Consider the following 143,736-nt stretch of genomic DNA (forward strand, 5'->3'; position numbering starts at 1 on the left):
CAACATAGGTGAGTCACCTCACAGATGAAGAAACCTCATTCCAGAGGGGTTATGTGACTGCCCCAAAATGCCAGGTAAATCAGGGTCACTGTATATTTTGTGCCCTGGAGCTGCTGTCTTTTTGCACCAACATGATGCTGCCAACAGGTTTCCATATCAAAACGGACCCAGCTGCCCTTTCTATGTACCTTTTAACTGAGAGCAGTGCTTCTGAACAGAAATGCCTGCTGGAATCACCTTGGATCTTGTTCAAGTGCTAAAGCTAATTCAACAGGTTGGGAGTGGAGCCTAAGATTCTGAATTTCTTTTTTTTATCCTTTATTTTTAATTGGAGTACAATTGCTGTATGATGTTGTGTTAGTTTCTGCTGCGCAGCCATGTGAGTCCGCTATAAGTATATTTATATCCTCCCTCTTGAGCCTCCCTCCCATCCCCTCCCATCCCACGCCTCCAGGTCATCACAGCACCAAACTGAGTCCCTTGTGCTACACAGCAGCTTGCCACTAGCTATTGTCCATGTGGTAGTGTACATATGCTAATGTCCTTCTCTCAGATTCTGAATTCTGACTCTGACAAGCTCCCATAGGATATGGCTACTGGCCTGGGGCCCTCCTTTTAAATAGCAGGGACACAGAGCACTTACACATGAGCACAGTGCGCAGCCAAAAATACACATCTGCATGCAGAGCTGACCCCATGCCAGGAACTGGGCTAAGTTCTTTACAGGCACTCACTTCTTTGGTCTCTGCATAACCTCTTGAGGCAAATACTGGGCTCATCCTTGTTTTACAGATGAGGCATCTGAAACTCAGGAGTCTACAGAAACTCAGCTACAAGTGGAGAAGTGGAGGTTCAAACTAGGGGGGGCCCACTCACACCCCCAAGTCCAACCTGGACACCCTAGCACCTCTCCTGAAAACTGCATCATTGAACCGTGGCCCAGTGACCCCAGAGGGTCATTGCTGCCATGGAGGAGGCTTTAAGGACTATTTCTACAACCAGGAGTCAATATGTTCATAACAGAGCTTCCATCAAGCTGTCATGGAGATTCAAACTCGGGGTGCCCACCCACACCCCCAAGTCCAACCTGGACACCCTAGCACCTCTCCTGAAAACAGCATCATTGACCGTGGCCCAGTGACCCCAGAGGGTCATTGCTGCCATGGAAGAGGCTTTAAGGACTATTTCTACAACCAGGAGTCGATATGTTCATAACAGAGCTCCCATCAAGCTGTCATAAAAACCAAGAAGATAATTCATTGTTTTACTTGCTATACCCTTCCAGAGTCTGTGGGTAGCCCTGGGAGTGCAACCTTTTCTGGAGTGAATGACCCTGGACGGCATGCTGCCGGTGTCTCCCCCATGACCACTTTCCCAGACCTCCATGCGGAAACCCACTGTGCATTTTAAGCAGGGGGACAGTCAGGTTCAAACAATGCTTAATTTTTGGAAATAAAAGTACACTGTGATCTTCATTCATTTGTTGGGCTCACTTTCATCCTCTATCTCCAAGGCAGAATCACAGCAGGTGTTGACTTATGGCACCCCTAGAAATCACCACCTGTGGTCCTTATTTAAGTTGAACTTTTGAGCTTAATTGTGATGACTTTCTATGACTTTCTATAGGGTTTGGGGTCCGAAAGAGTGGACATGACTTAGCAACTAAACAACAACAACAACATCCCAGAACAATGTAAATCCAGGAACTGGAAAGAAACAGTTGACAAAACAAAGAAAACAAGCAAACCCTTCAAAGGAAGAACTCAACCTTTCTCACATAAGAACACTTAAGTGAGAGTCAAATAAGTAAGTGACAATAATAATAAAATGTATTACCTGATATTATTATGTGCCAGACATTGTACTAAGCACTTAGGTATATTAACTCACTGAATTCTCATGAAAACCTTATGAGCTAAAAAGCACTATTAAAATCTTGTCCTGTAGAAAAAGAAACTTATTAATAGGATCATGGAAGAGGTTAATCATCCAGACTCAAGCTACTCAGAATTCGAGGAGCAGAGCTGGGACTCAGCCCACAGTCAGGCTCCTCGATCCATGGGTTGCCCAGGTACCCATTGTGTGATGAAACATGTGGCCTGTGGCGACGCCCTTCAGGTTTGAAGGGACTCCAGCAGCTCTCAGACCCAATAGAGAACTTTGCGTCCTTTCTAATGAAAGTATTAATAATGAATATACAGAAAAATCCTTACATATTCTCCTTTTTGCCATCTTTTCATCAGGTGACACAGAAAGCCTCTTTAGCCGCAGAGCCAGCAGTTGAGTGGAAGTGGGAAGCAGCTAATGATGTGAGTTGCTCAAGCCAAAGAATTGCATTTCCCATGAAATACCTGGATAATTGGCTCATTTCCCTGAATGTTATATAGAGCACAGGTCTGACCCAAAAAATAGATACTGAGAAACAAAGAAGAAAGGAATATTCTTTCTTGGTTTCTAATTGCAGGAAGGAAAGAATCCTTCCCTGTGTGTGTTCCGTTCATGTGGTGACATGTGCTGGATTTTAAAGGGTTGGCACTTTCATGCATCATCAGAGGGAACAGAAGAGCAATGTCACTGATGGTCCCTTAGGATGGATGCCACAAGAGGTGCTTCAAGAACTCTCTTTATCAGGAAATAAAACGGTTTTCCCCTCTCTGAAAACACAGGGGTGTCAACAGAGGAAACTGAACTGGAATTCAGGAGTGCCTGGGACCCGGCGTGTCTCTAGACTGGTGTGGCCGTGAGCAAGTCTGTCACTGTCTCTGGGCTTCAGTCAGGCATCTCTGCAGCTCACAGAAGCGGACGCGATGGGAGGTTTTCAGCTTTGCCCCTGTCCACGGCGGTCCCAGGTGACTGCTGCCGCAGGACCGCGAATCAGGTGACTCAGACCCCACTCACCATCAGCCACAGGGAGGTGCCTGGTCCACGAGTCCACCACGGCTGGGGAACCGCAGCCCCATGTGGCCCAAGGCAGCCTGGGGAGACTCTCAGAACTCAAACTACTGAGAAAGAGCGGTCCCCCTTCCCATGGACCACTGGGTACCAAGTTGCATGGGACTGCAGGAGTGGTATCTGAGGATGAAGCCACCATCAAAGAAAGCAGGAGGCAGACGAAAGGGACAGGATGCCGGCTGTTCTCATTTGCGCACCTGCCTCCAGCTATGCCTGAAGTTAGTCCTATGCCTGGACTTTCTGTTAGGAGCTCCTGTCATTTGTAAACAATATCATCATGACAAATACAGAGGCCCATGGGGGTGGGGTGGAACAAGACGGGGAGGCAGGTGGGGAAAGGGGAGAAGAGAGGGGCAGAGACTGAGAAGAGAGAAGGGCTGCAAGCTCAGGGAGACAGATTCTCCTGTGATCTGACTTACATATTGGCTTTACATATAAGATGCGATGTTCAAAAAGAATTAGCTAGAAGTGAAAACAAAAAGTACTAGAGGAGATGATTCAAGGGAACTTGCGGTTTGCCTTCCTGTTCTACTGAAGATAAGGCAAGCAGAACTCCCCGGAAATGTTTCTAATTAGGGTATGAAAAGAAGCAGAAATCTAGACGACGAAATCAACATTTCCAGTGCTGTGTGTCGCTCACCCCCTCCTTGACCCCTTGATCTTTAGATGAACCCAGATTGAGCACTTCTGGTCTGATTCCATAACTAGAGAATGCAAGGATGCTAACACAATCTGGGTTTTCTGGGCAGCCTCTTCCAGAGGGAAAGACGTGCCTTGGTCAGCGGGTGATGGGCAGCTAGATGCAGGTCATGCAGCACAACCCACCATAAATAAATAAAATTAATTTTAAAAAAGATGTTAGGCTTCAAGTATCCCACTCAGCACATAAAATATTTACTCGCTTCAAAGTCTACCTGTTCTTCTTCACATCTCACTTCCTCAGTCTCTTCTGTCATCACAAGTATCTGTCCAGTGTTTAATGTAGACCAGGTACTGTATGCCAGGGGCAGGGGAGGCCATGTCCTCAGAAAGGCTAGGGAACCGGTGAAGAGACTGCCCTGGACAAGCAAGGTCTGGATCTCCTTTCAAAGTGGGAGACTGCAGGGAAAGAAACAGATAGCCCTGGGCAGGTTGATCTTTTCAGTGTGTGTCTCCTTGACCTAATCATCTCTCCATCCTGAGCCTTGGTTTCCTCATCTGTGTCACAGGAGTGGATCTTGTTCTTATCAGCTTCCGTGAGGGGGTAAGGAACTCTTCACCAAGTAGATTTTAAATTGCTCGGACTTCCATCCCAACCTCAGATCAACTCCCCAGCAGAGGAAGAGAGAAAGAAGCAAAGATCCAGGGAAAAGACAAATAAACCTCTCCCTGTGTTCAAAGACTCAGCCAGAAATGCTTGAACAGGTAAGAATCTGCTTCACCTCTCTTAGGAACAAGAGACAGCTTGTTACTCTCGTGTTTTTAAATCTAATTCTGATGACCTCAATGTATTCCAAGCAAGAGGAGAGTCAAGACTGTTTGAATTGCTGACAACAAAAACCCATCTCTAACTGGCTTTTTTAAAAACAGAGGGAAGAATTTATTAATATTTGTCCTCCTACATCTGGGGACTGAAGAGGTGCCATCAGAAATCTCTGCCTCATGAGTAATTTCCTCTCCTTTGACTCCTTTCTTGGACAGCTTTTTTTTTTTTTTTTCCTTCCACAGTGTGGACCCAATAGCACCAGACTTCTATCAAATCACTGACTCCAGTAGAAAACCAACTTCTCTGTCCCAATCCTCTCCCTATCCATGCCCCACCACCCAAAAGAGAAAAACTTCAGACCAGTTAAATTAAATCATAGGCCCACCCCTATCTCTAAGTTAATCACTGTGGCAACTGCATGTGCTCAGGCTTGGATGAAACTCCCACCTGGGAGCTGGGACAGGGCCATCAGCTGTGTAGGGGGTGAGATTGTGGGAGGAGGTCCCACACCAGACACCTGAGTGCTGTTTCCAAAATGAGGCACTGTCCACTCCCCACTCCCCCTCCAGCCCTGTCCCCAGTACTTTTGCAGGCTTGATTTGCAGGATCCACTCATTCTTGCCAGTTTCCTGGAATCTTGTCCTTCCCTTAAGATACACTTGACAGGGATTTTCCTGGTGGTCCAGTGGCTGGGGTTCCACGCTCCCATTGTAGGAATCTTGGGTTCAAAGCTTGGTCAAGGAACTGGATCCCACATGTTGCAGCTAAGAGTCCCCATGCTGCAAATAAAGATCCTGCATGCCACAACTATGACCTAGCACAGCCAAATAAATGTTTTAAATATATATATACTTGATAATTTCTAGGTAACTCAATACATTTCTGGGCTTCCCAGGTGCCTACATGCCTGCCTGCTTAGTCACTCAGTCATGTCCAACTCTTTGTGACCCCATAGACTGTAGCCCACTAGGCTCCTCTGTCTATGGGATTCTCCAGGCAAGACTACAGGAGTTGGTTGCCATACCCTGGTGACTCAGTGGTAAAGAATCCACTTGCAATGTAGGAGACACAGGTTCAATCCCTGGGTCAGGAAGGTCCCCTAGAGAAGGAAATGGCCCTTCTCCAGTATTCTTGCTTGGGAGATCCCATGGGCAGAGGAACCTGGTGGGCTATAGTCGATGGGGTCACAGAAGAGTCTGACACCACTTAGTGACTAAACAACAACAACACATTTTCAGGTGACTCTTAGCACATTCATTCTAAACTTCTCAAATATCCTTAAAAGACTCTATGCAAAAACAAATATACATGCCAGAAAAGAGGTTTCATTTTGTATCAGGCCAACCTACAGTCTGCTTTTTCTAGTCCTTTGCTTCTAACATTCAGGGCTTATATAAGCTAATTTGCTGAATTGCTTGTCTCTCATCCCTACTCTTGTCCTTGGTTTCACAATACCAAGAGGGGGCAGCTTTGAATTTTCTGGGCCATGGCCCTCCTAAGAACTAACGGAGTGGATGAGTATTATGAATCAGACAGAAATATATGTAAACAGCATCTTAACACTTAAAACAGTAGTATGAACTGACACATGAAGGAGAGCAAGACAAGTCGGCGCTCAGGGACAACCCAGAGGGATAGGGGAGGGAGGGAAGTGAGAGGGGGGCTCATGATGGGGGGAACACATATTTATCTGTGGCCAATTCATGCTGATATATTGCAAAAACTGTCACAATATTGTAAGGAAGCATTCTACAATTAAAATAATTTTAAAAAATCAAAGAATCATGACCTAAATATCACTTTCATTTTGAAACTTTTCTCCTCTGTACAGATTATTATTATTAAAAATAAATATTATTCATGCAAATATACTAGCAGCATTGTTTGGTGTAGCCCAAAAGTGGAAAAGAAACAATTAGAACCCTGTATGGAACAACTGATTGCTTCAAGATTGAGAAATGAGTATAACAGGGCTGTCTGTTGTCACACTGTTTGTTTAATCTATATGCTGAGTACATCATGAGAAATGCTGGGCTGAATGAGTTACAAGCTGGAATCAAGATAGGCGGGAGAAATATCAACAACCACAGATATGTGTATGATATCACTCTAATGGCAGAAAGTGAAGAGGAACTAAAGAGCCTCTTGATGAGGGTGAAGGAGGAGAGTGAAAGAGCTGGCTTAAAACTAAATATTAAAAAAAACCTAATATCATGTCATCCAGTCCCATTACTTCATGGCAAATAGAGGGGGGAAAGTAGAAGTAGTGACAGATTTCCTCTTCTTGGGCTCTAAAATCTCTTCAGATAGTGACTGTAGTTATCAAATCAGAAGACATTTGCCTCTTGGCAGGAAAGCGATAACAAACCTAGACAGTGTGTTAAAAAGCAGTGACATTACTCTGCTGACAAAGGTCCACATAGTCAAGGCTATGGTCTTCCCAGTGGTCATGTATGGTTGTGAAAGCTGGACCATAAAGAAGGCAGAGTGCCAAAGAATTGATGCCTTCAAACTGTGGTGCTTGGGAGTCCCTTGGAGAGCAAGGAGATCAAACCAGTTGATCTCTGGATTCAGTCAACCATGAATAATCTTTGGAAGGACTGATGCTGAACCTGAAACTCCAGTATTTTGATCATATGATTCGAACAGCTGATTCATTGGATATGTCCCTAATGCTGGGAGAGATGAAGGGCAGAAGGAGAAGAGGGCATCAGAGGATGAGGTAGCTGGATGGCATCACCGATGCAATGGACAAGAACTTGGGCAAACTTTGGGAGATGGTGAGGGACAGAGAGGCCTGGCTTGCTTCAGTCCACAGGGGTCTGTAGGGTCACAAAGAGTTGGACATGACTGGGTGACTGAATAACAACAATAAAAAATGGAAAAACCCAAATGTCCATCAACTGATAGAGGGATAAACAAATATTAGCCACCAAATGGGATGAACTACATTTATAACATGGACAACCTCAAAAATAGTATGTCTAGTGAAGAAGCAGACACAAAAGATGAGATTTTCTATTACTCCATTAATACAAAAATATCTAGAACAGGCAAATTCATAGAAACAGAAAGTAGATCCATGGTTACCTGGAGCTGGAGCTAGGGATGAGGATTAACTGCAAAAGACAAAAGAGATCTCATTGGGGTGACAGAAATACCCTAACACTTGATTGTGGTGTTATTGGATATGATGTAAGAAATCAATATTTGGTCTTTGTCCCTGGTTCCTGAGACATGACTCCTAAAATCCTTGGTGTCTCTGGGGTGATGAGTGGTCTAGATGGCTTCAGAAAGGAGGCTAGTAGCCAAATGACTCATGTTGGGGGCCCCTAGATGGCTTCAGGAAGGAGGCTAGTAAGCAAGACTAATGGGTTATGCTGACCTCCAGAGAGGACAGAGGAGCTAACAGTGAGTTAATCACCACTGGCTAATGATTTAGTCAATCAGAACTACATAATGGATGCTCCATAAAACCCCAAACATCAAGGCTCAGGGAGCTTCCAGACTGGTGAAAACACCAAGGTGTTGAGAGAGTGACATGCCCAGAGAGAGGACAGGAACTCAGCGCCCCTCCTGCATACCTTGCCCCATGCCCACGCGATTGCTCCTGAGTTGTACCCTTTAGCATAAACCAGTCATAGGAAGTATTTTCCTGCGTTCTCTGAATCCCTCTAGTGGGTTATCACACCTGAGGAGGGGGATGTTGCAGGAAGCCCCAATGTATAGCTCATCAGTGAGAAGTACAGGTGACAACCTGAGATTTGAGACTGGCGTCTAACGTGAGGACTGTCTGTGGGACTGAGCCCTGGCATCTGTGGGGTCTGCATAAACTCCTACAAAAATTGTTTTTTCAGATCCATGCATCCTTTATTCCATGACCAACCACTGTGTTGCATCCAGGCAACACTATACAAACTGGCAGTCAACCGCACCCCAGCTGTGCAACAATCGGAGGCTTACAGTACATTTAAGGCTTTTAAATTTGGGGGAAAATGTGGTTTTTTAATAAAACTGAAGAACTCTCAAACCCAAATCTGCAACCAACAGAAGTAGTGTAACAATATTAAGCATCTTACATTTCTGATGCTATTGGTGCAACCCCAGTGTCAAAACCCAAATAACTCCTAAACTAAAAAGATTAGTTTTGTGAAATTTTAATTACATGAAATTTTTAAAGCATAAACTTGTCATTTTTTTGTCTTGGAAATGTAAAAATTTTTAATAGCAAAATATGGCAATAAAAACATATTAACAAAATGTATTTAATCACTTACATTACAAGCAAGGAATCTGCAGTTCATTGCTGTGGCCTGACAGAAGAAAATTACTCAATGGGAATCTGTGCACAATGTGATTGCAAATATATACAGTACTTTAAAAAAGCCTACAAAGAGGAAAGTCGGCTAGGTTCTTTGTTAGACTAGCCATACAATCAAAATATTAAAACTCTGTGGACTACTGTAATAAATTTACACTTAAAAAAAAGTTTCATTTTGTTTAAGAATATTCCAGTTATATTTATATGGTTCCAGTTGATGAAGCCAATCACCATAGTTCCAGTAAATTACCTTTAATTGATTTGTTTGGGGGAAAAGATTGGCATGTTAATAAAAATGAAAGAAGGAGTTTTCATCACAATGGTTTCCAGTTAAACTATCACAGCTTCACAAATGGACTGAACACATGAATCCTGTGGCTGAAAGAGAGCTGCTGGTCAAATACTGAGAACATGGGTGGAGAGAGGTTGAGTCCTGCATAAACGAATCCTACCTGACCGGTAAGGTGGACAAAGGGGTGTGAGCATCCTTTTTTACAGCATGAGAAAGTGGTTCCCCCACTCAGCTCTCATTCCCACCCTGCAAGGCAATGAAGCTGGAAGTCACTATTCCATTTAACACGATGTGTGAATCGGTAGGATCTCTGGATACGAAAGACCGAGAAAGCTTCGGCTGTCTGATGAGGATGCGGAAAAGCTGCGTGCTTCCTTGTGGTGCTCACACCATGACCGCCGTCCAGGGAAAGCGTGTGTAAACGGAGGACTGTGCTCACAGTCAAAGAGGTAATACCAAGTCGTCGTCTTCAGGAATCGGGAAGTTCGTGAGAAGTTCTATTCTCCCTAGGTATTGTGCGTAAAGCTCTATGTCATTATGCCCGGCCCGTTCGACCCCGGGCGGCTCCATGGCCTGGGGACAGAGCTCGTACATGGCCAGGCCGTGGGAGAAGTCAATGGCATCATCCTCTGGGCCGTGAATAACTAACATGGGAGAGGTGACTTTGGAGATCTTGTCAATGCCGGGGAAGGCGTCAAAGTAGTACGTTTTCCTGCTGTCGGGAAAAGACACACGCCATCCAGACATCAGAGGCGAATGGAGAATCACGGCAGCACACTCGTACCTGGAGGCCAGGTCTACCGTGGGGGCCGTCCCCATGCTCTGACCATACAAGATGATGTTCTCGGGACTTCTGCCGTACGTGGCAATCCATGCTCCAATGATGGTACGATACCAGAGCACATCCGGAAGAGCTCGTGTCTGCAGCTAGCTCATCACAGGCTGATACAGACAGCAAGAAGATGTTGCTGGGAGGCAGACAGCTAAGTTTTGTGCATTTCATTGATGCAGATCTTTCCGGGTGCGCAGCGCCTGCCGCGCGGCGTCGATGTCTGCAAAGAGGTTCTTCTTGGAGCGGCTTGCCGGAGCTGTTGCCGTAGCTGGAGTGGGTCGTAGGAGAAGATGTTGCAGTTGATGAGCGAGCCCAGACCGATGTAGAAGTTGCACATCTGGCTCAGGTCCACGCGTTGCCGTGCGAGAAGAGCAGCGTGTAGCGTCTGGAGGGCGCGCAGCGCACGAACATGCAACCTAGCCGGTTGTTCCCCGCAGTGCGCGAGAAGACCTCGATCGCGTCCAGCTAGCGCCGCGAGTACTGCCAGTCGGCGCGCTTGGTCAGCTGCAGGCTGCACGCTCCGGGCCCCGCGCCCCTTTCCTCGGACTGCTGAGCCGCGGCGGAGGTGGAAGCGGCAGAGGCCGGAGCGGGCGCTCCGGGGCCGCGCTGCTCCGACACCTGCACTGTGGAGGTGGGCTCAGGCGGCAGGAAGGCCAGCTTGGCGGCGACAGGACGCGGGCAGGCGGGCCAGCAGAAGAGCCAGCACAGCTCGCCCACCGAGAAGCCGTTCATTCACTGCAGGTAGGCAGGCCCGCTGGGGAGCGAGGGCTGACGGGCACGCGGCTGGAGGAGGGGCGGAGAGGCGCGCTGGGTGGGGAAGAGGGTGGGGTGGCCCAGCGGGTACGGGGAGGCGGGGCCGGCCTGGCCAGCGCGGCGCTTGCAGCCAGGGCGGGTCAGCTGCGGCCCAGCGGAGCGGGCAAGGCGCCAAACTCCAACAAATTGAATTGATTTGTAGGACACCCTATTGGCCCTGAGCGCCGAAGGATTGATGCTATTGAACTGTGGTGTTGGAGAAGACTCTTGAGAGTCCCTTGGACTGCAAGGAGATCTAACCAGCCAATCCTAAAGGAAATCAGTCCTGAATAGTCACTGGAAGGGCTGATGCTGAAGCTGAAACTCCAATGCTTTGGCCACCTGATGCGAAGAACTGACTCATTTGAAAAGACCTTGATGCTGAGAAAAATTGAAGGCAGGAGAAGGGGACGACAGAGGATGGTATGGTTGGATGGTATCACCAACTCAATGGACTTGAGTTTGAGTAAGCTCCGGGAGTTGGTGATGGACAGGGAGACCTAGCATGCTCCTGTCCATGAGGTCGCAGAGCCTGACACGACGGAGCGACTGAACTGATTGGTGTGTAGTAAGTGGGAGAACTGACTGGTGTGGGGAGAAAACCCACGTATCTGGTGTCAGTGTGTTAGAAGTAAAAACAGCTCATTGCACAACTCAGCAAAATGACTAAAACTTAGTGACCCACTTAGAATGCGTGAATTTTATGGTATGTAAATTTTATCTAGATCATGTTGTTAAAACTGGTTTCCCTGGTGGCTCAGCAGTAAAGAATCCGCCTGCCAATGCAAGAGATGTGGGTTCAGTCCCTGGGTGGGGAAGATCCCCTGGAGAAGGAAATGGCAATCCACTCCAGTATTCTTGCCTGGGAAATTCCATGGACAGAGAAGCCTGGTGGGCTACATGGGGTTGCAGAGTCTGATATGACTTAGTGACTAAACAACAGCAAAGCTGTTGAAACAGGGAAACCTACAAAAAGAGTAGACATGTAAACAATATGTGATGCACACTGTCCCAGGTGCACTGCTCAACGACCCAGCTACCTGGATGAGCAAGAGTCTAAACCAACCCCAAAAGATACTGGAGCACCTCCACTTTTATTGATGTCAGGGATGGAGGACCAGTTTCACTTAAACCCATTTCCAAGAACGCTTTCAGTTGGCAAGTTTTGCTTCTGGAAGCTTTTCAGGCACCTGACAAGAGGCAGAAGCTGCAGATTCTAAATGATAAAAGGACCGACCATGTGTTTCAGATTTAGCATCTTTACTCATAAAGGACTCACCTGCTCCATTGGTTTGTACGCTCCTGGGGTCCATTCCTTGCATAGTGTGTACAGGATGTGGCAGAAGAAGGTGCCTGGTGCTCAGAGTAGCTTTTGAAATGAATTAAAACATTGAAGGCAGAACCCCTCTGGCTTAAGCTAATGGCGCATGTGACAGCTTCACAGTGTAGGACAGCCTGACCTTTTATTTAGGTGGAGAATGTATAATTACCTGAATTTTTTCCCCAGATAGCAACAATCATGTCTTGCCCCATTTAATTTCATTAGTTAAGTTTTTGGTGTACTGAGCATCTAATTATTATCCAGTCATAGAAATGTACACTCAGACTTTGGTCTTTTTCTTTTCAGAGGTTTGGATTTTTCCATTAAAGAGGTATGCCCATCTTATTAAAATCCACCCTTGAGTGTTTTAGACTTTGAGGATTGGTAAATTCCTTTTTTTAAAAAAAAATGGCTGACTGGCTCCTGAACTGGACATGTAGGTACAGAAGTCCAGTGGGGGTGAAAATATCTAGATTAGTGTAATTTTGGACTGCCTCAGTAAGCCGTGAAAGAAAAAGGGCAGGATTTTCATCTTTTTCTTGAGTCACTTCTCTAATCTTATCGTAGTTAACATGAATGTGAGAGCTTTTAAGCATTCCTTCTAGTAAAAAGGCGATCATATGATGCAGGTACTGGATGCCGGCATCACCTGCTTGATATGTCCACCGTGGCTCAGTTAAAGGGACTGCATCATCAGCCATCGGATTAGTCCTATCTTGGCTATGGAGCTGATCATCATGAGTCTGGGCTGCCTGCCATATCTGTTCCTTTTCGTCAGGGGTTAAAGTGGCATTTAGGATGTAATAAAGATCATTCCAGGTTAAATGATATGCTTGTGTAAGGCGGAGGAATTCTTTTCTGTATCTGGTAGGATTTTCTGAAAAGGATCCCAATTTTTCTTCAATTTGGCTCATATCAGAAATTGAGAAAGGCACATGAACCTGTGTAGGGCCCTCCGGTCCTGCTACCTCTCTGAGGTCCTGGCTGATGGAGGGGGAGTGGGTGGATATCTCTTTTGGGGTTTTGGAGTCACCGCTTCCTGTTTTGGAGGAGGAAGGGCTAGAGGATGTGGTCCCAGGGCGGTAGGGAGGAGGCTCACCTGCTGCATCGAAATTGGGAGCTGAGGGTTTAAGGGCCCTTTTAGGGGCTTTAGATTTGGATTCTTTTGTAACGGAGGGGGAGAGAGAGCAGAGGAGAATTTGATAGGTAGAACAGTCCTTGCAGAGAGAAGGACGGCTTCGAAGGTCCCAGAAGGCTTGACTATAGGGGGCCTCTGACCATTTGCTATTCCGTTTGAGAAAGTTAGTGAGATCTGATAAAATATTGAAATGGAAAGTCCCAAACTCAGGCCAGCGGTTTTGGTTATCCAGTTTGTATTGAGGCCAAATTTGATTACAAAGTGACTTGAGTTTATGAACCTTGAGATTGGTCATGAGTAGAGGTTTGAGGTTTCATTTTACACAGGCCAAGGGAGAGTCCTGTGGGAAGGCTTGGCTTGACCCCATAGCAAATGGCTAGCGACTGTCCGGTCAAGAGAAAAGGTCGTCACCTAATCTTTTGACTGGGCAAAGAGAGAGACTCTGAAGGAGGGAGGGGCATCCCCCAAGTACCTCCCTAAAGGGCCTTTTGGCCGGAGGGTTCCCCGGGAACCCAGAAAGGATGATAGTCTATGGCGCCCTAGAGTACTGTCCGAGCTTACCTGGGCTACTGGGTCAGGTGAGAATTCCCCGTGGGTGGAGGGAGGTTGAATGGCAAAAGGCCTCTGTCCTGGAGTTGGTTGGTCTCGTGGAAAAGAAAGTGTAGAGAAAAGAGGAAGAGAAAGAGAGGCCAATATTCCTCGGGTTACGTGGAAAACCAATAAAGCCCTTCCACAGGACTTGTACCGCTCACGAAGGCACAGGGCGTCCTCTTGAGGAGTTCTTGAAAGCCCGGGAGGAAAGTGAGCTCGGCAGGCTTTCACACTCTGAAGAGCTGGCCATGGAGAATGACAAGGAACCTCAACCTCCTGGGGTTTCAGCACCAAAAAATGTAGGGTAAGGGAGTTACAGAAGGCAAGGTTCGGAAAAAGAACAAGACCGGCACTTTACAGGAACAGATGACCTTTAATGAGGCGAGAAAGGGCAGCAGTCAGATCAGTGAGCTGCTGCACTAACCCAAGAAAAGAGTAAGTATATACAGGCATATATGTGGAAAACTACTGTCTTAAGGGGGCCTGTTCTTCTCCAAGGTTGTTCGGAATAGTTATCTCTTAAATGACTGGGGCAAGGAATTCTGGAGATCCGCCAGAGGCTGGACTGGCTGGGAGCTGGGCATAATCAACCTTAATGTCCTTTTTTTTTTCCTTTGGGTGAGAGAGTTCTTTGTTTTACATAGCATGGTGGGGAGAACCTGGAGGGGAGTTTTAACTCCAGGCTATTTTGAGCCATGTAACATTCCTTCAATGACAAACCCAAACAGTGTATTAAAAAGCAGAGACATCACTTTGCCTACAAAGGCCGTACAGTCAAAGCTATGGTTTTTCCAGTAGTCATGTATGGATGTGAGAGTTGGACCATTAAGAAGGCTGAGCCCCAAAGAATTGATGCTTTCAAACTGTGGTGTTGGAGAAGACTCCTGAGAGTCCCTTGGACAGCAAGGAGATCAAACCAGTCAATCCTAAAGGAAATAAATCCTGAATATTGGCTGGATAGACTGATGCTGCAGCTAAAGCTCCAATACTTTGGCCACCTGATGGGAAGAACCGACTCATTGAAAGAGACCCTGATGCTGAAAACCCTGATGCTGGGAAAGATTGAAGGCAGGATGAGAAGGGGGTGACAAAGACTGAGATGGTTTGATGGCATCACTAACTCAGTGGACATGAATTGAAGCAAACTCCAGGAGATAGTGAAGGACAGGAAAGTCTGGCATGCTGCAGTTCACCGGTAGAAAAGAGTTGGACACAAACAGCAACTGAACAACAGCAACAATGTTGTAAATTATACAAGAAGAATGTAAGTAGGGTGCAAGCATGTTTTATATGTTTTTACAAAGAAATATTAATAAATTAGTTAAATTCTCAATGTTTCTAATTTATCAAAGTACAAGTAGTAGGAGCTGACAGTTTATAATGTTTTGAAAACAAATTTAAAGCATCATAGAATGAACATCATATTTCCTATTGATTACTGAGTTCACTGCCAGTTTATTCAGTAATTGTTATGGTCCTTTTCTACCAGGCAAAGTGAGGACTGCATATGCTTGGTATGTCAGGTGGTAATATGTAGGGAGCCATATACCAGTATTGCAGGTGGGAGGCCTTGTACCAACGCCACAGATGTGGAACCCAGCACAAAAGTCATCTCCAGAACTGACTGACCCTCTTTCCATCCTTTACCATGACTCCCATCCCCACTCCTGATCTAAACTGGCCTTCTCCCTGACCCCACATTAGGTAAAAATACCTATCCTAACCAATCACTTACTGCCACCCTTTCAGCAGGAATTTTATTTTTCCTGAGGCTGTTAAAAGTTGACTACTAACCCACGGAAAGCATGGCTCTCCCTTGAGCTGGCCCACTGTTTAACAGTTATCTCTCTGTGGTCTGATAGGAAGTTGGCCCTTTGCTTCCAGTGTCCTCATTATCTCTGATCTTTATTCTTAGTTAGCTCACTCCTTTCTGAAATATTCTGTGTTTAGAAATTCTTTTCCAACTTGTGTACAGACCATCAAGACAGTAAGTACTTAAGAAACAAATTAACCAGGTTAAGAGCTCATGGAATGCCAGGGTAAGAGAAGAACTAACATTTTATACAGGGTAGTGTATGAAAGGTGCCTTGGATAAAGTGACATTTGAGCAGAGGTTGGAAAGAAGAGAGAGAGAGGTGCATATGTGTGCGGGTGGGGAGCAGAGGAGTGGTAGGATTTGACTGACATTCCCCAAAATTCACTGTGCCTGAAACAGGAAAGCCAGTTAGAGATCATAGCAATGGTACAGGAAGAGATGATGATGGCTAAGACGAGGGAGTGGTGGTGGGGATGAGAATGTGGACATTATGGAAAGAGTCCAGTGGTGTGCTGGAAGAGGCTTGGACTGGCTCGTGAGACTTGATATTTGCATTCTGAGGAATTTTGCAAGCAAGTTGTTAAACTGATGCTAACCTAAAATTGACCACATTGGGGGTAGTTACAGAAAGAATTGGCATGTGCTACCAATCAAGCTTTCCTTTTTTTTTTAAGAGTCAGTTGTTGGGTGGGATGATTTGAGAGAATAGCATTGAAACATGTATATTACCATGTGTGAAATAGACCACCAGTCCAGGTTTGATGCATGAAACAGGTGCTCAGGGCCGGAGCACTGGGATGACCCTGAGGGATGGGATGGGGAGAGAGGTGGGAGGGGAGGTTCAGGATAGGGAACACATGTACACCCATGGCTGATTCATGTCAAGGTGTGGCAAAAAACACTACAATATTGTAAAGTAATTAGCCTCCAACTAAAATAAATAAATTAATTTAAAAAAAAGAATCAGTTGTTAAAGGTTTACTATCTCACCACTGGACTTTACTGTTTTGAAGGCAGAATTGAATATGAGTTATAAACTGTGGCAAATTCTTAATGAGATGTAAATACCAGACCATATTACCTACCTCCTGAGAAATCTGTATGCAGGTCAAGAAACAACAGTTAGAACTGGACATGGAACAATGGACTGGTTCCAAATTGGGAAAGGAGTACATCAAGGCTGTATATTGTCACCTTTCTTATTTAACTTATATGCAGAGAAAAATCATGTGAAATGGATGAAGCACTAGCTGGAACAAGACAGCTGGAAGAAATATCAACAACCTCAGATATGCAGATGACACCACCCTAATGGCAGAAAGTGAAGAGGAACTAAGGAGCCTCTTGATGAAAGTGAAAGAGGAAAGTGAAAGATCTGACTTAAAACTCAACATTCAAAAAACGAAGATCATGGCATCTGGTCACATCATTGCATGGCACATAGATGGCAATAAAAATGGAAACAGTGACAGACTTTATTTTCTTGGGCTCCAAATTCAATGTGGACAGAGACTGCAATCAGGAAATTAAAAGATTCTTGCTCCTTGAAAGATAAGCTATAACCAACCTAGACAGCATATTAAGAAGCAGAGACATCTCTTTTCCAACAAAGATCCTACTAGTCAAACCTATGGCTTTTCCAGTAGCCATGTACCAATGTGAGAGCTGGACCATAAAGAAGGCTTAGCGCCGAAGAATTGATGCTTTTGAGCTGTGGTGCTGGAGAAGACTCTTGAGAGTCCCTTGGACAGCAAAGAGATCAAACCAGTCATTCCTAAATCACCCTAATTATTAATTGGAAGGACTGTGCTGTTGCTGAAGCTCCAAAACTTTGACTACCTAATGGGGGGAGCTGACTCATTGGAAAAGACCCTGGTGCTGGAAAAGTTTAAGGGAGCAGGGGAAGGGGGTGACAGAGGATGAGTTGGGTGGCATCATCAAATCAATGGACATGAGTTTGAGCAAACTCTGGGAGACAGTGAAGGACAGGGACACCTGGCATGCTGCAGTCCATGGGTTTGGAAAGAGTCAGATATATTGAATGATTGAACAACAACAATAGCATAAAAGAAAGAGAAATCAAGGATGAATTCAAAGCTTCTGGACACAGCATATTTCCCATGAGCAGTTCATAAGGATTGTGAAATATTCAAGTCAATGGAAAACTGCTCTTTCCATTGCAGAAAGAGGATGAAACACTAATTTCTGGGTTTGAGAAGTAGGCTATCTAGACAAATAGAGAAGGAGAAAAGTTTTTCTTAAAACCAAGATGGCACTTGGTTTAAAACTAGACAGGCACTTCAATGGTGGGGAGTTAAGTGAAGGCAAGAATTCAGAATAACTTTTCTCCACAGGGTATTAGTGTATAGTCCATGGCTCAGTCCAAGGTGATGGATGATCTGTATTAGTTGGACTCAAGAGATCCTAGTCCATCCTAAAGGAGATCAGTCCTGGGTGTCCACTGGTAGGACTGATGTTGAAGCTGAAACTCCAATACTTTGGCCACTTGATGCGAAGAGCTGACTCATTTGAAAAGACCCTGATGCTGCGAAAGATTGAGGGCAGGAGAAGAAGGGGACGACAGAGGATGAGATGGTTGGATGGCATCACCGATGGACATGGGTTTGGGTGGACTCCGGGAGTTGGTGATGGACAGGGAGGCCTGGTGTGTCTCCCTGTTCATGGGGTTCATGAGGTTCATGGGGTCGCAAAGAGTCGGACATGACTGAGTGACTGAGCTGAACTAAATTCTCACATCCCAGGGAGATGTTGTGAGTCAGTCTCCAGAGCTACTTCCCATGATCTCTGCTCAGGATCACATACGAAGATTCAGCTCTGGGGGTTTCATGAACATGTGGGCAGGCAGATCTCCATGGACAGAAGACTTTTGGAGCAGAGTTGTGGAAGCTTTCAGCTGGGTCCTTCTTGTGGGCTGTGTCCTCAGTGAGGGAAGGAGACAGTAGAGGCTGACGGTGGCACCTAGCAGGGAGGAAGGAAGGAGCTGTGGGAAATATTTTCATACTTAATTATCTGCTCATCATTCAGGAAAAGTTGTCTGCATGCCTCCCACATGCCCAGGTATTCTCCTTCTGGGCTACCAGTCCTCAAAGGAAGGACAGCCCCTGACTCTGACCCCTTAGCCTCCTCCCAGGTCCTCATGCTCCCTCCCCAGGCCTTCCACTCTGTCACACAGAAGTCATAATTGGAACAGCCATCAGAGGAGCTGATCTGGGACTAATCAATATTACCTTAAGTGTGGATACCTGTTGCCCTAGGGAGCCCCTGAGTTCAGTGATCTAGAAATGGTCTCCAAGGGAGCCACGCACTCAGCTGCTCCTCATTCAGCACACACTGCCTACCCACTCCACAGAAACACCAGGAGAGACCCTTGGAAATCCGTGATCCAGTCCACCTCCTCCAGGACCTCACCGTTTCCTGGGAGCTGGGCACCTCTTAGAGGGAAACATGATACTCCTGAGGGTACTGAGGGAGGTGTGCCTCCTTCTCTTAACTCCGTGTGAGCCCTGCCCCTGTGTGGCCTGTGGGTGGCCTGCCTAATGACTGCGTGTCTTCTAGATTTTGTCCTGCCCTCCCTCATCCATAACTCACAGGCAGGCTCAATACTTCCTGTGGACAAAGATGACAGATACAGTGAGCAGCAGCAGCACCTTGGGGACTAGGAAGACAACTGCCCAAAGAGAAGACAGCTCTGGACCTGGAAATCAGGGGACAAGAGGAGTGATTAGATACACCATGCAGGAGCCATTCCCAGGGGCCTCCACTTACTCCATCTGAAGCTGAAGCCCATCAACATGCTATAGCTTTGACCTGCAACTTGAGCTAAGGCTCAAGGCAGAAATTAGGGTACAGAATCCCCTCATTTTCCCTCTTTCTTTTCTCAGGCTGCAAGGGTCCTATTATTTGAAGAGAAAACGCCAGGATTGAAAATAACTGTGAGACAAGAAAAATTCAGCAAATCCTCATGCACAATCTCTCATTAGACTGTGATTCCATCCTTGGCAAGTCATCAGGAAAATGCAGGAGAAACAGGCAAGGCAGCTAGAACAGGTGCCTAGAATTATTTGGAATTATCATCAATTATCATCATTATCAATTAATATTAAATATATCTAAACTTTGAAAATCCTGGAAAAATTTCCTAAGAGCACAGACTATAGGAACGGGATTCAAGGTAAGCCTGATTTTAAAGGATTGGCACAAAATCCCCAGGTTCTGTGCATATGTTACCTTACATGTCAAGAAGGATTAGCAGTAGTGATTTGTTAAGGATCTTGAGGTGGGCACATTAAATTAGATTTTCCAAGCGGAGCCAGTGTAGTTATGAAGATTCTTATAAGTGAAAGATGGAGGCAGGTCATTTGGAGAAGCAGATGTGATCAGAAGCAGAGGTCAGAGTAACGTGGGGCCTCTGCCAAGGAGTGTGGGCACCCTTGGAAGCTGGGAAAGGCAAGGAAACGGATTCTCCTCCAGAATCTTCAGAAGGAACACAGCCTAGTCACCCATTATAGTGTCTGACCTCTACAACTATATGATAATATATTTATCTTGTATTAAATCACTAAACATATTAATTACTCACAGTGACTATAGGAACATAATTCAAGGAAGACAGATCTGACTCTATGGACAGGCATGATTTAAAATGCATACCCTCTGGGTAGAAAAGGCAAAAAGAGAAAAGAAGTGCTATTTGGCAATTGAGTGGTAAAGAGAAAAAGAAAAAGGTAGGGAGAAGGGATTTCAGACATTGGTTCCTGAAAGATAAAAGAGAACCAAAGAATTAGAGGACTCAGAACTTTTTTCCCTCTATCAAAACCAATGAGCCAACCAGCCAAAAACTCCATTACTGTATTGGATTTTTCTATATTGCAGGAAGAGAAGTCATTAGGATAGGAATATATTGTAAAATACCCCAATACCATAAAAACAAACAATAACATGTCCATCCTCACATCAGGCTGACTGGACCCAGCATGGCAGTGGTTGAGCCCTCAGATGCCCAGGGTAGGTTCTGGGTCCCAGTAGGAAAGTCACATCAACATCTTACACTTCTCTTCAGCCTGACAACCTAGATGCCCCAAAAAACACACTAGCAGGCATGCTGAGTCAGGCCCCTACAGCAGCCCTGGTTGAGCCCAACAGGAGATTGAAGACTAAAAGCATGTCCGAGCCACTGCAGACAAAATGGCATGGGCTTTTCTCTCCTATGCTCCCTGTTAAGTACAACTTGAACCCTAGAAAGAGCATGAGAGACAAGCATAGGAGGACTCTGAGGTGGGAGAGGAGGCAGAGCGCCTAGGGATCTGGGATCTGGAGGAAGAACGCAGTAGTCAGTCATCCAGGTCCGTTCTCCTAACTCCACACTTCAAGAGGAGACTCAGGTGTGGCACTAGAAGAAAGAGAAAGTCTAAACCAATTACCTAAATTCCTGCCTCAAGAAATGAGAAAAGGAGGAGCAAAATAAACCCAAGGCAAGTAGAAGGAAGGAAATAATAAAGAAAGAAAGAAAAACCAATGAAATTAGAAACAGAGAAGCAATAGAGAAAAATCACTGAAAGAAAGAGGGTGTTCTTTTTAAAAGACCCATAACATTGAAAATTTTCCAGTACAACTGACAAATAAAAAAGGAGGAATGATACATTTCCAGTATTAGGATGAAACCAAGGATGTCACTACAGATACTGCAGACAAAAGGGTAATAAAGAAATGTCATGAACAACTGTACAGAAAGACATTTGACAACTCAGAGATGATGGAACAAATACGTCAAAAAAAAAAAAAAAAAAAACCCACTACCTCAGCTCATTCAATGTGAAATGAATAATCTGAATACTCTTAAATATTTGATTCAAATTAATTTTCAAAAGATTCTCAAGGCCAGATGGTTTCATAGGAAAATTTTGCCAAGAAATTGCAAATAAATTAAAAATAATTTTGGTGCACAGAAAATAATAATAGTATTTCGGAAAATTTGAATTTATGCTCCATTTGAAATGGTGTTAGTCAATTAGAATTGATTATATTCAGTGTGCACTTGTATGACTTTTGTAGAAAGTCAATATACTTAACCAGATAACCACACTATTGTGGACGCCATTGACTGGTTGTGCACACAGGACTAAGTTAAAGTGGACTTTATTATGAAACTGTTCTGTATCTATTGTTTAAGGGAAGTTGTTTATTCTCCCCTTGCTCTCTTTATTCTTCCAGCAGGCAGGGACATGGACACTCGGTGACCCAGTATTGACCCAGCAGATGAGGACAACACCATAGAGTATGTCGGAAGAAATGTGGGCCTCTGATAGGTCTTCTGGAGTAACGATTCCTGAAACCTGACTTGACCCTCTCTTGATGTTACATGAGAGCCTACAAGATGTTTTATTTATAGAAAGGGGGACTGTCCTTGGGACAAGCCCAAGCTGAGGGGGGAATCTGTCTCTAATTAGCACATATTTATTATATAGACTGGTGGTCCCTGTCCTCAGAGACTCAGATTCACCTTGATTATCTTAGCCCAGTCATCTGGACTAAAAGTGACACATTTTTTCTTACCAGTGGTCACTCTTGGAGGTGGGAACTCACTTTAAAGTTCTATTTTATATCTATTGACTTCTAGATTGTTCTTTTAAAAGAATGAATTACTACCTTCAATAGTAAAAAAAAAAAAAGATAAACAGCTGGGTCAGTTGCAGTGGTGACCTCACCAGGGGTTTGACCTGTGTCCTGGTCCTTCTGGGGAGCAGAGACCTCCAGGGTATGGTTTTTGGAGACCGCCGGCTGCCCGTCATGCTCCACCTGGCAGGTGAGCACCACAGCCTCCCTGTGGGCAGAGGAGTTTACCAGGAACCAGCTTGTATGATTAAAGGTCCCATCCTTGTTCTCTACGAGGGTCGAGGCCGGTCCTGTTCGGGACACGTTTCTGTTCTCCAACCAGGTCAGCTGTAGGCGCTGGGGGTAGAACTTGTTCACCTGACAGATGACATTCACCTGGTTCCCTGATGTGGGGTATCCAGTAATCTCCAGGGTGGGTGGAACTGAAACAGCACAGGAAGAAGTTCTGACCTCATGGAACACACAGGTCATAGGGGAGGAGATGGATAACAGCTCAGCACAGCCAGGGAGTCACCCAGGGCCAGGCATGCAGTAGGTGCTCAAGCTCTGAGGGTCTATTTGCATATGAATGAAGTCACTGAACACAGTGAAAGTACACTGCTCAAGGACAGGGACCTCCTGTTAGGTTTATAATGTGTGAAATCAACAAGCCCAGCCTCTGGCATGCAGTTGGAATGTAAGACTGCAGCAAAATAAATGAAATCGCCAAGCACATAGGGCCCTGGGCTTAGCGTAGTTGCTCAGTAATTGGAGATACTCAGATGGTAAAGCGTCTGGTTGCAATGCGGGAGACCCTGGGTTCGACCCCTGGGTTGGGAAGATCCCCTGGAGAAGGAAGTGGCAACCCACTCCAGTACTCTTGCCTGGAAAATTCCATGGACGGAGGAGCCTGGTAGCCTACAGTCCATGGGGTCTCAAAGAGTCGGACCCGACTGAGAGACTTCACTTTCACTTTCATTGATAAAGAAAACTACTTATCACAGTGCTTGGCACATGGCAGTTGTACATCTGGCACTTTCATTAAAATGGAGTTACCAACTCTTCTAGGAGCCCTTTCTAGAAGGGCTATATTGGACAGGACTGTCAGGAAGTAGATTTCAGGCAATTCAAGGCCTGAAGCAAAAGGCAAGGAGGAGGAGCAGGCTGGGGTCTTGGGGGCAGGTGTGGGCTAGGGCTGACGGAAGGGACATCTACCTCGGATGGTCTCGGACAAGTTGGCAGTCCCACGGAGAGGAGGGCCCCCATGCAGGGTGACGTGGGCCACCTCACAGATGACCTGGGAGCGAACGTCCCCTGGGGCCAGCAGCACTTTAGTTGTGCTGTTGATGCTGTAGGAAGCGTTGTCTTTCTGTGGGTCCACGCTGGTCTGGGAGGCTGAGAGCTGATTGCCATTTTTGAACCATTTCAGGGAGATGTTTCTGGGGGAGAAGCCGTGGGATGTGCAGGTGAAGCTCACTGTCTGCTCAGGTGTAGCCCTCACTGTAGGGCCGGATACCATGGGCGGAGAGGGCTTGGCTACAAAAGAAACATTTATAAATGAAGGACATAATTTTGATTATCATCACTACAAAAAGCTTGTGACAATGTTAAGAAATTGCAAATATATTATTTTTAAATTCACGGTTGCAGTGAGGGTTAAATCAGGCACTGGAAGCATTTTTTCTGGGAGAAAAATGTCAGGTGCTTCACAAAACTAAAGAAACATAGACCTCTGTTTAACCCAGAATGTATTTATATGCAGAACTGTCCTCTCAGGAATTTATGAATTTCCTTCACAATTGTCTTTCTTTTCATGAATATTCCAGTAGGACCAATGTATGAATCCCTGAATTTCAAAGGAATGGTGCAAAAAGGTATTTTTTCTGAGTCTGGGTTTTTCTCTTGGATTAGTACTGGGTTGAAAAGAAAGATTACTGAGTGCTGAGAAACCAGTGGTGGTTAATTTCTTATATATGTGTGTGTGTGTTAGCTGCTCAGCTGTTTCTTTATGTCTCAGTTGATTCTTGATGACCCCATGGACTGTAGCCTGCCCGGCTCCTCTGTCCATGGAATTCTCCAGGCCAGAATACTGGAGTAGGTAGCCATTTCCTTTGCAGGGGATCTTCCTGACCCAGGGATTGAACCCCAGTCTCCTGCATTACAGGCAAATTCTTTACTGTCTGAGCAACCAGGGAAGTCTGGTTAATTTTTTAGCTGTTATTAAATCTGTAGATACACAAATCAGCAAACCAAATATGAGGGTGGTTTCTCTCTGTTGATGGGTGCTGTAGGGTGTCTCTAAATTGTTCATTATTACACAACATCCCGTGTATAAGTTGTCAGACAGCAAATGTAACAAATATTTTCATTTCTAAACATTTAACTTGCTTCCTAAAACTCAAACATTTGAGGACATAGTTAGGAGTTACCTTAATATGTCAAATTCAACACACACCAGCATCATGGATGCCCCTTAAAGTACTGTGATTAGATACCACTTGTCCAGAGTTGTTCAGAGCTTAAAGACGGGCTGAACTCTTAACCACCCTCGGCTCTCTAATCTTCCCACCAACCCTGAGGGGGGAACTGAGAGTGGCCCTATACATAGGATGAGGCTCAGGAAGGATGCAGCTGGCCTGGGGCACCCAGCAGGTAAGGTCAGAGCTCACCTCACTGCACAGGACAGACTGATTTTAATGTCGCTGTTCTTTATCCTGGAGCCTCACTGTTTCTGGACAAAGTGGATACAAGCACCATTTGTAAGATGAGTGAGGATGTATGTAACATAAAGAGCCTGACACACAGTAGGTGCTTAATTAGTAACATCTGTGATTGTTATCCTATGATCTGATCGTTCTAGTTCTGAAACTACATTTTTGGCAAGAGAAAGCAAAACAAAAGCACAATAGAAGCACCAAGGAGAGTCTCAAGTCTTGCTCCATACAGCTGCCTTGCAAAAATCAACATGAAAAGAAATAGTAGAAACACCAAATTATGAATCTGACCCCTATAAAATACACAATCCCCTCAAGAGGTAAGTTTGGGAAACTGGCTTTCAAAACACACAAGAGACCACAGGTACTTTTCCTGTGGATCAGATCATTACAGAATCTGTAAGCAAGTTGAAAGGAAGGAGGACAGATTTCATCAGAGCCTCTCTGGCGTTTGAGGCAGGAGGGCTCCTGGCTGAGCAGGGAGTGTTTGTAGAGATTCTAGCACCTGTTTAGACACGTGTGTTTAAAGTTGGGAAGGTTTCCCCAGTGATGAAGCTCATGTCTGCACAGGGTGGCCTGAGTGGGGAAGAATACCCTCTCAGATCAGGAGAGCTTGGTTGGAGGTGGGATTTATTCCTACCACTCCACTTGGGATGATTTTCTTGGGCCTCCTAAGATCTGTCAATATCACAGTCTATTCTGAAGCACCGACCCCTGTGAGAGCTGTTCTTTCAACCCAGGCACCAGAGGGGTCCACGTCTATCAGGGGAAAACTGCAGCTGTCTCCCTCTGTGATCCCAGAGAACACGTAGCTCTGGGCTCCAGTGCCCTGGCTGGACACCAGCGTCCTCTGCAAGAGTTAAGTCACTCAGCTGCCCAGACCATGTCTGTGCACTTAAATCAGAGTTTCTAGGGTAGAGCCAGGGTCTGGGGATCTTTTCACCAGCTCCCATGTGACGCCATGAATGGTTGAAGTTGAAAGGTACCTAGTCCCACACCAACCCTAGTTGTACTTAGTCTTAGAGGGAAAGTGGCCCATAGAACATCCTCTGGCTTTGGCACATCAGAGCTCATGTTGGTGGAAGACATGCCAGGCTCTGCTCTAATCACTTGACATGCGTCCCTCATTCAATCCCTGCAGCCACTCTGTTAGGATGGGGCTGTCACTGAGGGACGAGGACACTGGTGCAGTGTTGGGAAGGATTCGTCAGAGGTCCCAGAGCCGGGACGGGGCAGAGCCGGGATGGGGGCCCAGGCAGGGGTATGGCCCAGGCTCTCAACCACAGTGCCCTGAGCCCAGGGCTTTCTAGACCCTCTCCCGTCATCACAGATTCTTGAAAGGTAATGTAATTACAACTATTTCACAGATAGGGAAACTGAGACGTTCCCAGGATCCCACTGCCCTCCTGGGATGTACAGCACCATCGCCCTCTGGGGGGTGGTGCTGTTACAGGTCATTGTACCCTCAGGACACCCTGCAAAGGTTGTGTGATTATCCTTTTTCTACAGGTGAGGAATGGGGACAAGCTCAGGGAGCTGGGTCTCAGCTTTGAAATAACACCTGAATTAGGAGAACCTACTCTGTGCTGGTGATTTAGACAGAGCACCTCAAACACTTCTAATTCTCCTGAAAGGAGACCATGAGGACCGCGATTGTACGAAGAGAAAACTGACGCTGAGAGAAATGAAGAGACTGTCTCCTCTCACTCCCCACTGTGTCCCAGTGTTTCCTGTCACCTCCATGTTTCCCTTGTGGCTCCGCTGGTAAAGAATCCACCTGCAATGCGGGAGACCTGGGATTGATCCCTGGGTTGAAAAGATCACCTGGAGAGGGGGAAGGCTACCCACTCCAGCATTCTGGCCTGGAGAATTCCATGGACTGTTACAGTCCATGGGGTCGCAAAGAGTCGGACACAACTGAGCGACTTTCACTTTCACTTTCCATGAAAGTGAACCTGAACCGTGCTTCAGGTTCATTAGCAGAGCAAGTGCCCACCTTCAGGAGCCCCCAGACTGACCTCCACCCTCCCCTTTTCCCTCAGATTCTTGACTTCAAAAGACTACAGGGAGGAGAGGCCTCTGAGGGCCCAGGCCTGGGGACCCTGAAGCCACAAGGGAAGACATGGACTCCTGACACCTAAGTCTAGACTAGGAACTCTTGCTAACACGGGGCCCCACTCCCTCTAGGAAACACCTCCCCCTCCTCATCCTCAGTCTGCAGAACCAGGAATGGGCATGCCCGGTGCTGCTGGGGTCACACTGGCCCCTCTGGACTCTGTCCACACCACCCTTCCCAGACCTGCTCCACAGGAGGCCTAGTGAAGGGGCAACATCACAACAATGGGGAGAAAATCTCCTGATGCTTTTAAGAGTGCTAGTACATGTGCTGCCGAAGCGAGCATGGTTTTTAAGAGTGTTGATCCCTGTCACTGAGGAACATTTCAGCACATCACACAACAGTGAATGGTCTGTCTCATCTGGGTTGTAAAACTGGACTTGCCTCCCTTACAGGACTTTTTAAAGTGTTTATTTCTAAAGGAGAGGACAAAACAAGCTTTTAAGAGGATGGGGTTGGAGCTTTCTCCATACGTTGACAAGCACAGTGGGGTGTGCAGAGAGCAGGGCTATGACACTGTGAGTGTTTAGGGTTCAATCTTGGCTCCTCTAGCTATTCACAAATCAAGTCCCCTCTCTGAACCTCAGGGTCCTCATCTGTAAAATGGAAAACAGACAACCTTTCCTTCTGAACACTGTTTATAATGAGCAAATGCCTAAGGAGGATTCACCATCTGACAGGCTGCTCCTTCCCTCCCCTCCCTCCTTTCTCATCCAGGGAATCATCTGGCAGGCAGCCTGAGGAAGAGGATGAACAGCCCTGGAAGCCAGCAGATCTGAGAGGTGGGGGAGCCACTTACTAGCTGTATTGAGACTGAGCAGGGGACCCACCACCTGGGAAGTTTAGTAATATCTGCAAAATCATGATAAAGCCACCTGCCCTGCTGATGTCTAGAGGTTTGGGGAGATTCATTTGCTACCATGACTAGAAGGGAAATTTGGCAATACTGTCACACAAATTAAAATCCTCATGCTGTCTAAACTAGCAATGCCATTTCCAGTGGATATTTCTCCTCTGAGGAGAGTGACACATGGGAATGTTATCCCTTCAGCACTGTCTCAGTAGCCCAAGGTTAGGAACAACTTAGTGTCCATCAACAAGAGACTGTAAGATGAATGTTGGTGTTGCCATATGCCGAGTGCATGTAAATCCATGGCTGATTCATGTCAATGCATGACAAAAACCACTACAATATTGTAATTAGCCTCCAACTAATTAAAAAAAAAAAAAGAATAAATACTCTCACATAGAAAAAAAAAGAAAAACAGGGCAACTCTAGGTGGTGATATGGAATGAGAGTTTTTGGATCATGCAGCTGAAAGCAGGAAGAGTTTTCCAGGCACCTCAGGCTCAGGGTCTGAATGTGAGGGGCCTTCTGAACCTTGGGGGAAAGCAATGAAAAGAGCCTGTTTCATGGCTCAAGGAAATTTTATTCTGCATCTTGTGTGTGCAAGTCTCTTCCATGAAAGCAGTTCCAGTGCTGGTGCAGGAAAGAGACTGGCTTGGAATCAGTTTGGGTTCCTAATGGATCCTCTCATTGTCTATGTGACTGTGGTCTGGACCCCTGTCATCTCCTGGCCTTGGCCACCATCTGTACAAGGGGGTTTGGGAGGATGGTGTCTAGAGATCCATCCTGTTCTGAGAGTCCAGGATTCAGGGTATTTGTCAGAAAAATCTAAATAAACACTTTTTCTGCCCCAATAGGGCTGCTCCAGCTCCTAACTCACCCACATGGAGAATTGCTTCCCTGAGAAGGGACATTCTGAGATGCTGGGAGACTTCAGTGACTATGTGAGTCAATCTGTGAATGACAGAAGGATTTTTTCAACAGATCCTCTGGAAACACCCAACCTCTCAGTCTAGTCTCCAGTCAGGGCCATCAGAATAAACACTGAAACTGTGTCTCTTAGAATCTCTTTTCAGTGTGATAGTCTGAATAGAAAATAAAGAAACACATCTCTCCTCCCTGCCCTGGATGGATTTCTCCTCTTCAGAAGGGGAGAGGACATAAGCCTCAAGGGAGAAGAGCCCTTGTCTGCTTTGTTCACTGCTGTTTCCACAGCATCCAGAGCAGGGCCTGGCACACAGTAGGTGCTCAATAAGTGCTGAATAAAGAGAAGACTCAGCCACACTGAGGGTGCACTCTCCAGTGAGGCCTGGCCTGTCAAGGAGCAAGTCACTCAAACTTTCATTTCCCTTATCCCTGGAATCAACGGACTGAATGTGATGGAAAAGACAAGGACTGTGGAGCCAGGTAGATGGGGGATCCAGACTTTTCCCATGTTGACCGGCTGAGGGGCCTTGAGCAAATAGCACAACCGTCATGGCCTCAAATACTCTGATTTGTAGAAGGGAGTAAAATCAGATCATGTCCTGGTCACTGTTGTACCGGATTCCTTTTTTTGTTCAAAGAGTGAAGGGCATTCTTGTTGACTTGTCAGAGACCAGGGGATGAAGGACACCCAGGACATACTCACCACTCACAGTGAGATGAGTGCCTGGTCCAGACTTAAACTCCACGTCACCATGTTCTCTTTTCCGGAACTTCACACAGTAGTAGACACCAGTGTCTGCCGGGGTGATGTTACTGATGAGGATGGAAAAGTCCAAGTTGTTTCTCTTTGTGACATCTGAAACATTTGTAACTCTGGGGAAAGGGGCGTCTTTTTGACTGTAGATGAACTCCCGGCCTGGCCCAGTTCCTCTGAACCACTTTATGGGCCCCACGGGGCTCAGGGAGGTCACGGTGCAGCGCAGAGTGGCCGTCTCTCCTGCTGCAACTGACACAGACCTCTCAGGCTGAATCACCTGCAGCTCCCCCTCACCTGCCGCTCCTGGAAGAAAACACAAAGCAGTTATTTATTCACCCTCATGTGATCCTGTAGGTTTTCTCAAGTGTTTATCAACAACAGCATTCATTGTCTGAATGCACCTTGAATGGGCCTTAAACTCAGCACACGGCATGTACATTGCATGTAGCTTGCACAATGAGTCTGTAATGTGAGACACTAACACAAGCGAGGAGCTGAGGCACAGAGGTCAGTGATGTGGCAGAGACTGGGACTGAGGCCTTGAGCCCTCTCTGGAAGTGTCATGATCCACCCAGTATTCCTGGGTGTTCACTGTGTGTCCTCAGGGAGTGCTGCACTTCTGTCCTTTGCATTAGGTGGGACCACATGACCTCTTAGATCACTGAGTTGTGAGAAGTGATGTGTGTATTTTGTATGTTATTCATTAAACGGCAAGTACCTTTATGGGCCAGCTTCTCTCCTCCCCAGCAATCTACATACTCATGATAGAATTGGCTCCAACAACCTGATACTTGAGTGACAGTGATGTTCAGAGCTCCCAACACACAATGAACACTTAGTTTATGTAGAAAGCAAAGCTTTGTTTCAACTCCCTGGGATTTTTTCCAATGACACAGTCATGTTATATGACTAAAGCAGCTATAATAGATTATAGAAAATGTAGTGACTAAAAATGACAGTTTTATTATCTTATGATTCTGGATATGAAGGGACCAAAAACAGTATTACTGAACTAAAATCAAGGAGTCAACTGGGTTACATTTCATCTAGAGGCTCTGATCATTGCCTCTCCAAATTCTTGAGACTGTCTACATTCCTTTTCTCAAGGTTTCTATCTTCTTATGACTCCAGTTGTGCTTCCATTTCACTTGTCCTCTAACTTTGGCTTTCCTGCCTCCTTCTTATAAGATTATATTAGGCTTACATTGATAGTCAAGAATATTCTTCCCATAGCAAGATTCTTAATCACTTTTACAAAATTTTTTTGCCATGTAAAGTAAAACATTCACTGGTGAGTATTAGGACATAGATCTCTTTGATGGTCTATGTTTTGTTTACTTGATTTATAACTTGCTTTAATTGAAGTATATCTATTTACAATGCTGTGTTAATTTTGCTGTATAGAAAGTGACTCAGTTATACACATACATTTTAAATATATTCTCTTCCATTATTTTTATCACGTGATACTGAATATACTTCTTTGTGCTGTACAGTAAGATCTTGTTTTTTTATCCTTTCCGTGTATAATAGCTTACCTAACCCCTACCCCATCTACCTTGACAACTGAAACTCCATTTCCTATGTCCGTGAGTCTGTTTCTATTTCATACACAGGTATACCCGTCTATCTCTCTTTGGCCACAACATCCAGCTTGTAGACTGCATTTTTCTAAAAACTTCCATTTCTTTTAAGTTGTTGAATTTGTTCAAATTTAACTGTTCATAGATTTCCTTATTTTTTCTTATACTTGTGTAATACTGGTCTTATGTCTCCTTTTTCCTTTCTTGTTTTGTTTATTTGGGTTCTCTCTTATTTCCTTCAGCATTTTCATTATCTCCTTTTTGAAATTATTGTCTATTAGACTAAAGAGGTCTATTTCATTTTCTTTCTCAGGTGAATTTTCTTGATCTTTTAACTGGGCATGGTTCCTCTGCTTCTTCATTTTACTTATATTTCTCTTATTCTGGAAGTTTAGGAAAAACAATTATCTCCTGTGGTCTTGGAGGGCTGTTTATACATGGGAGCATCCATGTGTGGATTGTGTGGGTTTAATATTTCTGGTGCAAGGGCTGTTTTTAGTACATATGCCTGTCACCTCTTTTTCAGCATGAGCTGGCCATTATTCCCTTATGGGGGTGTGCCCATGTGGTGTCTGATACCCAGTTTGGAGTTCTTCATGGCAGTGGTGGCTCACGCGTGCCCCCAGAGCACTCGATGGGAGTAGAAGCAGCTCATGACTCCACCTGGAGCCCAGGATGACAGTGGCAAAAAAACTGCTCCAAAGTGGGGGTGAGCTTCAAACCCTGCCCCTGCCCTTACCAGCAGACAAGCAGGCTGGGACGCGTAGGGCAGTTGCACTGACCATCTGTGCATATCTCTCAGTGTTCCAGCTGCTGCAAACTGGTTGCTACACTCTCCTTCAAGGCTCTGAGGTTCCCCATATCCCAGCTGATCTCCTTGCCACTGGGGGTACTTACCAGGTTACAGGAACCTTTCTTCTTTCATAGCTCCCTCCAAGTGTACAGGTCCCATCCTGATTCCTTTCTTTCTTTTTTTCTTCTCTTTTCTTTCATCTCACCCATATACACAGAGATTTTATTGCCCTTTCAGATGTCTGAGATCCTCTGCCAGCATTCAGTAGACATTCTGTGAGAATCATTCCACATGTAGATGTGTTTTTGATGTATTTGTGGGAGGAGGTGACCTTCACATCCTAGCACTCAGCAATTTTGATGTTCCTCCTTTGTCATGGGGCTATTTTGTGTCTACAGCTACATAAACCAGTTGCCGTAACAAAAAAATCTATAAATGTGTCATTGTCACACATGAAGAATGACAAGACAACTTATTGAAACTGAAAGAAATGCTCTTCAAACTGTAAAATTAAACTAGATCAATGACAGAAGAGGAAATAAAATAGTCACAGGTACATAGAACTCAAACAACATGCTCTTCAAAAATCAACATGTCAAGGAAGAAACATCACAAGGGAAATTAGAAAACACTTGGAGACAAATGAAAACATAAACACATACTATGAATACACATGAGATGCACAGAAAGCAGCCCTAATGGGAAATTTGTGGCTGCACATGCAGACATTGAAGAACTTTACACTGCAAGAAACTAGAGAAAGAAGAGTAAAGTAAACCCCAACCCGAAAGTTTGCAAATGAAAGAAAATAGCTGAGATTACTGAAGAGAAAAGTAAAATGTGAATAGTATAGGAGAGAAAATAAACAAAGCCAAGAGGGATTCTTCAAAAAGATCAATAAAATTAAGCAAATTTAGCTAGATTGCCTAAGGAAAAAAAACAAAGAGTGGCAACCCAAATAACTAAAATCAGAAATGAAAAACATACTAATAATGTCAAAAAAATAAAAGGGATTTTAAAACAGTTCTATGAATGATTAAACACCAAAAAAATTGGATAACATAGATAAATTGGACAAATTCTTGTAAGGACATAATACTGAAGCTGAATTATGAAGAAATAAAAAATTAGAGTAGACCTGTAACTAGCAATCAGATTCAATTAATAATAAAAAACCTCCCAACAAAGAAAGGCCCCAAATTACTTGTCTTCACTAGTGAATGCTTCCAAATTTTTAAAGAAAACTAACAGTATTCCTCTTCAAAAAAGTCTTAAGAGGTGGAAGGACTTCTCAATTCTTTCAGAGTTCTATTGGCATGATCCAGATATCACAGTGACATAAAGGCATAACAAGAAAATACAGACCAATATTTCTCTTTTTCAAATTCTTTTCTCATTTAGGCTGCTACATAATATTGGGCAGACTTTCATATGCTATACAGTAGTTCTTCATTAGTTATCCATTTTAGACACAACAGTCTGTATATGTCAGTCCCAAGCTCCTTATCTATCCCTCTCCCAAACCCTTCTGCCCTCATAACCATAAATTTATTCTCTAAGTCTGAAAGAAACACAAGGCTTATGTTTTGTAAATAAGTTCATTTGTCTCATATTTTATCCCACATATTAGTGTTATCTTATATTTCCCTTTCACTCTCTGACTCACTTCACTCAGTATGATAATTTCTTGGGCCACTCACTTTGCTTCAAATGGCATTATTTCATTCTTTTTAATGGATGAGTAATGATCCATTGCATATATGTACTAAGACTGTACAATGGAGGATAGACAGTCTCTTCAGTAAATGGTGCAGGGAAAACAGGATAGCTACATGTGAAAAAAAAATGAAATTAGAACATTTTCTAATACCATAAACAAAAATAAACTAGTTTAAAGACATAAATTTAATACCAGACACAATAAAACACAGCAAAACAAAGACAAAACATTCCTTGAATTAAAAGCAGCAATATCTTTTTCCATCCATCTCCAAGAAGTAAAAACAAAGATAAACAAATGAGACATAATCACCCTCAAAAGCTTTTGTGCAGCAAAGAAACAATAAACAAAATGAAAAGATAACCATATTTTGGGAGAAAATTATTGCACATAATGTGACCAACAAAGGATTAGAATCCAAAATTTACAGACAGATCATGCAGCTAAGTAACCAAAACAAACAAACATCCCAAACAAAAAATGGGAAAAAAACCTAAATAGACATTTCTCCAAGGAAGATATACAGATGACCAAAAAGCACATAAAAAGCTGCTCAACACTGCTTAAATGTTAGAGAAATGCAAATCAAAACTACAATGAGATATCACCTCATACCAGTTAGAATGGCTATCATCAAAAAATCCATGAACAATAAATGCTGAAGAGGGTGTGGAGGGAAGGGAACCCTCCTACACTGCTGGTGGGAATGTAAATTGGTACAGCCACTGTGGAGAATAGTATGAAAGTTTCTTGAAAAACTAAAAATAGAGCTATCATACGATCCACTTCCGGGCATAAATCTGCAGAAAAACATGATCCAAAAGGATATATGTGCTCCAGTGTTCATAGCACTATCCACAATAGCCAAGACACGGAAGTGATCTAAATCTCTATTGATAGAAGAATGGACACAGACCAATAACTCACATGACTGTTGATGCAGCAGTCCTCAGTAAAATGTTAGAAAATCCAATTCAATAGCATATTAAAAGAATTATGCACCAGGACAAACTGGGATATATTGCTGAAATATAAAAATGGTTCAACACATGAAAATATACGCACTGGTGTGCTGCAGTCCATGGGGTCACAAAGAATCGGGCATGACCTGGCAACTAAACAACAATATGAAAATCAAACCATGTATTTAACCACTTTAACAGAATAAAGAGAAAAAAAATTAATGCAGAAAAAGGACTTAACAAAAGTTAACATTTTTCATGATAAGAAATCAATAAACTAGAAATAGATGGAAAATTGCCCAATAAATGAAGTTGTATATAAAACCCCACATTAACAGCCTCATCGATAGTGAAATTCTGAAAGCTTTTCCAAAATCAGGAACAAGACATGCCCACTTTTGCCACTTCTAGTCAACACAATACTGGAAGTTCCGAGAAAAGCAATTAATTAATATGTATAAAAGGTATTCAAATTGGAAAGAAGTGAAATGATCTTGTTTGTGAGTGACATGATTTCCATGTAGCAATTCTAAAGGTTCCAACATTAAAAACTGGTAAATCTGTTTCACCCTAGATAATATACATGTTTCTATGCTGTTTTCTCAAAACATCCCACCCTCGCCTTCTCCCACATGTATATTATCTAGGGTGAAACAGATCACCAGCCCAGGTTGGATGCATGAGACAAGTGCTTGGGCCTGGTGCACTGGGAAGACCCAGAGGGATGGGATGGAGAGGGAGGTGGGAGGGGGGATCAGGATACGGAACACATGTAAATCCATGGCTGATTCATGTTAATGTATGACAAAAACCACTACAATATTGTAAAGTAATTAGCCTCCAACTAATAAAAATAAATGAAAAAAAAAAAAACTGGTAAATCTAATAAGTAAATTTGGCAAAGTTTTGAGATACAAAGTCACCACACAAAAATCAGGTTTTTTTCCTACATACTAGTGACAGTGAATCCAAAAAAGAAATTAAGCTAGCAACTTCACTTATAATAGCTACATATTAGCTAAGTATAAAATACGTAGGAGTCAATACCTAGGATTCCTCACATACAGTCTTTCCTCACTATAGAGCTTAGCCTATTAAAATATTGTGTCTGTTCCAAACCCACACTTGTATACTTTGCTTTTGGGGTGAGATCACTGCTCTATTTTCTGTCTTATGTTCATCTTACTCAATACTCATCTGACTCAATACTGGTTAGTAAAATTCTCTTTGCCCTAAATGCTTGGATGTTCCCTTTATACTCCTCAGGCCCTTGGTGTACTAGCTTCTTTCCTCACTCATGATTGACATATTACTGCTTTGTTTTGTTTGCATTTTATCCTTCAATAACTCTTTAATGAACTCACTGTAATAAATTCTCTTCATTAAAGTGAAAAAAAAGACAACAAACAAACAAAAAGATGCCACCAGAAAACTAATAGAACTCATCAATGAATTTGATAAAGTTGCAGGATATAAAACTAATACATAAAAATCTGTTACATTTCTATACAACAACAAAAGATCAGAAAGAAAAATGAAAGAAACAATCCCACTTACCATCACATCAGAAAAAATACAATACCTAAAAATCAACATTCCTAAGTAGATAAAAGACATGTACTCTGAAAACTATAAGATGCTGTTGAAAGAAACCGAAGAAGGCACATGTCATTGAGTTGCTAATTTGTGTCCAATTCTTTGCAAACCCATGGACTGCAGGGTGCCAAGCTCCCCAGTCCTTCACTAGCTCCCAGAGTTTGTCACGTCAGAGTTTGCTCAAATTCATGTCCATTGAGTTGGTGATGCTAACTATCTCATCTTCTGCTGCCCCCTTCTTCTTTTGCCTTCAATCTTTCCCAGCATCAGGATCTAGGACTAGAGTTTCAACTTCAGCATCAGTCATTTTATTGAATATTCAGAGTTGATTTCCTTTAGGATTGACTGCTTTGATCTCCTTGCAGTCCAAAGGACTCTCAAGAGTCTTCTCCAGCACCACACATCAAAGCATCAGTTCTTCAGTGCTCAGCCTTCTCTATGGTCCAACTCTCACATCTGTGCATGACTACTGGAAAAGTCACAGCTTTGACTATACTTATGCTTTTGGTTTTTAATATGCTATCTTTTCTTCTAAGGAGCATATTTTAATTTCATGGTTGCTGTCACCATCCATGGTGACTTTGGAGCCCAAGAAAATGAAATCTATCACTGCTTCTACTTTTCTCCCATTGTGTTTGCCATGAAGTGATGGGACTAGATGTCATGATCTTAGTTTTTTGAATTTAGAGTTTCAAGTCAGCTTTTTCACTCTCCTCTTTCACCCTTATCAAGAGGCCCTTTATTTCCTCTTCACTTTCTGCCATTAGAGTGTTATTCTCTGCATATCTGAGGTTGTTGATATTTCTCCCAACAATCTTGTTTCCAGCTTGTGATTCATCCAGCCCAGCATTTCACATAGTGTACTCTGCATACAAGTTAAATAAGCAGGGTGACAATATACAGCCTTAACATACTCCTTTCCCAATTTGGAACCAGTCTGTTGTTCCATGTTCGGTTCTAACTGTTGCTTCTGGAGACACATACAGGTTTCTCAGAGGGCAGTTAAGGTGTTATGGTATTCCCATCCCTTTAAGAATTTCCCACAGTTTGTTGTGATCCACACAGTCAATGGCTTTAGCCTAGTCAATGAAAGAGAAGTAGATGTTTTTCTGGAATTTCCTTGCTTTCTCTATGATCCAATGAATGCTAGCAATTTGATCTCTGGTTCTTCACATAAGGAAAGATACACCACATTCTCAGATTGGAAGAATGAATATTGTTAGAGTGACTATACTACCCTTAACCCCACCATAGAGCCACTGAGCAGACAACCTACAAACTGCGGAACAATTATGCCAAATAAATTACACAGTGTTAAGTTCTAGGACCCAAAACAGATTTCCCAACCTGGGGATCTGGCAAAGGGACAGAGAATCCCCAGAGAATTTGACTTTGGAGGCCAGCAGGATTTGATTATAGAACTTCCACCGGACTGGGGAAACAGACTCTTGCAAGGCACAAACAAAACCTTGTGTGCCCCAAGACCCAGGAGAAAGGAGCAGTGACCCCACAAGAGACTGATCCAGACTTGCCTGTGAGTGTAGAAGAGTTTCTGGCAGAGGAGTGGGTCGACAGTGGCATGCTGCAGGGTCAGAGGCACTGAATACAACAGTGCCTGCAAAAGATCTTTTGAAGGAGGTCACCATTATCTTCATTACTCCCACCATAGTTTTGTCTCAGGTCAAATAACAGGTAGGGAACACAGCCCAGCACAACAACAGAAAATTGGATTAAAGATTTACTGAGCATGGCCCCACCCATCAGAACAAGACCCAGTTTTCCCCCACAGTCAGTTCCTCTATCAGGAAGCTTCCATAAACCTCTTATATTTATCCTTCAGAGGGCAGACAGAATGAAAACCACAATCACAGAAAACTAATCAAACTGATCACATGAACCACAGCCTTGTCCAACTCAATGAAATTATGATCCATGCCATGTAGGGTCACCCAAAATGGATGCGTCATGGTGGAGAGTTTTTGCAAAATGTGGTCCGCTGGAGAAGGGAATAACCACTTCAGTATTCATCCCTTGAGAACTCCATGAACAGTATGAAAAGACAAAGAGATATGACACTGAAAGCTGAACTCCCCCAGTCAGTAGGTGCCCAATATTGCTACTGGAGAAGAGTGGAGAAATAACTGCAGAAAGGAGACAGAGCCAAAGCAAAAACAATGCCCACTTGTGGATATGACAGGTGATGGAAGTAAAGTCTGATGCTATAAAGAACAATATTGCATAGGAACCTGGCATGTTAGGTCCATGAATCAAGGTAAATTGGAAGTGGTCAAACAGGAGATGGCAAGAGAGAACATTGGCATTTGGGGAATCAGTGAACTAAAATGGACTGGAATGGGTGAATCTAATTCAGATGACCATGTCATCTACTACTATGGGCAAGAATATCTTAGAAGAAATGGAGTAGCCTTCAGAGTAAGCAAAAGAGTCCAAAATGCAGTACTTGGGTGCAATCTCAAAAATGACAGAATGATCTCCATTCATTTTCAAGGCAAGCCATTCAATATCACAATAATCCAAGTCTATGTCCTAACCACTAACATTGAAGGTCTGAATACAAAACCACTAAGGTCTGAATACCAGACTTTCTAGAACTAACACCCCAAAAAGATGTCCTTTTCATCATGGGGGACTGGAATGCAAAAGTAGAAAGTCAAGAGATACCTGGAGTAACAGGCAACTTTGGCCTTGGAGTACAAAGTGAAGAGGGCAAAGGCTAACAGAATTTTCCCAAGAGAACGCACTGGTTATAGCAAACACCCTCTTCCAACAACACAAGAAAAGACTCTACACACGGACATCACCAGATGGTCAATACTGACATCAGTTTGATTATATTCTTTGCAGCCAAAGATGGAGAAGCTCTATAGGGTCAGCAAAAACAAGACCGGGAGCTGACTGTGGCTTAAATTCGGACTTAAATGGAAGAAAATAGGGAAAACCACTAGACCATTCAGGTATGACCTAAATCAAATCCCTTACAATCATACAGTGGAAGTGACAAATAGATTCCAGGGATAAGATCTGATAGGCAGAGTGCCCAAAGAATTATGGATGGAGGTTCATGACATTGTACAGGAAGTAGTGATCAAGATCATCCCCAAGAAAAAGATATGCAGAAAGGCAAAATGGTTGTCTGAGGAGGCCTTACAAATAGTTGAGAAAAGAAGAAAAGCTAAAGGCAAAGGAGAAAAGGAAAGATATACCCATCTGAATGCAGAGTTCCAAAGAATAGCAAGGAGAGATATGAAAACCTTCCTCAGAGATCAATGCAAAGAAATAGAGGACAACTATAGAATGGGAAAGACTAGGGATCTCTTCAAGAACATTAGAAATACCAAGTTAACATTTCATGAAAAGATGGGCTCAATAAAGGACAGAAATGGTATGGACCTAACAGAAGCATAAGATAGTAAAAAGAGGTGGCAAGAATACACAGAAGAACTATACAAAAAAAATCTTCATGACCCAGATAAGCACGATGGTGTGATCACTCACCTAGAGCCAGACATCCTGGAATGTGAAGTCAAGTGGGCCTTAGGAGTCATCACTACAAACAAAGCTAGTGGAGGTGATGGAATTCCAGTTGAGCTATTTCAAATGCTAAAAGATGATGCTGTGAAAGTGCTGCACTCAATATGCCAGCAAATTTGGAAAACTCATCAGTGGCCACAGGACTGGAAAAGGTCAGTTTTCATTCCAATCCCAAAGAAAGGCAATGCCAAAGAATTGCACAATTATTGCACAATTGCACTCATCTCACATGCTAGCAAAGAAATACTCAAGATTTTCCAAGCTAGGCTTCAGTGGTATGTGAATTGTGAACTTATAGATGTTCAAGTTGGATTTAGAAAAGGCAGAGTAACCAGAGATCAAATTGCCAACATCTGGTGGATCATCAAAAAGAAAGAGAGTTTCAGAAAAACATCTACTTCTGCTTTATTGACTATGCCAAGCCTTTTGACTGTGTGGATCACAACAAACTGTGGAAAATTCTTCAAGAGATGGGAATACCAGACCACCTTACTTGCCTCCTCAGAAATCTGTGTGCAGGTCAAGATGCAACAGTTAGACCTGAACGTGGAACAACAGACTGGTTCCAAATTGAGAAAGGAGCACGTCAAGGCTGTATATTGTCACCCTGCTTATTTGACTTATATGCAGAGTACATCATGCGAAATACCAGGCTGGATGAAGCACAAGCTGAAATCAAAATAGCTGGGAGAAAAATCAATAACCTCAGATACGCAGATGACACCACCCTTATGGCAAGAAGCGAAGAAGAACTAAAGAACCTCTTGATGAAAGTGAAAGAGAAGAGTGAAAAAGTTGACTTAAAACTCAACATTCAAAAAATAAGATCATGGCATCTGGTCCCATCACTTTAGGCAAATAGATAGGGAAACAATGGAAACAGTGGCAAACTTTACCTTCTTGAGCTCCAAAATCACTGCAGATGGTGATTGCAGCCATGAAATTAAAAGGTGCTTGCTCCTTGGAAGAAAAGCTATGACAAGCCTAGACAGCATATTAAAAAGCAGAGACATTACTTTACCAACAAAGGTCCATCTAGTCAAAGCTATGGTTTTTCCAGTAGTCATGTATGGATGTGAGAGTTGGGCTATAAAGAAAGCTGAGTGACGAACATTTGATGCTTTTGAACTGTGGTGTTGGAGAAGACTCTTGAGAGCCCCTTGGACTGCAAGGAGATCCAAGCAGTCATTCTTAAAGGAAATCAGTCCTGAATATTCACTGGAAGGACTGATGCTGAAGCTGAAACTCCAATACTTTGGCCTCCTGATGGAAAGAACTCGCTCACTGGAAAGACCCTGATGCTGGGAAAGATTGAAAGCAGGAGGAGAAGGGGACGACAGAGGATAAAATGGATGGCATCACCAACTCAATGGATATGAATTTGTGCATGCTCTGGGAGTTGGTGATGGACAGGGAAGCCTCACATGCTGTAATCCATGGGGTTGGAAAGAGTCAGACATGACTGAGTGACTGAACTGACTGACTGACCAGAAGTAATCTATAGAGTTAATACAATGTATTGCATTGTGTATATGCAAGTGTAGAGCACAAGGAACTCTGGTCAATGTTATGTAGCAGTCTGGATGGGAGGAGAATTAGTGTGAGAATGCATACAAATGTACATATGGTTAAGTCCCTATACTGTCTACCTGAAACTACCATAGTATTGTTAATTGAGAATATTCCAATACAAAATAAAACATTTAAAAAAAGAATCTGGGTTATTGATTATGATTGGACAGCAAGTTATGAGTTGAATAGCCATGAGTCACCATTGGGCCAATTATTTCACTACAGGTTCAAGCTATCCACTTGATTTCACTGCCTCATTGACTATCCAGTTTCTGAAGATACAGAGAAATACAAACACAATCCCTCTTATCTGAAATGTTCTATTAAACAAGCATGGGTTTCATTCCAGGGATGTAAATAAGAGGAGCAGGCTGCTTTGGCCTCAAAACAAACCCTGGCTTCTTTTCTATTTCTTCCCTACCCCTTTGTAGTTCAACTTTGCAGAGTGTGAGCCGATAAACCCATGCACTAAGCACTATTTGTAACCAATCATACCTCCCAAGGAGGGGACATACTATTACAGGGCAGGTCTTATGATGTGCCAACAGCTTCAGATGATTTAGATTGTTAAGTCTGGAGAGAAAAAGTGAGGTTGTGGATGTTGCACTGCTAAGACAAAAATGGGAAGAAACATGAACGAACTTTGGAGGGAGAAATGGAGGGACAGGAAGAGGGAGGAGAGACTAGGAATCAGAGGGGTGAGAGGAGCCAAGAGATCGCAAAAATTCTGCCAACTGTATATCAATAACTCTCCAATTACCTCTCTGGCCCAGGCATTTTTCCAGAACTCTGATCTTGTATGTCCAACTATCAACTTGTCATACTTTCTGGACAGAAATAAACATCTCACAATTAACACATCTAACACTGACATGAATTTCCCCCACACCTGCTATATTTCAGCTGAGCCACAGTTCTTCTTTCAGATGTCCAGTTATCAAAACCTTGAGATTTTTCTCTCCCATCGCAAGTCCTATGCATCAGAAAATCCTATTGCCTCCTCATTAGTGTGCATCCAGTATCTGACCTCTTTCTCTTATCTCTACTAGCTGCTGTTCAGTGCAAGCCATTTTTACTTTTTTTGAATGAATGTTATGACTTCAAATGCTCTAGTTGCTTCTATCAATGTCCTGCGTCGTCCCTGCTGTGCTGAGCTGTGATTTGTTGCTCAGTTGTGTCCAGTTCTTTGCGACCCTATTGACTGTAGCCCACCAGGTTCCTCTGTCCATGACGATTTGCCAGGCAAGAATACTGGAGTGGGTAGCCTATCCCTTCTCCAGGGGATCTCCCGTCCCAGGAATTGAACCAGGGTCTCTTGCATTGCGGGTGGATTCTTTACCAGCTGAGCCATCAGGGAAGTTCCCTGTGTAGTCTGTTGTCCATCAAATGCTCAAATAAATTAAAACTCATGTCAGACCAAGTCACTTCTCTCTTCAAAACCACAATGGCAATAGTTTCACTCAGGGCAAAAGCCCAATCCTTCATCACAGGAGGATGATTCTACTCTCAGGGCCTCTGCACATGCTGCTCCCTGTCAGGAAGGCTCCTCCCCAAGATAACCACAAATGCTTACCCCAGAAATTTCTTTCAAACTTCCCCATCTCTGTGATGCCCATGCAAGACTACCAGGTTTAAAATACATCCCACCCAACAAATTCTCTCAATTCAGTTATCCAATTAATCTTTGTTTTGTTTCCTTTTTAATTTTTAATTTTGTATTGGGGTACAGCCAATTAACAAACAATGCTGTAATAGTTTCAGTGAAGGGACTCAGCCATACATATGCATATATTCATTCATCCCCAACCTCCCCTCTCATACAGGCTGCCCCATAGCATTGAGCAGAGTTCCATGTGCTATACAGTTGATTTTACATTTTAAGTACAGCAGACTGTATGTGTCCATCCCAAACTGTACAACTATCCCTTCCCCCCATTCTTTTTCCCACAACCATAAGCTCATTCTTGAAGTCTGTGAGTATGTTTCTGTTTTGTAGTTCATTTGTATCATGTCTTTATAGATTCCACATATAAGGGATGTCATGATATTTCTCCTTCTCTGACTTACCTCACTCAGTATGATACACTCTAGGTCCATCCATGTTGTTCCAAATGGCATTATTTCATTCTTTTTATGGCTGAGGACTATTCGACCATATGTACATACCACATCTTCATCCATTCCTCTGCTGATGGATGTTTAGCTTGCTTCCATGTCTTGGCGAACAGTGCTGCAGTGAACTCTGGGGTGCATGTATCTTTGCAGATCATGCCCAGGACTGGGATTGCAGGGTCATAAGGTAGCTCATGCCCGGATATATGGCCAGGACTGGGGTTGCAGGGTGGTAGCTCCATTTTTAGTTTTCTGAGGAACGTCCATACTGTTCTCTGGGGCTTCCCAGGTGGCGCAGTGGTAAAGGCCAATGAAGAGACCAAAGAGACATGGGTTCAGTCTCTGGGTCGGGAAGATCCCTTGAGTAAGGAATGGCAACCAACTCCAGTATTCTTGCCTGAAAAATTCCATGGACAGAGGAGCCTGGTGGGCTACAGTCCAAGAGTCATAAAGAGCCAGACATCACTGAGCAACTGAGTGAATACTGTTCTCTATAGTAGTGGTACCAATTTACATTCCTACCAACAGTGTAGGAGGGTTCCCTTCTCTCCACACTGGCTCCAGAATTTATTATTTGTGGGTTTTTGATGAAAGCCATTCACCGGTATGAAGTGATATCTCACTTTAGTTTTGATTTACATTTTTCTAATAATTTTGTTGACATCTTTTCAGGTACCTACTGGCCAACTGTATATCCTCTTTGGAGAGATGTCTATTTACATCTTCTGCTAATTTTTTGAGTGGTTTTTTTGCTTTGATTTTATTAAGTGTCATGAGCTGTTTGTAAATTTTGGTGACTGGCCCATTTCAGTCACACCATTTACAAATATCTTCTCTCAATTTGTGGGCTGTCCTTCATTTTGTTTGTTGTTTCTTTATTATGCAAAAACTTTTGAGTTTAAGTAGGTCTCATTTGTTTCTTTTTGTTTTTATTTCCATTATTCTGGGAGATAGATCAAAAAAGATATTGTTCTATGTCAAAGAGTGTTCTTCTTATATTTTTCTATAAGAGCATTATAGTGTTAAGTCTCAAATTTAGGTCTTTAATGCATTTTGAGCTTATTTTTGTGTATGAAGTTAAAGAACAAACTAATTTCATTTTTTACATGTCAGGTATTCTTTTCTAACACATAGCACTTTCTAATATTCTGTATTATTTGCTGAATTATAAGTCTATTGTTTATTGTCATTTCTTTCACTAAGATAAACATCAATAAGGGCAATTAGTCTCTTTTACTCAACAATTCACCCCAAGTTCCTTCCTGCCATCTACTAAATATCAAAGTAATATACATATGATATGTGAACTGCCCAGTGTGACATCTTCCCAAGACAATGAGCTCTACTTTAAGCAGTTAATCTCTGTAGAAATTGTGTCAGAAGTTGAGTTTCCCATGTAAATAACTTGGTGAAAAATAAAAGGAACTTGCTTGTATGAGGAAACAAAAAAGGAACTTGCTTGTATGAGGAAGCAAAAAAAGAGCCCAGGAGAAGAAAACCACAAACCCTCTGCCCAACCCTTCCCCTTCATCAGACCCATTGGCAGAAGCCACAGAAATATCTTGGGATGGAAGAAGGGACACAGTATCAAGACGAGCAATGGCTAAATTCATGAGCTCTACTACCAGATGTCTTGAGTTCAAACCATACCTCTATCAGCTAACACTGAGTATCCTTGAACTTCTCCTTGCTCAGTTTTATTATCTATAAGGTAGGGATGACAAGAGGATCTACCTTGGATATAATGATCACATGAGTTAGCAACCATGGGAATTTCCAACTCTGGCCCATGATGAATGTTTAAGAAAACAAATTGTTATTACTCATTAGATGTCCTGAGGAAAGGAAGCTTCAACTAGCATTAGGTGATATAGATAAAGTTATAGACAGGGATATGGTTATAATTACAAATATAGATATGGATATACAGATCATATAGGCAAGAGTCTCTGAGTCCTTTTTAGCCTTCATTCCTCCTCACCCTTAACCAGCATGGAAGAGGGGACTCTAAGATAGCAATGCATAAAATTCTACTCATTTACCAGGAGAGAAGTTTTCTTGTCTTAAGTAACAGTTTGGGTGAGAGAGGTTTATAGAGAAGGAGAAAGCAGGTATGTTGTTGAAAGACAGCAAAAACTCAACACATGTTTATATCATTTCATGTAGACTTAAAAATTAAAGAAGTCTTTTTGAAATCCCATGTGTCTGGAAAACTTCCTCACACACACACACACACACACACACACATGCACACACACACAAATACATGCATCCACAAACATGTATTAGAGAATAGCCTAGCATTGTAGTATACAGGTTGTTTTGAGGATCAAATGAAATTACAATACATGTTAAAGACTCAGTGCAAACTTCAACACGTGGGAACCATCCAACACATCACTGACCAAAACTTGGGAGTACACAATGCAAGATTTGAATGCTTCTGTTCTCTGAGTGGCATCATGGGTGAAGACTAAACTATTGTTTATTTCTCAGTATCTTCTGATTTTTCTGCCATTAGGATTCTCTGAGAAGCTGAGTTGCATGATATGATTAAAAGAATCAACGTTGGAGAAGGAAATGGCAACCCACTCCAGTATTCTTGCCTGGAAAATCCCATGGACAGAGGAGCGTGGTGGGCTACATGTAGTCCATGGGGTTGCAAAAGAGTCGGACACAACTTAGCAACTGAGCACACACGCATGGATGTGTACAAGTTTTGAAGAATTCTGTGGTTATTTCTTAACAGTGTCACATGCTCATTAAAATAATTAAATATAGGGACGCCTCATCAGTGATATAAAAAAAAAATAAAAGAATCAACTTGAGCTGGACACTCTAGATTTGAATCTCATACTACACTGCCTTAGGTCAGTTAATATCGGGCAAGTTACTCTCTGCCTCAATCTCCCCATCTGCAATTCAGGAGTAATAGTCATTTATCACATGGGATGTTGTGAGGATTATACAAGTTAACGCACATAAATCTGTCATTGCTGGTATTTGAAACATCATCCATTTGGATACCTCTGCTAAGCAGCTGGAGGTGGTGGATCCACAGAAAAAACTCTCAAATCCCTGATTTCATGCTTTCAGATAATGCCCAGTCTTTGGCCTTCTGCAGCTGTCCTTGGTGGCACACCCAGGTTTACATGGAGACTTTAAAAGTGCAGGGCAGTGGGGAGGTCCAGAGGGCAGGGAGAGGGGATTCTACCCCAAGAAATGCTCACCTATTAATCCCAGCAGTAGAATCATTAGCAGGCAAGGAGGAGGAGTGTGTAATGAGGAGGCAAGGATGGGCATCGTGGAGGCCTGAGGAATCTGCTCTGTCCAAATGTGTGAGCTGGGAGAACATGAACTTCTGTGCTCTGTGGAAAGGAAAGAAGCCCCACCCCTCATGATATAAGAGGAAGGGCCTATGATAGGGTCAAATGACTATGAAATTACAATACATTTCTAGGTTCAAGACAGTTCCTATTTCAGATGTGATATACAAATCAGGCAGAAAATGTGGCTAGCTACTCATCTTACATTTTCAGAGACTGAACAGGCCTCGCAGAAATAAAACTCTCTCCGCACCCAGGGTCTCTGTTGCCTCCACTGGGTTCTTCTCCACGTTTATGGTGATTCTTAGTTGGGAGCCCCAGGCAAACTCACAGACCCCAAGAAGGATCTGTGGCTGGGGGCTGAGTTCTAAAGTCCCAATTCCAGGACCCTAGGTTGTGGCTGGATTTCAGTCTCATTCTGCACCTGCCTCACTGAAGATCTACTGACTGACCTGGATAAAGGAAGGGGGTTCACCAGGGCCTTCTCAACTTTGGGATGGAACCAGATGTGCTCTTGAAATGATTTCTTATTCCAACATTTTATCAGTGTAACTGGCAAAACTTAGCCCAAATGAACAGTGCAATGTGGACCTCACAACTATTCAGGCTATAGACTGAATCCAAAAAAAGGAATCATTTTCCACTGTAAGGAGAGGAAGTAAATTGCATGATCCAGAAATTACACACTAAGGCATTTATTCCAGAGAAATGAAAACAGTGTCCACACAAAACCTGTGTACAAATGTTGTAAAAGATTTACTCTGAAGCAGAGAAGTGGAAGAAATCAAAATATCTAAAAATAAGTGAACAACCTTTCCGTATGAGGATCTACTACTCAGCAACCCAAAGGAATGAGCTATGTATGGGTGTGGCAATTATAAATCTCTTAAAGGCATTATGTTGAGTGAGCAAAACCAGTCTCAAAATATTAACTATACTTGTATAACATTCCCAAAATTATATATAGAGAGAAAACAGAAAGGCATTTGCAAGAGTTTTGGTTTGGTGGGGTATTTATTTTAAAGGGCTAGCACATAGGAGACTTGGTGCTTATGGAATATTCTGCATCTGACCGTGCTAGTGGTTACACAAACATACACAAGACAGGATCAACATAAGCTAAAACTAAGAATGTAACAAATTCAGCTATAATATAAAAAATAATTTCATAGTCATAACATAGACACTGTCTATTAACATATTCAAGATTATAATTATATTAGAGTGATAAAGAATAAGTATGTGCATGTGTGACATGAGGTCAGGAGTAACAGAATATTACCTCCCTGGCTTCCATACTGAGATGTCTATGAATAAGGCCTAACAGTGAGATTTCAAGACATAGCAATAAGCGTGTTTTATGACAGGTGGCTAAAATAATTAGTTGAAAGAGTTGAAGTTGTCTTCCTCTCAGAAGTGGAAATGGCAGGAATTTAGAGACTCTAGTTTTCATATGTATAACTTCATATGTAGAACTATTGGACTTGTAAACTGTTTGCATATGAGTCTTTGATAAAGATAAAACTATTTGGATGTTTGGAGATTTAATTTTAAGAGAGTTACACATAAAAAGAATGCCCTTACTGTTAGCAATGGTAAAAGTTCTGTAACATGGCTTGATCTAACGTTCATGATCTACTTCAGTTATAATCCTATACAGTAGTCAAAACTATTAAAAACAGTAATAATAGTTTTTTAAAATTCTATGAATAAGAAAGCATTAATAATAGCTGTAACTAGAGATGCATAAGATCATTCGGGGAAAAAGCAATTGCAAAATTGTGAATTTAAAATATACAGAGTGAAATAAGCCAGAAAGATAAAGACCAATACAGCATACTAATGCATATATATAGAATTTAAAAAGATGGTAACAATAACCCTATATGCAAAACAGAAAAAGAGACACAGATGTACAGAAGAGACTTTGGGACTCTGTGGCAGAAGGCGAGGGTGGGATGTTCTGAGAGAATAGCATTGAAACAAGTATACTATCAAGGGTGAAACAGATCACCAGCCCAGGTTGGATGCATGAGACAAGTGCTCAGGGCTGGTGCACTGGGAAGACCCAGAGGGATGGGTTGGAGAGGGAGGTGGGAGGGGGGATCGGGATAGGGAATACATGTAAATCCATGGCTGATTCATATCCATGTATGGCAAAAATCACTACAATATTGTTAGGTAATTAGCCTCCAACTAATAAAAATACATGAAAAAAATGATTTAAAAACAAATTAATGGAGATATATCAAATCATGAATGACAAAACTGAATATTAGAAAAGATTTCAATTTTCTCAAATTAATATATAAATTCAGTCTGATCAAAAAAATAATTTTAAAACAATTTTTCATGAAATTTGAAAGTGTGATTCTAAAGTGCATTTGGAGACTGAAACTGAGGGGATGACAATTAAATTTTATATAAATGGAATGCCAAGAAAAAAGGGATGTCAATACTCATAAAAGACAAAGTAGACTTTAAAGCAAAGGCTAAAACAAAAGACCAAAAGGCATTATATAAGGATAAATCAATCAATACGAGAAGAGGATATTAAACTCATTAACATATATTCACCTAATACAGAAGCACCCATTTAGAAAGAGTAAGCATTTTTGACAATCACTACGATATGGAAGTAGCGATCAATTACAGGGGAAAAAGTGGGAAAAGCACAAACATCTGGAGATGATGAAAAAAATCAAAGAGGAAATCAGAAAATATCATGAGCAAGGGAAAATACAAATGCAACTTTCCAAAATCTATGAGATGCAGCTAAAGTAGTTTGATAAGGGAAGTTTATAGCAATATAGGCCCAGCTCAAGATATATGGAAAATATCAAATAAACTACCTAATCTACCACCTAAAAGAACTGGAAAAGGGAAAACAGACAAAGCCAAATGTCAGCAGAAGGAAGGAAATAATAAAGATCAGGGAAGATATAACTAAAATAGAGACCAAAAAACAACAGAAGAGATAAATGAAATCTAGAACAGGTTTTTGGGCTTTCCAGGTGACATTAGTGGTAAAGAACCCAACAATGCAGGAGACATAAGAGACTCAGTTTTGATCCTTAGGACAGGAAGATTCCCTGGAGGAGGGCATGGTAACCTACTCAAGTGTCCTTGCCTGGAGACTCCTGTGGACAGAGGAGCCTGGTGAGCTACAGTGCATGGGGTCACAAATAGTCAGACACAACTGAAGTGACTTAGCATGCATGAATGCACAGAGCTGGATTTTGGAAAAGATAAACAAAATTGATAAACCTTTAGACAGGCTCATCAAGAAGAAAAGGGAGTGGACTGAAACAAAATAAGAAACTACAAAGAGAAATAACAATTGATATCAGAGAAATGCAAAAAGTCATGAGAGTATGATGACCAGTTATAGCAACAAGTTTGACAACCTAGAAGAAATGGACAAGTTTCTAAAAACATACAACCTTTCAAGACTGAATTAGGAAGAAATAGATAATCTGAACACTAATCACGGGTAGTGAAATTGGATTTTAAATTACCAGCACACCTAAAAGCTAGAACTTGATGGCTTCATAGGGGAATATTACCAGAAATATAAAGAAAAGTTAATGCTATCCTTCTTAAACTATTTCAGAGATTGAAGAGGACAGAATATATACAAATTCATTCTATGAGTTCACCATTACTGTGACATAAAAAACAGATAACACATGATAAAAAAAAGATCATAACAGCCCAACATCCCTGATGAGTATGAAAAATCCTCAATAGAATATTAACAAACTGATTCAACAATATATGAAAAAGATCATATACCACGTGCAGGTGGAATTTGTCCCAGGGAAGCAAGGATGGTTCAATATTCACAGATCAATTAATGCAATATACCACATTAACAAAATTGAGGATAAAAATTACATGATCATCTCAACAGAAACAGAAAAAAACTTTTTTTGTTATTGTTGAAACCAAATTCAACATCCATTCATGCTAGAAATTCTCATCAAAGTCCGTACAAAGGGAATATGTCTCAACAAAATAAAGGCCATTCATGACAAACCCAGAGTTAGCATCATACTAAATGATGAAAAGCTGAAAGCCTTCCCACTGCATTCAGGAAAAGCCTTCCCACTGCATTCAGGCACAAGACAAGGATGCCCACCCTTACCAATTCGAATAATATTAAGCACAGTCTTGGAAGACTATCCAGAGCAATCAGACAAGAAAAGTATAAAAGCCATCATAATTGGAAAAGGAAAAAGCAAACCTGTCACTATTTTCAGATGATATGATATTATCTAGACAAAATTCTGATGTTGAAGCTGAAACTCCAATACTGTGGCCACCTGACGCGAAGAGCTGGCTCATTTGAAAAGACCCTGATTCTGGGAAAGATTGAAGATGGGAGAAGAAGGGGACAACAGAGGATGAGATGGTTGGATGGCATTACTGACTCAGTGAACATGAGTTTGAGTAAACTCTGGGAGTTGGTGATGAACAGGGAGGCCTGGTGTGCTGTAGTCCATGGGGTCGCAAAGAGTCAGACATGACTGAGTGACTGAACTGAACTGAAGACAAAATCCTAATATCACCACAAAAAAAAGTTATTATAATTAAAATATGAACTCAGTTAAGTTTCAGAATAGATGATTAATGTACAGAAATCTGTTTACTGTCTATACACAAAAGTAACTGTAAATGGATTAAAGAGCTAAATGCAACATGGAAGCCATATAAATCCTAGAAGTGAACATAGGCAGAACATTCTTTGACATAAATTGTAGCAATATTTTTGAGATCTGTCTCCTAACACAAAAGGAGCAAAAGCAAATATAAACAAATGGGACCTAATTAAAATTGAAAGCTTTTGCACATCAGAGGAAATCATCGACAAAGTGAAAACACAACCTAATGAATGGAGGAAAATATTTTGTATATAGTATGGCCAATATACAAAATATATATCCAAAATATATAAATATGTCTAAAATAAATAAATAGATCATAAAACTCAGTATAAATAAAAACCGATAAAAGACCTGAGTAGACATTTTCCAAAGAAGACATACACATGGCCAATACTCACAGGAAAAGATGCTCAGTATCGTTAATCATTAGAGAAATGCAAATTAAGGCCATGGTGAGACATCACCTGACACCTGTCAAAATGACTATCATCAAAAATTCTACAAATAACAATACAGGTAAAAGTGTAGAGAAAGGCAAACACTTATACACTGTTGGTAGAATTGTAAATTGGTGCAGTCATTGTGGAAAACAACATGGAGGTACCTCAAAAAGCTAAAAAGAGAGCTACCGTATTTTCCAGCAATTCCACTCTATCCAAAGAAAACAGAAACATTAATCCAGAAAGATATATGCACCCCAATATTAATAACAGCTTTAGTGACAATAGCTGAGGAATGGAAGCAATCTAATTATCTATCAACAGATAAATAAAGAAAATGTGGTATACAATGGAATATTACTCAGGCATTTAAAAAAAAGAATGAAATTCTGCCATTTGCAACAATGTGGATGGACCTGCAGGGTATTATACTTAGTGAAATAAGTCAGACAGAGAAGGACAAATAATCTATGTTATCACTTGTGCTATAAAAAAAATAATATAAATGAATGTATGTAACAAAGCAGAAACAGACTCAGATATAGAGAACAAACTAGTAGTTTCCAGTGGGGAGAGAGAAGGGGATAGGGTTATGGAAGGGTAGAGTTATGAAACTAAGAGCTACAAATTACTTTGTATAAATTAGCAACAAGGACATATCATACAGCACAAGGAAATATAGCCATTATTTTATAATAACAAGCCAAGTGTAAGGTTTCCAATTATCCACATTGCTGTTAATATTTTGATCTTGATTGTAATCATTTAGTGAATGTGAACAAATATTGCATTGTGATTTTACCCTGTATTTCCATCATTACAGAAAGGAAATATACCTAAGACAATTTTTAACTCAAACCTCAGCATCCTGCTTAGTAGCCATAGCTGTTGCATTACCAAAAACTACTAACAGTTACCCTATATATTAAAAAAGAATTAATCCCCAAAATCACTCATCAAAATTCATTAGGATAACACAACCAATTCTACCATGTTAATACATCCAAGGCCACTACAAATGTATGAAGATTTTGAAGAAACATCTTATAAAACTAACAACAGGATACAATGAATGTCATCAGTATTCTTACATGGAATGGAAACATGGCAATGAAAATGGAGGCTCCGTGTTCTTTATTTATTTATTAATGTAGCAAGAAGCCTGCAGTGAGGATATTACACCTTTTTAGAATTATGAACATTAGAATTAGCTTACTGTTTCTTTAATAACCATAGCATTTATACATTAATCTGTTACAATGAGGCTAAATGTCCTTTTGAGGAGAAACAGTTATGCAAGCTTTGTTTTAGGCATTCCTCCCATTGGCACTAAGTCAAAAGAATCAGGAGGATTCTCATCTGCATTTGATTCTTTGCAGTCCGTTTTATCCTCCCATTTTTTAGTTGAAGTTTTAGCAGCAGATTACCTACTAATCTGTCATGAAACAGGGTCTAGTAATCCAACAGGGATCCCATTCAGCTATAGCAAAATCCGATTTCATCCAAACGACAAAGTTAAGCATCCCTTGGTTGCTTTGTTCTTATTAATAGTCTGGTTCCTAATCGGGAAAGGAGTACATCAAAGCTGTATATTGTCACCCTGCTTATTTAACTTACATGCAGAGTACATCATGCAAAATACCAGGCTGGATGAAGCACAAGCTGGAATCAAGATTGCCGGGAGAAATATCAATAACCTCAGATATGCAGATGACACCACCCTTATGGCAGAAAGTGAAAAAGAACCAAAGAACCTCAAGATGAAAATGAAAGAGGAGCGTGATAAGGTGGCTTAAAACTCAAGATTCAGAACACCAAGACCATGGCGTCCGGTCCCATCACTTTAGGGCAAATAGATGGGGAAACAGTGGAAGCAGTGGTAGACTTTATTGTTTGGGATCCAAAATCACTGCAGATGGTGACTGCAGCCATGAAATTAAAAGACACTTGCTCCTTGGAAGAAAAACTATGACCAACCTAGACAGCGTATTAGAAAGCAGAGACATTACTTTGCCAACAAAGGTCCATCTAGTCAAAGCTATGGTTTTTCCAGTAGTGACGTATGGATATGAGAGTTGGACTATAAAGAAAGCTGAGCACCGAAGAATTGATGCTTTTGAACTGTGATGTTGGAGAAGACACTTGAGAGTCCCTTGGACTGCAAGGAGATCCAACCAGTCCATCCTAAAGGAACTCAATCCTGAATATTCATTGGAAGGACTGATGCTGAAGCTGAAACTCCAATACCCTGGCCACCTGGTGCGAAGGACTGATTGATTTGAAAAGACCCTGATGCTGAAAAAGATTGAAGGCGGGAAGAGAAGGGGACGACAGAGGGTGAGATGGTTGGATGGCATCACTGACTCAATGGACATGAGTTTGATTAAACTCTGGGAGTTGGTGATGGACAGGGAGGCCTGGTGTGTTGCAGTCCATGGGGTCGCAAAAAGTTGGACACAACTGATTGACTGAACTGAACGGAATAGTGATGTTGACATCTTTTCTTATGATTATTTGAAAGGGTGTGAGTTATGCTTACTATTGAAATTGGCTTCATTAATGCCTGCCTTGTTTTGAATTCTTTTCCAATGACCACCCCTAAGGTATTCCTCCATGCCTTAGGAGGGCAGTTGTTTTTACTTTGTGAAATTAAAATATCTGCTGCCATATTAATAACTAAGAAATGTCACAGCCATCAGCGATTTCTGGCCTCCAAATGTCAATGAGGGCTCCCACATAAATCAAAGCAAGTCCTCTATGACCCACCTTCTAGAGTAACAGAAATAAAACAAAAGTAAGTAAGTGGGACCTGATTAAACTTAAAAGCTTTTGCATAGCAAAGGAAACTATAAGCAAGGTGAAAAGACAATACCCTTAGAATGGGAAAAATAATAGCAAATGACACAACTGACAAAGGATTAATTTCCAAAATATACAAGTAGCTCATATAACTCAGTACCAGAGAAACAAGCAACCCAAACAAAAAGTGGGAGAAAGACCTGAACAGACATTTCTCCAAAAAGACTTACAGAAGGCTAACGAACAAGTGAAAAGCTGCTTAACATTGCTCATTATTAGAGAAACGCAAATCAAAACTACAATGAGATATCATCTCACACCAGTCAGAATGGCCATCATCAAAAAGTCTACAAACAATAAACACTGGAGAGGGTGTGGAGAAAAGGGAACACTCTTGCACTGTGGGTGGGAATGGAAATTGATACAGCCACTGTGGAACATGGTATGGAGATTCCTTAAAAAGCTAGGAATAAAACCACCATATGACCCAACAATCCCACTCCTAGGCATATACCCTGAGGAAACCAAAATTGAAAAAGATACATGTATCCTGTTGTTCACTGCAGCACTATTTACAATAGCCAGAACATGGAAGCAACCTAGATGTACATCGACAGATGAATGGATAAAGAAGTTGTGGTACATATCCACAATGGAATATTACTCCGCCATAAAAAGGAACGCATTTGAGTCAGTTCTAATGGGTGGATGAACCTAGAACCTGTTATACAGAGTGAAGTAAGTCGGAAAGAGAAAGATTAATATCGTATTCTAACGCAGATATAGGGAATCTAGAAAAATGGTACTGAAGAATTTATTTACAGGGCAGTAATGGAGAAACAGACATAGAGAATAGACTTATGGACATGGGGAAAGGGGAGGAGAGGCTGAGATGTATGCCAAGAGTAACATGGAGACTTACATTACCATATGTAAAATAGATAGCCAATGGGAATTTGCTGTGTGGCTCAGGAAACTCAAACAGGGGCTCTGTATCAACCTAGAGGGGTGGGGTGGGGAGGGAGGTGGGAGGGAGGTTCAAAAGGGAGGGGATATATGTACACCTGTGGCTGATCCATGTTGCGGTTTGACATAAAATTCTGTAAAGCAATTATACTTCAACTCAAAAATAAATTTAAAAAAAATGGCTCCCCAAACTGAGATCCAGCGGATGCTGCCACCCCCCCACCCCCCCACAACAGTGATTCCTGAGGAGCTGGGAATGAAAGGAGCAAGGTGAACAAAGAAACAGGATTGGCCCCAGATAGCTGAGGTGCATAAGAAAGGAGTTAATGCAGTGAGCCTAGAGATTTGCATCTTCCATCATGAGAAACGCTGGGCTGGAAGAAGCACAAGCTGGAATCAAGACTGTCGGGAGAAATATCAATAACCTCAGATATGCAGATGACCCCACCCTTATGGCAGAGAGTGAAGAGGAACTAAAAAGCCTCTTGATGAAAGTGAAGGAGGAGAGTGAAAAAGTTGGCTTAAAGCTTAATATTCAGAAAACTAAGATCATGGCATCTGGTCCCATCACCTCATGGGAAATGGATGGGGAGACAGTGGAAACAGTGTCAGACTTTATTTTGGGGGGCTCCAAAATCACTGCAGATGGTGATTGCAGCCATGAAAGTAAAAGATGCTTACTCCTTGGAAGGAAAGTTATGACCAACCTGGATAGCATATTAAAAAGCAGAGACATTACTTTGCCCACAAAGGTCGTCTAGTCAAGGCTGCAATTTTTCCTGTGGTCATGTATGGATGTGAGAGTTGGACTGTGAAGAAAACTGAGCGCCGAAAAATTGATGCCTTTGAACTGTGGTGTTGGAGAAGACTCTTGAGAGTCCCTTGGACTGCAAGGAGATCCAACCAGTCCATCCTAAAGGGGATCAGTCCTGGGTGTTCATTGGAAGGAGTGATGCTGAGGCTGAAGCTCCAGTATTTTGGCCACCTCATGCGAAGAGTTGACTCACTGGAAAAGACCCTGATGCTGGGAGGGATTGGGGGCAGGAGGAGGAGGGGATGACAGAGGATGAGATGGCTGGATGGCATCACCGACTCAATGGGCATGAGTGTGAGTCAACTCTGGGAGTTGGTGATGGACAGGGAGGCCTGGTGTGCTGCAATTCATGGGGTCGCAAAGAGTCGGACACGACTGAGCGACTGAACTGAATACATAGAATGCTAAATTCCTTAACTTGATATCTGATCTTTGCTTGCAGACTGCCTGCTCCCTTTGGCTCATGTTCCAGTATAGGAAAGCAGGAGATCCTTCCCTCTCAGGGCTGAGTTCCTAGAAATCAGCACAGTTCCCAGCACAGAGTATATGTGGTGAATTAGTGGACATTCACTTACACGGGTCATATGACCTGGGGTGGGGAGGGACTGGAGGAAATATCATCAGTCTCTATCACACTTCACAACAGGATAAGAGCATCAAGGAAGAATCGCTGCTGCTTCCAGCACCACCCCGGCCCAGCTTCTGTGATGGCCACTCCACAGGCAATGCCAGTCACTGAAGGGACCTGGGTCAACAGGACCAACACTCCCCACCCGCACTCCAGATTCCTTTCCACTGAAATGGCACTCTGAGCGCTGGATGTTAGGAAACCTGGAGATCTAGACATGAGGTGCTCTGGGCATTTAGGGCCTCTGGGTGCTGGGAACTCTAGCTTTTGGGTTCGCTGTGGTGTTCAGAGCTCTGGCCCCCTTGGCCTTGGGAATCCTGGATTTTGAGAGCTCTAAGGTATTGAGAAATCTGAACCCTGAATGCTCTGGACATCAAGGCTGTACCCCACACAGGCCAAAGTCAATGTTTCCAATCTCTCCTTCTAATTTTACCCGCAGCTGCTGAGATCCAGCCTGGGCCCCTGCTCTGATTCCTGTAATTGGCTCATGCTGCCCCCCTGAACCAGGGCCAGAGTAAGCACAGCAGGATGGCCTGAAGGGCACCTGGAGCCCCAGAGGCAGCTCTTGTTTCTGGAACCAACCTGGATCATTCCCTTACATTGGGACAGGATAGGGAAGGTGCTAGGCACTGACCACTAGGCTTTCAAGGGAGGAAGAATCTGAGAGCAGAGCCCAGGTGGGTTTCTGCAGCTCCTGAGGCTGGGGCTTCAAGCCTGGTCAGGCCAGGCTGTATCACAAAGCAATGGCCACACTGCCCCCACTTCTTTGCAGGGTCTCCCCGCACCCTCCACCAAGTGCCAGTGCCGCCAGCTCCTACAGTGCCTTCCAGAAGTGCCCACCCTGGCCTGATCCCTCATCCCACCAGACACACACCTAAGCACACTCTGTGCCGCCCGACAGAGGCCTTGCTTCTTCGGGCTGATGATGACACGTGAAACCAGTCAGCACCAGGGCATCCGACGTGGACCCAGGCCTCCCAGGAAATAGCACTGCAACGGGAGGCTCCTCAGACATGCCTCAGACCACAGTGGGTGGGGCCCAGCCGCTGCCTGTCCTCTTGCTGCCCTGCCCAGGAAGAAGCCAGCCACGAGATGTCTGACCCCATCGGTCCTCCCCTCTGTCCTCTGGCCTGATCCCCCTCCTCTCCCCACGATGGCTCAGGCTGGCCATGCCCTTCCCATCCTGTGGGCCAGCAGTCTAGGGTGGGGAGCTCACGGTGGGGGTGAAGCCATCTCGGCTCTGACCTGGGCTAGCCCAAAACCTGCCTCCCTTGGGCCTTATTCTGTTTGGAAGAAAACAGCCACTTTAGTCTCTGATTCGTGGAGACAGGCGATGTTTCAAACCAGGATCTTTCTCCTAAGCTTTTCCTCAGGACTCACCTCATTGTGCATCTGCTTGAAGCCCTTTCTAGATGAAAATGGGTAAAACGCACAGATCTGTAAGTCTCTGCATGTATGCAAATGTACTGTGTGTGATGTCATCAGTCTAGCAAAACCCATGTGGGCAACATCTCCAACTTTCCCAAATCCCCAGGGAAAATCTATTTCCCCCACCCCATAGGCTAAAGTGTGAGACTGTCTCCTTGTCCCGGGATTCATCTCAAATGCACCTTCTCCCTGACTCAGGACTGAGTCCTGAGCACTCCTCCCCTTCGCTTCTTCCCACCCCAGCCCTCTCCCAACTCCCCACTTCACGTGGAGCCCTTAGAGTGGGGCAGCCATGTTGGTCCCAGAAGCGTCACTGACACTCAGGGCTCTCTTCTCAGGGACCCCCAGCCCCAGTCTATTCCTTCAAGGGGAATGGAAGCCATTGTCCCACCCTCCTATTCTTCCTTGTCCCCAGTCCACTCCATGGAGGATCTTCCAGCAGCCTCCATCCTGTCTTCCCTGTGTGGTGGCCCTTTATGACAAGCCCCAGATACGGGGAGGGAGGGAGGGAGGGAGAGACCAGAAGGAGAATTTGTGTCCCAGCAGGAGAGGCAGAGGGTGGGAGGATTGGATCACAGGGGCCCAGTCCCCAGAGTTGGGCACCCAGGCACACTGAGACCCAGGGTTGCTTCAGTGCACAGTCACTCCCCCCAGACACACATCCATCTAGACAAATCCACAAGGGCAGGGGGCATGGGAGCCACAGACTGCTCAGGAAGAGGACACACACCCGTGAGACACCTGCAGTTCGTTCACAGAATACAAATCACAAACAAGCTGCAGAATACAAATCCCAAACCTGCAAGGCTGGGGACAGAGTTAAAGCAAAACTAATCTTGCTGATGAGAAGACCGTCTCCAAATCTTCCCGGTTCTGACCAAGCCTCTAATGTGAATAGGTTGTAAGTTCAGTGATTGGGCCCTGGAGAAGCCTGGTGGATTGGACTGGCGCTCTTTGGCGGGAAGTTATCTGCTATCTCGCTCAGAGCCTCTGTAAATTAATAACGTGGAATCTCACTTGTCAACTGATCTTGTTTGAGTTTGGCATGTGTGCATCAGCTTCTTGGAGGCTGACTATACTCAGGGAACAAAGAAAACTGGTTTCCTGGGCAGAGAACAGTGAGGACAGACTCAGGGTGCAGAGAAGCGACTGGTCCCCTTCCTGAACACATGCTGGGGCGACAATAGTCCCCTGACAGCCAGTACTAACTGGCCCTTCTCCTTGAAAGCTGGTGGCTTCAAGACAAGCAAATGTGGAAGCTCCTTTCCACCAACTGCCAAGCTTTGCTGCTCAGAGGCAACCTGGAGCAATGTGTTTTCTTTCTTTTGTAGGACCGGAAACTGAGGCTCAGCAAAGCTCCCTTTGGCAAAGACTCCTTTAGCTAGGATTGGAACCTCTGCATGTCTCCCCAGGGCGAGAACAGAGGGCCCAGGTTGGTGTCTGCAGCCCTTGTAATACAACGACCCCTGTGCATGCTAAGTTATTTCAGTAGTGTCCGACTCTTTGTGACCCTATGGACTGTAGCCCACCAGGCTCCTTGGTCCATGGGATTCTCTAGGCAAAAACACTAGAGTGGATTGCCATGCCCTCTTCCAGGGGATCTTCCCAGCCCAAGGATAGAACGCCAGGCAGTGTAGGTGTGACCAAACCAGTGAGAGGATCCGTGGAGAAAGGACCCCCAAGCCCTCAAGTTCCAAGGAGTAGGACCCACGCCTTACCCACCCATGCCCACAGCCCCCAGCGGCGCTGATCCAAAGGGGCTGGAATTGGCTCAGTCTTCTCTCTTGGGGGAAGGCAGGCACAGAAGGCCAGGATCTGGAAGGCTCACTCCAGCCCCAGTCCCCCAAGTGCCCCAGGCCTTTCTGGCTTCATTCCAGTCTAGCCCAAGGGGACCACATCTGCTTCCTCCAAGGGTGCCAGCTGGAGGGCAGCGAGGATGGGGCAGAGCAGGGGGCCCCCTTGCGGAGTCCACTCCCAGGGGTTCAGGGGGCTCAATCCTTGGAAAGCTTGGAGCAACTTGTAAATTTATTCCCTGCGAGAAGGAGCCTGAGGGTGGCGATGAGACTGGGGTGGGGGGTGGCGGGGTGGGCAGGGCGGCCAGGGAAGCTGCTGGGAGAGGGGAGGGACTTGGCTAGGTTCCCAAGCCTTCTTCACTCTCCAAACTTTCATCAAACTCTTGGCCCCCGCCCACCGGAAACCAAAACACAACAAGTTCAGGAGGAGCGACAGGCAGCGCCATGGGGCGGGCCGACTGGCGGCGGCAGAGCCTCAAGGGGCTGATGGAACTTTCCCTTTAAGAAAGTCACCTGGGCTCAGGGCGCGGCTGCTGCCTGGGAAGCGGGCCATGGGAAGGGGGCGCTGCGGCCCGAGCCTCTTTCTATCCCGCGGTCAGTCTGGGTGTTTGGTGGCTCCACGGGGCTGAGGCTCAGGAAGAGCGGGAGAGTGAGCAAGCGAGTGTGTGTGTGGGGTCGAGGATGCATGCGGGCATCTGTGGATGAGTGTGGGGACACGCGTGGGGATGTCTGTCTCGCCGGAAAGGTTGGGTATGTGCGTACGTCTGGGTGTCACCACGGTCACCAAGGAGCTGCAGCGGGTGGGCAGAATGGCTGTGGCGGGGGGCGGGGCGGGCGGCTGCTCCTGGAGGCGGGGCGCTGCGTGCGGTCGACGTTTTGGCCCCTTGTGGCGGGCGCAGAGCACTCTGGGTATCGCAAGAACCAGAGTGGCCATTTGAGGCGCCGTTTGAGGCGCCATTTGAAGCGCCAGTTGGGTCTTCCTGCTCTGGGCCTACAGACGCCGGGAACCTCCAGTCAGCCTGCCTCCCTATCTGCCCGCCGACTCGCCGGTCAGGTGAGGGTTCCTGCGCGCCCAAAGGACCTGGGAAGCCGTGCTAGGGAGTCTGGGTGCCCTCGGACCCTTGTCTGTGGCTCCCGGCTTTGGGAAGGGGTACTCCGCGGTGTTCTCCGACGGCTGCTCTCCAGGGAAGAATCTGCGCCCTCCCCACCCCAACCGTCATTCTAGTTGCGCTTAGGGCGTCCGGGCGGCAGTAGGTGAGGGTAGGGCCTAGTAGCCCGGGGCGCCCACCTCTACCTGGTGCCCCACACCCCCTGAGCCGACCCGGGGGCGGGGTAAGGGGGCAGGGACCTGGGCCCCAGGGTATTTTCCAAGGCAGGGGCTGGGGGAGGGGGGGGGGCGTAACCGCCCCCACACCAGCTGAGAGGCCCACAGTGGCGGTTGACCTAACGGCCGCTCCCGACACTTCGCACCCGGATTAAGGCGAAGGCGCGCTTCGAGGAATCGGGGCTCTCCAGGTGGTGCTACAGCTTCGAAAGCACCCTCGCCTTTTCCTGTGGTTCAGGGGCCTCTTCTCAGCGGACAGGCTGGAATATATATAAAGGCGGGGGGGGGGGGGGCGGATAATGGGGGGGGAGAATTATAAAGTTGAAGCGTGAAATAATGGTTATGTCCAGTGACCATTGGCTATGATTCCCGTGCCTACCATTATGGTGATGCTCAAGATGCAGTTAAGTCCAGCTACAATTCATGCTCCGGGTCGGGGCCTCAGACGGCCATAGCTGAGTCCAAGCATCCCCCCCAAAATTAAAAATAACAAATGTATGACACCACAGTTTGAGCATGGACTGATTAGTCACTAGTCCATCGAGATGTCTTATTTAAGGGGAAAGAATGGGCGATTTTAGATGAGATGGCCCTGAAGAAAGAACCAGATGTCTGATAAAGTTCATTAAATAGTTACCCCCACAAGTTATGGGCCCGGAGCGAGAAGAGGGATCCCTGCGGAGAGGGTTGTTGGTTGCACGCGGCATGGTGATTAAGCTCGTGATCTAGGGGACAGGATATGCATGTTGACAAGGACGGATTTGACTTAATGTGCTATGTACGATCAATGACTATATGTACTATGTACTATTAATAATAGCATGTACATGCTTATAAGCATGGGGCATATAATATAATGTACTATTATATGTAGATATGTCCTAATATATTAATTTTATGTACTATACGTGCATGAAGTAGCATTATGTATATTGCTCTGCATAAAGTGTGTAATTAATGATGTGTTGAGTATAGAGTGGCTGTTGAGTGCAAAACTGTGTTGAATTATTAAAGGTTTTAGAAAATTTAATACTGATAAGGTTCTTGATTTTTGTGGAGCTATATTAATAATGTTTCAGAGAATACTTTAAATAGAACTTCAGCTTTGGGTGTTGATAGTGGGGCTGTGGATTCTTCCTTGAGTCTTAGGGAGGTTAGTTCTTTTCTGGTTTACAAGACCAGTGTATTAAGTATACTATGAAGACTTGTCTTCATTTCAGGAGATTATTTTCGATTATGCTAGTAGCTGGTATGAGTACTAGAATAATGAGGAAATACAGATGCTAGTTGTCCAATGATGATGAAGAGGTGTTCGACTGGTTGTCCTCCAATTCATGTGAGTGTTAGTAGGTCTGCTACTAAAATTCAGAACAGGCATTGACTGAATGGTCGGAATATCATGCTTCATTGTTTAGATGTATGGAGTAGGGGTATAAGAATTAGAACTAAGATAGAGAAGATTAGGGCTAGGACTCCTAATTTATTGGGAATTGATCGTAGAATTGCATATTCAAATAGGAAGTACCATTCGGACTTAATATGAGGGGGTGTATTGAGTGGGTTTGCTGGAGTGTAGTTATCTGGGTCTCCGAGCAAGTCTGGTGCAAGCAGTACTAATAGTATTAGGAAAAGAACTAGAAGTAAGACACCTAGAATATCTCTGATGGTATAGTAAGGGTGGAATGGGATTTTGTCTGCATCTGATGGGATTCCTGTTGGATTATTGGATCCTGTCTCATGGAGGAAGAGTAAATGGACTATGGCAAGTGCTGCAATGATAAATGGGAGAATAAAGTGGAAGGCAAAGAATCGAGTTAGGGTTGCTTTATCTACTGAAAAGCCCCCTCAGATTCATTCCACCAGGTTTGTGCCGATGTATGGAATTGCTGAGAGGAGGTTGGTGATGACTGTTGCTCCTCAGAATGATATTTGTCCTCATGGTAGGACGTATCCTACAAATGCTGTGGCTATCACTGTGAATAGAAGAATTACTCTGATGTTTCATGTTTCTAGGAAGGTGTATGACCCATAGTATAAACCTTGCCCTACATGTATAAATAGACAGATGAAGAATATTGATGCTCCGTTTGCATGTGTGTATCAGATAATTCAGCCATAATTGACGTCTCGGCAAATATGAGTGATGGAGGAGAATGCTGTTATTGTGTCGGATATATAGTGTATTGCTAGGAATAGGCCTGTTAGGATTTGTAGAATTAAGCAGATTCCTAGCAGGGAGCCGAAGTTTCATCATGATGAGATGTTTGATGGGGCTGGGAGGTCAGTGAATGCGTTGTTTACAATTTTTATTAGTGGGTGAGATTTTCGAATGTTGGTCATTAGTGTTCTTGTAGTTGAATGACAATGATGGTTTTTCATATCATTAGTTGTGGTTAGATTCCATGCGGGAATAATGATAACATACATTGTATTTATTTTAAGTATCATTTTTGTGCTTGGTTTTGTAGGATTTTCTTCAAAACCTTCACCTATTTATGGGGGATTGGGTTTAATTGTGAGTGGTGGGGTTGGCTGTGGTATTGTATTAAATTTTGGTGGGTCTTTCTTGGGTTTAATAGTATTTTTTATTTATTTAGGGGGAATAATAGTAGTTTTTGGTTATACAACAGGCATGGCTACAGAGCAGTATCCTGAGATTTGGGTCTCTAATAAGACTGTTTTAGGGGCGTTCATTACTGGTATATTAATGGAGTTTTTGATAGTTTATTATGTGTTGAAAGATGAGGAAGTGGAAATTGTGTTTAAATTTAATGGTTTAGGGGATTGAGTTATTTATGATACAGGGGATTCTGGGTTTTTTAGTGAGGAGGCTATGGGAATTGCGGCTTTGTATAGTTACGATACTTGATTAGTTATTGTGACTGGTTGATCTTTGTTAATTGGTGTAGTAGTTATTATGGAGATTACTCGTGGAAATTAAATAGAACTGTACTGATGATAATTGTGACTAGGAAAGAGAGGAGATATAGTTTGATCAAGCCTTTTTGGCTTGTGACTATGGTTGATATTTTTATTTGGATAAGTGAAGTTGTTATTGGTAAGATATTTTCTAGTCAGATTAAGTCTAGGAGAGAGGATGCTGATTTTTGGCTTATTATTAAATTTATGTAGGGAGTCAGGTGATGTATGATCGTAAGAAAATATCCTAGTATATTGGGGAATTTGAAGGCATTTGATGGAGAATTAAATTTTAGGTTTGGGGTTATGTTACTAATTTCTAGTACTAGAATAAAACCTAGGATTGTTACTGCTACAGCTATTATTTTTAGATAGTTTTGGGTATTGTTCTTTGGGGGATAGTTGTTGGAGGAATATTGTTGGAAATAATCCTGCAAAAAGGCTTCCAATTATTAGAATCCTGCAAAAAGGCTTCCAATTATTAGACATTTGATTATTAGGGATTATTTTCATTGATAATTACTAAGGTTGGAAATCGAGGTTGTCCTAGGAGTGCAAAGAAGATAATGCGAGTGCTGTAGATGGCTGTGAAAGAGGTGGCAATTAATGTTATTAAGAGGGCTCAGGCGTTGGTGTACGATGTGTTAGCGGCTTCAATAATCAGGTCTTTAGAGTAGAATCCAGTGAGGAAAGGCATTCCTATTAGTGCGAGGCTACTGATGATTAGGGCTGTTGTGGTAAATGGCATGGCTTTAAATAGGCCTCCTATTTTTCGGATATCTTGTTTGTCATTTAGGCTGTGGATAATAGAGCCAGAGCACATGAATAGTGTAGCTTTGAAGAAAGCATGGGTGCAAATATGAAGAAATGCTAGGTAGGGTTGATTAATGCCAATTGTTACTATTATAAGGCCTAGTTGACTGGATGTAGAAAAAGCAACAATTTTTTTGATATCATTTTGGGTGAGGGCACATATTGCTGTAAGTAGAATGGTAATAGCTCCTAGGCATAATAGGACGGACTGTGCAAATTTGTTGTTCTCTGTTAGTGGGTGAAAGCGGATTAATAGGAAGATGCCTGCTACTACTATTGAGCTTGAGTGGAGTAGTACTGAGATGGGGGTAGGGCCTTCTATTGCGGAAGGTAGTCATGGATGTAAACCAAATTGGGCAGATTTTCCGGTTGCAGCTAGTGCGAGGCCTATTAGGGGTATGTTGGAGTCACTTGGGTTTAATATAAAGATTTGTTGAAAGTCTCAGGCGTTAAGATTAATGAGAAATCATGCTATTGCTAGGATGAAACTAATGTCACCAATGCGGTTATATAGAATTGCTTGCAGGGCCACTGTGTTTGCATCTGCTCGTCCATATCACCATCCAATGAGTAGGAATGATATAATTCCAACGCCTTCTCAGCCAATAAATAATTGAAATAGATTATTTGTGGTGATAAGAATGAGTATGGTAATGAGAAATAAGAGAAGGTATTTAAAAAATTGGTTGATATTAGGGTCTGAGTGTATATATCATATTGAAAATTCTATAATCTTGTGATGAACAATGCTACTGGGACAAATACTATCGAGAAATAGTCTATTTTAAAGCTAAGTGATAGTTTGACAGTTTAAATTGTAAGTCAGTGTCAGCTTGAGATAATTATTTCTTGGCCTGTGTGAATGAATATTATTGTGGGAATTATACTAGTGATGAAGGCACATGAGATGGTTGTTTTTACATAAAGTGGGTAGTTAGAGGTCTTGTAATTGTCAGAGCTTGTAATTATGATGGGGATAGTTAGTAAAAATAGGGTAACTAGTGTAAAGGAAGAGACTAGGTTTATTAACTTTATTTGGAGTTGCACCAATTTTTTGGTTCCTAAGATCAACGAATTACTACCATCCTCTAAAAGTTCGAAAAAGCCACGTTGTTATACATGGGAGCATAAAATTAGCAGTTTTTGCATACTTTTTTGGTAAATAAGAAGGTAATAAACTTCTGTTATTAGATTCACAATCTAATTGTTTTTTCAACTACATTTACAGTATAAGGACCCTAAAATGATTTTTGGATTCAGTGATAATAATAATAGGGGTAAAATGTGTAATGATATGAGGGCATTCTCTCGTGTAAAGGAGGGTGAAATGTTATTGATATGGTGAGTATATTTACCTTGTTGTGTTGTGATTAGTATATATAGGGAATATAAGGTGGTAATTATATATTTAGCCCTATTAGAATAATTGTAATATTGGATCATGAAAAAGTGGATATTACTACGAATAGCCCTCCAATTAGGTTAATTGTTCGGGGGAGAGCTAGGTTAGTTAAGCTTGCCAAGAGTCATCAGGTGGCTATTAGTGGAAGGAATGTTTGCAGGCCTCGGGCTAGAATTATTGTTCGACTGTGAATTCATTCATAGTTAGAGTTTGCTAGGCAGAAAAGTATAGATGAGATGAGGCCATGAGCAATTAGGGCTGTGGCTCCTATATAGCTTCAAGGTGTTTGGATGAGGATGGCTACGATGACAAGTGCTATGTGACTGACAGAGGAGTATGCAAGTAGTGATTTAAGATCTGTTTGGCGAAGACAGATTGAGCTGGTCATAATTATGCCCCATAGGGATAATATAATAAAGGGATATGCTATGAATTCGGTAAATGAATTTAGGAGTATTGTGATTCGTAGTATACCATATCCTCCTAGTTTTAGTAGGACTGCTGCAAGGACTATGGAGCCTGCAATGGGGGCTTCTACATGGGCTTTGGGTAGTCAAAGGTGGAGGCCGTACAGTGGTATTTTTACTATAAAGGCCATTATACATGCTAGTCATATGAAAACATTTGATCAGGAGTTGGATAAAGGTTGTACTCAGTATTGAAGCATTAGGAAGCTTAGGGATCCGATTGTATTTTGGAGGTAGACTAATGTGACTAGTAGTGGAAGAGAGCCTGCTAGTGTGTAAAATAGGAAGTAGAGGCCAGCGTTTAGTCGTTCTGTTTGATTCCCCCATCGGGTAATAATAATAAGTGTTGGGACTAGTGTTGCTTCAAATAAAATATAGAAGAGGATTAGCTCTATGGCGGTGAAGGTCATAATTAGAAATAGTTGTAATAGAATTAGTATGGTAATATATAGTTTTTTTTCATGTTAGACTTTCTTTTGATAAGTGGTGTTGACTAGTTATTAATATTAAAGGAAGAAGCCATATGATTAGAATTAATAGTGGTGTTGACAGGGAGTCAGAGAAGAATAATAATGAGAAGTTGAGGCTGTTATCGCTAAACTGATTTATAAGGAGAAGGCTTGTGAGGCTAATTAATAGGCTATGAGCTGTAGAATTAATTCAGATTATGCTGCCTTTTGATAATCAGGTCAGGGGTATAAGTATTACTGTGGGAACAATATATTTTAGCATTGAAGTAGGTTAAAATTTTGTATGTAATCAGTACCGTATGTATTTGACACTATTACTAGTAATGATAATCCTAGTGCTGCTTCGCAGGCTGAGAAGACTAGTAAAATAATAGGTATCATGCTTGCTAGGGTGAAATGTGAATTTAAGATTATTAGGGTGGCTATTACGAATAGGGATAGTATCATCCCTTCTAGGCATAGGAGTGATGATATAAGGTGGGATTGGTATATTAACAGTCCTGCAAGGGATACTATAAATGCTATTATAATATTTATATATACTAAAGACACTTCGTAGTTATGAATTTAATCATAATCTAAGGAGTCGAAATCATTTATTTTACTCTAAACTAAATACCATACTCGGTTCATTCTAATCCCTTTTGGGTTCACTCATAAGCTAGGCTTGCAGCTAGTAGTAAAATTAAGAAGAGGGCTATAGTGAGTATTGTGCCTAGGTTATTTGTTTGTGAGGCTCATGGTAGTGGTAGAAGGAGTGCAATTTCTAAGTCAAAAAGAAGGAATGTGATAGCCACTAGAAAAAATTTTATGGAGAAAGGTAGGCGGGCTGATCCTATGGAGTCAAACCCACATTCATATGGGCTTGTTTTTTCTGAGTAAAATTTAATTTCCCCATTTAATTGGGGAAGTCAGAATGCAATGATAACAAGTAGTGAGGCTAGTGTAAAGTTGGTCAGGAGGGCTAGTATAAGGTTTATTATTTTTTTTCGGGCTGTACCGAAACTAACTGATTGGAAGTCAGCTGTATTAGTTAATACTAAAAGAATATGAGCCTCATCAATAGATAGATACGTAGAGGAAGAGTCATCCTACGTCTGCGAAGTGTCAATATCAGGCAGCAGCTTCGAAGCTGAAATGGTGGTTGGAAGTAAAGTGGAATTTTAGTTGGTGGAAAAAGCAGACAATTAAGAAAGTAGGCCCAATAATAACATGTAGGCCATGGAAGCCTGTGGCTACGAAGAAGGTTGAGCCATAAACTCCATCTGAAATGGTAAAAAGGTGCTTCATAGTATTCCGAGGCTTGTAGTAGTGTGAAGTAGACACCTAGTGCAATAGTAATGAATAGAACTTGTAGTATATGGTTACGGTTTCCCTCTATAAGGCTATGATGGGCTCAGGTAATGGAAACTCCTGAGGCTAGTAAGATGGAGGCTAGTGGGACTTCGAAAGGGTTAAGTGGGTGAATGCCTGTTGGAGGTCAGCAACCGCCTAATTCGGGTGTTGGGGCGAGACTTGAGTGATAGAATGCTCAGAAAAACCCGGTGAAGAATAAGACCTTGGAAATAATGCAGAGGATCATTCCATAACGGAAACCTTTTTGGACAGTTGGGGTGTGGTGTCCTTGGAAAGTACTTTCTCGGATAATATCTCACCATCATTGATATATTGTAAGTATATTTGTTGTTAGGCCAAGTGTTAATAGGATTGTTGAGTTGAAGTGGAATCATATAATTAAACCAGATGTTATTAGGAGGGCTGATAGGGCTCCTGTGAGAGGTCAGGGACTTGGGTTTACTATGTGGTAGGCATGGGTTTGGTGTGTCATTATGTGTTGTCATGCAGGTATAGGCTGACTAGGAGGGTAAATATGTAGGCTTGAATTATAGCTACTGCAAACTCAAGAATTGTAAGTAGGACTAGAATAATAAATGTGATGAGGGCTGTTGTGGTGCTGATGTTCATTAGTGCAAGTGTGGCCCCTCCAATCAGGTGAATTAGTAAATGTCCTGCAGTAATATTGGCTATTAGTCGCACGGCTAGCGCAATTGGTTGAATAAAAAGGCTGATAGTCTCAATAATGACCAGTATTGGAATCAATGGGGTTGGTGTTCCTTGTGGAAGAAAGTGGGCAAGTGATGCTTTAGTTTTGTTGTGGAAGCCTGTGACTACAGCTCCTGCTCACAAGGGAATGGCCATGCCCAGGTTCACTGATAATTGTGTGGTTGGTGTAAATGAGTAGGGTAATAAACCTAAAAGATTTGTTGATCCAATAAATAAAATTAAAGACATAAGTATTAATATTCATGTTTGTTATTTGGCATTGTGAATTCCTATTACTTGTTTTGATACAAGTTGAAGTACTCATTGTTGGAGGGAAATAAGATGGTCATTCACCAGGCGATTTGATGTTGGAAATAGTAGGCTAGGGAACATAACGATAAGGGTAGCCAGCGGGAGGCCTAGGATTATTGGGGTAATGAAAGAGGCAAATAGATTTTCGTTCATTTTGTTTCTCAAGTGGTGTTTTGTTTTTGTGTTTTAGTTAACGTGGGTTCTGGATTAAGATAGAAACTGTGTTTTGAAATTTTTAATTGAAAAATAATAAAGAGAACCAGAAATATTGATATAATTATTGTAAATCCAGTTGATGTATCTAGTTGTGGCATGTCATTAAGGAGAGTATTATGCCCTCAGTCTCTGGCTTAAAAGACTAGTGCTAATTTAGCTTCTTAATGATTTTATAGTATTGATGCAGATCATTTTTCAAAATATTTTGGTGGGACTAGTTCAAGAACAATGGGCATGAAGCTGTGATTTGATCCACAGATTTCAGAGCATTGTCCGTAATGTTAGAAAAACGCCGCGGGAGGAAAAAAGCTGCCTCCAAGGACCGTTGGTGAAGGCCTTTATTGAGCGGTCACTCTCGGGCAGAACTCCCAGGGGCGGGTGAGTGAGGAGACAAAGGGAGTCTGCGAGGTATGAGGGGGTGGGGAGGGGTTTTATAGCCAGGGCCGGCATCCAAGCCAGGTCTTTTCATATAAGGAAGAAAGCGCGGGCTACAGCAGCGGTTAGTGTCTGAGGGCTCTGGGTCGGTACCTGATTGGACCAGGCTGCAGGGGGTCGGTCCCCGGAAGTTTAGCCAGCCTCCGGAATTTGCCTTGCGGCACTTTTCCGGGGCATGCCCCAACCTTTCATCCCGGCCTTTTTGTTATAGGACAAGGGGCGCCGGTTCTCTTTGGCTATTTCCTGCTGAACGGGGGCGACGAGGGGTAGGGGCCAGCCGGGACGAAAGGTCAGCTTATGCAGGATTGTGAGGTGGGTCTATGTCTTCTTGATTGAGTCGAGTGTAAGCTGTTAGGAGCATGGCCCGTCCGGTCGCAGCCTGTGCTATTTTTTGGACCCTGTGAAGAATAAGTTGGACGAGGCAGGGGCCTATGGTGAGGCCCATAACCAGTAGGAGTATAGGGCCTAGAAAGGGCAAGAGGTATGGGAGTAAACCATTGAGTCCGGTCCGGAGGGGGCTTTCTTGGAGCTGTCTGCGCCTTTGTTCCAGGCCTGACGACTGGGGCCGATAGGGGATGTGGAGATGCCAGTCGATGTCCAGGGCCGTAGCCACCTGCTGGGAGATCTGTGAGAGTATATTTCTTTTTAAGAGAGGAGTAGGGCAGGAGGGGATGACCAGAAAGGAGTGGGTAAATAGGCAGGAATCTAATTGACAGGGTGGTGGTTGGGTTTGGAGCGGACATGAGGGTTGGCCATCAATGCCCATAACCGAAACCTGGGAAGGACGTAAAGTGTCCCCGAAAGAGGGAAGGACCGAATAGGTAGCCCCCGCATTAACCAGACTTACCCATTACCTGGAGCGTTACCCTGGGCTTGGCTTGGGTTATCGGGGTTCCCGAGTCTGGGCGGCTTCAGCCATCGTCGAAGCTCAGCAGCTCGAAGGCCGGAGGAGGGCAGGAGGTCTCCCTGGGGCGCTCTGGTCCCCGGCCCCTAGAGGTCGGGGCCCGAGAGGCCTGGGGACAGTCACTAGCCCAGTGTCCTCGCTGTTTGCACAACGGGCACAGCTTGGAAGGAGGCCGCGGATTGGGGCACATCTTGGCCCAGTGTCCTTCTTGGCCGCACTTGAAGCAGGCCCCCGGATGGGGGTTTTGGGACCCCAAGCCCGCCGCCAGCCGCAGGGCCACTACCAAGGCCTGGGTTTGTTGGTTTAGGAGGCTTGCCTGAAATTCGGCCTCTTGCTTGAGACTTACCCTTTGGCTGGCCTCAGCAGTTTCTTCACGGGCATTGTAAACCTTAAAGGCCATTTTTACCAGGTCTCGAATAGGGGTCTGAGGGCCGTCCTCGGCCTTGGCCAGTTTTTTCGGATGTCAGGTGCGGATTGGGAGATAAAACGATTGGCCAAGGTAGCTGCCCCAATGGGGGACTCAGGGGACAGTCTGGTGTATTGAACAAGGGCCTCAGTCAGCCGATTAAGAAACATGGCTGGGTTTTCGTCGGGCCCCTGAGTCACCTCATCTAGTTTGAGGAGGTTTACTACCTTATGAGAGGACGTTTCCATTCCATCGAGGATACACTCTATCATATAGTGTACCCGCAGCTGGCCGCCACCCGCTTCCTGGTAGTTCCAATCAGGGTCGGTGTCAGGAACTGTCTGAGCTCCCGGGGGACGCTCGGGGGAGGGGTTGGCACTGTGTTGCTGATCGGCCTTAGCCCTGGCTGCCGTCCAAATGGCCTGCCTCTCTTCAGGGGTGGTGGTAGATCCCAGGATGACATATATGTCCTGCCATGTTAGGGCGTAGGCGCGGGTCAGACCAGTAAACTGCTTAATGTACTGAGTGGGGTTGGAGGAAAAGGATCCCAGCTTGGCCTCAATCTGTGCTAAGTCCTGGAGAGAGAACGGGACGTGGACCTGGGCCAGGCCCTCGGCTCCGGCCACTTGTCGCAAAGGGAGTAGCGGGGCTGGGGGAGGGGGAGGGGAGGCTCCTGGAGGGTTGCTATGGGAGCAAGTGTGGGAGCTAACCAGAGAAGAGGAGGGAGTGACGGGGGAAAGGGGAGGATACAAGATAGGGTTAAGGGCCGGAGGATCTGGGGCCGGCGGTGAAGCCTCAGGGGCGGGAACAGGAGCAAAAGAGGCTGGAGTAGGGTTAGAGGGGGAGGGGTTAGGAGGGGTAGGAGGGGCCAGAGTGGAAGGGGAGGGGTTAGGAGGGGTCGGAGAGGAGGGGGAGGGGGTAGGAACCAGAGAGGAAGGGAAGGGGGTCGTGGGAGAGGCATAGGGAGGGGGGGCCACCAGATCTTCTGGGGGAACAGAGAAAGCAGAGGACTCAGAGACGGGAGGAGTCGGCTTAGCTCGGGAGGGTGGAGTCGGGGGGCCATGGTGAGTAGGATTTGGCTAGGAGCGCACGTAGTGCACAGGGTGGGGTGAGAGCGCAACGCCCAAAAGGCCTGAACATAGGGGACCTCAGACGATTTTCCCGTTCTCCGGCAGTAATTATCTAAATCACGGAGGACGTCAAAGTCTAGTATCCCTGTGGCTGGCCATTGTGAGCCATTATCTAGGGAATACTGAGGCCAGGCCTGTGAACACAGAAAAGTGAGCTGCTTGGGACGGATATCTCCCTTTAGTCTTAGAGTCTGCAGGTTAACCAGCAGGCACGGGGGTGGAGTATTGGGGATCGGGTTTGGAGGCTGTCGATCCCATGACAACCACGGGGCGTGGAGGCAACCCCCGCTGTCCAAACGTCTTCGGATGAGTCAAGGGGAGCCGGAGGTCCGTGTAGTCGCAGGGAACGTCTTCCTCACGACCACAGGGACCCGGAAAGGCCAAAGCCGGAGGCCGAAGCCGGAGGTCTACTCAGCCGCTGGGGACGTCTCCCCACCAGCTGGTGACTGGAAAGGCCGAAGCCGGAGGCCGAAGCCAGAGGCCGAAGCCAGAGGCCGAAGCCAGAGGTCTACTCAGCCGCTGGGGACGTCTCCCCACCAGCTGGTGACCGGGAGGGCCCAGTAAGTGCGCACCCGTTACAGGGCCCTAGGAGGTGGTCGCCAGGGAGGGCAGGCCCCAAAGCCGAAGGGACTTACTCCGTATCCTGCCGTCCGGGGGGTTGGTCAGCCGCCTGGGTCCGAGGCTTCCGCGGCGGTGGAGCTCGAGGGGGCCTCAACGGCAAGTGCTGGGGCCCTCACCTCGGGCCCCACATTGGGGTGCCAGATGTTAGAAAAACGCCGCGGGAGGAAAAAAGCCACCTCTAAGGACCATTGGTGAAGGCCTTTATTGAGCGGTCGCTCTCGGGCAGAACTCCCGGGGGCGGGTGAGTGAGGAGACAAAGGGAGTCTGCGAGGTATGAGGGGGTGGGGAGGGGTTTTATAGCCAGGGCCGGCATCCAAGCCAGGTCTTTTCATATAAGGAAGAAAGCGCGGGCTACAGTGGCAGTTAGTGTCCGAGGGCTCTGGGTCGGTACCTGATTGGACCAGGCTGCAGGGGGTCGGTCCCCGGAAGTTTAGCCAGCCTCCGGAATTTGCCTGGCGGCACTTTTCCGGGGCATGCCCCGACCTTTCACGTAATACAGGCCTGGTCGAGTTGACATAAGAGTTGTTTGGTTCAGGCGGCCTGGGATTGCTTCTGTTTTTAGTCCTAAGGAGGGTATGGCTCAGGAGTGTAGTACATCTTCAGAAGAAACTAATATTCGAATTCTTATTTCTATTGGTAATACAACTCGGTTGTCTACTTCTAATAGTCGCAGTTCTCCTGGTTTTAATTCTGATGTTGGAATTATGTAGGAATCAAAGCTTACGTCTTCATAATCTGTGTATTCATAGCTTCGATATCATTGATGTCCCATAGTTTTTACTGTAAAGGATGGGTTGTTGATTTCGTCTATTATATATAACATTCATAAAGATGGAAGGGCAATTAGGAATAGGATAATGGCTGGTAAAATAGTTCAGACTGTCTCTACCTCCTGGGTGTCTATTATACTGATGTGAGTTAGTTTTGTTGTTAACATTAATGAGATGATGTAGAGTACTAGTGAGCTAATTAGAAAGACAATTATTAGTGTGTGATCATGAAAGTGTAGTAATTCTTCTATGATAGGTGATGTTGCATCTTGGAAACCTAGTTGTATGGGGTAGGTCATATGAGGTATATGGGGTTTTCACCTGTAACTTAACTTTGACAAAGTTATGTAATGTTTTACTAACACCTCATCAATTGAGAAAGACATAGTGGCTATGATGTTGGCTTGAAACCAGTTATAGAGGGTTCGATTCCTTCCTTTCTTATTTTAAGTTGACGTATGTAGGTTCTTCAAATGTATGATATGGTGGAGGGCACCCATTTAGTCACTCTAAGTTTGTTGTTGTCAGGTCTACAGTCAGGACTTCTCGCTTAGATGCTAATGCTTCTCAGATAATAAAGATTATTAGAATAACGGCTGTTAAAGAGATAAATGAGCCTATAGATGAAATGGTATTTCACATTGTATATGCATCTGGGTAATCAGAATAGCGTCGTGGTTTACCGGACAACCCTAGGAAGTGTTGTGGGAAGAAGGTTATGTTTACACCTACAAAATATAATTACGAAATGGATTTTGGCTCGTGTGGTGTTGAGGGCGTATCCTGAGAATAGTGGAAATCAGTGAACAAATCCCCCTATAATAGCAAATACAGCCCCCATTGATAATACATAGTGGAAATGTGCAACTACATAGTATGTGTCATGGAGAACAATATCGAGAGAAGAGTTGGCTATAACAATTCTGGTTAAACCTCCAACTATAAAAAGGAAAATAAAGCCTAGAGCTCATATTATAGCAGGTGATCATTTAATGTTACCCCTGTGAAGTGTTGCTAATCAACTAAAGACTTTTACTCCAGTTGGGATGGCAATAATTATAGTGGCTGATGTGAAGTAGGCTCACGTGTCAACATCTATTCTGACTGTAAATATGTGGTGAGCTCATACGATAAATCCTAGGAATCCAATTGATATTATAGCTCAGACCATTCCCACATATCCAAATGGCTCTTTTTTTCCTGAATAATAGGTTACAATGTGAGAGATTATACCAAACCCAGGTAGAATAAGAATATATACTTCAGGGTGTCCGAAGAATAAGTGTTGATATAGAATAGGGTCCCCACCTCCTGCTGGGTCAAAGAAAGTTGTATTTAAATTTCGGTCTGTTAATAGTATTGTAATCCCGGCTGCTAGGACCAGGAGTGAGAGAAGTAGCAGTACGGCAGTGATTAGTACAGATCACATGAACAGAGGGGTTTGGTATTGTGACATTGCAGCAGGTTTTATATTAATAATTGTTGTGATGAAATTAATGGCCCCTAGAATTGAGGAGACACCTGCTAGGTGTAGGGAAAAAATAGTTAGGTCCACAGAAGCTCCTGCGTGGGCTAGATTGCCAGCTAGAGGGGGATACACAGTTCAGCCTGTTCCTGCTCCGGCTTCAACTATAGATGATGCTAGAAGTAATAAAAAAGAAGGAGGGAGGAGTCAGAAACATATTATTTATTTGAGGGAATGCTATATCAGGGGCACCAATTATCAGGGGAACTAGTCAATTGCCAAATCCTCCAATTATAATTGGCATTACTATGAAGAAAATTATTACAAACACATGTGCAGTTAACAATTACATTATAAATTTGATCATCTCTGAGCAGGGTTCCAGGTTGACCCAGTTCAGCACGAATCAGTAGTCTTAGGGCTGTTCCTACTATGCCTGCTCAGGCACCAAATAGTAAATACAGGGTACTAATGTCTTTTTGGTTAGTTGAAAATAATCAGCGGTTGATGAACATAGGTAAAATGGCTGAGTGAAGCATTAGACTGTAAATCTAAAGACAGGGGTTTAATTCCTCTTTTTACCAAGTCCTGTGGTGAAATTACATGTTGAATTGCAAATTCAAAGAAGCAGCTTCAATTCTGCTGGGGCTTCTCCCGCCTTTTTTTTCTCGCAGCGGGAGAAGTAGATTGAAGCCAGTTGACTAGGGTCTTTAGCTGTTAACTAAAGTTTCGTGGGGGTGGAGCCCACCAATCTAGTGAGGATTTAGCATAATTAAAGTAGTTGATTTGCATTCAATTGATGTAAGATATAATCTTGCAATCCTTATCAGGAATTAAGTATATTGCACTTGCTTAGGGCTTTGAAGGCTCTTGGTCTAGGTTAACCTAAATTCCTATTCTAATACTGATAGAATTGGTGTAAGTGGCAATAGTATAGTGGATAGTACAACTATTGTAGGTAGGAGGGTTATTTGTTTTGTGATGGAGAATTGTCATTTTATTTTTATGTTGTTTGTAGAGGGAAATATTGTTAGTGCAGTAGAATATGTGAGTCGTATATAAAAATATAGATTTAGTAGCACTGTAATTGCTATGAGGGTGGGTAAGATAAGGCTGTTATTTTTTGTTATTTCTTGGATAATTATTCATTTTGGCATAAATCCTGACAGTGGGGAAAGTCCTCCTATTGATAGGAGGGTAACGAGGACTAGGATGGTCATTATGGGTATTTTATTTCATGTGTGTGATAGTGATAGGGTGGTAGTAGTTGAATTGGCTATGAATAGTGTGAATATGGTGGAGGTTATAGTAATATAGATGACTAAGTTTAGTAATATTATAGTGGGGTTATATGGTAAGACTGCTGTCATTCAGCCTATGTGGGCGATTGATGAGTAAGCTATAATTTTTCATAGCTGGGTTTGGTTTAGTCCTCCTCAGCCTCTGATTATAATTGACAGGCTGGAAAGGGTTAAGATTATATTTAGATTGATGGATGGGGAGATTTGGTAGAGTACCGATATGGGTGCTAGTTTTTGTCATGTAAGCAGGATTAGGCCTGATGATAAGGGGATGCCTTGTGTTACTTCTGGGACTCAGAAGTGAAATACATATTTTTGTTTGTTTGTTTCCCTTTATTTTTATTAGTTGGAGTTTAATTACTTTACAATATTGTAGTGGTTTTTGCCATACATTGACATGAATCAGCCATGGATTTACATGTGTTCCCCATCCTGAACCCCCCTCCCACCTCCCTCCCCATCCCATCCCTCTGGGTCATCCCAGTGCACCAGCCCTGAGCACTTGTCTCATGCATCCAACCTGGGCTGGTAATCTGTGTCACACTTGGTAATATACATGTTTCAATGCTATTCTCTCAGATCAGCCCACCCTTGCCTTCTCCCACAGAGTCCAAAAGTCTGTTCTATACATCTGTGTCTCTTTTTCTGTCTTGCATATAGGGTTATCGTTACCATGTTTCTAAATTCCAAATATGCGTTAGTATACTACTGTATTGGTGTTTATCTTTCTGGCTTACTTCACTCTGTATAATGCGCTCCAGTTTCATCCATCTCATTAGAACTGATTCAAATGTATTCTTTTTAATGGCTGAGTAATATTCCATTGTGTATATTGAGAGTGTAACAGGCAGGAAGGCCAGGGGTCTCCAAATGGAGGAAAGAGGCTGCAAGTGCCAGACATTTTTTCTCTCTTAAGCGGCAGGAGGAAAAAACCAGCGATATGTTTTTCCTTCTCTATACAAATTTAAAAGGAGGTTTCTCTTAAGATGCTGTGTTGCCATGACACCTGGTCTCACCTAAAGCTAACTACTTTCAAACCTTGAGTTAACCAATACATTTCTTTTTCTTATGGAAATGTTGTCTTAAGCTATGTTAATGTACCCCAGACTCTATCTTCAAGTTGGTTCCGCCAAATGGCCTAACTAACTTACTCAGGTATTGTTCCCCTAATCTATGTAAATGGAACTATTTGTTGGTATTCTGCCCTTCTACATGATTCAAGTCAATCGTTTTATGGCCAGGGATGAATTATCTGGTGCCATTCTAAATTTTATGACATTCCTTTCATTTCATTAACAGACTGTGAGTGACTATATAACATACAGCTAAAGACTAGGATGGGGGTACTCTTTTGCCCCCTTCTGATGCCTATGTCAGAAGCTTTCTGTATCTCCTTTATACTTTAATAAAACTTTATTACACAAAAGCTCTGAGCGATCCAGCCTCGTCTCTGGCCCCGGATTGAATTCGTCTCCTCCGGAGGCCAAGAATCCCGCGTCTTATTGTTCAGCAACAACCTTTCAATATGTACCATAGCTTTCTTATCCATTCATCTGCTTATGGGCATCTAGGTTGCTTCCATGTCCTGGGTGTTATAAACAGCGCTGCAATGAACATTGGGGTACACATGTCTCTCAGTTCTGGTATCCTCGGTGTGTATGCCCAGGAGTGGGATTGCTGGGTCATGTGGCAGTTCTATTTCCAGTTTTTTAAGGAATCTCCACACTGTTCTCCATAGTGGCTGTACTAGTTTGCATTCCCACCAACAGTGTAAGAGGGTTCCCTTTGCTCCATACCCTCTCCAACATGTATTGCTTGTAGACTTTTGGATAGCAGCCATTCTGGCATGTAATGGTACCTCATTGTGGTTTTGATTTGCATTTCTCTGATAATGAGTGATGTTGAGCATCTTTTCATGTGTTTGTTAGTCATCTGTATGTCTTCTTTGGAGAAATGTCTGTTTAGATCTTTGGCCCATTTTATGATTGGGTCATTTATTTTTCTGGAATTGAGCTTCACGAGTTGCTTGTATATTTTTGAGATTAATCCTTTGTCTGTTGCTTCATTTGCTTTTATTTTCTCCCATTCTGAAGACTGTCTTTTCACCTTGCTTATAGTTTCCTTTGTTGTGCAAAAGCTTTTAAGTTTCATTAGGTCCCATTTGTTTATTTTTGCTTTTTTTTCCAATATTCTGGGAGGTGGGTCCTAGAGGATCTTGCTGTGATTTATGTCGGAGAGTGTCTTGCCTATGTTCTCCTCTAGGAGTTTTATAGTTTCTGGTCTGACATTTAGATCTTTAATCCATTTTGAGTTTATTTTTGTGTATGGTGTTAGAAAGTGTTCTAGTTTCATTCTTTTACAAGTGGTTGACCAGTTTTCCCAGCACCACTTGTTAAAGAGATTGTCTTTTTTCCACTGTATATTCTTGCCTCCTTTGTCGAAGATAAGGTGTCCATAAGCTTGCTGGTGCAGCAGCTGCAAGAAGATCAAGGTTGGGGGGCCGAAGAGTGGAGAAGGATAGAAGGGCCTGAGAGGTTAAAGAACCCCAAAGTAAGGGAGTGTCAGAAGATTGGAGGGTAGTGGGTGAGGGGGACTGGTTCCAGGAAGGGACTAATGGGCGACCCTGAGCATGCTCAAGTGTTTCCAAGCACCACAAGAGAATGCCCCCTTAACTCGGTGTACACTGTGACTGAGGCTCAGTGCCAAGCTCTGAGGATGCAGAAGAATCACACTTCTGCCTTGGGATGTCTCCAGCTGGTGGGGAAGGCAGATTTGGACACAAGTAACCTTGCTACAATGGCTGCATGCGAGGAACATGTTGATCAGAGGTACACTGTGTGCATTGGGTGTAACTGGGGGCACAGTGGAAAGACTGACTGCAAGTGCAAGAAAAAGGTAGGCTTCTTGGTGGTGATGGCTTTGAACAGGTTTTAAAGATGGGTGGGGTATATACAGATGGAAATGGGGACAAGGGTGCTCAAGGGATAGGGAATTGCCTAAGCCACAGAATGAAGGCCAGAACCCTCTGGGGATGCTGGATAGTCCCACATGGCCCCCAGATGTCCATAAGTGGCTGTAGGTAGCTGATTTTGGCTCTAGGCAGAACTATGGACCCTTCCCCACTTCCACAGCCTCCCCTCCCTCCTTCGCACTGAATGGGAAATTATGCTTCCTCTTCTATCTTTTTCTTAAACTGTGAGGTTCTTGAAGGCAGAGGAAAACCTTGTCACCTTTCCATCACCAGTAAGGACTTCAAGGCTTTGCCCAGATGGACCCTTAAAATGGAGAGACCTGGCAGTCCTGATTGGAGGAGAGGCAGACTGAGCAATGAGACAGTAAAGATGGACCAGGTCCTGTGACTGTCCTCTCCCTGTCCTCCCTTGGGTGGCTCACAGGCAGCTTAAACCCAGGTCACCCAACCTCCTCATCCTCTCCCCACTCCAAACCTGTAGCATCCCCAGCGTTTCTGTCTCTGGTCTCTGGGACGGGCACTGGCTTCTTCCTATTATACCCTTAGAAACCAGAGACTCAAAAAAAAAAAAAAGAAACCAGAGACTCCTCCTCATCCCTCAGCCCCAAGTCCAACGCATCACCAAGTCCTACCAAAGTTCCCTTCTATATTTTCCTCAAATCTGTGCACCTCTCCCCACCCCATCATCACCTTCCTGAGCCAAGCCCCCTCATTCCTGGCCTGGCCTAGTCCTAATCAATTTGCTTTCTTCCCCTCTTCCCTCCCTCCAGTCCTTTCTCCATACTGCTCTAGGTTGGGGTTTTCAAAATGCACATACCACCAGTTGCTCCTGTCAGTTACAACTCTGGTTGAAAGACTTCAGTGGCTGTCATTGCCCTCAGGATAAAGATCAAAACAAGGCCCCAAAGACCCTGACCCTGCTTTTGCCTCCACCTTCATCTTTGGCCACTTTCTCCCTCACTCTCTCAGCCCCAGGCTCCTGGTCTTTTTCTGTATTATTTCATTTGCTTGAATCTCTCTTCTTCTTGTGTTGCTCACTGTTGCCTAATCATCCCCCTCTGACTCTTAAACATCACTTCTCAGGTGAGTCCTCTGTAACTCTCAGACAAGGCCAGGCCCACTGCTATAGACTCTGGTTAAAGAGGATCTGTCCCTTTCCCACCCTTTATCGTAGGCTCTAACTCTATGCATTTGAGTCACCTGTTTGACTGGTTTCTGTTTCCACCCAGCCTGTAAGCTGCAGGAGGCCAGAGACTGAAGAGTCCATGGCACCCAGCACAGGTCTGGCCCAGAGCAAGCCCAAAATAAATATTTGTGGAATAAATGAATTGAACTGTGGCCAGCCCTGACTGCCTGCTGAACGATTTAGGCCATATCCTGTTGGCTGTGGAAGACTGTTGGAGGGAGTCAGGGTTTTAGGACTTTGGGACGATGAATGGACTGGAGGGGAGGAGAAAGTGGAGGACCTGTAGAGTCGAAACTTAAGGAGAAACTTCAGAAGGTACAAAGGAAGTATAATTAGCCCCATCTTCCATATTGAGAAAACCAAGGGTCAGAGAGGTTAAGTAATTTGCTTGAAGTCACATAGCTAGTGAGTTGGCAGAGTCAGTTCCTCCTCCCAGGTCCCAGAGTCCAAGCTCTTCATCACAAGCTGACCTGACTCTGACCCTCATGGCCCAGACAACTTGTCAACAGGGGTCCATATGTGGGTGAGGGGCAGGCCTGGTGCCTGGGTCATGTGGATGCCCAACCCCTATCAGAGGGCCTGACCTATCATAGGCTTTCAGGTGATACTTTTTGAATGGATGGATGGGGCCAGTTAACAGAAACAGCAGAGGCAGGAGAAGTAACAAAGCTTTGTACCCAACACATTGTCCTGGGAGCAGCTGCCCAGCAGTCTTTTTTCCACCAAGAAAGAGAAGCACCTTGAACACAAGGGCCATATTTGCATTTCTCAGGGATGTCACTCTGTAGCCCAAGGTCCAGGACAGAGTGTCCTCAGTTTACTCATCTGAGCAGAGGCATGATGTCCAACTGTGAGGCGGCTGTGCTTCATTACTATCATCACTGTTGTTATTATTTGTTAGCCAACGTGTGACAGCTTTGAAAACAAGAAGTCTAGAGTTTATAGCTTGGAGGGAGGGATGTGGTGAGAAGAAGGGTATGATCACATTCCCTCTTCTCCTGACTGCCCGCAGAAGACCAAAGCCATGAGCAGGGACTTCTCTAGAGAGGCAGGAAACCTGGCCTGGGTGACTAAGCGAAGGGAAATGGTCACAAGTCACACCCTTGCCTGGCTCCGAGGTTATTCAGGACACCTGGTGGCCAGGGGAAAGGCCAAAGGTAACCTAGTGTGGAATTTGTTTTAGGTCATACCTGAATGGTCTAGTGGTTTTCCCCACTTTCTTCAACTTAAGTCTGAATTTGGCAATAAGGAGTTCACGATCTGAGCCACAGTCAACTCCCGGTCTACTTTTTGCTGACTGTATAGAGTTTCTCCATCTTTGGCTGCAAAGAATCTAATCAGTCTGATTTCGGTGTTGGCCATCTGGTGATGTCCATGTGTAGAGTCTTCTCTTGTGTTATTGGAAGAGGGTATTTGCTATGACCAGTGCGTTCTCTTGACAAAAACTCTATTAGCCTTTGCTCTGCTTCATCCTGTACTCCAAGGCCAAATTTGCCTGTTACTCCAGGTGTTTCTTGATTTCCTACTTTTGCATTCCAGTCCTCTATAATGAAAAGGACATCTTTTTTGGGTGTTAGTTCTAAAAGGTCTTGTAAGTCTTCATAGAACTGTTCAACTTCAGCTTCTTCAGCGTTCCTGGTCAGGGCGTAGAGTTGGATTACCATGATATTGAATAGTTTGCCTTGGAAACAAACAGAGATCATTCTGTTGTTTTAGAGATTGCATCCAAGTACTGCATTTCAGACTCTTTTGTTGACCATGATGGCTACTCCATTTCTTCTAAGGGATTCCTGCCCACAGTAATAGATATAATGGTCATCTGAGTTAAATTCACTCATTCCACTCCATTTTAGTTGGCTGATTCCTAGAATGTCCAGGTTCACTGTTGCGTCTCCTGTTTGACCACTTCCAATTTGCCTTGATTCATGGCCCTAACATTCCAGGTTCCTATGCAATATTGCTCTTTACAGCATCGAAATTTTCTACTATCACCAGTCACATCCACAACTGGGTATTGTTTTTGCTTTGGCTCCATCCGTTCATTCTTTCTAAAGTTATTTCTCCACTGATCTCCAGGAGCATATTGGGCACTTACCGACCTGGGGAGTGCATCTTTCAGTGTCCTATCTTGTTGGCTTTTCATACTGTTCATAAGGTTCTCGAGGCAAGAATACTGAAGTGGTTTGCCATTCCCTTCTCCAGTGGACCACATTCTGGTTTGTGATATTGTACAGGAGACAGGGATTGAGACCATTGCCAAGAAAAAGGAATGCAAAAAAGCAAAATGGCTGTCTGAGGAGGCCTTAAAATAGCTCTGAAAAGAAGAGAAGCGAAAAGCAAAGGAGAAAAGGAAAGATATACCCATTTGACTGCAGAGTTCCAAAGAATAGCAAGGAGAGATCAGGAAGCCTTCCTGAGCGATCAATGCAAAGAAATAGAGGAAAACAATAGAATGGGAAAGATTAGAGATCTCTTCAAGAAAATGAGAGCTGGAGATACCTAGGGAACATTTCATGCAAAGATGGGCTCAATAAAGGACAGAAATGGTATGGACCTAACAGAAGCAGAAGATATTAAGAACAGGTGGCAAGAATACACAGAAGAACTGTACAAAAAGATCTTCATGACCCAGATAATCACGATGATGTGATTACTCACCTAGAGCCAGACATCCTGGAATGTGAAGTCAAGTGGGCCTTCGGAAGCATCACTATGAACAAAGCTCGTGGAAGTGATGGAATTCCAGTTGGCTATTTCAAATCCTAAAAGATGATGCTGTGACAGTGCTGCGCTCAATATGTCAGCAAACTTGGAAAACTTAGCAGTGGCCACAGGACTGGAAAAGGTCAGTTTTCATTCCAATCCCAGAGAAAGGCAATGCCAAAGACTGCTCCAACTACAGCACAGTTGCACTCATCTCACAACTAGTTAAGTAATGCTCAAAATTCTCTAAGCCAGTCTTCAGCAATATGTGAACCGCGACCGTCCGGATGTTCCAGCTGCATTTAGAAGAGGCAGAGGAATCAGAGATCAAATTGCCCACATCCACTGGATCATCAAAAAAGCAAGCGAGTTCCAGAAAAACAACTATTTCACCTTTATTGACTATGCCCAAGCCTTTGACTGTGTGTCCACAATAAACTGTGGACAATTCTGAAAGAGATGGGAATACCAGACCACCTGAGCCACCTAATGAGAAACCTGTATGCAGGTCAGGAAGCAACAGTTAGAATTGGACATGGACCAACAGACTGGTTCCAAACAGGAAAAGGAGTATGTCAAGGCTGCATATTGTCACCCTGTTTATTTAACTTCTATGCAGAGTACATCATGAGAAACGCTGGGCTGGATGAAGCACAAACTGGAATCAAGATTGCCGGAAGAAATAGCAATCAGCTCAGATATGCAGATGACGCCACCCTTATGGCAGTAAGCGAAGAGGAACTGAAGAGCCTCTTGATGAAGGTGATAGAGGTGAGTGAAAAAGTTGGCTTCAAACTCAGCATTCAGAAAACTCAGATCATGGCGTCTGGTCCCAACACTTCATGGCAAATAGATGAGGAACAGTGGCAACAGTGACAGACTTTATTTGGGGGGGCTCCAATATCACTGCAGATGGTGACTACAACCATGAAATAAAAAGACGCTTGTTTGCTTCTTGGAAGAAAAGTTACGAGCAACCTAGACAGCATATTAAAAAGCAGAGACATTACTTTGCCAACAAAGGTCCATCTAGTCAAGGCTATGGTTTTTCCAGTAGTCATGGATGGATGTGAGAGTTGGACTATAAAGAAAGCTGAGCGCTGAAGAATTGATGGTTTTGAACTGTGGTGTTGGAGAAGACTCTTAAGAGTCCCTTGGACTGCAAGGAGATCCAACGAGTCCACCCTAAAGGAGATCAGTCCTGAATATTCTTTGGAAGGACTGATGCTGAAGCTGAAACGCTAGTACTTTGGCCACCTGATGCGAAGGGCTGACTCATTTGAAAAGACTCTTACGCTGGGAAAGATTGAGGTCAGGCTGAGCAGGGCACAGAGGGGTCAATAAAACACCTCCAGTGCCTCAGGGAACTGCCCAACCCACAGTTGACAGACATAAGCAAATATGTCTAGAGTGAGTTTATAAGAACACTGGTCGCAAAGCAATTTGTTCCTTCTGATGTGGAGTGGGGGCTGTGTCAGGAAAAGCAACAGAGGAGAAGTGACACTGAAGCAGGGTCCCAAAGGGTTTGTAGAATGTCACCTGGGGAGCAGGAAGGAAGGTGTTCGGCAGGGGCCCACCTGAGCAAAGGCATGGAGGCGTGCCTGACATGCTGTGTTTGCTGTGCCCAGAGCTTCTGGCCCAAGTGAGTGATGTAACTCCAGATGCCTGGAGCCCAGGCTGAGCAGCATCAGGATGGAGAAGGCCCATCCTGGCTGCCGGGCTGGGGCGAGGTGCGGGAGCATGTGCTGATCCAAGCTGACTGCCCTTCAGGGGAAAGGTTGAGGCCATTCACACAGACAATGAAGGCATTGGACCCTGTCCCAGTTCTGTGTTCTTTTTAAAAAAAATTTTTTTGTAATCGAATTGGGCATCTGGAGAGTCAAAAATAAACCTTTGCCCATTGAGACAGGAAGCCTGGAGACCAAGGGTTTCAGGGGAGGGCTTGGGAGAAAAGTGAGGTAGGAACTGGAATGAGGGTCATCCAGAAAGGAACAGGACGGGAGGGATGGGCGGCAGTGGTCTGGGGCCTGCACTAGCTGTCCTGGAGAGCCCCTCACATCCTGCCCTGCCTTCCCTGGGCCACATCCTCACCTCATTCTCTGCTCTCTCCATAGCTCTGGGGGCCTGTACTCTGAAAGGTGCTAGACACAGAACCTGTGAGTGTGATGGGGGACTCCAGAGCCCCTAACCCACCACCACCACGGTAGAAAAGGGTGCCAAAGGCATGCTGGTGAGTACAGGGACCAGACTGCAGCGAGGGGGTGGGGGGCATGAGCACCGTCCGTCCCTTCTGGAGCCTGCTGTCAGCTGCTGGCCCCAACAGGAGGGCCTAGCAGGCTCCATGGGGCCCCAATTCTGGCACTGCCAGGACTCCTGAGTGCTAGGGCTATCGCAGGCCCAGGCAGGCCGCCTCTCACCCAGTAGGTTAGATGCTGCCGTGGTTCGGAGCCCACAGCAGGCAGATTCTGCTACAGAGCCCGAAAGTCATGCTGGGAGACAGGAGGCACACTCCCCACCCTCATCACAAGATACCCTGGAGAGCAGGCGGCAGTGGATCCTGCCGGGAGGGCTGTCCTGTGGCTGACACCTCGGCACCCTCATCCTGTGCTCTGCCTGTTGTGGGGAGCATTCCGTAGGGGCTGATCAAGGAGTCCTCAGAGCCTGATCTTTCTCTTCTTCCACTCGAAAAACAGCATAGAACATTTCATGTTGAATCCTCTTGTGAGGTCTTTCAGGACACATCCCTCTCCCCTTTCCCCAAGTCATGGCTCTTCACTGCCCACTGCCTCAGAGCACAGGAGAGGTGGTACGAAGCAGAGGGCAAGAGCAGGGCCAGCTCCTGGACGGATGGCTCATGGATGGACGGAGCAGGCCCGCTCTGGAATCCGAAGGCAGGAAGATACCCCAAGGGCGGTCGTTGTATTCCTTCTCTGGGGATATTGGCTCAAGAACCAGTGAGACTGGGCAGCTGCCCTGGAGGAAGCCAGTGGCTGAGCACTCCTCCCTTCCCCACATGGATTCCCCTGTTGCTGTTCTCATTGGGTGAAAGACTGACTGACCTCAGGTCTCTTGCTGAGCCCTCCCCAAACAAGCCCTGTCTCTCACCAGGGATTTCTGGGACTCTTAAGTCCTCGGTCCAGAGAAATGCTGTTGGGGAGGGAGCCAAAGAGCTGTGCTCCAGGCTCAGGACCCTCTCTTGTGTGTGGTCCTGAACTTCAGCATCCAGCCCCTCAGGCCCACTCTGGTCTGGCCCACTGCTGATTGGAACAAGTCTGAATGAATTAGGCTTCTCAAAGTATTCCTGAGTCAGCTGAGCTCTAGAGTGCTCAGATGTGGGCAGAGACAGAGGTCTCCAGACCCGCATACTTGCTGGGGGGAGTAGATGCCATGATAGGATGTAGACTGGCTTCCTTCTTGCCAGAAGTGTTGGAATTGCCATGGGCCTGTAGCAGAAAGTGGAGTGCGGCTCTGCCCCTCCCTCCATGGAGATTCTGAGTCCCGTGAAACTTAAGAAACCCTCTGAGTACTCGCTGGCTGCTCTGCTTTCTCTGGAGGGTGATGTGGGGTGATGTGGGACCCACGTGGGCAGCACAGAGAACCTGAATCCCAAGGTCCCCGAACCCCTGCCGGGGCTGAGCACCCCGACCCCAGGCTCCGCTGGCTAGCCCGTCTGTGGAAGGGAATGCTGCCTTGGGACGCCTGTTCCCAGCATCAGGATGTGCCTAAAGATAGCCAGAACGTCCATGACTGCACTTTCTCCCCCTTCCAAGCTTGGGGCTGAGAGAGAGCTTACAGGTAATTTTTCTTCTTCTTGCTCTGCTTGTGTCCACGAGGGAGCTTGAATTCTGTGTATTTGTCTCAGTGTTGGGAAAGGCAGTGATAGAGACACACTGTGTATTTTTGTTTGTGATCATTCAAGTTGGAGACAGGCGTATTAATATTAAAGGCCAGAAACGTTTTAGTTCCCTTGTTAGTTTTTCTTCTGTTTGTTTTGTCTTCCCATTTTATTTCACAAAGTACTCTTCACCTTCCTAAAATCCCTCTAAAATCAGTGAACTGCAAGCAGGGAAACTAACAAATGTCCATCCACCGTTTTTATGTGTGGTATGTTTTTTTAACGTTTTTTTTTAACTAAGCTTGAACCAAAGTCAATTTTTAGCAAGCTGCTGTACTAATGGACTAGTTTATATCGTGCAGTTCAGACACATTGAGGAGATAGATGCTACTGACAATTTCTTTTTTTCATTTGTCTTTATTAATTTTATATAAAAGTTGCTGCTTGTTTTAATCTTTTATGATGGTAAATTGTAATATCCTCTGGGCAGACATTAACTTCATTTTTTAAGTAGTTTATTTAGTTTGGTGTGTAAATAGAATGGCAGTGTCAGTTACTAATTTTTCTCCTCTTCATCCCTCTGTTTCTCTGATGTAGTTGAATTTGACCTTTTATCCTGATTTGACATCTCTAATTTTAGTCTGTGCAGATGATTTTAGGGCTGTCAGTTACACTGTAGCTGCCCACAGGGATGGGTCCCTCCCTCGGGAGTGGTAGGTTAGGAGGAAGGATTCAGGGAGGAAAATGCTGATACCCACCAGACTGGGTTAGAGGTTGTAGCATTCACTTCCCAAATCGCTACCAAAGGAAGTATTGAGTCCCAAGCGACTCAAGCCCAGTGGATTAAGAGGAGGAGCAAGGAGGCCGTTTTTGTTTGTTTTCCTACGTGGTTCAGAGATACTCCCTCTCCTAAACAAGATCGCCAATAGACTTTCATATTAAAAAAAAAGATACTAAGCTTTAAATGTCAGTACAGTGGTCTTCTATTCCCTGCCCTGTCTGTAGTCTCTAATCAGTTTGGGATAAAGGGATTCTGCCTTTGTGTGGGTATGAGTGTGGATCACTTTGTGAGGATAAGCTTTAAACCAGCATAAAAACCTGTGTTTATGATTATCTCAATAGATGCAGAGAAAGCCTTTGACAAAATTCAACACTCATTTATGATTAAAACTCTCCAAAAAGCAGGAATAGAAGGAACATACCTCAACATAATAAAAGCTATATATGACAAGCCCACAGCAAGCATCACCCTCAATGGTGAAAAATTGAAAGCATTTCCCCTGAAATCAGGAACAAGACAAGGGTGCCCACTCTCACCACTACTGTTCAACATAGTGTTGGAAGTTTTGGCCACAGCAATCAGAGCAGAAAAAGAAGTAAAAGGAATCCAGATAGGAAAAGAAGAAGTGAAACTCTCACTGTTTGCAGATGACATGATCCTCTACATAGAAAACCCTAAAGACTCTTCCAGAAAATTACTAGAGCTAATCAATGAATATAGTAAAGTTGCAGGATATAAAATTAACACACAAAAATCCCTTGCATTCCTATATACTAACAATGAAAAAACAGAAAGAGAAATTAAGGAAACAATACCATTCACCATTGCAACAAAAAGAATAAAATACTTAGGAATATATCTACCTAAAGAAACAAAAGACCTATACATAGAAAACTATAAAACACTGATGAAAGAAATCAAAGAGGACACAAACAGATGGAGAAACATACCGTGTTCATGGATTGGAAGAATCAATATTGTCAAAATGGCTATTCTACCCAAAGCAGTCTATAGATTCAATGCAATCCCTATCAAGCTACCAACGGTATTTTTCGCAGAACTAGAACAAATAATTTCACAATTTGTATGGAAAAACAAAAAACCTCGAATAGCCAAAGTAATCTTGAGAAAGAAGAATGGAACTGGAGGAATCAACCTGCCTGACTTCAGACTCTACTACAAAGCCACAGTCATCAAGACAGTATGGTACTGGCACAAAGACAGAAATATAGATCAATGGAACAGAATAGAAAGCCCAGAGATAAATCCACAAACTTATGGACAGCTTATCTTTGACAAAGGAGGCAAGGATATACAATGGAAAAAAGACAACCTCTTTAACAAGTGGTGCTGGGAAAACTGGTCAACCACTTGTAAAAGAATGAAACTAGAACACTTTCTAACACCATACACAAAAATAAACTCAAAATGGATTAAAGATCTAAATGTAAGACCAGAAACTATAAAACTCCTACAGGAGAACATAGGCAAAACACTCTCCGACATGAATCACAGCAGGATCCTCATTGACCCACCTCCCAGAATATTGGGAAAAAAAGCAAAAATAAACAAATGGGACCTAATGAAACTTAAAAGCTTTTGCACTACAAAGGAAACTGTAAGTAAGGTGAAAAGACAGCCCTCAGATTGGGAGAAAGTAATAGCAAATGAAGAAACAGACAAAGGATTAATCTCAAAAATATACAAGCAACTCCTGCAGCTCAATGCCAGAAAAATAAATGACCCAATCAAAAATGGGCCAGAGAACTAAACAGACATTTCTCCAAAGAAGACATACAGATGGCTAACAAACACATGAAAAGATGCTCAACATCACTCATTATCAGAGAAATGCAAATCAAAACCACAATGAGGTACCATTACACGCCAGTCAGGATGGCTGCTATCCAAAAGTCTACAAGCAATAAATGCTGGAGAGGGTGTGGAGCAAAGGGAACCCTCTTACACTGTTGGTGGGAATGCAAACTAGTACAGCTGCTATGGAAAACAGTGTGGAGATTTTTTAAAAAACTGGAAATAGAACTGCCATATGACCCAGCAATCCCACTTCTGGGCATACACACTGAGGAAACCAGATCTGAAAGAGACACGTGCACCCCATGTTCATCACAGCACTGTTTATAATAGCCAGGACATGGAAGCAACCTAGATGCCCATCAGCAGACGAATGGATAAGGAAGCTGTGGTACATATACACCATGGAATATTACTCAGCCATTAAAAAGAATTCATTTGAATCAGTTCTAATGAGATGGATGAAACTGGAACCCATTATACAGAGTGAAGTAAGCCAGAAAGATAAAGAACATTACAGCATACTAACACATATATATGGAATTTAGGCAGATGGTAATGATAACCCTATATGCAAAACAGAAAAAGAGACACAGAAGTACAGAACAGACTTTTGAACTCTGTGGGAGAAGGTGAGGGTGGGATGTTTCGAAAGAACAGCATGTATATTATCTATAGTGAAACAGATCACCAGCCCAGGTTGGATGCATGAGACAAGTGCTTGGGCCTAGTGCACTGGGAAGACCCAGAGGAATTGGGTGGAGAGGGAGGTGGGAGAGGGGATCGGGATGGGGAATACATGTAACCCCATGGCTGATTCATATCAATGTATGACAAAACCCACTGAAATGTTGTGAAGTAATTAGCCTTCAACTAATAAAAAAAAAGAAAAGAAAAGAAAAAACCACTTTGTAAAAAAAAAGATAGCCAGAACGTAGTTTCCTTCATGCCCTTTGACCTTTGACATCTGCCCACTGCTGCTGCGTCTGAGGCTCCATAGCAGGTCTCCTGGGCGCCCCCAGTGTTTGCTTGAGATTCTCTTCCTGCTTCTTTCTCAGTTCTGCTTATGACCCTGGGCTACACTATTCTCAGCACTCAGTTGGAACCAGTGCTGCCTCCATGTAGCGCTTGTCTCTGAGGAGTGCCATCCCTCTTAGCTAACCTGGCCAGCTGTACCTGGACTTCATTAGTTGCCCGTGGTCCCCTAAGGGCAGATCATGAAGGATGCTCCTTCTCTAGAGGCCACGGTGGGGCAGAGCAGAGGGAGCTGAGGGCCATGCGTGTAAACCAGGGGCACTTGGGCCCTCCCAGGTCTGTGACTTCTGTTGCCATCCGTGTCCTGGGATGCGGGAGTAGGCAGCTGGCCCTGGCCACGAGGTCCTCACTTCCATCCCTCTTTGCCTCAGGCTTGGATATGATGACATGGGCCCCTGGGTCTCCTCGGTGTCTACCATATGTCATCCTTGGAGCCTCTGCTGGGCTCTCCATGCGGCAGGTTCCCGTGGAGGGCAAGCCACTTCGAGCACGTGCCCTGGCCCACATGCCTGCCACACGTGTTCCTGCCCGCCAGTCCCAGCCCAGATGGTCTCTGCCAGGTCAGCTCAACTGCCTCCCTCACATCTCAGCAGCTGCTAGGACAGGGCCATGCAGGAACCCAGCTGGCCAGGGTGTTTCCAAGCCTGGGAGCAGCTGGGATGCTTGGCGACACCAGGGTTGTGGTGGGGGTGGTTCCTTTCATGGAGACCTAGTGCCTCTATTTATACACATGTAGGGCCGGGTTGACTGGGGCTCAGAGGACAGGGAGCTGGTAGAGAGGAGCCAAGGACAGGAGAGCCCCACTGCTGCTTCTAAGTTGCTTCAGTCGTGTCCGACTCTGTGCGGCCCCTTAGACGGCAGCCCACCAGACTCCTCTGTCCCTGGGATTCTCCAGGCAAGAATACTGGAGTGGGTTGCCATTTCCTTCTCCAATTCATGCATGCATGCTAAGTCACTTCAGTCGTGTCTGATTCTGTGCGACCCCATGGACAGCAGCCCACCAGGCTCCTCTGACCACAGGATTCTCTAGGTAGGAATAGTGGAGTGAGTTGCCATTTCCTTCTCCAAGAGCCCCACTGGGTCAGCTTTAATCCCACAGTCTCACACGAAGTCCAACTCAGTCCCCTCCCCTGTGCCTGCTCCCCATGCGTACAGCATCTTGGGCAGAGAGGGCTTGGTGAGTCTTACTGGTCTCTCCCCTCCTCTCTGCTGCATTGGGTGCCTGTGCTACTGGGAAGCCTCATGATGAATAAGAGCAGAGTCACCCAGGGTAGGGCTCCAGGTGCTGGAGCATCAAAGTCGTCCTAGAAGGCTTTGAAAGCACCAGAATCCGCCTGGGGCTGCCCCACCCTGGCCTGTTCTGCTCTTTGACTAAGGTGTTTAGATACTTCCTGTCCGCAGCAGCCATCACAGAGCCTGGTGCACAGTGGATGCTCACCCAGCCCGGGTCCTGCCATGTGGCAAGTGCTCAACCAGTGTGGGCTTGACACATCCTGGGAGCTCAGCAAGCACAGGGCTTGGCATGCACCGGGCCCTCCCTTGGTAGAAGGCTTGTCACTTATCAGGCATTCTCCTAGCATGAGTCCTGGCGCGTGACCAGTGCTCACCCAGTGTGACACGGCACACACTGGGCGCTTGCCCAGCACAGTGCCAGGCGCGCAATGTGTGCTCACCCTGCTCAGGGCTGACCATATTCTGGGTCCTCACCTGGCCCAGAATTTGGCATGCATGGGGCACTCCTCTCGTGCAGGACCCAGCAAACCACCAGGGCTCCCTGGCATGGGGCTGGCACACAGTGGGTCTCTCCCAGCACTGGACTTGGCACACACTGGGTGCCTTCCTAGTGTGGTTTGACACATGGTAGGTCTTCTCCTATCTTAGGCACCAACACACAGTGGGCACACTCCTTAGATGACAAGGACTAGCACAGAGGAGCTGCCGTCCTAGCCAGGCCAGCCTGCCTGCACGATGACTGGATGACCCTAGATTCACAACTAAGCCTCCCCAGTGAAATGGGCAGTATCTAGATCCAGAGGAAAAGGCCCAACCTCCTCAGGCTTCCTCTCTGGACCTAGGACCTACCCTCCATTCCACTTGGCCTCCCTCCGCATCCTGGCCTCCTTGGAGCCCACCGACTCAGCTCTGCGGCCTCCCCTCCCCTCACACAGCTTCCTGGCAGCCCCACCACCCCAGCACATTGCAGTCCTGCCTCAGCGGGACCTTCCCTCGGAGTCACAGGTCGCAAACAAAGCCCCTCGACTCCTTGGCCCTCTGGAGGAATGCCGCCTCTTCTTCAGAAAAGTCAGAGATGGGCTTGGGGGAGCCGGCCTCCCTCAGCGGGACTAGAGCAGCTGGATACCACTAATGAGGCCTCATTACGGCCAGGACCCAGCAGGGCTGCTGCCGCCTGCTGTCCCCATGGCCAGAGCCAGAGAAAGCTGTCCAGCCAGGGCTGCCTGTTCTGGGCACCCGGCCCAGGCCAGGGCAGCCAAAGCCCAGAGCCCACCCTGGGTGGAAGTGAGCATTTGGGCATCATGGGTGACTGAGCCTTCCTGGAGCCAGTGGCCCAGCCAGGAGCTAGGCCCTCAGTCTGGCCTCGCGGAAGACAGCAGAGTGTGTCTGGGGACCTGGCTGTATGAGGCTGGCCTGGAAGCAGCTCAGTTGCTAGGGTCTGAGGCCATTCTCTTGGGAGACTTGCTTGAGCCAAGATGACTCCCCATCTTCCCTCCCCAAATGGGCATAGTAGCACACCGATGTCAAGAGGCTGTTGGGAGGATTAAATGAGTTAATATATATCAATATGAAGTGTTTAAGACAGCATCTGGCTCACAGTAAGCACTTCATATATATGATCTATTACTATTATTTATAATGCTTACTAGCTTCAAAGATGAGTAGATATGATCCCTATTTTCGAGATACAGAAACTGAGACCAGACAAGTAAAGTAACTTGCCTAAGGAGATACATGGAGGGAGATCCACCAGAGCTAGGCTGGAACCCAGCTCTGTCTGACTAAAGACTTTCCCTTTAGACATAATGATGTGGGGACTCCCCTGGTCATCCAGGGGCTAGGAGACCAGCTGGCAGTGCAGGGGTCATGGGCTCAATGCCGCTGGTCAGAGAACTGAGGCACCAAACACCGTGGAGCAGCTAAGCTGTTGCACCACAACTAAAAAGCCTATGCGCTGCAACTTAGACCCAACGCAGCCCAATAAATATTTTAAAAATAATAATAACAGAAAAGGTTAAAATAAAATGCCATGTTCCCATTGGGGTCAGCACCACTTACCAAACTCACAGGGGAGCTGTCCTTTACATCAGAATTCATGCTTGATCTTAGGTTACTAAGATCCTACGTAGTACCAGACCCTTTGCCCACCCATCAGTTTCCCAAAACTGGAAGCTGTGTCTTCCCAGCACCAGGACACTCGTGCCCGCCTTCCTGGTCACTGGTTTGTGGTGTCTCAGCACCCACTGGAGACTGAGCAGTGAGTGTGGCCTCAGAGAAGAGGCATTGAGGGTCAGAGTGACACTCTACGCAGACCACTCAGCACTGTCTCTCCGAGGGACCTCCTCAGGTTCAGCTGACGCAGTGCTCATCCTCAGGGGTCCGTGTTCTGCAGCTGCCCTCTCGGCTAATGCTATCTTTCTTCAGACAGGTGAGAGCGCAGTTCAGCAGGCCACCACTCTTTTGCACAGTCAGTCCCGTTCTTCTGTGAGGACACATCTACCGTCTTGGCTGGCTGGAGATCCCCAAGTCCGGGGGAATTGCTCAGGGCCCATCACCCTCGGCCCTCAGCACTCTGCGGAGTCTGAATGCTCTCGGAGTGCCCTGTGGCTCCATCCCCTTCTCCCTGCCCCTTCACCCTCTCTGGGGCCCAGTGGGACCCAGCCTTGTGACCAGGGGCTCACCCAGTGCCAGGCCTGTCTGCTCAGAAGCATCTGGGCCCAGCCCCCACTCTAAAATGGAAAGGAGCCGCCCTCTGTCTGTCCTTGGCCCGCTCTGCCTCACCTGTGGTTGTGAGTGTATGTGTCGTTTGTTCCCATCACTTGCTGGGAACGAGGGAGAAACACAACAAGCCCCCCGCCTCACTCCAGCTGTGGTGTACCCGCGCTGGGGGACATGGGGACAGCCGGAGCGGGAGGGCCAGGGAGAGGGAGGCAGAGCTTTGGGAGGAGATGAGGTAAAGTAACGGATGCTGCCCAGCAGGCAGTGGAAGAGGCAGGGGATGCATCAGTGTCGCCTGGAGCTGGCGGAGGTGTGAGTGAGTGGAGACGCACGCACTCCACTCCAAGTGTTCACCCCAGGATGGCGGCGGCTCATGGACCTGCAGACCCCTCTTCGCCAGAACAGATCAGTCATTTTCCAGGAGGTCGAGCCCCCTCTGTGGTGCCAGGCAGACTGGGAGGCAGGACTGGAGGTGGGGAGAGGGGCTGAGTGGTCTGTGCCAGGGAGGGGCAGGCACAGCCAGCCAGAGAGACAAACAGCAGCAGAAGTGACGCAGAAAGTTGCAACTGCGCAAAGGAACAGGAAGAGTTGGCTGTGTGGCGGGGGCGCGGGAGAGGAGAATGGGGGTGTGGGCCCCCCGCCCAAGGACCTGCAGAGAATGTGTTCTGTGCATCCAAGCTGCATTGTCCTAGCTCCCGGGGAGACGGGCCGGAGGTGCCCAGGACTTGTACTAATCAATTCAGCCCCATTGTCGGTGCCATGCAGTTACTCCTATGGGGAGAGTGGGTGAGGGGGCAGGGGGACTTGGTACAGGGGCTGCGTGGGGAGAATGGGGGAGGGGGCGGGTGAGCGTCTCAGCCGGGAGGTGACAGACCCTGCGGAATGGTCACCAGTGTCCAGGATGAGGGCCTGGGTGGGGTGGGCACCACCAGTGTGCCCTCATCCCTGGAAGCCAGGTATCGGCGGGGATGGCAGGCACAATGTGGCTGATGGCAGTGAGGGAGAGGGGACTGGGACCTTCTTTCTCTGCAGTGCATCCTGACTTGACCTCCAGAAGGCAAGAGAAGGCATGTCCTCTGGGGAGACCTGGGTTGGGTTTGGGAGTAGCATTATGCAGGGCTGCCCTCCACCCTCAGGACTGCCAGGGTCAGCAACCAAAGCCACTTCCAAAGTGCCAGCCTGCTGCCAGCCGACTGGGGCAGAGGCTGCTTGTGGCTGCCACAGTGCAGGGCAGGACTGCTGGGCTCCAGGGCAGAGACAGAGCCCACCCAATGGTCCCGTCACTACTCCCAGGGTCTGGAGTGGAGCCCGGCATGCCTGGGCCGCATCTCCTGTCCGCCATCCACAATATTGGCGGGTCAGTACTGGCAGAGCCCTCTGCCAGTCAGGGCTCTGGGATGAAACAGCACTGGGCACGTCCTTGCTTTTCTCACCTCCCATGTGAGGGCCTGATGTCGAGAGGTGCCGTGAGGTTTTCCTTGAGGCAGGAGACACTCATAGCCCCTGCATACTGCTTGAGTCTGGGGAAGATTTTCCCATGGTCCCGCTCCTCCAGCCCGGCCTTTGACTCTTTCACATGTCTGGCTCAGGGAGCCAGTTGAAGGATGGAAGGCTCTGTCATTGCAGGGCAGGTGCTACCTCAGAAAGACAAGTTGGGGAACCAAGAACCAGGGGGTGTGAGGTCATGGGGTCTCCCGGGGCAGCCACGGTTTACTGTCATGGCTGTTCTGCCTGAATTCCCCCACTGGAGCTCAGAGAATGTTGCCGGGGATCTGGATTTGGCTCAAGGTCAGTCTGGGATATAGGGTCTTGCCCGTTCTCCTCTGCAAAGTTTGTCTTGGATAGGACTTCATCCCTTGAGCAAACCCTGGGGCTGCAGAGTCCTGGACAAGAAGCCTGCCGGCTCCCAGCAGGGCCTGCCCGTCCTGGCCTGCTCCAGGAGTCCTCAGTGTCCACTGAGAGCAGAAGAGGGGGCGCTTGATTCACAGAAATATCCAGTGGACACTGCTTTTGGAGGGCGGGAGTTGGTAGCCTGAGCACAGCTATCGCTCAGAGTAGAAAGCTGGGCTGCCTCTGAGTCTGGACACGAAGAAGGGAGGGGCGCCCCTGCGGTGCGGGGCGGGAGGGTGGCCTCTGGGAGCGGGCTCTGCAGCATTGTGTCCTCTTTACACTTTGCTGTAGTTTCCAATTTTTTTTTTTTTAATGATAAGCTCATAATTGGAAGGAAAGCAATACCAATTTTTTTAAAGTTGTTTAGAAAGCCAGTGAGAACTAATGGAAAATACAGGAGAGAGTCAGAAATAGCAAATTCCAGGCAAGGCAGAGCTACAGAATCTAAGGAGATCTATTGAGGTTGTCTCTCTATCCCCTGATTTTATAGCTAAGGTCTCTCAATGCTGAGAGTGGAAGAGGTTCGGACTCCTGGGGGTGCAGGTTCTAGAATGCTAGGATGCTAAACCCCAGTGTGAGATCCCCGCCCTGCCACGTCCAAGGTGTGGGGGGAGCTCTGGTTTCTGCCCTCAGAGCTGAACTGCCTGAATTCCAGGAGCTCACCCAGAGCAGATAATAAAGAGAGGGCGGAGGGCTAGGGAGAGGACTTACATAAGCAGCTGCTCAGAGTGGCTCACCCTCCTGGGCAGGGATGGGGTGGGAGGTTGTGAGCCCAGGACAGGTCACACAGATCCTTGTGCAGGCATGGACACTGCTGCCTCTAACTGCTTCGAAGGACAGGGGTGCTGAGGGTCTCACGTGTGTATGTCTTTGCATGGCAGATGTCGTGGAGGATGATCAGCCAGCCCACCCACACAGCTGTGGAAGGCACGTCCCGTAGCCTGCATCCTGCTGGGCCTGGGGAAGCGTGGGCACAGGGCGAGGCAATCTCCACCCTGGAGGTCACCCATGAGGCCCATGACAACGAGTCAGAGGTGAGGGTAGGGGCTATCCAGGGAGCCCGAGGAGGAGGGACCAACCCAGAAGGCCACCAGGCCCCTCTGGTTTAACCCAGCAGCCAGGTGTGAGCGAGGGAGGGAGGTTGGGAGGGCATTGAGGGGCAGCACACAGTGGGAGATGGGTGATGGGCAGCAGGAGCCTGGAGCCTGGCCAGTCGGCGGGGCTGAGCTGGGTTAAGCAGATGGGCCACCAGTCTGGGTCAAACCCATGAGCACAAAGAGATTCTTTTGTGGGCACCTCAGAGCCAACAACCTCTGCAGGGACTGTTACTGTCAGTGACAAGCCTTCCACCCAGCAGGTCAAAAAGAATGGAGGGCTTAGAATGAGGAAAATTATGCAAGGAAAAAAAAAACTTGTGCGGCATTAGAAAAGTCTCTCCAGCCTTGGGCATTGCTGTCCAGGAAGGAAGTGGAGGGGAGTCTCCAGGGGAGGACTGGAAGGGAACTAGAGCCCCTAGGAGCCCCCACAGAGGGACCCTGCCCTCCAGTGTCCTTGGAGGAAGGTGGGCTTCCTCTGTCCTTTGCTGAGCGCCACACCCTCACCAGTCAGACTGCCTGCCCATAGCTTGCACTGGAATGAAAAGTCAGAGGCCTGGCTGTGGAGCAGGCCCCCACGGCAGCATTCCCTCCACAGCTCCTGAATGGGGCTCTGAAGGGCTGGGATACAGGGCCAGGGAGCAGCCGCTGGTGCTGCACCATAGTAGGTGTTGTAAACCTCCTCGAATGCATGCACACAGGCTCTGCTGGTCGGCCCTGGGTGCCCTGTGAAGGGTTCCTGGTACTGGGCCCCAAAACTCCCAGGACCATGTGAGGCTCAGGGTCTCCTCTGGGCAGTGCTGGGTGGGAGGTGACACCTTTGGGCAGGACAGGGGTGCCTGTGCAGTAGTGCCCACGTGCTGTGCAAGCCCAAAGTGGCCCCCCAGATGCGTCCACTGAGAGCAAAGGGTGCATGGCTAGGAGGGCCACCATAGGTGCTGGGGCCTGTGGGTCAGTGTGAGTCCAGCAGCATGTCAAAGCCCCAGGCCCGTTTGTTTATTTGCCTGCATGCCTTGAATCTGTCTCTTTCAAACTGAGGGTCAGTGTCACTACCGCGCTGTCCCTCGGGTAGGTCGTGCGGCTGTGTCACTGATCCTGGGTGTCCGCAGGGACACCTGGCCATTTCTCTCAGGAGAACAGGCCCCCTCTGGGAGACTGTCTCTGCCACTCAGGGACTCTCTGGGCTTCTCTGTTGGTGACTCTCGGGGTCCTCCCTTGCCTCTGAGACTCCTCTGACCCCTCAGGCTCTGGCTCAGGGTGGCTGACTCAGTGGGAGGGGTGGAAGGGACGTGGCATGGGGGATGGGTGTGCTCACACTTATAAAGGGCCTCAGTGGGTTAGTCCCAGCTGTGGGGTTGGGGTCCTCAGTGGGGCTTCAGGCCACCCATTCCAGCCCCGCAGCTCCCCAGGCAAACCTGCATCCTTCCTTTGGGGTGAACCCCCTCATCAGCCCTTCCTGACCAGCCCCCTCTTCTGTAGCCCATGCTCTCTCAGCTCAGAGACCCTTTTCCAGAGTCACTCCCTCTAGTTCCCCTGAGGGAATTGGAACTAGAACTCCCCAGAGTCTGTCTTCCAAGTCTGGCATGGTGCCTACAACTCTGGTCTCCTTCCCCAACTCATGGGCAGCATCTCCCCCCGCCCCGCCCGGGTCAGCTTCCCCAGGTCTCCCCTCCACTGTCATGGGCAATCAGAGGCGGCTCCCCTGGCCCTCCCATCCTGAGTCCCAGAATGCTTCCTCAGGTCAGGCCTAGCTCAGTTGCTTTCCCCTTCTTGTACCCTACAGCCCTGACCACCAGGTGCCCCCTAGAAAAAGCCTTTAGCTGGGGGAGGGGTCCAGCGTCCCCTCCCCCCCAGCCAGCTGCCATGGGCAGCATGCTCAGCCTGGCGATATGGTGGCAACGGGTTGGGGGGCTGTCTGGACACAGGCCCCTTTGTGCCCAAGCCAGCTTGGCTGCGTGGTATGAGGCTCAGCTGCTCCCACATCTCACCCAGAGGGGAGAGGGGAGTCTTTGGAGGGACTGGGGCAGGGGGGCTCTCAACTTGAGCTCTGTCTCAGTGTCCCACCTCTGAGATGCTGGCAGCAGCTGCTCAGGTGGGCTGGTGCCCCCAGCACAGGCTGCTGGGGGGCTGGTGAGGGAGGCCCCGCTTGGCACCCTCTGGCAGCCACTCTTCCCTCTGTGCTCCTCTGCCAGGCCTGCCTGCGGCTCCTGCCTGCAGAGAGAAGCCCAGGGTGGGGGTGGGCGCCTGGAGGGTCCACTGTGTCCCCACTGGGGGAGGCCTGAAGGGTCAGGCCCCTCATGCCGATGCCTTGCTGATGGTGGCTTTTCTCCTGTCTGCGCAGAATGGTGCCGTGCCCAGCGAGGCCACCGAGAAGGACCACAGTCGCCAACAGGGCAACTGGGGCAACCGGATCAAGTTTATACTGACAAGTGTGGGCTATGCCGTGGGCCTGGGCAATGTCTGGCGCTTCCCATACATCTGCTATTGCAACGGGGGAGGTACCCAGTGGGCACAGGGCAGGGACCACCCACATGGATAGAGCCCAGCCACCAGGGCCCAGCCAGCCCCTTCCAGCCCTAATCTCCCTTTCTCCCACCCCTGGCTTAGGTACCCTTTACCCCCTGACCTTGGCAGCCTGATCCCTCGAGGGGAGAAAAGGTAGAGAGGAAAGCAACCCAACCTCCCAAGTCTCAGTTTTATACCCCCTGCATTTCAACAGCCACCCCCAAAATGAGTCGGGGGATATTTGAGGACCCCATCAGCTAATGTATGTGAAATTGCTTGGTTAAATCATCAATTCCCACCCGAACATGGCAGCTCTAGGACCTGGGTTCAGCTCAGAGCAGATTTCCTGGGAACCCCTGTCAAGTTCAAAAACAGGCCGTGAGCAGTGTGCCTCAGACTGAGGCTCCAGTCCAGCGCATGGCACACCGTCCTGGAAGCCCAGTCAATTGCAAAGATTCTGCTGTCGGGTTCTGAGCAGGAAGAGGGTGGGATCCCCCAAAGCCGGCCCTGAGCCAGCCCTCTCCCTGCCCACCAGGAGCCTTCCTGATCCCCTGCCTCATCATTCTCATCTTCTACGGGATGCCCCTCTTCTTCATGGAACTCTCCTTAGGCCAGTTTTCAAGTCAGGGCTGCCTGGGGGTCTGGAGGATCAGCCCCATGTTCAAAGGTGAGGCCCGGATGGGGTACACACACACACGGGCCTCTGGGGGCCGTGCTGACTCCCCCCATCTGTATAAAGACTGCCAACCCCTGTGGAACCCAGGTGTTGACCCCAGGTCCACATCAATGGCCAAGGCCAGGGACACATGCTGGGATCCATTGTTTACTTGGCCTCCACCCTCTCCTCCTAACACATGCACACACAAAAGCCCTTTGCCCGCTCCCCCACTTAGCCCCCAGCTCACTTCTGCCAAGGCCTGTGAGTGTGATCTGGGACTCCAGAGCCCCTAACCCACCACCACCATGGTAGAAAAAGGTGCCAAAGGCATGCTGGTGAGTACAGGGACCAGACTGCAGAGAGGGGTTGGGGGGCATGAGCACCGTCCATCCCTTCTGGGGCCTGCTGTCAGCTGCTGGCCCCAACAGGAGGCCCTAGGAGGCTCCATGGGGCCCCGATTCTGGCACTGCCAGGACTCCTGAGTGCTAGGGCTATCGCAGGCCCAGGCAGGCCGCCTCTCACCCAGTAGGTTAGATGCTGCCGTGGTTCGGAGCCCACAGCAGGCAGATTCTGCTACAGAGCCCGAAAGTCATGCTGGGAGACAGGAGGCACACTCCCCACCCTCATCACAAGATACCCTGGAGAGCAGGCGGCAGTGGATCCTGCCGGGAGGGCTGTCCTGTGGCTGACACCTCGGCACCCTCATCCTGTGCTCTGCCTGTTGTGGGGAGCATTCCGTAGGGGCTGATCAAGGAGTCCTCAGAGCCTGATCTTTCTCTTCTTCCACTCGAAAAACAGCATAGAACATTTCATGTTGAATCCTCTTGTGAGGTCTTTCAGGACACATCCCTCTCCCCTTTCCCCAAGTCATGGCTCTTCACTGCCCACTGCCTCAGAGCACAGGAGAGGTGGTACGAAGCAGAGGGCAAGAGCAGGGCCAGCTCCTGGACGGATGGCTCATGGATGGACGGAGCAGGCCCGCTCTGGAATCCGAAGGCAGGAAGATACCCCAAGGGCGGTCGTTGTATTCCTTCTCTGGGAATATTGGCTCAAGAACCAGTGAGACTGGGCAGCTGCCCCGGAGGAAGCCAGTGGCTGAGCATGGCCCTACCCTTGGCTCCTCCCTTCCCCACATGGATTCCCCTGTTGCTGTTCTCATTGGGTGAAAGACTGACTGACCTCGGGTCTCTTGCTGAGCCCTCCCCAAACAAGCCCTGTCTCTCACCAGGGATTTCTGGGACTCTTAAGTCCTCGGTCCAGAGAAATGCTGTTGGGGAGGGAGCCAAACAGTTGTGCTCCAGGCTCCCTGCTGTCTGGGACACCTGACCTCAGTGAAACAATAAAATTCTCCTTGTTCTGAAAACCCCTGAGATTCGGGAGTCTGTTAACACAGCCTAGACTAGCCTAATCCTGTTCTAAGTCTCAAGAAGTTCACATGTCCTAAGAAGACATGTCCTATTATTGTGGAATAGGTTCCAAAGAACCTCCATAATTGAAGCAAAGCAAGGGATTACTCTTTGCACCACAGTGTTATTGGCTTCAAAAGCTACAAATTTTGCTCCCACCAAAGATGCATGACCAAGTTCAAGTTGGTCTAGATACCACATAATGGATGTTCTTCCATTAGCATGCTGAACCAGTTTCTCTAAGGACTTGGTGGTAGGGAAGTTTAATCATTTTGTTCTTACTACACATGTCCCTAACATCTTTCAAAAGTGGAAAATATAATATCCATTATTTCAGTCTCTGAGGGACTTTGTCCTTTGTGCTTTTCTACTGCTATGCTGACAGGAAGGGTCAGGTGCAGGCAGAGTCTTCTGTGTGCCCTAGGAAACCAGGTCAACTCACAGTGTCTTGGAGGGATAGAAGCCACCCTTGCCATCTTCTCCAGCCCTGGTCACCTCCAGAGCTCAGGACAGAGGGGATCTGAGGGCAGTGAGTTTCCATAGGCAACACAGCAACTGTGACGAGGAGAAAGCCTGGGATCTTTGCATTCATTCTTGAGTTTTTGTGAACTTCCCAGAGCAGCTAAAGCAAGGGTTTGGGATTCATCAAGTCAAGGAGAAGGAGGAAGAAGAGGAAGAAGGACGGACAATGAACAGACAGGATGGAGGATGGACACATGAAGATTATTTTTTAACGAAGTAATACTTTTCACTGCCTAGGCAAATGAATTCTGTGAAATTCTTCTATGAAAAACAGTACACTGTTTTGTTTTTACTTAGTTATCGCCATCATTAGGTTTTGATGCAAGTGGAAATTTACAATAAAATGAAAACAGCATCAAGGATCACATACAATTCTATGATAAGGTGATTTGTAATTCAGGCAAAGTACTGCTTGAGGCTCACATCTTGATTTCCCACTCCAGTTGCTGGTGATGCTATTTAAGGAAGCAGGAAATATACAGATGAAGAGAAAAATAACTTTCACTAGGCTAAAAAATTAAGACCATTATAAGAATATAAATAACAAATTTATAATGTATTGCAATACAAATAAGCAGTATTTTTAGTATAAAAGCTGCATTTGCATTGTTTAGTAACAAATATGATTGAAATACATCAGAAACATGTTAAAGTTGTGTGAGTCACATACATACAGTGTCACAGTTCACATGAAGGTGTACTGAGAATAAGCCATCTGAAGGCCACGTGTCCTGATCTGAAACTATCAAAGGCCTTTCAAGCAAACTTCCTGGTTCAGGAAAGAAGCTCAAAAAGCTGCCCCATCTAGGTCCATCTGACTTGAGTCCATGTTTGGTTTTCAAAATAAGCTATAATCTTCTAAAGGAGAGCATAACGTAGACTGATGTAAACAGGTACTAAACAAGAAGGAACTTTTCCATTGGCACAGAAGATTTACATGAATACTTCCCCAAATATTATATTTGAAAGGATGGGTGAACCACACATTTATAATACTGGCAGACATAACAATTTAGCACTGAGAGAAAGGACATATAAAAACTACTGATGCACATTAGTAATAGAACCAGTCACCTCCTTCCTTTTCCTATTTCATGCCAATTTGAGGTTTTAGGCTAAAATTTCAGGTATGTCATCATTTTTACTCTTTTGGACTCTCTAATCTAATGTTTGCCATTCTGTAAAACATGCTCCACTCTTAAAGGACTTGGTAATAAAATGTCACGTGCCAATTACTTGCCTTAAAAGACAGTTTTACCATCTACCCAAATTATATATACCCAAATCATGGAGAAACATCACAGCTATCAACAAGGATTTGGGCCATAAAAGAGTCAAAATTTGGCTTTCTCCAGTGTCAGTGTCAGCCTGGCCAAAGCTTGCTTGCTTTTTATCAAAGTAGTTATTTTAGATTTGGATTTCTTCTTGTAGTCAGAGAGGACAGTGACTAACAGGGATCTTGTGCCAAGGTCAAGCTACAGGTGTATACACATGGGTGCCCAGCTCTGAGCTGAATGAACCAGCCTCTCATCCCATTCATACTTACAGTTTAAAGAGCAAGAAAGAAATGGACTGCCTATATGTTGCTTCAGGATGAGATCTCTAAGCAAGCTGGGGTCATTCGCCAAGAGATGAATAATAAAAGGAAGAAACCAAGGAAACAGTAATTGGAGGTTTCAAACTTTCTCTCTAGTAAGTGCATAGGCACTCCTCTCTCACTTCTCACATAGAAAGCACTGCCCCCATTCCCAAATGAATAGTTTAATTTACCTAACCTTGATATTCTATAGCTAAATAACTGATATTGTAATATTGAGAGACATGATAATTCTTTTTATTTTTTGAATCAAAATCATTTTCATGCACTTGACTTCTGGATTAAATATATTATCTATAGGAAAAATCTATCAAATCCTATTGAAATGTTAATCTAATATTAAATTATTTGGGGCTGATATTTTTCCTTTAGTTTTATATTCAGTAAATACTGAAAATAAACCTAAAGGCTGCAAGTAGAAAGAAATTAAATTAGACGGTGTACATCTTTCCCCAGGATATTAAAAAAAAAAAAGTAAAATCAGTCCCCAAAGTCACATACTTCAACTGTTAATGGATCCACATCTCCAAACTGTTTTCTCCTCTTCCTCTGATTTTTTTTAAGTATTGCTGAAAAGAAAATATATTTTTCTTATTATATAGTAAAATACTATCTGGAATCCAACTGGGAATTAGTGTTACGTTTATAAAAAGCCAAAGTAGATTTTTTTTTTCATTCCATCCCCTTTAGTAAAATATTCCACTTAAATAAAAAAATTATTTCAACATGGGGGAGGTTGGGGGAAGTATTATACAGAAAAGCCAAACTACAAAACCTATTTGGTTCCATACAGTTGAACTTGAATTCAACGATCTTTGACAATTTTGTTTCAGCTGATTAGAAAAGAAACAGAATTCAGTGCCAGGAGGGCAGGTTCAGCTTGGCTCTGCTCCAGAAAGGCTTCCTGATATCAGGGAGATGGAGCTGCCTCCCTGGAGGCACCACTAGAAAGGATGCTATGGGTGAGGAGGTGTCAGAGACCCAGATGGTGAGAGGCACTAGAAATGAGCACAAGCCAAGGTTTTCCCAGCCTGTCAGCTCTGTGATGGCCTCAAACTTGTCGTGTTGCTGTCTAAAGAGGAAAGCTATTGGCAACTCTTAACGTCACCACACTGGGGGATGAGACTAAGTCTCAGGCATTCACAGATGCTTTCACTAGTATGTGGAATCTAAAAAAATAAAACGAATATTATAAAACAGAAACAGACTTATACAGAGAACAAATTAGTGGTTACCAACTGGGAGGGGCAAGAGAGGGGAAGGGGATAAGAGGTAGAAGCTACTGCAGACAGAGGGGAAAGTTAACACATTCTTTTGGTGTATTCTGTAGGTATAAAATCTACAAGATACAGGATGTAATGTACAGCATAGGGATATAACCAATATCTTATAATAACTTAAAATGGAGTATAATCTATAAAAATGTTGAATCAACCCTATTGTACATCTGAAACTAATATGTTTGACATCAACTATACTTCAATTTTATTTTTTATTTTTATTTTTCTTATACTTCAATTTTAAAAAGGTCATTCAGCAGTTGAGTGCATTTAGCTTTGAAATGAAACAATAGGGCATAGGATGGCTTTCTCCATCTTGAATGTTATACACACAGGATAGATCTCTGGACAGTATCCTAGCCCCCACCCAGAGCATCTCCACCTCTTTCTGGAGACTCACTGACCGTGCTGACTTTGGCAGAGCCCAGGGGCATGGAGGGCAAAGGTTCTTTGGGTTCTGTATTATGTACCTTGTAGAATGTTCAGTGAAACACTCACTGGTAATGGTGATTGGTTCCAACTGTGACTTAAGCAGAGCCAGTTGGAGTACTTTCCAGGAGTTTTTGGCCAGAGTGAGGAGGAAAAGCTTTCTCTCTTTCTACAGGGCTTGTTAAACTGATAAAATGTGAGTTGGGACTGTTGAAAGCCACTGAATCAGCATCATGGAGATGGAAACCTATCATCCTTGGGCTGAGTATGAAACCAGAACATGCTTGGATTTTTCAGTTTTGTAAGCTAATAAATTTTCCCTTTTTCCCCTAAGTTAGTTTAAACTGGGATTCTGTTACTTTTAAGAATTCTAAGGAACATAACATAGTTTGTAATTATATATGGAAGTCTGAAAGCCTTAAGAACTTCAAGAATTGAAAAGAAATATAAGCTTACTTAAACTCTCACATAAAATTCAACAAATACAAAGTCTCATGAGTCTTCAAAGGGATTTCCCTGGCAAACCAATGGTTAAGACTCCGTGCTTCCACTTCAAGAAGTTCAGGTACAATCCTGGTCAGGAAACTAAGATCCCACAGGCCACAAGCAGGGCCAAAAAAACAAAGTATTTCTGAAAACAATAGGAATAAAAGCAAGGAAATGCAGGGTTATTGGTCCCAGAAACAGTGTGAAGTACTGAAAGGATTTGGGAAGACTGCCTTTAAAAGGTTCAGGGCCATTTCTGGTACACAAGAGCAACAGTCACTTCCCCGCCCTCCTTGCTCATCCGTTTGAATGAAGGAAAGTGTGTCAACTGATTAATGAAGGGCATACAATTCAAGGGAAAAAGTAATTTCCAAAATGAATGTTCCCAAATTTAAGAGAGGAGATAAAAGAATGCTTGCTCAAATCTATCTAGAGGACACATTTCAAGGAATTTGGTGGTGGTGGTGGTTTGGTCACCAGCAAACCAAGGGGAAATTCACTATGAGCACAGAAGGACATACCACAGATTTCCGAAGATACTCTATCTCGTAAATTTGTCATACTTACCTGAACGTTCAGAATAATTCCTTGGAAGTGGCAAATAGAAACACTCTGATATTACTACTAAGACCTGGAAGGAAAACAGTGATTTTACAGTGACTGAATGGGACATTTATTACAAAACAACCTTAAAGTTAGGCCTTGCTTCTATAACCAGATATTCATAGACAAATACAGAGCAATTGGTCAAAAGTCCTCAAAAAACAAGACAAGGATATAGTTAAGAATTTTCTTTTCTTTTTTTTCCATTTATTTTTATTAGTTGGAGGCTAATTATTTTACAATATTGTAGTGGTTTTTGCCATACAATGACATGAATCAGCCATGGATTTACATGTGTTCCCCATCCAGATCCCCCCTCCCACCTCCCTCTCCACCCGATCTTAAGAATTTTCTATTTATATTTATGTGATATAATGTAGGAAATCACTATTAGTTTAGAACAGAGGTAACAAAGTCAAATGTATACACACAGCCCTCTAAAAATAGATGAATTAAATGAGTATAAGAAAACAGACATTATCAGCCAAGTCTGAAGTTGATCTTTTAAAAAACCCTACTATGACAAGTGATGCCACTCTAATGGCAGAAAGCGAAGACGAACTAAAGAGCCTCTTGATGAGGCTGAAGGAGGAGAGTTAAAAAGCTAGCTTAAAACTCAATATTCAAAAAACTAAGATCATGGCATCTGGTCCCATCACTCCATGGCAAACAAAGGGGAAAGGTGGAAGCAGTGACAGACATCCCCTTCCTGGGCTCTAAAATCACTGAGGATGGTGACTGCAGCCATGAAATTAGAAGACAATTGCTGCTTGGAAGGAAAGCTATGAAAAACCTAGACAATGTGTTAAAAAGCAAAGACATCACTTTGCCAACAAAGGTTCATGTAATCAAGGCTATAGTCTTTCCAGTAGTCATGTACCAATGTGAAAGCTAGACAATAAAGAAGGCAGAGCACCTAAGAATGGATGCTTTCAAATTGTGGTGCTAGAGAAGACTCGAGAGTCCTTTGGAAAGCAAGGAGATCAAACCAGTCAATCTTAAAGAAAATCAACCCTGAAAACTGTAGAAGGACTGATGCTGAAGCTGAAACTTCAATACTTTGGCCACCTGATGTGAACAGCTGACTCACTGGAAAAGACACTTGTGGTGGAAAGACTGAAGGCAGAAGGAGAGAAGGGCAACAGAGGACGAGATGGCTGGATAGCATCACTGATTGAATGGACATGAACTTGGGCAAACTCCGGGAGATGGTGAGGGACAGGGAAGCCTGGTGTGCTGCAGTCCATGGGGTCACGTAAAGTCGGACATGACTTGGTAACTGAACAACAACAATAACAGTGACAGTAAAACTAGTCTGTATATGGGTTTACCCTCCCCAGTAGGAAACCCGTGGTTATGTGGAAGAATATTTCATGGTACAGAATTACTAAGAGTGCCATAAGAAGTTAACAGAGGGACAAACTGTGAGAAAACACAACAATGATGTGAACTAAATCTTATTTTCAACAGTGATTGACTGGCCTCACCTCCAACCTTGATTGCAGCATTGACTCCCTTTCTACTTACTATAAACATGCTGTTTCCCTTGATAAACATGCTTCCTAGAGGCAGGTTCATTCCAGTCCATGTTCCACACCTGGACTGTGGGCTGCACCAGTGAAACTGATGGCGCAACATGTGAAACAGGGATGAGTCAGTTGGAGCCCCTGGCTCTCTACACCCTCACATGTCCTCCCTACAGCAGCGCACAGCACAGAGAGACCAGCACAGGAGGAAGCCGCCCGTTGAGAAAGGCTTCACAGGTCCTCTTGTACCAAGCTGACTCCTGGGCTTCACCTACACTGTGAACAACTGCCAAATCTTTACAACAGGAATAGGACTTCATAAATTTAAGGGGGTTAAAAATTTTCAAACTCCAAATTCATAGTCCTTTGATTCAATTTCGTAAACATCAAATGAGTAACTCACTTTGATTATTACCACCTGTATATTCATTTATTACTTAATATTTGGTTCATTACATTTAAGATATCATGTTAACATCTGGGGGGAAGGGCTCAGGAGGAGATTAAAAAGGAAGCTTAATTATAAAACGGTATGGAACAGGGAACTCATAAAAGAATGAAGAAAGCTCTTTACTAGAATCTTAAGAGATACAGAAATGACAACCAAGCATGGGGGTGGCAAAGGATCTAGAATGACCACTTGAAACAGGTGGCCTTTCGGGCCCTGGACCTGGTCAGGAGAGGACAGGCAACACCAGTGGTCTGACTCTTGTAAGCAACACAAAATTGGGCCACAGAGGCTCTTAGATCCTGTTGTTCAGTCACTCAGTGACCCCATGGACTGCAGCATAGACTGCATGGACCCCATGGACTTCCCTGGGGTTTGCTCAAACTCATGTCCATCGAGTCAGTGATGCCATCCACCCATCTCACCCTCTGTCACCGCTTTCTCCTCCTGCCTTCAATCTTTCCCAACATCAGGGTCTTTTCCAATGACTGTTTGCATCAGGCGGCCAAAGTATTGGAGTTTGGATCCACAGAAATGCCTAGATGCCAGGCAGAAGACTCCTTACATGCAGGGCAATGAGATGTACAAGGCACTGTGGGTAGGAGAAGAACAAGCTTCAAGCCATTAAATTGATGTGAACAACAAAGAGGAAAACATTTCAATCTGAAAAGACAGTTTGAAAACATACATGATAGCCACATGCTTCTAGTAGCTATTCAATGAACATAGTGTTTTTTGTGACTTTCTTTTTCCTTTTGCTTTTCTTAATACCAACTGAAGGGGAAATTTTTGGTCTGGTCACATTGCAAGGGAAAGAAGAAACACCTGCTAGTGACAAATAACGCATTTACGACAAATCCTGGAAGGGAGTAAGTCCCACCTGTGAGATACCTGGGCCATCTGGAATGCTAGGTAAGGGGGCCTAGAAGAGACTTAAGGGACACCAGCCTCAACCTTGGGGAAGTCACTTAACTGTTTTCTCACTTGCACTCTCTCAAAAGGACCAGTCTGGGGTCAGTCTACCACTAAGGGCTGTTTCATGTCTCTAATAGTACATAATTCCATTACACTGTCATCCTTCCCAGAAATTGGGAGGAAAATCCTCTCATTCTATCAGTTCAGGGTCTATTTTCCAGTCTAAAGAACCACTCTCTAGGGATGAGCCACTTTCTGAGCCACAAACAGTGTGTAAATAGAAATGGTACTCTCCTCTTTCTCTTTCCTCCAACAGTTAGATTTTCAGGTTTCAGCTTAGCAGACAGCTAGGCATCTAAAAGAGGACAGCAGACAGATTTGCCATCTTTCACAGAGAGTGACAGCTACACCTCCTGATACTAGAGTCCCTCTCTGTGGATGCTCTGCGCTAGGAACTGATCAGCAACATATACTGGGTTGACCAAAAAGTTCATTAGAGTTTTCCCATAAGATCTTTGGGGAAAACCCAAATGAACCACTGGCCAACTCAACAGAAAAATTGTCCACCCAAGCTGCAAAATTCAAAGTGTCTACACCAACTGAAATGGAGATGAGAGGCATAAGATTGCTCTCTTATAAGATTGCTCTTATCTTATAATTGCTTTTATCGTATAAGATTGCTGCCCAGGTATTTCATGGCTCTTCTACCTGTCCACAGCTTTGCTGTTTTCCATCCTTCAAAGCACAGTTGCTGATGTCAGAAAGTGATGAGGCCAGAGTGATCTGATATACAGATATACACTTACGGATCTTTCCCATATTGGTTTAAAATGCAAAATACATACATGATTTCTAAAACTGAGCCCTTTGATTACATGTGAAAAATAACACTTGGTAAAATATTTCAGCCATTACTAGACTCAATCAAGACAGCAAACAAAGATCAAACTAGCAGCCTTGTTTTGACTTCCAATCTTCTAAAATTATAGAAAAAATGTAATAGTCTTATGGGAAACATAGACATGATCAGGAAATCACTTCTGTATGGAAAACATCCTGCCCCTCCTGGCCAATGCATATGTTAAACTCCATATGTTAAGACTCATAGAGGGAAGGAGACCCTCCGAGGTCACGGGGACCAAACTTCACATGATGGCACACCAGGCCTTGCTTTCAGTCCCCAGTTAATGGCAAAGGTGACACAGAGCAATGAGCTGTCACCTGAGACCTCACTAAAGGCAAAAATTCTAGCTGTTGTGTCTCTTTTAACACACATTACAGTTGTAGAAAAGGCATTTTGAGCAGAGATATGTGCTTGCTGTTTTATGGAAATGTATAAACAGAAAACGTATGAGTCTATTTAGTTCAGTCCAGTTCAGTCGCTCAGTCATGTCCGACTCTGCCATCTCATGGATTGCAGCAAAACAGGCTTCCCTGTCCATCACTGTCTCCCAGAGACTGCCCAAACTTATGTCCATCAAGTCGATGATGCCATCCAACCATCTCATCCTCTGTTTTCCCCTTCTCCTGCCTTCAATCTTTCCCAGCATCAGGGTCTTTTTCAATGAGTCAGTTCTCTGCATTAGGTGGCCAAAGTATTGGAGCTTCAGCTTAAGCAACAGTCCTTCCAGTGAATATTAAGGACTGATTTCCTTTCGGATTGACTGGTTTGATCTCCTTGCAGTTCAAGGGACTCTCAAGAGTCTTCTTCAACACCACAGTTCTAAAGCATCAATTCTTCAGCACTCAGCTTTCTTTATGGTCCAAATCTCACATCCATACATGACTACTGGAAAAACCATAGCTTTGATTATACAGACCTTTGTCAGTAATGTCTCTGCTCTTTAATATGCTGTCTAGGTTTGTCATAGCCTTTCTCCCAAGGAACAGGTGTCTTTTAATTTCATGGCTGCAGTCACCATCTGCAGTGACTTTGGAGCCCAAGAAAATAAAGTCCATCACTGTTACCATTGTTTCCCCATATTTTGGCATGAGTCTATTACTGCTTTGAAATTATTGTTTCCTTAAATAACGCTATCTTCCCAACTTCTTATGAAGGAACAGCATCACTTGGTCACTTGAATAGTCTAGAATCAACTCTTCTTCAGATCAAGTCTCTAACAACCTTCCTACACTGATAATTTGACTCAGTTTCCAAATAAACTTAGGACTTATGCAGGCCTGACTTTTTAGACTTAAAGTCAACCTCAGAAATAAAATTCTAAAACCCTTTATGCTGAGAAAAGTTTTTCTTTTTTTTTTTTAATTTATTTATTTATTTTTTCAGTGGGTTTTGTCATACATTGACATGAATCAGCCATGGATTTACATGTATTCCCCATCCCGATCCCCCCTCCCCCCTCCCTCTCCACCCGATTCCTCTGGGTCTTCCCAGTGCACCAGGTTCGAGCACTTGTCTCATGCATCCCACCTGGGCTGGTGACCTGTTTCACCATAGATAATATACATGCTGTTCTTTTGAAACATCCCACCCTCACCTTCTCCCACAGAGTTCAAAAGTCTGTTCTGTACTTCTGTGTCTCTTTTTCTGTTTTGCATATAGGGTTGTCATTACCATCTGCCTAAATTCCATATATATGTGTTAGTATGCTGTAATGTTCTTTATCTTTCTGGCTTACTTCACTCTGTATAATGGGCTCCAGTTTCATCCATCTCATTAGAACTGGTTCAAATGAATTCTTTTTGACGGCTGAGTAATATTCCATGGTGTATATGTACCACAGCTTCTTTATCCATTCATCTGCTGATTGGCATCTAGGTTGCTTCCATGTCCTGGCTATTATAAACAGTGCTGTGATGAACGTTGGGGTGCACGTGTCTCTTTCAGATCTGGTTTCCTCAGTGTGTATGCCCAGGAGTGGTATTGCTGGGTCATATGGCAGTTCTATTTCCAGTTTTTTAAGAAATCTCCACACTGTTCTCCATAGCGGCTGTACTAGTTTGCATTCCCACCAACAGTGTAAGAGGGTTCCCTTTGCTCCACACCCTCTCCAGCATTTATTGCTTGTAGACTTTTGGATAGCAGCCATCCTGACTGGCGTGTAATGGTACCTCATTGTGGTTTTGATTTGCATTTCTCTGATAATGAGTGATGTTGAGCATCTTTTCATGTGTTTGTTAGCCATCTGTATGTCTTCTTTGGAGAAATGTCTGTTTAGTTCTTTGGCCCATTTTTTGATTGGGTCATTTATTTTTCTGGAATTGAGCTTCAAGAGTTGCTTGTATATTTTTGAGATTAATCCTTTGTCTGTTTCTTCATTTGCTATTATTTTCTCCCAATCTGAGGGCTGTCTTTTCACCTTACTTACAGTTTCCTTTGTAGTGCAAAAGCTTTTAAGTTTCATTAGGTCCCATTTGTTTAGTTTTGCTTTTATTTCCAATATTCTAGGAGGTGGGTCATAGAGGATCTTGCTGTGATTTATGTCGGAGAGTGTTTTTCCTATGTTCTCCTGTAGGAGTTTTATAGTTTCTGGTCTTACATTTAGATCTTTAATCCATTTTGAGTTTATTTTTGTGTATGGTGTTAGAAAGTATTCTAGTTTCATTCTTTTACAAGTGGTTGACCAGCTTTCCCAGCACCACTTGTTAAACAGGTTGTCTTTTTTCCATTGTGTATCCTTGCCTCCTTTGTCAAAGATAAGGTGTCCATAAGTTTGTGGATTTATCTCTGGGCTTTCTATTCTGTTCCATTGATCTATATTTCTGTCTTTGTGCCAGTACCATACTGTCTTGATGACTGTGGCTTTGTAGTAGAGTCTGAAGTCAGGCAGGTTGATTCCTCCAGTTCCATTCTTCTTTCTCAAGATTACTTTGGCTATTCGAGGTTTTTTGTTTTTCCATACAAATTGTGAAATTATTTGTTCTAGTTCTGCGAAAAATACCGTTGGTAGCTTGATAGGGATTGCATTGAATCTATAGACTGCTTTGGGTAGAATAGCCATTTTGACAATATTGATTCTTCCAATCCATGAACACGGTATGTTTCTCCATCTGTTTGTGTCCTCTTTGATTTCTTTCATCAGTGTTTTATAGTTTCCTATGTATAGGTCTTTTGTTTCTTTAGGTAGATATATTCCTAAGTATTTTATTCTTTTTGTTGCAATGGTGAATGGTATTGTTTCCTTAATTTCTCTTTCTGTTTTTTCATTGTTAGTATATAGGAATGCAAGGGATTTTTGTGTGTTAATTTTATATCCTGCAACTTTACTATATTCATTGATTAGCTCTAGTAATTTTCTGGAAGAGTCTTTAGGGTTTTCTATGTAGAGGATCATGTCATCTGCAAACAGTGAGAGTTTCACTTCTTCTTTTCCTATCTGGATTCCTTTTACTTCTTTTTCTGCTCTGATTGCTGTGGCCAAAACTTCCAACACTATGTTGAATAGTAGTGGTGAGAGTGGGCACCCTTGTCTTGTTCCTGATTTCAGGGGAAATGCTTTCAATTTTTCACCATTGAGGGTGATACTTGCTGTGGGTTTGTCATATATAGCTTTTATTATGTTGAGGTATGTTCCTTCTATTCCTGCTTTCTGGAGAGTTTTAATCATGAATGGGTGTTGAATTTTGTCAAAGGCTTTCTCTGCATCTATTGAGATAATCATATGGTTTTTATCTTTCAATTTGTTAATGTGGTGTATTACATTGATTGATTTGTGGATATTAAAGAATCCTTGCAAACCTGGGATAAAGCCCACTTGGTCGTGGTGTATGATTTTTTTAATATGTTGTTGGATTCTGTTTGCTAGAATTTTGTTAAGGATTTTTGCATCTATGTTCATCAGTGATATTGGCCTGTAGTTTTCTTTTTTTGTGGCATCTTTGTCTGGTTTTGGAATTAGGGTGATGGTGGCCTCATAGAATGAGTTTGGAAGTTTACCTTCCTCTGCAATTTTCTGGAAGAGTTTGAGTAAGATAGGTGTTAGCTCTTCTCTAAATTTTTGGTAGAATTCAGCTGTGAAGCCATCTGGTCCTGGGCTTTTGTTTGCTGGTAGATTTCTGATTACAGTTTCGATTTCCTTGCTTGTGATGGGTCTGTTAAGATCTTCTATTTCTTCCTGGTTCAGTTTTGGAAGGTTATACTTTTCTAAGAATTTGTCCATTTCATCCAAGTTGTCCATTTTATTGGCATAGAGCTGCTGGTAGTAGTCTCTTATGATCCTTTGTATTTCAGTGTTGTCTGTTGTGATCTCTCCATTTTCATTTCTAATTTTGTTAATTTGGTTCTTCTCTCTTTGCTTTGAGAAAAGTTTTTCAATGGTCTTCCAGTAGGCCCATACTCAACTACATCCACCATAACTCCACCTCAGAATCTCCCAGGATCTCATACTGTTCCCCCTACAGAAGCCATGCAGTCATGCAGCTCCAAAGTAGATAGCAGTTGGGAGAAGTACATTGATATCCACCAAGTTATATCCAAAGTCAAATCATTTTAGGCCAGAGGGCTAAGGACACGTTAATTAGCAATAAGATTAATACAGCAGAAGGGAACATACCCAGGACTATGAATAACATTCTATCCCTACCCATGAAGTTAATATCAGCAGTCAAATGACAAATACAAACCATAATATGAGGTAAGGATGCTCATGGCAAAATAAAATCAAGCCTCTTTGGCACCTTGAAATATGACTTTGTAGTACCAAGTTGTGACTTGCTCTAAAGGTGACTGCTAACATTTTCTTTAAGTTTATTTTTTAAAAGATGGTGCAAAAGAGCTGAAATACATTACAAAATGTAAGGACAGACTTCAAGACAATTTTACATAAAGGGCTGTCCTTCTAGAAATTTTTCAGTTCAGTTCAGTCGCTCAGTCGTGTCCGATTCTTTCCAACCCCATGGACTGCAGCACATTATTATATGCAGAGTACATCATGAGAAACACTGAGTTGGAAGAAGAACAAGCTGGAATCAAGATTGCCAGGAGAAATATCAATAACCTCAGATATGCAGATAACACAACCCTTATGGCAGAAAGTGAAGAAGAACTAGAGTCTCTTGATCAAAGTGAAAGAAGACAGTGAAAAAGTTGGCTTAAAGCTCAACATTCAGAAAACTAAGATCATGGCATCTGGTCCCATCACTTCATGGCAGATAGATGGAGAAACAGTGGAAACAGTGGCTGACTTTATCTTGGGGGGTTCCAAAATCACTGCAGATGGTGGCTGCAGCCATGAAATTAAAAGATACTTACTCCTTGGAAGGAAAGTTATGACCAACCTAGATAACATATTAAAAAGCAGAGACATTACTCTGTCAACAAAGGTCTGTCTGGTCAAGGCTATGGTTTTTCCAGTGGTCATGTATGGATGTGAGAGTTGGACTATAAAGAAAGCTAAGCACCAAAGAATTGATGCTTTTCAACTGTGGTGTTGGAGAAGACTCTTGAGAGTCCCTTGGACTGCAAGGAGATCCAACCAGTCTATCCTAAAGGAGATCAGTCCTGGGTGTTCATTGGAAGGACTGATGTTGAAGCTGAAACTTCAATACTTTGGCAACCTGATGCGAAGAGCTGACTCATTGGAAAAGACCCTGATGCTGGGAGAGATTGAGGGCAGGAGGAGAAGGGGACAACAGAGGATGAGATAGGTGGATGGAATCACTGACTCAATGGACATGAGTTTGGGTAAACTCCGGGAGTTTGAGATGGACACGGAGGCCTGGCGTGCTACAGTCCAGCTTGTGCTTCACCCAATCCAGCATTTCTCCTGATGTACTCTGCATATAAGCTAAATAAGCAGGGTGACAATATACAGCCTCGACATACTCCTTGCCCAATTTGGAACCAGTCTGTTGTTCCATTTCCAGTTCTAGAAAATTTTAGTGATCAATTATTCCTATCATATAGTGTTTAAGAGCTAAGTAATTAGTATATAGTATAACCTTTATGAACTTCTTGGTGTTTAGTGCTCAAATTAATCAAGAGCAGGTAAAGAGAAAGATTTCAAAAATATATATGACCAGGAGTAAAACATACCCAAACATTTACAGTAGCCCATATAGTTAACTATAAATGTATTATTCCAACCCCTATCTAAAACTCTAGGAAGAAAGTGTACAGATACCTAATGAAAAGAAATTTTCGAATCCAAAGAAGACATAGTAATGTGGCTTGCATCTCATTTTTACACATAATAATGATTGTGATTTTTTTTTTATCCACATTATCTTACAAAATCCACCCTGGGAAAACGAGTGTATGTATAAGAAGCTGGGCACATTTAAAGGTTCAATTTGAGGATACAAACAGGAAAAATCATCTTGTTTACCCAAGGAACAAATTCACAGGTTTGGCCTTATTGCTACAGTGTTCTAATCATGTAGGCAATGTGTGACTTCACAACTGAATCAGTTGTCAACTATCAACTCAAGTTCAGTCTCTACTTCTCTCTTCAACACTGCTTATATTTTGGGTAGCACATATCTTCAGAATATTTAAGGGAGAGGATAGGGTGATAATAATTTAATGAATTTTCCATTATATCTCAAGTTTCCATTGAAAGCAGTTATCTTAAAAGCAAATGTTATTTAACTGCTTAGATTATACACAAAGTGATGTTCGTTTATATGCTTTTTCTTTCTTGGCTGCTTTCTAGTTTTGCATGAAACCAACTGGCTTTAAAGACAAAAAAAGAAAAGAAAAGAGAGGTTCACATTATCTCTTACCAGACCCATGAAAAGGCCAAAAATCAAGGTGGCTATGATAAAAAAAAAGACATAAGAATACCAAGCAGGAACTCTAAGGATCACTGTGAAATAGTTGTGAAGATGCTGTGATCATAAGAAAAAAGTAAAAATATATATTTTTATTTATAATGAGAACTAAAAAATGTTTGAATCTCCCTCTTTACCACTTTACTCGTCTACAATTGTTTCCACTTATGAGCTCCCACAAAGATCATCCAGCAGATTATGCATCTTTATTATTTTTCAAGAACAAGAAAAATTTTACAACACTGAGAATCTGAAAGTAATAATCAAGGTCATATCTAGTAAGAGTTGTACTTCCTTGAAGTTCATGACCAAACAGAACTCTGGTAGGATTGTTTATCTAGTCCCTTCGTCCATCATGAGATTTTTTTTTTTTTTTGGTCATTATCCCCAAATAATTTATATACCTTAATTTTTAATCTTAATATGGTATCCATAAAAAATTAAACTTCTTGGACCTTTATCAATTTTTCAGTAGAACTAAATGCTTATGGAACATCAACCATTTAAATGTTTCCATACTTCCTTTTTCTAATCAGATTCTTACTGCTCTACATTCACCCATCCTTCACAACTTTCCTAATCACCATAAAATCTAAATGTAATAATAGAAGACATTTTCCAGTTAATTCATTATAAGCAAATAAGATATCATAAGTCTTTGAAAAAAAGTGCACATCCCTTCTTGTTTACTGTCCCCTGGGACTCTATTTGATGCCAAACACTAAAAAAAAAAAATGAGTGAGGAGATACAATCTGAGTTAGAAATGTTACATGCTAACTCATACAGGACTTACAGATATGGACCTGCTTGTGTGGAATCAAAGCCCATCTAGACATGGACTTGCAGGAGCCATGTTGCTTCATTATGCCTTTGTGATCATCTATTTTAGGCCCTTTCAGCTGCAAAAACATTCACTAAAAAGCTGTAGTTTTATGATTTTTTTATATTTATAGATAGCTTTATCTACAGAATAACTGGGCACAGGATGAAATGGCTCCAAGCTAAATGCCACCAGCAAACAGAAATAATGACTGAATGACTTGCCTAGAACTGATGAGGTTGATGAAAACTAGTCCAAGATTCTCTTTTAATATTTCTCAAAACTGAAGCTACTCAAGTATCTCCCATTGGTTTCTCAGTTTGTAACTGTCAATACAATTAAATAATATATTTAATTCTTAATTTAGAATAATAAACAAAAGAGTTTGTTAACTGATCTAGAACAATCTGAGATCTCTTCTCTCCAATTGTTTACTCAGCAATAGAGATACATCTTAAGAATCCTCAAGTTTTTAAATATTGACACATGTAATCAAAGTCTTCAATAAATATTTATTGAATAAAGAAAATATACTAGAAAATCTTTAAACTATTCACAGGAAATGCACACAACTCCTGACTTATGAAACAGTTGATGGCTCTGGTCATCATTCTGTCTTCAGTCAAGGCAACTATTTAAGAATAATCTAGCACTCTGCAGCCCAAGAAAGCAAAAGAGGTATTTAGGATATAAAAGGTTGTTTTGTTCAAACTCTGTTTAGTGGAAGTTTTAAGATGCATTGTATATTGGAAATTTGCTATATTGAGCGTAGTCTATTTATGCTTCTCTTGATTATTCAATGTCGTCATAAAAATTAGACTCTAAAACGTGCCAAAGAATTAGAAGACGTGAAAAACCAGTATGCCTTGTGCTGACCCATGGACATGTGAATTCTGTAACTTGCTTTGTAAGTAGTATCACGCCATATAGTTGGAATAAATAACATGTAGTTCTAGCCCTTCTGGACAGTGTCTTACACAAAATAAATGATGCAAGAAACCCTCAAGAAATTTTCTAAGTTATTTTCTAGAATTCAGTAACGATGTGCCTTTGAATCACTGCATTGAGTCATATACTTAGTGCATTCAAAAACATCCTCTTAAAAGTTGTACTTCAGTTTTCTTGTATTGACTTTCTCCTTAAAGGATTTAGTTGAGCTTCTTAGAGAAACGCTGCCATCTTGTGGTCTTTTAAGGTCATTATTACTAAAGCCTCATTAATCAGCCACAAATCTTTATCTGTTTACTTTGTCTGAGTCCACAATGGTTTCAGAGTACCTTTAAAACTATTAGGGTTCCTGGTACTAGGCAAATGAAGTTAGCTGTATACATGTTTTCAAGTAATAACTGATTAAAATTGATCTAGTTCAATTTTAGATTTCTGTGTTTCTGTTTCTTTAATTGCCAGGCAAAGTAACAATTTTCACTTGTGGAAAATACTGACCTGATTTCAATATAAGGTGCTGATTACAAGGAAGCATCACATTTTTTCCTTAAAATGTAAGAAAATGTCACCTGCTGGACCCAATACCTTATATTATACTTTTGTAAAAGTTACTGAATTAGAGATAATTTTTAGTTATTAACAGATTCGAGTGAGAAGACTAGATGAAGACACTCTTACAGCAGAAAAAAGGAGAAGGACATTCCAACCAATGGTCAGATGGATTAGAGGAATGGAAGCAGGCCAAGGCGTCCAAGGTTCAGAGGTGGAGCTTTTTATAAGACTCACTCAGAACACAACAAAAAGGTTGAAAGTTGAAAAAAAAAATAATTCCAGGTGTGCACTAACCAAAAAGAAAAAATTATGGTTTTAATATTAGACAAAATGACCTTGTAGAATGTAAATGTAATTCTTATGTGTCAAATACTACAGTTTCTTACAAAATTAAACTTTTGTTCTTCTTAAAAATATCTGGAAAGTCTAAACATTATATATGTGTATATATATATACACACACACATATATATACTATACTTCTCAATCACTAATAAGAAAATATTAATTAGTTATTCAGAGGTGGATCATGTTCTATTATTCAAATGGCCTCTTCTCTGCAGTCCAATGCATTCACACAGAACCCATCCATGCTGTTCAAGGCTGTGCCCTGTGCCAACAGAGGTAAAACATCAACTCTTGGCCTTGATGTGTTTCAAATGTCATGCACTGAAATCATTTGCATGACATATGAAAAAAAAAAAAAAGGTAACTTCTTGTTTATCAGTCAAGTTACAAAAGGTTTAAGCAATTATTTATTTTTCCTGATCCTGTCTTTGAAAATAAAACTACTTTATAACAATGTGTGAAGGCCACAATCAACTTCCATCTAATCTCTTCTTAACCCTCAGAACAAATTCCTTTCTTGACCTGCAGTTATAATAGATTTTGTGCTAAGCTCTTAAAGATTACTGACACCTATTACAATTATCCTGTTGGTTTAGACATGTTATAGCTATAAGGTTTTCAGACAGCTTTCAGAATATATGACTCCATGGACCTTTAATGTCAAAATATTACAACAGTACAAAAGGAAGAATCGTTACTCTCAGTTCCTGGTTTGCAGTTCAAAATTCTCAACCTTGGGATAAACTTCTCAACAATATTAAGAAAATATCAGAAGAAAACCAAACAAAACTCAAGCTATCTGGAAAGAAGAAAAACACTAGTTATTGTTTAATATGATATAAAAATGTCAAAAAAGGACAGTTAACATAATTTAAACAAAAAATGTTAAGTCCAAGTCACCAATATACTTTCAGTTATTAAAGAAACGAAATAAAAAGTAGGTATATCTCACAAAGCAGGAAATATAGTACAACTGAAAAACTTAGACACAAAAACTTCTTAAATTTCCCTAAAGATACATTAATATGCACAAAAAGAGTTTTCATGAGATTTTTGAATAATAAGTTCTAAATATGACAAATGACTATAATCATAGCTTAGAAAAGACAAAAAAAGTGTCTTTACACAGCTCTAAAACCACAGGGAAACATGTTTTTTCTGAACGTGGGAATTTGGACCCGATGGTAAAAGCACTGTTTTCCTCCTGTGAAAGCAGGATATTTACAGCCTCCAACCTTCCAGAAAAATACACTGGTTCTATTTCTCTTCATCACAGCATTTTTGGTCAAGTATCTGAGTTTTCAGAAAGAAACAGCCTGCTTGCCACTTCATGCTGGGAAGTCATCTGACAGTACAGTTTCACCTAATCAGTGTAACAACAGGTATGGGAGTCAACACTCACAGAAAACCGTTCCCTGACCTATTTTCTCATGAAATGGTAGTGTGTCTTACATGTGTCTTTACATAGCTGTGAAACTTCAGGGAAACATGGTTTTGTGAACCTGGGAACTGGGGCCTGATGGTAAAAATAGAATTTGCCTCCTGTGAAAGCCGAAAAGTTGCTGCCTCAAACCTGCCAGAAAAACACACTGATTCATTTTTCTCTTCGTTTTCAACAACAGCTTTGGTCAAGTATTTGAGTTTTCTGAAAGAAAGAGGCTGCTTGTCACTCCTTGCTGGGAAGTCATCTGATATTACAATTTTACCTTCTCAGGGTGACAACAGGTATGGTAGACAACAACCATAAAACATACTCCCTGACATCTCTTCACATGGAATGGTCCAGTGTGTCCCAGGAGTGTTTTACACAGCTCTGAAACTGCAGGAGAATATTTTTTTTTTGAACCTGTGAACTGGGGCCTAATGGAAAAATTAGTATATTCCCTTGTGAAACTTGGATACTTGTAGTCTCAAACCTACCAGAAAAACACACTGATTCATTTTTCTCTTCATTACAACAGCATTGGCCAAGTATTTGAGTTTTCTGAAAGAAATAGGCTGCTTGCGTCTACTTTCTTGGAAGTCATCTAACAGTGCAGTTTCACCTGTTCAGAGTAACAAAAATTATGGCAGTCAAAATGCACAGAATACTCTCTCATGGACTCTTTTCTCATGGAATCTTAATGTGTGTCCTATGTGTGTATTTACAGAGTTACACCTGAGTTCTGGGGTCTGATGGTAAAAGCAGTATTTTCCTCCTGTGAAAGCTAGATAATTACAGCCTCAAACCTGCCAGAAAAACAGCCTGGTTCATTTTTTTCTTCATTACAACAACTTTTGTCACTTTTCTTAGTTTTCTGAAAGAAATAGTCTCCTTGCCATTTCTTTCTGGGAAGTCCCTGACAGTATGCATTCACATCGTCAGGGTAACAATAGTTATGGCGCTAAACACTCACACTTTACCCTGATCTTTGCTAAGAAACTGTGCTGTTTGACCTAATCAGGGTAACAACAGGTATGGCAGTCAACACTTAAAAAACTCACCCATGACCACTTTTCTCATGGAATGGTACACTGTGTCCTAGGAGTTTCTTTACACAGCTCTGAAACTACAGGGATACATGTTTTTGTGAACATGGGAAATGGGCCAAAATGGCAAAAACAGTATCCCCCCGCTCCCAGGCAAAATGGATAGTTGCAGCCTCGAACCTGCGAGAAAAACACCTTGGCATTTTTTTCACTTCATGACAATAACTTTGGTCAAATATTTGAGTTATCTGAAACATGCTGCTTGCTACTTCTAGTAGGAAGTCATCTGACAGTACAGTTTCACCTAATTGGGTATAAGAATTATGGGCAATCAACACTCACAAAACTGTCTCCCCTGATCGCTTTTCTCATGGAATGGTACGGTATGTCCTGGGTGTATCTATACACAACACTGAAATTGCAGGGAAGCAAGTTTTGTGAACCTGGGAACTGGGACCTGACGGTAAAAGCAGTATTTTCCCTCTTGAAACCTGGATCATTGCAGTCTCAAACTTTCCAGGAAAACACTCTGGTTCATTTCTTTTTTCATTAAAACGACTCTGGTCATGTTTTTGAGTTTTCTGAAAGTAATAGGCTGCTTGCCATTTCTTGCTGGGAAGTCATCTGACAGTACAGTTTCACCTAATCAGGATAACAACAGTTATGGCAATCAACACTCACAGAACACTTTCCCTTTACTTTTATCTCATGAAATGGCACAGTGTGTTCTAGGAGTGTCTTTATTCAGCTCTGATACTGCTGGGAAACATGTTTTGTGAACCTGGGAACTGGTGACTGATGGTAAAAGCAGTATTTTCCTCATGTGAAATCTGGATAGTTGCTTCATCAAACCTTCCAGGAAAACACCCTGGTTCATTTTTCTCTTCGTCATAACTTTGGTCAAGTATTTGAGTTTTCTAAAAGAAACAGCCTGCTTGCCTCTACTTTCTGAGAAGACATCTGAAAGTACAGTTTCACCTAATCAGGATAAAAACATTTATGGGAATCAATATTCACAGAACATTCTTCCTTGATACTTTTCTCATGGAATGGTACAGTGTGTCCTAGGTGTGTATTTATTCAGTTCTAAAGCTGTAGGGAAATGTGTTTTTGTAAACTGAGTTTTGGGGCCTGATGTCAAAAACAGGATTTTCCCCCTGGGAAAGCCAGATAGGTGCAGCCTCAAACCAGTCAGAAAAGCACACTGGTTCATTTATCTCTTCCTTACAACAACTTTGGTCAGGTATTTGAGTTTTGCAAAAGAAACAGGCTGCTTGCCTCTTCTTGCGTGAAAGTCATCTGACAGTACAGTTTTGCCTACCCAGGGTAACAACAGGTACGGCAGTAAACACTCACAGAACATTCTCTCTTGATACCTTTTCTCACGGAATGGTACAGTTTGTCCTAGATCTGTATTTACACAGCTCTGAGACTGCAGGGACACATGGTTTGTGAACCTGACAACTGGGGCCTGATGGCAAAAACAGTATTTTGCCCCTGTGAAAACTGAAAAGATACAGCCTCAAACCTGCCAGAAAAACACCCTCATTCATTTTTCTCTTTATTAAACAACAACTTCGGTAAAGTATTTGAGTTTCCTGAAACAAGCAGGCTGCTTGTGATTTCTTCCAGGGAAGTCATCTGTATAGTTTCACCTAATGAGGGTAACAAAAATTATAGAAATCAACACTCACAGAACACTCTCCCCTGATCGCTTTTCTAATAGAATGCTATAGTATGTCCTAGGTGTGTCTTTACAAAGCTTTGAAATGGCAGTTAAACATGTTTTTGTGAACCTGGAAACTGAGGCCTGATGGTAAGAGCAGTATTTTCCCCTGTGAAAGCTCAATGGTTGCAGCCTCAAGCCTGCCAGAAAAACACACTGACTCATTTTCTCTTCATTTCAACCACAGATTTGATCAAGTATTTAAGTTTTCTAAAAGAAACGGTCTGCTTGCCCCTTATTGCTGGGAAGTCATCTGACAGTATATTTCCTCCTAAGCTGGGTAACAACAGATATGGTAGTCAACAATCAAAGAACACTCTCCCTTGATCACTTTTCTAATGGAATGGTACAGTGTTTCCTATGTGTATTTACATAGCTCTGAAACTGCAGGGTAACATGTTTTTGTGAACATGGGGCCTGATTGCAAAAGCAGTATTTTACCCCTGTGAAAGCTGGACAGTTTCAGCCTCAAACTTGTCAGAAAAACACACTGGTTCATTTTTCTCTTCATTACAACAAAAGCTTTGTCAAGTATTTGAATTTTCTAAAGAAACTGGCTACTTGCCATTTCCTGCTGGAAAGTCATCTGCTGGATAGTGCAACCTTAAGCCTACCGGAAAAGCACACTGGTTCACTTTTCTCCCTATTACAACTGCTTTGTTCAAGTGTTCGTCCTTTCTGAAAGAAACTGCCTGTTTGCCACTTCTTGCTGGGAAGTCATCTGAGAAAATAGTTCCACCTAATCTGGGTAACAGCAGCTGGGCAGACAACAGTCACAGAACACTCTCCCCTGACCTCTTTTCTCATGGAATGGTACAGTGTGTCCTAGGTTTGTCTTTACACAGCTCTGAAACTGCAGTAAAACAAGTGTTTGTGAACCTGGGAATTCAGACTTGACAGTAAAAGCAGTATTTCCCCCTGTGAAACCTGGAGAGATGTAGCCTCAAATCTGCTATAAAAATACAATGTTCATTTTTTCTCTTCACTAAAGCAACAGCTTTGATCAAGTGTTTGAGTTTTCGGAAAGAAACAGTCTCCTTGTCGCTTCAGGCTGGAAATTTCTCTGACAGTACAGATTCACCTAATCAGTGTAACAACTGATATGGCAGTCCACACTCACAGAACACTCTACCCTGACCTCTTTTCTCATGGAATGGTATAGTGTGTCCTAGGTGTGTCTTTACACAGTTCTGAAACTGCTAGGAAACATGCTTTTGTGAAACTGGGAATTGGGGTCTGATGGCAAAAGTAGTATTATCCCCATCTGAAAGCTGGATATTTACAGTCTCAAAATATCATAAAAATACCCCAGTTCATTTATCTATTCATAACGACAACAGCTTTGGTCAATAATTTGAATTTTCTGAAAGAAACCCGCTGATTGCCATTTCTTGCTGGAAAGTCTTATGGCAGTAGTCTCACCTAATCAGGGTAACAACATATATGACAGTCAACACTCACCGAACACTCTCCCCTGACCTCTTTCTCATGGAATGATACAGTGTATACTAGGAGTTCTTTACACTGTCTAAAACTGCTGGTATACATGTTTTTGTGAACCTGGCCTTCATGGTAAAAACAGTATTTCACCTAGGAAAGCTGGATAGTTGTAGCCTCAGACCTGGCAGAAAAACACACCGATTTATTTATCTCTTCATAGAAACAGCAACTTTGGTCAAGTATTTGAGTTTTTTGAAAGAAACATGCTGCTTTCCACTTCTTTGTTGGGAAGTCATCTCTTATACTGCAATTTCACATAAACAAGGTAACAGCAGGTATGGCAGTCAACACTCACAGGGCATTCTCCCTTGACCTCTTTTTCATGGAATGGGGCAGTGTGTCCTAGCCATGTCTTTACAAAGCTCTGAAACAGCAGGGGAACACATTTTTGTGATCCTGGCTATTGGGGTCTGGTGGCAAAAGAGGTATTTTCCCCTTGAGAAAGCTGGATACTTGCAGCCACAAAACTGCCAAGAGAACAACTTGGTTCGTTTTTCTCTTCATAACATCAATAACTTTGTTCAAGTATTTCAGTTTTTTTAAAGAAACTGACCATTTCTCACTTCTAGCTGGGAAGTCATCTGACATTGCAGTTTCACCTAACTAGGGTAACAACAGCTGTGATAGTCAACACTCGCCCCTGACTTCTTTTCTCACGGAATGGGATAGTGTGCCCTAGGTGTGTCTTTACACAGCTCTGAATTGGCAGGGAAACATGCTTTTGTGAACCTTGAAATTGGGACCTGAAGGTAAAAGTATTTTCACCCATGAAAACGTGATAGTTGCATCTTCAAACCTGCCAGAAAAGCACACTGGTTTCCTTTTCTCCTCATTACAATGACAGCTTTGGTCAAGCATTTGCACTCAACAAAAATGGCTGCTTGCCACTTCATCCTTGGAAGTCATCTGAGAGTACAGTTTCATCTAATCTGGGTAACAACAGACACGGCATTCAACACTCACAAAACACCCCTCCTTGACCTCTTTTCTCATGGAATGGTTGAGTGTGTCCTAGGTGTATCTTTACAGAGTCTGAAACCGCTGGTAAACATGTTTTTGTGAACCTGGGAATTATGGTTTAATGATAAAACTGTTATTTTCTCCAGTGAAAGCTGAATATTTGCAGCCTCACACTGCCAGAAAAACACACTGGTTTCATTCTTTTCTTTATTACAACAACAAATTTGTCAAATATCTGAGTTATCTGTCAGAAACAGGCTGCTAGCCACTTCTTGCTGGGAGATTCTCTGACAGTACAATTTCACCTAATCATTGGCAGTCAACACTCACAGAACACTTTCTCCTGAACTCTTTTCTCATGCAATGATGCAGTGTGTCCTAGGACTGTCTTTACACAGCTTTGAAACTTCAGGGAACTATGTTTTTGTGAACCTGGATATTGGGGCCTAGTGGCAAAAAAGGATTTTCCCCACGTGAAGGGTGAATAGTTACAGCCCTGAAACTGTAAGAAAAACCCTGATTCATTTTTCTCTTTGTAACAATAAAAAGTTTGGTCAAGTATTTGAGTTTTCTGAAAGAAAGAGGTTGTTTCCCACTTCAGGCTGGGAAGTCATCTGAGATTTCAGTTTCACATAATCAGGGTAACAACAGGCATGGCAGTCAACACCTGATTAATGAAACAGTACTCCCAGATGACTTCCTAGCAACAAGTGGCAAGAAGTCTGTTTCTTTCAGAAGAATCAAATACTTGACCAAAGCTGTTGTTGTAATGAGGAGAAAAATGTACCAGTATGTCTGTCAGGTTTGAGTCTGAAAGTGATCAGCTTTCACAGGGGGGAAATACTGCTTTTGCCATCAGGCCTCCGTTCCCAGGTTCTCTAAAGCGTGTTTCCCTGAAGTTTCAGAGTTGTGTAAAGACACACCTAGGACAAACCATACTATTTGATGAGAAAAGAGGTCAGGGGAGAGTGTTCTGTGAGTGTTCCTTGCCATACCTATTGTTACCCTGATTAGATGAAATTGTACCATCAGATGACTTCCCAACTAGAAGGCCATCAGCCTGTTTATTTCAGAAAACTCAAATACTGGAGCAAAGCTGTTGTTGTAAGGAAGAGAAGAATGAACCAGTGTGTTTCTCTGATTCTCTGACAGATTTGAGGCTGCAACTATCCAGCTTGCACAGGGGGAGAATACTGCTAATGCCATCAGGCTTCAATCCACAGGTTCACAAAAATATGTTTTCCTGAAGTTGCAAAGCTATGTAAAGATACTCCTAGGACCTGCTCCACCATTCCATGAGAAAAGAGGTCAGGGGAGAGTGTTCTGTGAATACTGACTGCCATAAATGTTGCTGCCTTGCTTAGGTGAAACTGTACTCTCAGATGACTTTCCAGTAAAAAGTGAAAAGCAGCCTTTTCCTTCCAGAAAACTCAAATACTTGACCAAAGTTGTTGTTTTAATGAAGAGAAAAATGGACCAGTGTGTTGTTTCTGGCAGTTTTGAGGTTGAAATTATTCAGATTTAATAGGGGGAAAATACTGCTTTTGCAATCAGGCCCCAATTCTCAGGTTCATAAATGCATGTTTCCTTGCAGATTCAGAGATGTGTAAAGACACACCTTGGACACTGTACCATTCTATTAGAAAACACTATTAGGGGATAGTGTTCTGTGAGTGTTTTCTGCCATACCTGCTCTTACACTGATTAGGTTAAACTGTACCCTCAGATGACTGCCCAACAAGAAGTAGCAAGCAGACTGTTTCTTTCAGAAACTCAAATACTTGACCAAAGTTGTTGCTGTTATTAAGAGAAAAATGAACCATGGTGTTTTTCTGGCTGTTCTAAGGCTGCAACTCTCCAGCTTTCACAGGTGAAAATATTGCTTTTACCCTCAGTTCTCAATTCCCAGGTTCACAAAAACATGTTTCCCTGCTGTTTCAGAGCTGTGTAAAGAGACTCCTAGGACACACCATACCATTCCATGAGAAAAGAGGCTAGGGGAGAGTGTTCTGTGAGTATTGACTATCATAACTGTTGTAACCCTGATGAAGAGAAACCGTACAGTAGAAAAATCTTTCTGTAAAAAGTGTCAAACAGATTGTTTCTTTCAAAAACCTCAAATACCTGAACAAATTTGCTATTCTAATAAACAAAAATAAAGCAGTGTGTATTTTTCTAGAGAGTTCTAAATAGTTGAGCTGCAACTATCCAGCTTTCACAGGGGGAAAATACTGCATTTGCCATCAGGCCCCAATTCTCGGGTTCACAAAATATGTCTCCCTGCAGTTTCAGAGCTGTGTAAAGACATTCCTAGGACACTCTGTACCATTCCATGAGAAAAGAGATCAGGGAAGAGTGTTATGTTAGTGCTGACTGCCATACCAGTTGTTACTCAGATTAGGTGACTGTACTCTCAGATGACATTCCAGCAACAGCAGCCTGTGTTTGTTTTTATTTTTTTTTTAAATCAGAAAACTCAAATATTGACCAAAGATGCTGTGGTAATGAGGAGAAAATTGTAGCAGTGTGTTTTTTTGGCAGGTTTCTGTCAGCAACTAAAAGGCTGTCACAGGATGAAAACACTGCTCTTGCCATCAGGTCCCAGTTTCTAGATTCACAGAAGTCTGTTTCTCTTCAGTTTCAGAGTTATGTAAAGACACACCTAGGATACACTGTACCATTCTATGAGAAAAGATATCAGGGTATACTGGTTTGTGAGTGTTGACTGCAATTATCTGTTTTACTCTGATTAGGTGAAACTGTACTATTAGATGAATCCCAACAAGAGGTAGTACCCATCTGTTTCTTTCAGAAGATTCTAATATTTGACAAAATTTGTTGTTGTAATAAAGAGAAAAGTGAACCAGTGTGTTTCTCTGGCAGGTTTGAGGCTGCAAATATCCAGCTTTCACAGGTGGAAAATCCTGTCTTGCCATCCGTTCCCAATTTCCAGGTTCACAAAATCATTTTTCCCTGCAGTTTCAGAGCTTGTAACAAGACACCTAGGACACAATGTTCCATTCCATGAGAATAGAAGTCAGGGAAGAGTGTTCTGTGAATGTGAGTGCCATACCTGTTGCTGCCCTGATTAAGTGAAACTGTACTGTCAGATGGCTTCCAAGCAAGAGAGTGGCAGGCAGCATGTTTCTTTCGGAAAACTCAAATACTTGACCAAAGCTGTTGTTTATTTGAGAGATAAATGAACCAGAGCTTTTCTGGCAGGTTTGAGGCTGCAACTATCCAGGTTTCACACTGGGAAAAAAGTTTTTGACATCAAAACCCAACTTTCATGTCACAGAAACATGTTTCCATGTAGTTTCAGGACTTTGTAAAGACATTCCTAGAACACACCGTACCATTCCATGAGAAAAGAGGTCAAGGGAGAGTGTCCTGTGACTGTTGACTGCCGTATCCATTGTTATCCAGATTTGGTGAAACTGTTCTGTCAGATGACTTCCGAGGAAGAGTTGGCAAGAAGATTGTTTCTTTCATAAAACTCAAATACTTGACCAAAGTTTTTGTTATTATGAAGAGAAAAATGACCAAAGTGTGTTTCTGGCAGGTTTGAGAATGCAACTATCCAGCTTTCACAGTGGAGAAATACTGCTTTTGACATCAAGCCCCAATTCGTAGGTTCAGAAAGCATGTTTCCCTGCAGTTTAAAAGCTGTGTAAAGATACATCAAGGACCTTCTGCACCATTCCATGAGAAAAGTTGTCAGGGAAGACTGTTGTGTGGTTATTGACTACCATGTCTGTTGTTGTCATAAGTTGAAACTGTGCTGTCAGATGACTTCTCAGCAGGGAGTAGCATGCAGACTGTTTAATTCAGACAACCTGCATACCTCACAAAATTGTTGTAATCAAGAGTAAAATGAACCAGTATGCTTTTCTGGCAGGTTTGAGACTGCAACTATCCTGCTTTCACAGGTGAAAGTACTGCTTTTACCATCAAGCCCCAATTACCAGGTTCAAAAAAACATGTTTTCTTTCAGTTTCAGAGCTGTGTAAAGACTGCCTAGGACACACTGTACCATTCCATGAGAAAAGAGATCAGGGGAAGAGTGTTCTGTGAGTATTGACAGTCATACCTGTTGTTACCCTGATTTGGTAAAATGGTACTGTCAGATGACTTCCAAGCCAGAAGTAGCAAGCAGCCTTTATCTTTCAGAAAACTCAAATACTTGGCCAAATCTGGTGCTATACTGAAGAGAAAAATGAACCAGTGTGTTTTTCTGGCAGGTTTGAGGCTGCAACGACCCATATTCAAAGAGAAAAATAGAGCTTTTGCAAACAGGCCCCAAATCTCAGGTTCAGAAAAACGTATTTCCATGCAATTTCCAAGCTGTATAAAGAACCCCTAGGACACAATGTACCATTCCATGAGAAAAGAGGTCAGAAAAGAGTGTTCTATGAGTGCTGACTGTCATACCTGTTCTTATCCTGATTAGGTGAAACTGTAAACTCCTAGCTAGAAGTGGCAAGCAAACTGTTTCTTTCAGAAACCCAAACACTTGACAAAATTGTTGTAATGGAGAGAAAAACAAACCAGTGTGTTTTCCTGGCAGGTGTCATCTGCAACTTTCTAGCTATCACAGGTTAGAATACTGCTTTTACCATCAAGCCCCAATTCCCAGGTTAAAAAATAAAAATGTATACCAGCAGTTTCAGAGCTGTGTAAATACACACCGAAGACACAATATACCATTCCATGTTGAAAGAGGTCAAGGGAGAATGTTCTGTGATTGTTGCCTGCCATAACTATTCTTAGCCAGATGAGATGAAACTATATTTTCAGATGAGTTCCTAGCAAGAAGTGGCAGGCAGGCAGTTTCTTTCAAAAAACACAATACTAGACCAAAATTCTTGTACTGTGGAGAAAAGTGAACCAGAGTGTTCTTCTGGCAGGTTTGAGGCTGCGAATACCTAATTTGCACCGGGGGAAATTATTGTTTGTGCCATTAGGCCCCAATTCAAAGGTTCAAAAAAGCATGTATCCCTGCAGTTTCAGAGCTGTGTAAAGACAGTCCTAGAACACCCTGCATCATTGCATGAGAAAAGAGGTCAAGGAAGAGTGTTCTGTGAGTGTTGACTGCCATACCTATTGTTACCCTGATTAGGTGAAACTATCCTGTCAGATGTCTTCCCAAAAAGAAGTTGCAAGTAGCTGTTTTCTTTCCAAAAACTCAATTACTTCCCCAAAGCTGTTGTTGAAATGAAGAGGAAAATAAACCAGTGTGTTTTCTGGAAAGTTTGAGACTATATCTATCCGGCTTTCACAGGTGAAAGTACTATTTTTACCATCAAGCCCCAATTCCCAGGTTCCCAAAACAAGTTTTCCTGCAGTTTCAGACCTGTGTAGAGATGATCATAGGACACACTGTACCATTCCATGAGGAAAGAGATCAGGGGCGTGTGTTCTGTGAGTGTTGACAGCCATACCTGTTGTTACCCTGATTAGGTTAAACTGTACTCTCAAGACGATTCCCCAGCAAGAAGTGACAAGCAGCCTGTTTCTTTAGGAAATCTCAAATACTTGATCAAAGCTGATATTGTAATGAACAGAAAAATTAACCATTGTGGTTTGAGGGGCAGGTTTGAGGCTGAAACTACCTGCTTTCACAGGGGAATAAAACTGCTTTTGCCTTTAGGTGCCAATACCCAGGTTCAGAATTATGTTTCCCTGCTGTTTCAGAGCTGTGTAAAAGACATTCCTAGGACACACTATACCATTCCATGAGAAATGAGGTCACAGGAGGGTGTTCTGTGAGTGCTGACTGTCATTACTCTGAACTGGTGAAACTGTTCTCTCAGATGACTTGCCAGCAAGAAGTGGCAAAATGCGTTTCTTTCAGAAAACATAAATACTTGACCAAAGTTCTTGTTGTGATGAAGATAACAATGAAGCAGGGTGTTTTAGGGGAAGTTTTTTAGTGGCTATATCTATCCAGCTTTCATGGGGGAAAATACTGCTTTTGCCATCAGGCCCCAATTCCCATGTTCACAAAAGCATGTTTCCTTCCCATTTCAGAGCTTTGTAAAGAAACATGAAGGACACACTGTACCATTACGTGAGAAAAGATGTCAAGTTAGAGTGTTTTGTGTGTGTTGACTACCATACCTGCTGTTACCCTGATTGGTTGAAACTGTAATGTCAGATGACTTCCCAGCAAGAATGGCAACAGCCTGTTTCTTTATGAAAACTCAAATGTTTGACAAAAATGTGTTGTTTTAATGAAAAGAAAAATGAACCAGTGTGTTTTTTTGGCAGGTTTGAGGCTGCAACAATCCAGCTTTTACAGAAGGAAAATATTGACTTGCCATCAGGTCCCAATTCCCAGGTTCTCAAAAACATGTTTGCCTGTCTTTCACAGCTGTGTAAAGGCATTCCTAGGACACACTGTACCATTCCATGAGAAAAAATTCAGAGGAGAGTGTTCTGTGAGTGTTGACTACTGTAACTGTCATTACCCTGACTAGGTGAATCTGTCCTGTCATGTGACTTCCAAGCAAGAAGTGGCAAGCAGCTGTTTCTTTCTCAAAACTCAAAAAATTGACCAAAGTTGTTGTTTTATGATGAAAAATATGAACCAGGGTGCTTTTCTGTCCAGTTTGAGGCTGCAACTCTCAAACTGTTACAGGGTGAAAATACTAGTTTTGCCATTGACCCCAAATCTAGGATTCACAAAAGTATGTTTCCCTGCATGTCAGAGTTGTGTAAAGACATTCCTAGGATGTATTGTAAGATTCCATGAGAAAAGAGGTCAGAGGAGAGTGTTCTGTGAGTGCTAAGTGCCATACCCGTTGTTACCCTGAATAACTGTACTCTCAGATGACTTCTCAGCAAGAAGTGGCAAGAAGACTGTTTCTTTAGTAAAACTCAAATACTTGATCAAAACTGTTGTTGAAATGAAGAGAAAAATCAACCAGTGTGTTTTTCTTGAAGGTGTGAGCCAACAACTATCCTGCTTTCACAGGTGGAAAATACTGCTTTTGAAATCATGCCCCAAATCCCAGGTTCAAAAAAACAGGTTTTCCTGCAGTTTCAGAGCTGTGTAAACACTTGTAGGACACACTGTACTATTTCATGAAAAAAAAGTTCAGAGGAGAGTGTTCTGTGTTGACTGCCATGCCTGTTACCCTGATTAGATGAAACAGTGCTGTCAGATGACTTCAAAGCTTTAAATGGCAAGCAGCCTGTTTCTTTCAGAAATTTCAAATATTTGACAAAGCTGTTGTAATGAAGAGAAAAATGAACCAGTGTGTTTTTCTGGCAGATTTGAGGCTGCAAATCTCCAACATTCACTGGTGGAAAATACTCGCTTTGCCATCAGGCCCAAATTCGCAGGTTCACAAAGACATGTTTCCCTGCAGTTTCAGAGCTGTGTAAAGACAATCCCAGGACACTATGTACCATTCCATGAGAAAAGAGGTCAGGAGAAAGTGTTCTGTGAGTGTTGAATGTCATACCTGTTGTTACTCTGATTATGTGAAGCAGTAACATCAGATGACTTCCCAGCAAGGAGTGGAAGGCAGCCTTTTCTTTCAGAAAACTCTAATGCTTGACTAAAGCAGTTGCTGAAATCAAACAAAAATGAACTAGTGTGTCTTTCTTGAAGGTTTCAGCCTGCAACTCTCCAGCTTTCACAGGGGAAAATATTGCTTTTGCCATCAGGCCCTATATCTCAGGTTCAAAAAAATCATGTTTCCCATCAGTTTCAAAGCTATGTAAACACTCTTAGGACACACTGTACCATATCTTGAGAAAAGAGGTCAGGGGACAGTATACTGTGAGTTGAGCTATGCCTCTTTTTACCCTGATTACCTGAAACTGTACTGTAAGATGACTTCACAATATTAAGTGGGAAGCTGCCTGCTTCTTTAAGAAAACTCTAGTCCTTGATCAAATCTGATGTTGTAATGAAGAGAAAAAATGAATCACTGTGTTGTTCTGTCAGGTTTGAGGTTGCAACTATCCAGCTTTCACTGGGGATAAATACTGGTTTTGCCATCAGGCCCCAATTTCCAGGTTCACAAAAACATGTCTCCCTGCAGTTTCAAAGCTGTGTAAAGACACTCCTAAAACACACTGTACTTCCATGAGAAAAGAGGTCAAGAGAGAGTGTTTTGTGAGTGTCAACTGCCATATCTGTTGTTACTCTGATAAGGTGAAACTGTACTGTCAGATGACTTCCCAGAAAGAAGTGGCAAGTAGCCTGTTTTTTTTAAGAAAGCTCAAATACTTGACCAAAGGTGTTGTTATGAAGAGAAAAATGAACCAAGGTGTTTTTCTCAGTATTGAGGCTGCAATTTTCCAGCTTTCACAGGAGGAAAATACTGCTTTTGCCAATGGGCCCCAATGCCCAGGTTCAGAAAAACATGATTCTCTGCAGTTTCTGAGCTGTGTAAAGACACAACTAGGACACACTGCACCATTCCATCAAGGGAAAGTGTTCTATGAATGTTGAATCCCATAACTGTTGTTACCCAGAACAAGTAAAACTGTACACTCAGATGACTTCCCAGCAAAAAGGGGCAAATAGTGAATTTCTTTCAGAAAACTCAAATATTTGACCAAAGTTTTTATCGTTAACAAGAAGAAAAATGAACCAGTGCATTTTTCTGGCCAGTATGAGGCTGCAACTACCAGCTTTCTAAGGGGGAAAATACTGCATTTACTTTAAACCCCAATTCCCAGGTTCACAAAGACATGTTTCAGTACAGTTTCAGAGGTGTGTGAAGACACTCCTAGGACACACTGTACCATTCCATGAGAAAGAGTTTAGGGGAAACTGTCCTGTGAATGTTGACTTCCATGTCTGTTGTCACCCTGATTAAATGAAACTGTACTGTCAGATTACTTCCCAGTGTGATAGGGCAAGAAACCAGTTTCTTTTAGAAAATTCGAATACTTGACAAAACTTCTGTTGTAATGAAGATAAAAATGAATCAGTGTGTTTCTCTGGCATGTTAAGGCTGATACTATCTGCTTTTACAGAGGGAAAATACTCCTTTTGCCATCAGGCCCCTAATCCCAGGTTCACAGAAACATGTTCCCCTGCCGTTTCAGAGCTGTGTAAAGACAATCATAGGAAACACTGTACCATTAAATAAGAAAACATGTCAGGGAAGAGTGTTCTTTGAATGTTGACTGCCATACCTGTCATTACCCTGATGGGTGAAACGTTATTTTCAGGTGACTTCCCAGCAAGAAGTGGCAAGCAGCCTGTACTTTCTAAAACTAAAAACTTAACCAAAGCTGTTTTTGTAATTAAAAAAAATATGTAACACTTGGGTTTTCTAGCAGGTTTGATACCACAATTATCCAGTTTCTAAAGGTGTAAAGTATAGCTTTTACCATAAAGGCCAAATTCCAGGTTCACAAAAGCATGTTACCTGACTGGTTCAGAGTTGGATAAAAACACACCTATGGCACACCATTCCATCCATGAGAAAGATGTCAGTGGAGAATGTTCTGTGACTGTTGACTGCCTTACCTGTTCTTACTTTTATGAGGTGAAACTACTGTCAGATGACTTACCAGCAAGAAGTCAGAAGCATCATTTTATTTCAGAAAACTCAAAATCATGACCAAAGCTGTTGTTGTAATGAAGAGAAAAGTGAACCAGTGTGTTATTCTGGCAAGTTTAAGTCTGAAACTAACCAGTTTTCACTCAGGAAAATACTTTATTGTCATCAGGCCCCAATTCTCAGGTTCACAAAAACATGTTTCCCAGCAGTTTCAGAGCTGTGTCAAGACACTCCCATGACACATTGTACCATCCCTTTAGAAAAGATATCAGGGAGGAGTGTTCTCTGATTGTTGACTACCATACCAAGTGTTACTCTGGTTAGGTGAAACTGTACTGTCAGACGACTTATCAGCAGAAAGTGGCAAGCAGCCTGTTGCTTTCAGAAAACTCAGAAACTTGACCAAAAACTGTTGTTAGAATGAGGAGAAAAACGAACCAGTGTGTCTTTCTGGCAGGTTTGATGGTGGAACTATCCAGCTTTCGCTATGGGAAAAATCTTCCGTTGCTATCAGGCCCCAATTCCCAGGCTCACAAAAACATTTCTCTGCATTTTCAGAGTTTGTAAAGATACACTTAGGAAACACTGTATCGTTCCATGATTAAAGGGGTCAGGGGACAGTGTTCTTTGAGGCTTGACTCCCATACCTGTTGTTACCTTGATTAAGTGAACCAGCACTGTCAAATGGCTTCCCAGAAAGAAGTGTCAAACAGCCTATTTCTTTTAGAAAGCTCAAAGACTTGACAAAAGCTGCTGTTGTAAATAAGAGAAAAATTAATCAGTGGGGTTTTCCAGCACGTTTGTGTTCTTATTCTGTCACTCAGCCATATCTGACACTTGTGACCCCATGGACTGCAGCATGGCAGGTTTCCCTGTCCTTCACTATCTCCTGGAGCTTGCTCAAACTCATGTCCATTGAGTTGGTGATGCCATTCAACCATCTCGTCCTCTGTCATCCCCTTCTCCTCCTGCCTGTAATCTTTCCCACCATCCGGGTCTTTTCTAATGTGTCAGCTCTTCACATCAGGTGGCCAACATAATGGAGCTTTAGACTCAGCAGCAGTCCTTCCAGTGAATATTCAGGACTGATTTCCTTTAGAACTGACTGGCTGGATCTCCTTGCAGTCCAAAGGACTCTCAAGAGTCTTCTCCAACACCATAGTTCAAAAGCATTAATTCTTCAGCACTCAACCTTCTTATGGTCCAACTCTCAAATCCATGCATGATTATCTGAGAAACCATAGTTTTGACTACAAGGATCTTTGTGGGCAAAGTAATGTCTCTGCCTTTTAATATGCTGTGTAGGTTGATCATAGCTTTTCTTCCAAGGAGCAAGCATCTTTTAATTTCATGGCTGCAGCCACCATCTGCAGTGACTTTGCAGCCCAAGAAAATAAAGTCTGTCACTGTGTCCATTGTTTCCCCATCTATTTGACATGAAATGATGGGACCGAATGCAATGATCTGAGTTTTCTGAATGTTGAGTTTTAAGCCAACTTTTTCACTCTCCTTTTTCACTTTCATCAAGAAGCTCTTTAGTTTTTCTTCACTTTCTGCCATAAGGGTGGTGTCATCTGCATATCTGAGGTTACTGATATTTCTCCCAGCATCTTGATTCCAGCTTGTGCTTCCTCCAGCCCAGTGTTTCTCATGATGTACTCTGCATATAAGTTAAATAAGTAAAGTGACAAGCCTTGACGTACTCCTTTCCCCATTTGGAACCAGTCTGTTGTTCCATGACCGATTCTAGCTGTTGCTTCTTGACATGCATACAGGAGGCAGGTAAGGTGGTCCGTTAGTCCCAACTCTTTAAGAATTTTCCACAGTTTGTTGTGATCCACACACTCAAAGACTTTGGTGTAGTCAATAAAGTATAAGCAGATGTTTTTCTGGAACTCTCTTGCTTTTTGTGTTTTTTTTTTTTTTTTTTTTTGATGATCCAATGGATGTTGGCAATTCGATCTCTGGTTCCTCTGTCTTTTCTAAATCCAGCATGTACATCTGGAAGTTCTCAGTTCATATACTGTTGAAGCCTGGCTTGGAGAATTTTGAGCATTACTTTTCTAGTGTGTGAAATCAGTGCAATTGTGCAATAGTGTGAATAGTCTTTGGCATTGCCTTTCTTTGGAATTTGAATGAAAACTGACCTTTTCCAGTCGTGTGGCCACTGGTGAGTTTTCCAAATTTGCTGCCATATTGAAGGTAGGTTTGAGGCTGCAACTATCCACCTTCCAAAGATGTAAAATACAACTTTTACCATATGGGCACAATTCTCAGGTTCACAAAAGAATGTTTCCCTGCATTTCGAGAACTTTGTAAAGACACACCTAGGAAACACTGTACCATACCATGAGAAAAGTGGTCAGGGGAGAGTGTTCTATGAGTGCTGAGTGTCGTGCCTGTTTTTACCCTGATTAGGTGAAACTGTAGTGTCAGATGACTTCTTAGGAAGAAGTGGCAAGCTGACTTTTTTTTTCCAGAAGACTCAAAAATTTGACCAAAGCTGTTTTGAAATAAAGAAAAAATGAATAGTGTGTTTCTCTAAAGCTTTTGAGGCTGCAATTATCCAACTTCCAAAGGTGGAAAATATAGCTTTTACCAACTGGGTCCAATTCCCAGGTTCACAAAAGCATGTTTCCTAACTGTTTCAGAGTGATGTAGAGACACACCTAGAACACACTGTATGATTCCATGAGAAAAGATGTCATTAAAAAATACAAAATACAGGACAGTATTCTGTGAGTGTTGACTGCCATAGCTGTTGTTACTCTGATTATGTGAAACTGTACCACCAGATGACTTCCCAGCAAAATGTGGGAAGCAGCCTGTTGCTTTCAGAAAACAAACTCACAACCAAAGCTGTTGTTTTAATGAAATGAAAAAATGAAACAGTGTGTTTTTCTGGCAAGTTTGAATTTGCAATTATTCAGCTTTCACTGGAGGAAAATACTTCTTTTGCCATCAAGCCCCAATTCCCAGGTTCACAAAAATAACTTTCCCTGCAGTTTCAGAGCTGTGTAAAGACACTTCGAGGACACATTGTAGCTATTCTATGAGAAATGATCCTAGGTGAGTGCCTTCTGTGAGTGCCAGTAACAACCATACCAGTTGTTACTCTGATTAGGTGAAACTCTACAGTCAGATGACTTCCTAACAAGAAGTGGCAAGCACTCTGTTGCTTTCAGAAAACTCCAAAACTAGACCAAAGCAACTGTTATAATGAAGAGAAAAATGAGCCAGTGTGTTTTTCTGGCACTTTTGAGGCTGCAGATATCCAGCTTTCACAGTGCGAAAATACTTCTTTTTCCATCAGGCCCCAATTACCAGGCTCACAAAAAGATTTTCCCTTTAGTTTCAGAGCTGTATATGCACTGCTATGCACAAGGTAGCATTACAAAAGAAAAGAGGTCAGGGAGAGTGTTCTGTGGGTGTTGACTTCCAAACCTGTTGTTTCTCTTATTATGTGAAACTCTACTGTCAAATGACTTCCCAAGAAATCTGAAGCATCCTTTTTATTTCAGAAAATTCAAAATCACGACCAAAGCTTTTTTTTTTTTTTTTGTAATGAAGAGAAAAATTAACCAGTGTGTTTATCTGGCAAGTTTAAGGTTGAAACTATCCAGCTTTCACTGGGGGAAAATACTTTTTTTTTGCCATCAGGTCCCAATTCCCAGGTTCACAAAAACCTTTTTCATAGCTGTTTCAGAGCTGTGTAAAGATACACCTGGGGCACACTGTACAATTTTGTGAGAAAAGAAATCAGGGGAGAGTGCTCTGTGAGTTTTGACTGCCATATCTGTTGGTACCCTTGAAAGGTTGTTGCTGAATGATAAGATGCGGGATTCTTGGCCTCCGGAGAAGACGAATTCAATCCGGGGCCAGAGACGAGGCTGGATCGCTCAGAGCTTTTGTGTAATAAAGTTTTATTAAAGTATAAAGAAGATAGAGAAAGCTTCTGACATAGGCATCAGAAGGGGGCAAAAGAGTACCCCTTTGCTAGTATTAGCAATGGAGTTATATACTCTCCAATGAATCCAAAGAATGTCTGGAGGTTGTAAAGACCTCACCAGACCTACTCCCATAATTTACATTTTAAGATAATAGAGTTGGCCAAAAGGTTTAATCCAAAGATTGTCCTCAGGCAGGATACATCCTTGTAAAGACCAGACCTACTCCCATAATTTATGTTTTAAGATAACAGAATTAGCCAGAGGGTTTTATCCAAAGACTGTCCTCAGGCAGGATACATTATATAGTCACTCACCATCTGTTAATGAAAAGAAAGGAATGCCATAAAACTTAGAATGGCACCGGATAATTCATCCCTGGCCATAAAACGAATGACTTGAATCTTGTAGAAGGGAAGATTACCAACAAATAGTTTCGTTTATATAGATTAGGGGAACAATACCTGAGTAAGTAGGTTGGGCCATTTGGCGGAACCAACTTGAAGATAGAGTCATAGCTTAAGACAATATTTCCATAAGAAATTTTTCCAAAAGAAATGTATTGATTAACTCAAGGTTTGAGAGTAGTTAGCTTCAGGTGAAACCAGGTGCCATGGCAACACAGCATTTTAAGAGAAACCTCCTTTTAAATTTGTATAGAGAAGAAAAAATATCGCTGGTTTGTTTCCTCCTGCTGCTTAAGAAAGATAAAAATGTCTGGCACTTGCAGCCTCTTTCCTCCGTTTGGAGACCCCTGGCCTTCCTGCCTGTTACCCTCTCACCCTGATTAGGTGAAAATAGACTTTCAGATGACTTTATGCAAGAAGTGGCAAGAAGCCTGTTATATCCAGGAAACTCAAAAACTTGACCAAAACTGTTGTAATGAAGATAAAAATGAATCAGTGTGTTTTTCTGACAGGTTTGAGGCTTCAATTATCCAGCTTTCCCAGGTGGAAAATGTTGCTTTTACTGCAAGGGCCCAATTCCCATGCTCACAAGGTATGTTTACTGGCTGTTTCAGAGTTGTGTAAAGACACACCTAGGACACACGGGACCATTGTATGAGAAAAGGTATCAGCAGAGAGTGTTCCTTAAGTGTTGAATGCCATACCTGTTTATTCCCTGATTAGGCGAAAGTGTTGTTAGGTGACTTCCCAGCAAGAAATGGCAAGCAGTCTGTTGCTTTCAGAAAAGTCAAATCCTGACCAAGCTGTTGTGTAATGAAGAGAAAAATGCACCAGTGGGTTTTTCTGGCAGGTTTTAAGGCTGTAATTTTCCACCTTCTACTGGTAGAAAATATTGGCTTTAGCAAAAGAGCCCAATTCCCAGGTTTACAAAAGTATTTTACAGGTTATTTCAGAGTTGTGTAAAGACACACATAGGAAACATTGTACCATTCCTTGAGAAAAGATGTCAGTAGAGAGTGTTCTGTGAGCATTGACTGCCATATCTGTTGTTCACCTGATTACAGGAAATTGTGCTGTCAGATGACTTCCCAGCAAGAAGTCGGAAGTATCCATTTCATTACAGAAAATTCAAAATCATGACCAAAGCTCTTATTGTAATGAAAAGAAAAATTAACCAGTGTATTTTTCTGGAAAGTCACAGCTGCAGCTATCCAGTTCTCACTGGTGAAAAATGCTTCTTTCTCCTTCAGTCCCCAATTCCCAGGTTCACAAAAACATTTTTCCTACAGTTTCAGAGCTATGTAAAGACACTTTTAGCCTTCTCTTACTCCTTTCCCAATTTTGAACCCATGTATTGTTCCATGAAAAGTTGAAACTGTTGCTTTTTGACCTGCATACAGATTTATCAGAAGACAGATAATGTGGTCTAGTACTCCCATCTCTTTAAGAATTTCCAAAGTTTCTTGTGATCCACACAGTCAAAGGCTTTAGAGTTAGTTGAGGAAGCAGAACTAAACATTTTTCTGGATATTTCCATGAATAGAATATTTCCATATTTCTATGATCCAATGGACATTGGCAATTTGATCTTTGGTTATTCTTCTTTTTCTAAATCCAACTTATCCATCTGGAAGTTCTTGGTTCACATCCTGCTGAAGCTTAGCTTGAAGGATGTTGAGCATAACCTTACAAAATGAGAACAATTGTATGGTAGTTTGAACATTCTTTGTCATTGCCTTTCTGGGCTATTGAAATGAAAATTGATCTTTTCCTGTCCTGTGGTCACTGCTGAGTTTTCAAAATTTGTTGAAATATTGAATGCCACACTTTAACAGCATCTTTTAGGATTTTAAATAGCTCAGCTGGAATTCCATCACCTCCACTAAGTTTGTTCATAGTAATGCTTCCTAAGGCACCCTTGA

At 43.6% G+C, this 143,736-nt stretch overlaps 2 protein-coding genes, 7 long non-coding RNA genes and 1 pseudogene across 12 annotated transcripts; 5 read left to right on the top strand and 5 right to left on the bottom strand.

Annotated features, from left to right (window-relative positions):
• The first annotated feature begins 983 nt into the window (after positions 1-983).
• LOC122681789 lies at positions 984-2,896 on the top strand. The gene is made up of 3 exons (XR_006337106.1): positions 984-1,806; positions 2,244-2,309; positions 2,667-2,896. It is a non-coding gene; the product is annotated as an uncharacterized LOC122681789 (long non-coding RNA).
• A 5,772-nt stretch (positions 2,897-8,668) lies between these two features.
• On the bottom strand, positions 8,669-10,626 carry LOC122681295 (annotated as a pseudogene).
• On the top strand, positions 10,507-28,927 carry LOC122681299. Its single transcript, XR_006336929.1, has 3 exons — positions 10,507-10,603; positions 27,680-27,744; positions 28,667-28,927. It is a non-coding gene; the product is annotated as an uncharacterized LOC122681299 (long non-coding RNA).
• LOC122681293 (tyrosine-protein phosphatase non-receptor type substrate 1-like) lies at positions 18,176-46,764 on the bottom strand. 2 transcript variants are annotated; one of them, XM_043883209.1, is made up of 6 exons: positions 46,614-46,764; positions 29,440-29,796; positions 23,348-23,668; positions 22,246-22,575; positions 19,130-19,235; positions 18,176-18,499 (listed from the first exon to the last, which is right to left on the bottom strand). In XM_043883209.1, exons 1-5 carry the CDS (start codon positions 46,684-46,686, stop codon positions 19,138-19,140), a joined length of 1,179 nt encoding a protein of 392 aa, XP_043739144.1. In that variant the 5' UTR covers positions 46,687-46,764; the 3' UTR covers positions 18,176-18,499; positions 19,130-19,137. The 2 variants fall into 2 exon arrangements, with proteins under 2 accessions (XP_043739144.1, XP_043739145.1); XM_043883210.1 differs by having other exon boundaries at positions 18,176-18,521.
• A 1,923-nt stretch (positions 46,765-48,687) lies between these two features.
• On the bottom strand, positions 48,688-62,981 carry LOC122681301. The gene is made up of 3 exons (XR_006336931.1): positions 62,847-62,981; positions 59,477-59,480; positions 48,688-48,700 (listed from the first exon to the last, which is right to left on the bottom strand). It is a non-coding gene; the product is annotated as an uncharacterized LOC122681301 (long non-coding RNA).
• On the top strand, positions 60,810-103,005 carry LOC122681294 (sodium- and chloride-dependent glycine transporter 1-like). Of its 3 annotated transcripts, none has more exons than XM_043883214.1 (5): positions 60,810-60,838; positions 86,217-86,332; positions 98,291-98,443; positions 100,845-101,001; positions 101,544-103,005. In XM_043883214.1, the coding sequence occupies exons 2-5, from the start codon at positions 86,327-86,329 to the stop codon at positions 101,957-101,959; spliced, it is 732 nt and encodes a 243-aa protein (XP_043739149.1). In that variant the 5' UTR covers positions 60,810-60,838; positions 86,217-86,326; the 3' UTR covers positions 101,960-103,005. The 3 variants fall into 3 exon arrangements, with proteins under 3 accessions (XP_043739149.1, XP_043739147.1, XP_043739146.1); XM_043883212.1 differs by lacking the exon at positions 60,810-60,838 and adding an exon at positions 60,890-61,298; XM_043883211.1 differs by lacking the exons at positions 60,810-60,838; positions 86,217-86,332 and adding an exon at positions 60,890-61,298.
• LOC122681298 lies at positions 63,920-76,015 on the top strand. Its single transcript, XR_006336928.1, has 3 exons — positions 63,920-64,138; positions 75,142-75,150; positions 76,005-76,015. It is a non-coding gene; the product is annotated as an uncharacterized LOC122681298 (long non-coding RNA).
• LOC122681296 lies at positions 70,662-73,645 on the top strand. The gene is made up of 3 exons (XR_006336926.1): positions 70,662-70,957; positions 73,453-73,490; positions 73,592-73,645. It is a non-coding gene; the product is annotated as an uncharacterized LOC122681296 (long non-coding RNA).
• LOC122681300 lies at positions 70,977-71,199 on the bottom strand. The gene is made up of 2 exons (XR_006336930.1): positions 71,141-71,199; positions 70,977-71,043 (listed from the first exon to the last, which is right to left on the bottom strand). It is a non-coding gene; the product is annotated as an uncharacterized LOC122681300 (long non-coding RNA).
• Positions 74,848-101,874, bottom strand: LOC122681297. The gene is made up of 4 exons (XR_006336927.1): positions 101,863-101,874; positions 95,664-95,668; positions 87,619-87,628; positions 74,848-75,018 (listed from the first exon to the last, which is right to left on the bottom strand). It is a non-coding gene; the product is annotated as an uncharacterized LOC122681297 (long non-coding RNA).
• Positions 103,006-143,736: the final 40,731 nt, after the last annotated feature.

The sequence above is a fragment of the Cervus elaphus genome, chromosome 23 (assembly GCF_910594005.1).
Source record: "Cervus elaphus chromosome 23, mCerEla1.1, whole genome shotgun sequence".
Lineage (NCBI taxonomy): Eukaryota > Metazoa > Chordata > Mammalia > Artiodactyla > Cervidae > Cervus > Cervus elaphus.

What these genes read in the sequence shown, in the direction of transcription:
- LOC122681294 (XM_043883211.1), top strand. Translation starts at nt 60,930, where the DNA reads ATGCGGGCATCTGTGGATGAGTGTGGGGACACGCGTGGGGATGTCTGT. An exon ending in CCCGCCGACTCGCCGGTCAG is followed by an intron (nt 61,299 to 98,290) that starts GTGAGGGTTCCT and finishes TTTGCATGGCAG; the next exon opens with ATGTCGTGGAGGATGATCAG. An exon ending in CTGCTATTGCAACGGGGGAG is followed by an intron (nt 101,002 to 101,543) that starts GTACCCAGTGGG and finishes CCTGCCCACCAG; the next exon opens with GAGCCTTCCTGATCCCCTGC.
- LOC122681293 (XM_043883209.1), bottom strand. Translation starts at nt 46,686, where the DNA reads ATGCCCATCCTTGCCTCCTCATTACACACTCCTCCTCCTTGCCTGCTA. An exon ending in CACTCATCTCACTGTGAGTG is followed by an intron (nt 23,669 to 29,439) that starts GTGAGTATGTCC and finishes TTTCTTTTGTAG; the next exon opens with CCAAGCCCTCTCCGCCCATG. An exon ending in CTTGTCCGAGACCATCCGAG is followed by an intron (nt 22,576 to 23,347) that starts GTAGATGTCCCT and finishes GTGCTGTTTCAG; the next exon opens with TTCCACCCACCCTGGAGATT.